The sequence below is a fragment of the Musa acuminata genome, chromosome BXJ1-10 (assembly GCF_036884655.1).
Source record: "Musa acuminata AAA Group cultivar baxijiao chromosome BXJ1-10, Cavendish_Baxijiao_AAA, whole genome shotgun sequence".
Classification (NCBI taxonomy): Eukaryota; Viridiplantae; Streptophyta; class Magnoliopsida; order Zingiberales; family Musaceae; genus Musa; species Musa acuminata.
The window spans coordinates 17,073,483-17,189,317 of record NC_088336.1 but is presented as its reverse complement, the minus strand read 5'-3'; the positions used below and the strand labels follow the sequence as shown (position 1 = coordinate 17,189,317).

At 38.4% G+C, this 115,835-nt stretch overlaps 9 protein-coding genes across 13 annotated transcripts; 5 read left to right on the top strand and 4 right to left on the bottom strand.

Annotated features, from left to right (window-relative positions):
* The first annotated feature begins 21,594 nt into the window (after window positions 1–21,594).
* LOC135595260 (F-box/LRR-repeat protein At1g67190-like) lies at window positions 21,595–23,987 on the top strand. Of its 2 annotated transcripts, none has more exons than XM_065085947.1 (2): window positions 21,595–21,782; window positions 22,388–23,987. In XM_065085947.1, exon 2 carries the CDS (start codon window positions 22,553–22,555, stop codon window positions 23,804–23,806), a length of 1,254 nt encoding a protein of 417 aa, XP_064942019.1. In that variant the 5' UTR covers window positions 21,595–21,782; window positions 22,388–22,552; the 3' UTR covers window positions 23,807–23,987. The 2 variants fall into 2 exon arrangements, with proteins under 2 accessions (XP_064942019.1, XP_064942020.1); XM_065085948.1 differs by having other exon boundaries at window positions 21,596–21,782; window positions 22,434–23,987.
* A 12,627-nt stretch (window positions 23,988–36,614) lies between these two features.
* Window positions 36,615–39,543, bottom strand: LOC135595259 (flagellar radial spoke protein 5-like). The gene is made up of 9 exons (XM_065085946.1): window positions 39,159–39,543; window positions 38,919–39,003; window positions 38,316–38,432; window positions 37,848–37,912; window positions 37,633–37,721; window positions 37,444–37,523; window positions 37,253–37,364; window positions 37,052–37,171; window positions 36,615–36,913 (listed from the first exon to the last, which is right to left on the bottom strand). The coding sequence occupies exons 1-9, from the start codon at window positions 39,466–39,468 to the stop codon at window positions 36,728–36,730; spliced, it is 1,164 nt and encodes a 387-aa protein (XP_064942018.1). The 5' UTR covers window positions 39,469–39,543; the 3' UTR covers window positions 36,615–36,727.
* Window positions 39,544–56,579: 17,036 nt separating this feature from the next.
* Window positions 56,580–61,295, top strand: LOC135595258 (uncharacterized). Its single transcript, XM_065085945.1, has 5 exons — window positions 56,580–57,029; window positions 57,918–58,097; window positions 58,188–58,636; window positions 58,711–58,981; window positions 59,799–61,295. Exons 2-5 carry the CDS (start codon window positions 57,990–57,992, stop codon window positions 61,143–61,145), a joined length of 2,175 nt encoding a protein of 724 aa, XP_064942017.1. The 5' UTR covers window positions 56,580–57,029; window positions 57,918–57,989; the 3' UTR covers window positions 61,146–61,295.
* A 2,048-nt stretch (window positions 61,296–63,343) lies between these two features.
* On the top strand, window positions 63,344–66,707 carry LOC104000003 (histone deacetylase HDT2). Its single transcript, XM_065085944.1, has 10 exons — window positions 63,344–63,443; window positions 64,385–64,455; window positions 64,537–64,753; window positions 64,885–64,899; window positions 64,988–65,038; window positions 65,295–65,491; window positions 65,759–65,845; window positions 65,983–66,088; window positions 66,190–66,328; window positions 66,405–66,707. Exons 1-10 carry the CDS (start codon window positions 63,431–63,433, stop codon window positions 66,466–66,468), a joined length of 960 nt encoding a protein of 319 aa, XP_064942016.1. The 5' UTR covers window positions 63,344–63,430; the 3' UTR covers window positions 66,469–66,707.
* A 631-nt stretch (window positions 66,708–67,338) lies between these two features.
* Window positions 67,339–75,129, bottom strand: LOC104000004 (alpha-soluble NSF attachment protein). The gene is made up of 9 exons (XM_009421929.3): window positions 74,925–75,129; window positions 73,504–73,553; window positions 73,334–73,406; window positions 71,151–71,230; window positions 70,546–70,697; window positions 69,383–69,542; window positions 69,249–69,296; window positions 68,443–68,523; window positions 67,339–67,641 (listed from the first exon to the last, which is right to left on the bottom strand). Exons 1-9 carry the CDS (start codon window positions 75,067–75,069, stop codon window positions 67,561–67,563), a joined length of 870 nt encoding a protein of 289 aa, XP_009420204.1. The 5' UTR covers window positions 75,070–75,129; the 3' UTR covers window positions 67,339–67,560.
* A 16,099-nt stretch (window positions 75,130–91,228) lies between these two features.
* On the bottom strand, window positions 91,229–94,121 carry LOC135595256 (pentatricopeptide repeat-containing protein At1g03540-like). The gene has a single exon (XM_065085938.1). It carries the CDS (start codon window positions 93,974–93,976, stop codon window positions 92,060–92,062), a length of 1,917 nt encoding a protein of 638 aa, XP_064942010.1. The 5' UTR covers window positions 93,977–94,121; the 3' UTR covers window positions 91,229–92,059.
* Window positions 94,122–94,177: 56 nt separating this feature from the next.
* On the top strand, window positions 94,178–98,987 carry LOC104000006 (uncharacterized). Of its 4 annotated transcripts, XM_065085940.1 has the most exons (13): window positions 94,267–94,452; window positions 94,574–94,687; window positions 95,513–95,623; window positions 95,714–95,776; window positions 95,894–96,007; window positions 96,104–96,253; window positions 96,346–96,423; window positions 96,489–96,710; window positions 96,779–96,865; window positions 97,266–97,385; window positions 98,067–98,159; window positions 98,393–98,518; window positions 98,634–98,987. In XM_065085940.1, exons 1-12 carry the CDS (start codon window positions 94,267–94,269, stop codon window positions 98,450–98,452), a joined length of 1,398 nt encoding a protein of 465 aa, XP_064942012.1. In that variant the 3' UTR covers window positions 98,453–98,518; window positions 98,634–98,987. The 4 variants fall into 4 exon arrangements, with proteins under 4 accessions (XP_064942013.1, XP_018675480.2, XP_064942015.1 ...); XM_065085941.1 differs by lacking the exon at window positions 94,574–94,687 and having other exon boundaries at window positions 94,178–94,452; XM_018819935.2 differs by lacking the exons at window positions 98,067–98,159; window positions 98,393–98,518; window positions 98,634–98,987 and adding an exon at window positions 97,607–98,009 and having other exon boundaries at window positions 94,178–94,452.
* Window positions 98,644–101,567, top strand: LOC135595257 (sugar transport protein MST3-like). The gene is made up of 5 exons (XM_065085939.1): window positions 98,644–98,762; window positions 99,163–99,715; window positions 99,802–100,124; window positions 100,208–100,837; window positions 100,913–101,567. The coding sequence occupies exons 2-5, from the start codon at window positions 99,577–99,579 to the stop codon at window positions 101,423–101,425; spliced, it is 1,605 nt and encodes a 534-aa protein (XP_064942011.1). The 5' UTR covers window positions 98,644–98,762; window positions 99,163–99,576; the 3' UTR covers window positions 101,426–101,567.
* Window positions 101,568–107,494: 5,927 nt separating this feature from the next.
* On the bottom strand, window positions 107,495–107,833 carry LOC135595119 (uncharacterized). Its single transcript, XM_065085641.1, has one exon. The coding sequence runs from the start codon at window positions 107,831–107,833 to the stop codon at window positions 107,495–107,497; it is 339 nt and encodes a 112-aa protein (XP_064941713.1).
* Window positions 107,834–115,835: the final 8,002 nt, after the last annotated feature.

Genomic DNA, 115,835 nt, shown 5'->3' with positions numbered 1-115,835 from the left:
TTGAAGCTTGCTTGACAATTCCCTTGCTAATGATAACTCCTTAAAAAGGTAGTAAGATTTTATTTTACTATTTATAATTTTGGTGTTATTGATTTTATTTATTTATTTTTAATTTTTATTTTATCCTAGTTGTCAATATCACTTTCTATGGACGTCATTGTCACTAACGTTGTTGCCCCCTTCGACACGTCTTGATTGGCTATCGTTGTCGTTGACATCCACACAATAACCCCTCAATGCTTGTTGTAAATGTAGTCAGAATAATACCACTCAATGTCCACCAATTAACCCCTCAACGCTTGTTGTAAGTGTACTCAGAATAATACCACTCAATGTCGTCACGTTGAATATTAGATTTTGATGATAAAATCAAATGATAATATTTATGATTTAATCTGTATTTTGAGTGACGTAAGATGCTTCGATCAGGGAGAGACAATTAAAGCAAGAAGAATCAGGTTGGGCCGGAGGAAAACATGTCAGAAGATTGGACGTCGAGCCGGATGATCGGTCGACGTATCGACAAAAGACTTCGGGCCATGGATTCAGGCATCGGGCCAAGAAGAGTGGATATTGCGCCAATGATATCGGAGTTGCGGAGGTCAAGTGGCCGATTGGGCAATAGGTCACAAGAGAGGACGATGCGCCGAAGAATCGGACGAAGCGTCGATGGATCAATGACATGCCGGACAATATGATTCATGCTTAGTAATAATTGTCTAGATTGAAGTGTGTTTTATGTGTGCAGGATTAACTACGATAGCAAAGCATAAAGCAAAATGAAGTTTCGGAGTCAAGAACGTGATTTCGTTGGGAGTTTGAGAGTTTGTCGGAAGTCTGGACGTTCATCGGAAGTTCTGCCGGAACCAACCGAGAAGTCCAGGAGCTTGCCAAAGAAGCTCATCGGAACTCGCAAAGAAGATCGTCATGAAATCCAGGAGCTTGCCGGGAGTCTGCCGGAACATTTCCGAGAGATTGTCGGAAGTTCACCGGAAGATCGCCGAAAGAAACTGGACTTATTTTGCTTAGAATATATCTTAGAAATCGTAGTTAGCACATAATTAGAGTTAGGATTGGGAGGTAATCTCATCAACTCTGTTAGAGGCCAACTGGGCCCGAAGTTGGGCTGGTTTGGGCCAGATTCAAGGCCCAACTAGGATGCTGAAAGCTTAGTCGACGGTGGCACCGCCTGAGGAACAACATCCCAAGAATTCTGGACGGTGGTACCGTCGGTAGTGAATATTGCCAATGGTGGTACCGCCCCTATCAAGCGGTGGTACCGCCTAGTGGTAGATCCTACGACAGTAGCACCACCCAGGAACGACGGAGGTACCGCCAGTACCCAGGAAACCTGGGATGAGACCTTTTTAGGCTCCAAGTTTGAATCAACTTGAAGCCTATAAATACCCCTCTCATCCCTGGTTAATTTAAAGTACGTACAGAGAGTTTAAAAGTGAGAGAACGTTGTAGAAATCACTTAAGAAATCCCCTCCTCTAGCTTAAACTTAGAATTCTATTTAAAGAGGAGTGTGTGCTCGTAAAGGTTGTCTCATGAATCGACGGAGTGGATGTAGGTCACGACGATCGAACCACTATAAAAATCTGGTTTGCCTTTTTTTTGTGCAATTTATCTTACTACAAACCTCATTACTGTGCTTTTACTATGCCTACACTCGCATGTGCTTTCAATCTAAGCATATTTTCGAAATCAGTTTTATCGTACGAAACGAAAGAATTTTCAGAACTGACATGATTTTTACCGCTACACTAATTTACCCCCCCTTAATGCCGACTCGTTCCTAACAGTTAGTATCAAAGCTTCGTAATTTCTCATTTGGTTTAACACTCAAGAGAAATGACTCTTTTTGGCTTTCAAGAGGGTTACTCTCTCATTTATCCTCCCTTGTTCAATGGGACAGACTACATATATTGGAAACCTCGAATAAGAGTTTTCTTGCTTTCGTTGGATTCGAATTTATGTAATATTGTTGAAAGCAGTTTTCGAAGGTTTTCTTTTCCAATGAACCATTGGAATGTTTTGGAGAAGAAGACTTATTCATTAAATGCTTTGTTTTGTGCCTTAGACAAAACTAAGTTTAATCATGTTTCTATGTGTGAAACAACTTTCGACATTTAGCACATTCTTGAAACCGCACACGAAGGCACTAGTAGAGTAAAAGTTTCGAAGATTAATCTTTTAATGCATGATTTCGAATTGTTTCATATGAAACCAAGCGAAACCATTGATGACATGTACACCCGTTTTACGGATGTTGTCAATGGTTTAAAAGCTCTTGGTAAATGCTTTTCTAATTTTGAACTCGTTAACAAGATTTTATGATCGCTTTCTAAAAAATGAGATTCGAAAATAACGGCTATTCAAGAATAAAAAAATTTGAATATTTTTTTGATCGAAAAACTTATCGGGTCTCTAATGACCTATGAAATGACGTGCAATGCACGTAAAGAACTTGAGAACCACATTCCAAAGAATAGGAAGGATTTCGGACTAAAAACAATCGAAGATCACTCGAGCATAAGCTCAAGTGATGGTGAACTTGAACTCCTCATGAAATTTTTAAAACAAGAATCAAAAATTAAAAATGTACTTAAAAAGAAAAAGAAGGTGACTTGGGACAAATCGAGTGCCTCCGAAGATGAGGAGAAAATCAACAAAAGCGAGGTGGCCAACTACGCCTTAACGGCATTCGACAATGAGGTAAACAACTCAAACGAAACTCCTTTAATTTATTTCAAAATTACATAATGCTTTTCGTGAGTTGTTCTTAAATTAGTTTAGAAAAATTATATATATATATATATATATATATATTTGAATTGCATGTTTAATGAAAATATAAAAATAAAATTGGATCATGCTTACCTTTTTAGTAATTTTAAAAAATAATCATGAAAATTATATGTTTTATGATAAACAAACAAAATGATTTTGATTAAAAATACCTTATGAAATCATGTTTGATTTGAAGTAATATCATGCTTAATGAGTTTATCTTTTAAAATATGCATGATGATTCTTGCGATTTATGGATTATCGATTTTTACCATAATGAAAGTGGCTTTTTCGGTTTTAAAAAGGATACATATCTTGATTTGGCATAAATGACAAGGGCATACTTATATGAAATAATGTAAATGTCATGGTTGACGATTTTATATTTAATTAAGTATGATTATTTCAAGAAATAATGTGTATCTTAATGATTTTCGATTTTGATTAAAACTATACTTGATGTCTTAATGAAAATGTTAAGAGCATGCTTAATATGAAATTATGCATGATGATTTTTGTGATTCATGGCCTATTGATCTTTGTCACAATGAAAATTGCTTTTTCGGTTATAAACAAGATGGATAGTTTTTATGACGAAACTTATTTTTTGATCCTAAACATTGATGCATGTTTTTATTTGGCATAAATGAAAAATGCATGCTTCTATGAAATCAATCTTATGAATTGAATTACTAAAAAGAGGAAAGCTTTCTCCTTGAAAAATTTCTCTACCTTATCGACTTTTTCAAAAAGGAGAGACTAATGAACCTTTTTTTTTTTTTTTTGAATCTATTGAAAATGATCTTGATTTGATGATTTAAATTTAAATAAGCTTTATCTTGATTTTTTGAAATTTATAACTTGAGATTTCTTATGCACAAATCAAGATCTCCTATGTTTCTTTTATCCACTTTTATAAAAAGAGATTTATTGAAATAAACCATGTCTTATGACATTCATGAAAAATTGAGACATTATGCATGAATAGAGTTCTCATGAGAATATATTTACGTTGTCTTCATTGAATTTTCTTGAAAAGATAATGACGATTTTGATTATTTGAATTTGAATGAGTTTTTACCTATATCATGATCTTGGTTTCTTGGAATTACTTGAGATTTAAATTTGAATCATAAAATTTCTTTTGCATGAATTGAGAACTTGTTCTTCTACAAGATTAAATGAATTTTATCTATATCATGATCTTCTTATAATTCTTTTCATTAATTATTTAAGAGGAGATTTGTTAAAATGGATCATGGTTTCTCTTAATTTCTCGAATGTTAGACTTGATCCTTCATTTTTTGATGATTGAAATAATGATTGAAACATTGATGATATGAATGCATGAAATGCTCATGATATTATTTTGATGCTCTAAAATGATATAAATTTGCTAGCTTATGAGTATCATATATGATATGATAATTGATTTATTTTTAGTATCATGCATAGAGTAAGGATGATATATAAAGTTTTAAAATTATGCATATTGTAAATTAAAACTATAATGATGCATAAACATATTGAAATAATGATTGAAATATTAATGTAATTATGAATGATGATATGATATTACGCATGGAATACTTCAACTTATGATAATGATGCATGCAATGATGAAAAATTGTTTTGACATTCATAACTTGATTTTTCATATTTGATTATTCATCCTTTGTCATGATTTGAAAATTATTGTAAAAAGAAAAAGAGATACAAAATTATATTCTTCCCTTCTTTTTGACAATAATAAAGGGGGATATAGCTAGCTTGCACAAGTCAATAAGATGCAAAAACTTGCTTGAGTGCTTGCACATCTAAAGAGAAGATGCAAACGTACTTCATGTAGATTGCTTTATGTAAAACATTGTATTTTATTAGCTTGTTATCTTGCATTATTTTTCAAAAACTTGCTAGCCTTCAAGAAGAAATAATGTGTATTTCTGATTTTGATTGAAATCATTCTTGATGTTTTAATGATGCATGCAATGATAAAATAGTTATGATGAAAAATTATTTTGACATTCATAACTTGATTTTTCATCTTTGATTATTCATCCTTTGTCATTCTTGTAAAGGAAAATTATTCTTCCTTTCTTTGAAAATTATTGTAAAGGAAAAAAGAGATACAAAATTGTATTCTTCCTTTCTTTTTGACAATGACAAAGGGGGAGATAGCTAGCTTGCACAAGTCAAGAAGATGCAAAAACTTACTTGCTTGCTTGCACATCTAAAGTGAAGCAAAAATTATAAATGTACAAATCTTAAAAAGAAGCAAAACTTATTAGTTTGCTCATCTCAAAAGCAAGAAATGCTATCTTGCAATCTCAAGCAATAGTGCTATTTCAAGAAGCAAAACTTGCAACTTGCACATTGCAAAAGGAAGCAAGAATCGCTAGCTTACACACTTCAACAAGAAAGCTATCTTGCATTTGCTTTCGAAATTTTTGCTAGCTTGTATGTTGTAAACTTGCTATCTTACTACCTTGCATATCTACAACTTGATAGCTTGCATGTTCTAAATATGATGTAACACTTGCTAAATTTTTTAGCTTACAAATTGTATGATGATAAATACAATGATTTGATCTTGTATATCTTAAACACTTGATAGTTGCACTTCTCCTTTTTGTTGATGACAAAGGGGGAGAAGTATGATGTTATGCATAAGTGTTTAATAACATATTGCTTGGATTTTTGAATCCAAGAGTTCTATCAATATGATATATTGATAAGGGGAGTTTGTTTAAACTCCGGGAGTTAAGGTTAACTCCGTCATCAATTGACTGTCATTATCAAAAAGGGAAAGATTGTTGAATCTTGGATTTTGATGATGAAACCAATTGATAGTATTTATGAGTTGATCTACGTTTTGAGTGACGCAGGATGCTTCGATCAGGGAGAGACAATTAAAGCAGGAAGAATCATGTTGGGCCGGAGGAAAACATGTTAGAAGATTTGACGTTGAGCCGGAGGATCGATCGACATATCGATAGAAGGCTTTGGGCCATTGATTCGAGAATTGAGCCAAGAAGAGCGGATATTGTGCCAATGATATCAGAGTTACTGAGGTTAATTGGCCGATTGGGCAATAGGTCGTAAGAAAGGATGATGTGCCGAAGAATCGGACGAAGCATCGATGGACCAATGACATGCCGGACAACATGATTTATGCTTAGTAATAATTGTCTAGATCGAATATTTTGTGTGTGCAGGATTAATTACGATAGCAAGACAAAAAGCAAAATGAAGTTCCGGAGTCAAGAATGTGATTTCGTTGGGAGTTCGAGAGTTCGTCCGAAGTTCTACCGGAACCAACCGAGAAGTCTAGGAGCTTCCCAAAGAAGCTCATCGGAACTTGCCAAGAAGATCATCATGAAGTCCAAGAGCTTGTTGGGAGTCCGCCGGAACATTGCCGAAAGATCGTTGGAAGTTCACCGGAAGAAACCGAACTTATTTTGCTTAGAATATGTCTTAGGAATTGTAGTTAGCACATAATTAGAGTTGGGATTGTGAGATAATCCCATCAACTCTATTAGAGGCCAATTGGGCCTGAAGATGGGCTGGTTTGGGCCGAATTCAAGGCCCAACCAGGATGCTGAAAGCCTGGCCGATGGTGGCATCACCTAGGGAACAGCACCCCAGGAATTCTAGGCGATGGTACCGCCCAAGCTGGCAATGGAACCGTCGATAGTGAATGCTGCCAGCGATGGTATTGCCCCTATCAAGCGGTGGGACCACCCAATGGCAGATCCTGTGATGGTAATACCTCCCAGGAACGGTAGTGGTACTGCTAATACCCAAGAAACTTGGGATGAGACCTTTTTAGGCTCTAAGTTTGAATCAACTTGAAGCCTATAAATATCCATCTCATCCTTGGTTAACTTAAGCAAGCATAGAGAGTTTAAAAGTGAGAAAATGTTATAGAAATCACTTGAGAAATCCCCTCCTCTAGCTTAAACTTAGAATTATGTTTAGAGAGGAGTGTGTGCTTGTAAAGGTTGTCTCCTAAACCTGTGAAAAGGAGAAGAGGGGTGTAAAAGGGTAGTTGATCTTCGTCCGTTGAAAGAAGATCGATAGTGGATGTCGGTGGCCTCGACGGAAGAGGAATCAGTAGAGTGGATATAGGTCACGACGACCAAACCACTATAAAAATCTGGTTTGCCTTTCTTTTATGTAATTTATCTGACTGCAAACTTTCTTACTGTGCTTTAACTACGCCTACGCTCGTATACGCTTTCAATCTAAGCATATTTTCGAAATTAGTTTTATCATACGAAACGAAAGAATTTTCAGAACCGACGTGCACCAATTCACCTTACCCCTCTTAGCACCGACTCGTTCCTAACACGTCCAATATAGCTTGCTCGATGCCATCTTCCAACAAAAACGAAGAGAAAAAAAGAAAAATATTTATGGATTAATTTAAAATATTATAATATTTTAAAAATGAGATTATAAATAGTAAAAAAAGATTGTAAATAAATAAATATTGGACTTATTCCATCGTTAGCCGTTCATGTGAGGACTCACATAGTCGCCCATTTTATGAAGTATCTGAGAGATCAAAAGACGCACTACTGTCTGTGCCCGAATCACATACCCGCCGACTGATGACGAAATAGAATACCCGGGGCCCTCTGTGGGGCCAATGCTTTTGGACGCCACCGACACAGCTTGCTGTTCGAGATATGTCGATGCCGTGACGGCTGTGAGAATATAAGCTATCAATCTTCAAAGATTTCTTTGTTCGAGACGCGTCGCGTTTACCTGCCGATGAATTCGCTGCTTTCCAATCCGACACCGGCATTGTGAACTCACCTGCACACCAAGCCGTCTCATATAATAAAAAGATGACTTCACGTTCGTCCGCATTCCAAATCGTTCAAGAAAAAAAAGAAAAAGAAGGAAGAAATTGATGCATCATATTTAAATTGTGATAATGGCAGAGTCTTACCGCCGTGTGAAAGGGTGGAGATTTTTGGGTTTAGTGGCGAGGGAATCACGGTGATATCGATGCCGGTGGATGGGCGGTGGTGCTTCTTTTTTCCTTTGCCTTTTCGCTTTCTTCCGAGGTTAAAAGCGGAGACAGAAGCAGAGATGGACAGCTCCATCGGCTTTCATGGCAGTAGCAGGCACGGAGAACATGAGGAGCTCTCAATTCATCCTCGTTCTCCTTATCATATACTTCATCTGTGGAATGAAGTGCAATGATACCAATGACTTGGGTAAACCTTTCGATCTAGTTTCTGGTCACTTGTAAATTCTTGGCGATTACAAAATGACGACCCCCTGAATGTCCAATCATGTTATCTTGGAGGAGCATGTCATCAAGAAAATTAAAGCCAGTGTAACAATGACTACCATGAGAAAAAACTCTTGAAACCTACCTCAATGGTTTCCCGGCATCTGCAGGCGGTGGCGGAGGGGGCAGACTATCTCGCCGCGGCGTAGGCGGAGGAGGGCACGGCCGTGGCATCGACGGCAACGGCGTCAACTCTGGAAGCAGCAATTCTGATTCCGGCTCAGGAGCAGAGGTTCCGGTCCTCGGAGCCGCCGCAGCAGCAGCAGGTCACCACGGCAGCCGTGGCCACAGTGCTGCAAGCAGGCACGGCTACCACCTCCGTGCCATGCTCACAACTACTGCGTTCTCAGCTGCCATTCTTGTGTATCAGCAGTAGCAGCACCAGCAGAAGCTTCTTCTGATATAGGAAAGCTGGTTGGTTTGGTGCAGTGCTTTCTCAGCACTTTGTATAGTAAAGCTGGTTGATACGAAGAAGCTTTGTGATTTTATGCTTAATGAAAGAGACTCCACAATCAGACATGCTTGTAAACCAGCTCTTAACCCCTAATTCTACTGTTGGAAATTGGTGTCAATAAATAATACATCATATACCTCAAGAATTCAAAATTCAAGTGTTTTGTCTTTACTCATATATGATTGAAGATCAACAATATTTAACAAGTCCCAAAAAAACAAATTAATGTGAACAACAACAAAATACAATTTAAGTAGGGCTTCCTGAGCAACACAATTCATGATCAATAAGGAGCCTAAATTAAGGATGTCAACAATTCATGATCAATAAGGAGTCTAAACTGTTCTATCTTCGGAGAAACTACCTTCGGTGAGGAAATAGTATTGGAAAAAGTTCATTGCATCGAGAGAGAGATTTATTATAAAAATATATTATATATTTATGGAAGAAAAAGTCAAATTAGTTATTGATTGGGGTTTCTTGAAAGTGAATTATTCATTTTGAATATAATTACTGTAATATATCTTTAGAGACTATATAAACCTTGTTGGATAATGAAAGATATAGAGTTTATGAAATTATAAAAAAGTTTTAAGAGAAATATAGAAGATTTAACCTTGTCCTACTCTTCCTTTGTTTAATAACTTTATCCTTTCTTTCTATCAAGTTTAACATTTAGTATTAGAGTATAGGTTAAGCTATGGCCTCTTCCAAGTACCATCCAACTCCAAATCTTCAAATTGACAAAAGAAAATTATGACATATGGTACATCCAAATGAAGATTCTTCTAAGCTCCTAAGATGTATGAGAGTTTGTAGAAGATAGATTTGTTAAACTAAGTCTAGTAGAAGAAGGAGCAATGAATACAAAAGCAATAAAACAACTCAAAGATAGAAGGAAGAAGGAGAAAAAGACCCTGTTCACCATCTACCAAGAGCTTGATGATACAATGTTCGAGATCATTACTCTAGCAAATACTTCAAAGGAGGCTTGGAAAATGTTTCAAAAAGCATTCGGTCGTATTGATAAGGTAAAGAAACTTTATCTATAAGTTTTACGAGTCGAGTCTGAAAAATTACAACAAGGTATTTCAGAAACTATTTTTGATTAATTCTAAAAAAATATTTCTATTATTCATCAAATAAGATAAAATGGTGAACAAATAAGTAATTAAAGAGTAATAGAAAAAATACTGAGATCTCTAGATCTAAAATTTGATTTTCTTGTTGTTGTGATTGAATAATCTAAAGATTTGAAAAAAATATCTTTAGAACACTTATGTGTTCCCTTCAAGTTTTTGTACAAAGAATTAAAAAAAGAGGATAAGACAAAACTATGGAGTAAGCACTATAAATCAAGCTTACTCTTAAAAGTAAAGATAAATCAAATTCTCAAAGAGGAAGAGAACATGGACAAAAAGGAAGAGAAGGCAAAAATCAAACCAATAAAAAATCTCTAAACAATAAAAGTAATGGAGAAAATTCTAGCCAGAGAAGTTGAGGCTATGATCGAGGATGTGGTCAAGGCTCTGGACGTGGCAGAACTTATAAAATGTTTGAAATACAATTCTATGTTTGTAAAAGGTATGAACATTACTCTTATGAATGTTATTATAATCCTAATACTTAAGGTGATAAGATAAATTTTATTAAGGAAGAAAAGAACAAAAATCAAGTTTTACTAATAACTTATGATAATTTGAAAGAGGATCAGTCTATGATATGATATCTAGATACAAGAGCCTCAAATCACATGTGTGGTATCAAAGAGCTATTTTTAAAAATAGATATAAGTTATTTCGGGAATATTACATTTAGTGATCTATCTCAAAGACCAGTAAAATGCAAAGGTAATTTTTTTTTTGGACTTAATAATGGCAAAGAATTATACATTTAAGATGTTTATTATGTTTTCGATAAGAAAAATAATATTCTAAGCTTAGGGTAATTACTTAAAAAAAGTTATGATATTCAGATAAAAAATATGACTCTTTCTGTTCATGATGAGAATAAAAAATTAATCATACATATGAAAATGATAAAGAATAGAATGTTTCCTCTGTATTTGTGTATTTTTAATTCGTCAAATTATTTTAAAACTAATATTGAGGACATTTCCATGCCATGACATCTTAGATATGCTCACTTAAATTTTTAGCATTTGAAACTTTTATAGAAGTATAATATGGTGATAGGAATGTCAAGAATTAATCTCCTATCAAAATTATGTAAAATATATGTCATGGATAAGCAAGAAAGAAAGCCTTTCAAAGTCAGAATAACAAAAAGAACATGACATCGACTTGATTTGGTGCACTCATATGTTTGTGACCCTATTAATCCAGTATCACTTGAGGAAGCAAGTATTTTCTCACCTTTACTAATGATTATAATAGCAAAACTTGGGTTTACATATTAAAAAAAGTTTTAAGTAAATTCAAAGAATTTAAGGATTTGGTTGAAAGATAAAGTGGTTGCAAGATTAAATGTTTAAGAATAAATAGAGGTGGTCAATATATATTAAATGAATTTAAAAGTTTTTATAGAAATAATAGAATTCTATATCAATTAACTATGTTATACACACCTCAACAAAATTGTATCTCAAAAAGAAAAAAAAAGACTATACTTAAATGAAAATATGACTATACTTAATATGGTTGGATGCATGTTAAATGAAAGAAAAATTCCTAAAGAATTTTGGGGAGATACCGTTGCTTATGCAGTTTATTTGCTTAACATATTTCCGACAAAGTGAATTGGTAATTTTATACCAGAAGTGTTGAATCTTAGATTTTGATAATGAAATCAATTAATAAATTTATGATCTAATGCGCGTTTGAGTAACACAAGACTAGCTTAAGAAGAGGCAAATTAATTGAAGTAGGAGGAATCAGACGTTGGAATTGAACATGTCAGAATATTGGATGTCGGACCGGAGGATTGGTCGACGTGTCGGTAGAAGGCTTCGTGTCGTGAATTCGAGCATTGGGCCGAAGGAGCGGATATTGCACTAAGGAAATTAGAGTTGTAGAGGTCAACATGCAGATTAGGCAAAATGCTACAAAAGAGGATAATGCGCCGAAGGATTGGACGAAACGCCAATGAACCAATGACATGTCGGACAAAGGATTCATGCTTTGTAATAATTTGTCTAAGATCAAAGTAGTTTATAGGGCTAATTGAGTTAGTTTTTGGTATAATCATGTTAACTTAATTAGGGGCTAATTAGACCTTAATTGGGACTGATTTAGGCTCATTAGGAGGCTCATTCAATGACCCAAAAGTTGGGTTAGGTAGTGGAACCGCCTATGAGTTGGAAAACTCGAAAAACCTAGTCTCCGAGGCTGTCAGGCGGTGGTACCACCCAGTGATAATATGTCAGGGCTACAGGCGATGGTACTGCTCATACCTAGAAGACCTAGAAATTTAATTTTTTGGCTCCATATTTGAAATCATTTGGGGCCTATAAATACCCCACTTGGGCAACAAGAAAGGAGTAAGAATTCTTGAGGAAAAAACTAAGTAAACTCTGCCAAAACTTTGAGTTCCTACTTCCTAGTGCTTAGAATAAGTCTTAAGGGAAGTGTGTGAGGGACTACTTATAAAAGAGTGGCTTGTAAGGGTTGTCTCCTAAACTTATAAAAATGAGAAATGAGTATAAAAGACTAGTTGATTTTTGCCCATTGAAAGAAGATCGGTAATGGAAGTCAGTGGCCTCGAGTGAAGAGGAATCGGGAGTGGATGTAAGTCACGACGATCGAATTACTATAAAAACATGGTTTGCATTTACTTTAAGTTCTTTACTTTAATTGTAAACTGATTTCTTACTTTCACTATGCTTCCGTACGCTTTCAAGTTAAACATATTTCTTATACGGGCTTTATTAAAATGGTTTTCCATCGAGCGAAAGAGTTTCAAAACTGATGTGATTTTTATCGCTGCACTAATTCACCCATCTCTCTTAGTATCATTCTTGATCCTAACAATTAATATTATAGTCACGTTCTTTTCTCATTTGGTTTAACACCTAAAAAAAATAACTCTTTTCGATTTTCAAGAGGGTTAATCTATCATTTGTCCTCCTATGTTTAATGGGATGGACTACACTTATTAGAAAACTCGAATGAGAGTTTTCTTGCTTTCTATGGATTTGAATTTATGGAATATCGTCGAAAGCGATTTTCAAAAGTCTTCTACTCCAATAAACGAATGGAATGATTTGGAGAATAAAACTTTTTCTTTAAATGCTAGAGCTATGAACGCTCTATTTTGCTCCTTGGATAAAAATGAATTCAATTGAATTTCTATTTGTGAAACGACTTATGACATTTGGCAGACACTTGAAATCACATATGAAGGCACGAGTAGAGTTAAACATTCTAAAGTTAATCTTTTGATGTATGATTTTGAGTTGTTTAATATGAAACCAAGCGAAATCGTTGGAGATATGTACACCTGTTTTACGGATGTCATTAGTTTAAAAAGTCTTAGTAAATATTTTTCTAATTTTGAACTTATTAATAAAATACTAAGCTCCCTTCCAAAGTGTTAGGATCTGAAAGTAATTACAATACAAGAGGCAAAGAACTTAAACAATTTTTCATTGGGAAAACTTATTGGTTTATTGATGACATGAAATGACGTGTAAGACAAATGATGAATATGATGAACTTGAGAACAACCTTCCAAAGAATAGGAAGGACTTGGCACTTAGAATAAAAAAAGACCACTCGAGCGAAAGCTTAAGTGATGATGACATAGAACTCCTCATAAATAAATTTATAAAATTTATAAAACATAAAATATGAAACTAAGAATAAAAATAAACTTAAAAAGAAGATGTTGCCAAAGAAGAAGAAGACACTCAAAATGACTTGGGAGAAATCAAGTACCTTCAAAGATGAGGAGCAAACCGATGAAGACGAAATGATGAATTTCGCTTTGATGACTCTCGACAATAAGGTAAATTAACTCAAATGAAACTCCTTTACATTACTATGAAATTACTTGATGCTTTTCATGAGTTATTTTTAAATTAATTAGTAAAATAAAAAATAAAAGAAAATTATCATGCTTCTCTTTCTAGTGTTTAAAAAAATATATTTAAAAATTAAGCATAACAATTGCATGTTAAAATAAACAAAATGTTTTTGATTGAAAATGTTTTATATTTGATGAAATCAATTTTGATGATTTAATGAAGAATAATGATGTAATGAAAATATTAAAGTTTTACTACCATGCTTGATGATTTTATACTATGCATGAGATTTTGAAGTTATACATGATGATTTTTATGATTTATGGTTTATTAATCTTAATGATTGCTATGATAAAATTTGCTCTTTCGGTTTTAAACAATAATGCATGTGTTGATTATGACATATAAAACTAAGGCATGCTTGTGTGAAATAAATCACACAGATTGAAACAACTAAAAAGGAAATGCATTTTGAAAATTTCTCTATCTCTATCTTATCGATTTTTTTAAAAAAATTGATAAATCTCTTGAAAGTGATTTTGATGATTTTGATTATTTGAATTTGAATGAGATTTTACCTATATCGTGATTTTGATTCCTCGGTATTATAGCTTGAAATATTTTAAAAATCAAGATCTTCTATTATGTGTTCTCCTATTATTTAAGAGGATTTATTTTATGAATCTTGATTTTTTATGAATTCTAAGAATTATAACTTGTGATATTTTTTATGAATCATGATCTTGACAACTTGAGATTTTTTATACATAAATAAGATCTTTTATTCTCCTATGTTCCTTTTCGCTAAAGAAGAGATTCATCTAAAGGAATCTTGATTTTTTTACTTGATACTTATGAATTGAAATTTATGTTATATGAATCAAGATTTTTCATTAATTATTCTCTTACAATTCCTTTTGATATTTATTAAGGAAAGATTTCTCCAAATAAACCAATGATATATCTCTAGGCTTTTTAATATTTATGACTCGAATTTTATATGTACAATTCTCATGTATTTATGACTTGTATATCTCATCACCAAGTTAATTTTCTTGATATATTTCATGTGATGATTTGAAAAATAATATAAAGGGAAAAGTTTTGCACTATTGTAAGTATCCATTCTTTTTGACAATGACAAAGGGGGAGCAAAACTTGCTAAACTTGCTCAAACTCAAAAGAGAAGTAAAAATTACAAACTTGCATATTGCAAAGGAATCAAAAATTGCTAGCTTGCACTTCTTAAAAGAGAAGAAAGAACTCACTAGCTTGCATGTTGTAAAATGATATAAAATTTGCTAACTTGCATGATGTAAAACTTATTAAAATTGCTAGCTTAATCATCTCAAAAGAGAAGCAAAGTTTTCTAGCTTACATATTTCAAAAAGATGCAAAAATAGGCTATCTTGCACATCTCAAAAAATAAAAAATTTTGCTACCTTTCATATGTGAGAAACTTGCTAGCTTGCTCATCTCAAGGAAAGGAAAACTTGCTAGCCTTCATACTTCAAAGTGAAGTAAAACTTGACAATTCGCTATCTTATAAAATGATGAAAAATTTGCTAAATTGTATGTTTAAAAAATATACTAGTTGCACTTTTCTCCTTTTTGTTAATGACAAAGGGGAGAAGGTATGATGATAATTTGGATCCTGTATGATACGATGCACTTTGATATTTTAAAATTATGATTATGTATACAATATTCATGATTTTATTATGATGATGGTTACACCAATTAGGTGCCATGAATTCGGGTATTTGAGTGACGATTTGAATCATGAATGATATGATGCACTTTGATATATTAAAATTATGATTATATATGCAATGCTCATGATTTTATTATGATGATGTATATGATGTATTGCTTATGATATGAATCATGATTGCTTTGAATAGAATTCAATTTGATTGAAAGTTTCCATTAATATGGTATATTGATAGGGGGCATTCAGTTTAAACTCTGTCATCAATTGATTATCATCATAAAAAAGAGAGAGATTGTTAAATCTCAAATTTTGATGATGAAATCAATTGATGAGTTTACGATCTAATGTCCGTTTGAGTGATGCAGGACTAGCATCGATCAAAGAGAGACAAATTGATTAAAGTAGGAGGAATTAGACGTTGGAATTGAACATGTCAGAAGATTGGATGTCAGACCGGAGGATCGATTGACATGTTGGCAGAAGGCTTCATGCTGTGAATTCGGGTATCGAGCCGAAGGAGTGGATATTGCGCCAAGGAGCTTCGAGTTGCAGAGGTCAACATGTCAATTGGGCAAAAGGCCGCAAAAGAGGACGATGCGTCGAAGGATTGGACGAAGTGCTGATGAACCAATGACATGCCGGACAAAAGATTCATGCTTTGTAATCATTTGTCTATAATCGATATCGTTTAGAGAGCTAATTGAGTTAGCTTTTGGTGTAATCATGCTAACTCAATTATGGACCAATTGGGCCTTAATTGAGACTGATTTGGGCTTATTGGGAGGCTGTGACCCAAAAGTTGGGTTAGGCGACGGCATTGCCAGAACAGGCGGTGGAACCGCTTGTGAGTTGGAAAACTCAAAAAACCTGATCTCCGAGGCTGTCATGTGGTGGTACCGCACAATGTCATGCTACAAGCAGTGGTACCACACAGTGCAAGCGGTGATACCGCCCATACCCGAAAGACCCAGAAATTTAAATTTTTGGCTCTATTTTTTAAACCATTTGAGGCCTATAAATACCTCACTTGGGTAGTAAGAAAGGAGCGAGAATTCTTGAGGAAAAAATTGAGTAAACTCTACCAAAACTTTGAATTCCCTCATCCTAGTGCTTAGAGTCAGTCCTAAGGGATATGTGTGAGGGACTACTTATAAAAGAGTGGCTTGTAAGAGTTGTCTCCTAAACCCATGAAAAGGAGAAAGGGGTGTAAAAGGGTAGTTGATCTTTACCCATTGGAGGAAGATTTATAGTGGAAGCCGGTGGCCTCGAGTGAAGAGGAATCGAGAGTAGATGTAGGTCATGACGACCAAACCACTATAAAAATTTGGTTTATAGTAATCAAGGTGAAATAAAAGTATTTTATTTATAAGTTCAAGTTTAGAAAAACTTTTACCAAGTACTTTTAAACCATTGACGACATCCATAAAACGGGTGAACATATCTCTAATGGTTTCACTTTGTTCCATTCGAAACAATTCAAAACTATATATCAAAAGATCAACTTTAAAATCTTTAACCCTACTTGTGCCTTCGTGTGCAACTTCAAGAGTGTGCCAAATGTCATATGCAGTTTCATACATCGAAATATGATTAAAGTCGTTTTTATCCAAAGCACAAAATAAAGCATTCATAGCTCTAGCATTTAAAGAAAAAATCTTCTTCTCCAAATCATTCCATTTGTTCATTGATTTGGAAGACTTTTGAAAATTGTTTTTAATAATATTCCATAAATTGAAATCCATAAAAAGTAAAAAAATTCTCATTCGAGTTTTCCAACATATGTAGTTCGTCCCATTGAACATAGGAGGACAAGTGATTCAAAGACCCTCTTGATTACTAGCAAAAGTCATTTATCTTCGGTGTTAAACCAAATGAGAACAACCTTAGCTCTAATACAAACTATTAGGATCAAAATCAGCACTACGAGAGGGGGGGGGGGGGGGGGTGGGGGGTGGAGGGTTGGGAGTGAATTAGTGCTTATGATAAAAACGTCAGTTTTAAAAAATTACATTCAATGAAAAATCATATCGGAAATGTGCTTGACTTGGAGTAAGTGAACTAAATAATTAATTCAGAGAGTAATAGCAATGAAAAACAGAATGTAAATGCAAACCGAGTTTATAGTGGTTCTGTTGTCATGATCTACGTCTACTCTCAATTCCTCTTACATCGAGTCCATCGGCATTTACTAATGGTCTTTCTTCAATGGGCAAAGACCAACTACCCTCTTATAACTCTTTCTCATTTTCATAGGTTTAGGAGATAACCTTTACGATCCTCACACCTCTCTTAGAATGATCATAAATTTTAAGGAGGAGGAGGAGAATACTGAACACTTTTACAAGACTTTTACAACTCAAAATCTCAAGATTTTTGTTCACTTTTCATGCTCTTTCATGCAGGAAAGAGTAGGATATTTATAAGCCCCAATGACTTCAAAAATTGAGTCAAAAAGTGTCTCATCCTCGATTTTCGGGGTACTGACGATACCACCTCTTGCTCTCCTGACAACTAGCAGTATTATCTCTAGTCTGAGTGGTACTATCGCCTGACAAAACCTCAGAGACTGGGCTCTAGCGATACCGCCACTTGTCAGGCGGTACCACTATTTGTCAAGCGGTACCACCGCTTGACAGCATTAACTATTGGCGGTGCCACTGCTTGACATGGCTCTGGGTCACTGAATGGGCTATCCATCTAGCCCAATGCAGCCCTGATTTAGGCTCGATTGGCCCCTAATTGGGTTAGTAGAGTTATACCCAAACCTAACTCAAATTAAGACCTAACTTCATCACTAAAGACTCAAACAATTATAAGATAGCAAATCTAAGTTGTCCGGTTTGTCATTTGTTCATTTGAGCTCCCGACGAACTTTCAGTGCATCATCCGAACTTTTGGCATATCGCCCGATCCATCAACATGTTGACTCACGCAACGTCTGATTCTTCCGGCCCGATGCCCAATCTCCGACTCTTGCCCAACTTCATATTCTTTTGCTTTAATAATTTTATATTTTCATGATCGAAGTTAGTCCTACATCACTTTTCTCAACCAATATATTATATCATAAACTTATCAATTGATTTCATCATCCAAATTCATGATTCAATAATTGGAAGAGTTCTAAGCAAGATACTATTGCTGACTCAACCATGGAGGCAGAGTACATTGTTACGTATAAGTAACAAAGGAGGGATTCTGGATGAAGAAATTTATCATAGATCAAGGAGTCATGTTAGGCAGCGATGAGTCGATTATTCAAGTCCTTTGCTTCTTGAATTGTAGTTACCTTTGGATCCCAACTTTTTGGAAGAGATCTTAAAATTTTATTAACTAATTCAAGATTAGTATAACATTTACCAAGAGCTTTCAAATCATTGACAACATTCATAAAATGAGTGTACATGTCACCAATTATTTCGCTTGGCTTCATTCTAAATAATTCATAACTATGTACCAAAAGATTAATCTTAGATTTTTTTACTTTATTTATGCCTTCATGAAGCATAGAATAAAGCGTTTATAGCTTTAGCATTTAAATAAAATATTTTCTTCTTAAAAACATTTCATTCATTCATTGGTCTAGAGGATTTTTTAAAACCAAACTCAACTCAACAACGTTTCATAGATCAAAATTTATAGAAAGAAAGAAAATTCGCATTCGTATTTTCCAATATGTATAGTCCATCCCATTAAACATAAGAGAATGAGTGATAGAGTGTCTCTCTTGATTATTAAAAAAAAATCATTTAATCTCTTTTGGGTGTTCAACCAATTGAGATAACCATGCTCTGATACCAATTGTTAGGATCATAATGGCACTAAGAGGGGGGGGGAGGGTGAATTAGTACTTTCAAAATAAAGTTCTGATTTAAAAGTTCAATAAAATAATATGTATCAGAAATACGTTTAAACTTAGAATATGAGTAAGGATAGTGAGTAACTAAATCAATTAGTAATAGAAAGGAAAAACATAAAGAGAAATGCAAACCATATTTATAGTGGTTCGGTCATCCCAACCTACGTCGACTCCCGATTCCTCTTCCCTCAAAGCCACCGGATTTCACTACCAATCTTTTTGTTAATTAGCGAAGATCAACTACTCTTATTACAACTCTTTCTCCTTTTCACAGGCTTAAGAGAAAACCTTCACACATCTCTTTTATAAGAAGACCTCACACTTCCCTTACAATGATGACTTCTAAACTCAAAGAGAAAAAGACTCAATACTTTAAGAGAGTTTATATACTTAAAATCATAAGTTTTCATACTTTACTAAGCAAGTATGAGTGGGGTATTTATAGGCCCGAAATGACTTCAAAAATAGAGCCAAAAATTTAAATCCCTAGGTTTTCGGGGTATTAGCGGCACTATTGCCTAACATAGCCTGGGAACCAAGACATTCTATCGGTACCTTCGCTTGATTAGGTGGTACCATCGCTTGACAGCCTAGGAACTCGGGTTTTGGTGGTACCACAGCTCAGCCCAACTCCATGTTACTAAATTGGACTTTCAACATACCCAATTCAGCATTGTTTCAGGCCCAATGAGCTCCTAATCAAGTTGGCATGGCTATGCTCTAAAACCAACTCAATTAGACACTTAAACAACTTCGATCAAGACTTAACAATTACAATCATGAAACGTACATTGTTCGATATGTCATTTGTTCATCTAGCACTTCGTCTGATCCTCCGATGTATCGTCCTTTCTTTCGGTGTATTGCTCGATTTATCGGTATGTTGACATCTCATAACATACGATCTTCTTTGCGCAATGTCCGATCCTTCTAGCTCAATACTCGAACTCTGACATGATGCTCTTCGACCCAATGTTTGATTCTTTTACTTCAATGATTTACCTTTCCATGATCGAAGTTTCTCTTGTATCACTTATCTCAAACACTTATCAGTCCATAAACTCATTAATTGATTTCATCGTCAAAATATGAAATTCAACATTTTTGGCTCCACTATTAAAACAATATGAGGTCTATAAATACCTCACTCATGCTTGCTTGGAAAAAACACGAAAACTTGAGATTTGAAGTATGTAAACTCTCTTAAAAGGTGGGTGTTGAATTTCTTCCTCCTTAAGTTTATAGGTCATTCTAAGGGAAGTGCGAGATTTTCTTATAAAAGAGAGGTATGAAGATTCTCTCATAAGCTTGTGAAAAGGTGAAAGAGTTGTAACAAGGGTAGTTGATCTTCGTCCATTGAAAAGAAAATTAGTAGTGAAAGCCAATGACCTCAAGAGAAGATGAATCGGGAGTAGACGTAGGTTGAGACAACCAAACCACTATAAATTTGGTTTGCATTGCTCTTTATATTTTTCCTTTCTATTACTAACTGATTTAGTTACTTACTACCCTTACTTACATTCTAAGTTTAACGTATTTTCGATATGTATTTAACGATAAAAAAATTTTAAATCTAAATTTTATTTCGAAAGTACTAATTCACCCCCTTACGATTCTAAAAAGAAGAAGGTGAGTCTAGTTAGAACGATATGTGATTTTTGGATTCAAGGATGGTGCTCCTATAGAACAGATAAAAAAAAATTATATAATATCGAAATGTATGATTCGAGAATTTAATTTATTATTATTTGATTTCAATTTTCATATTAAATTTAACCGACCGAAAGCCAACGAACAGAAAGGTTTGGTCGCGTTCATTTGGAGGAACCCAACAAACAAGGCTGTCAAATCCCACACTAAGAATGCCCCAAGGAATTGGAAGCACAAACCTCGATTCGAACAATTCAAACGAAGAAAAGAAAGCGAAAGGAATCGAAAACGGAGAAGAGGAAGGCAAAGGAATAATAGAGGCAATACCTGCAAGCGGTTCGCTGTCCGAAGAGGAGGCGGAGGCCACATTACATCGTCGCCTTCTTCTCAACAAATGCTAGCGGAGCGAAATCCAACGAACAGAAGCAACAAGGTTTGGCCGCGTTTCTCTTGGAGGAACCCAACAACCCTTTTGATACGGGATCCTCTCCAAGTCGCGCGTATCCGATTGTCCATGCAATTTCCCCATCCGTTCGTTGATGTGAGCCTCGTCTGCGATTAGACCCTGCGCCATATGGGTCTCACAATAATCAACGGTTAATACAAAATTTTCATTCTGTTGAAATGGTTTGTGTTGGAGATGATCCTAACTCCTCTGCGACCGAAAAAGTACACGATGGACGGACTCAAAACTGCCCATTACTGAGTGCTTACGTCAGCGGAAAGAAGCCCATTGGGCCTTATTGTAAGGCCGTTCGGCTCAATTCTGTCGCACGTGCCTAGGATTTGGTTGCGACCGCTCGCGCATAAAGGGGCGGCGACGGAGAAGAAACCACCACCCGCAACGTCTTCCTTGTTTGATCGCTCCCTCTACCTCTCTCTTCGCCACCCCACCTCGTTGCTTGCTTCTTACGGTGGATACTGGTCACCCGTCCTTCGATCACAGCGGTCCTCGTCTTCCTCCACTCAAATCGATCCGTTCTTTCTCGCTCTCCGTCGATCGGTTGATGCGAAGCACAAAGGTACGGTTATTGATCCAGATGCCTCACTCTTGTCTGTTTTTTTTTGTCTTCTTGCTCCTGCGTTCTTCTTTGGGCTGTTGATTCGATTTCTCCGAGTTAATTAATGGGAAACTTCGATCTTCCATCGTCCAGTCTTTGGATTTCGATCTGGGAGATCTGTTCACTGGGTCCGCATTAAACCCGCCCGAAACTTTGGAAATTATTTTATGCCAGATGTTTCATATTTCTGATTTTACTGGATTTCTTGTCTTCTCGAAAGCGATTTGGATTTTTAACACGACGATTAATGGATTGATCTGATATATTCAAGTTATTTCATCAAAGATTTGAGGAAAAGATAGATCTTGGTTTAATTGCGTTGTAGGATTTCTATTCAGGTTTCCACGAATAATTCAACCTATGTTGCTATACTTGTTTGAACTTCGGACCTAAGAAGAAAATTTTGTTTTGTTATGTGGTTTTTTATTTTTCCGCTTCTTGGAATATGATAGTTTTATTTTATTTGGATTTGTTCATTAATCATTTGAATGATCTGTTTTAGATGTTGATTTCTTCATTTTTCCAGTTGGTATGCTATTCTTTTTGTCTCTTTATGACTGCTGCAGGGGAGAAAGATGCGGCGTTTGATTCTCGTTATTCTCCTAATAACAGGTTGTCTGAGTTCTGCATTGTTGTTCACAATTCTGGCGGTTGGCTTGGTAATCCACAGAATTGAATGATTACCGAGGGCTAGATCATTTGCTATATTTCTGAGTTACTCTCTTCCTTTTATGGAGCACCTTCCTGTGGAAGTCATCGGGAATATCCTTTCTCATCTTGGAGCTGCTCGGGATGTTGTTGTTGCCTCTGCAACTTGCCGGAAATGGAGAGAAGCCTGCAGGAAGCATCTACATACCCTTTCTTTTAAGTCAGACGACTGGCCCCGTGACATCACCACCAGGCAGTTGGAGATCCTCATAACACAGACAATATTCCAAACAATCGGTTTGCAGTGTCTTTCAATTCACATGGACAGCGCCCATGAATTCTCAGCTGCTCCAGTTATTGCTTGGCTCATGTATACTAGAGAAACACTAAGGAGCTTATCATATAACGTGCGCACAACACCTAATGTGAACATTCTAGAGAAGTGTGGTCGACAGAAGCTAGAGACCTTGGATTTGGATCATAATTTGATTACCGGGGTTGAACCAAGTTACCAGCGATTTACTTGCCTCAAATCTCTTTCTCTAAGACATATTAATATCTCTGCCTTTGATTTGAGCCTCTTGCTGGCTGCCTGTCCGAGAATCGAGTCTTTGACACTTGATGCTCTAGAAATTGTCACATCAGATTCTCAATCTTTAATGGAGCTGAGCAGTCAAACATTGAAGTGCTTATATGCGAAATCAGTAGGTGTCGATAAGATTATTTTGGAAGCAGATAATCTTGAGATCTTGAACTTAAATGCCTTAAATCTTGATTTTTTTGAGCTAATTGGAAAGGGTACTCTTAGGCATTTGAAGATAGATGATGTTAGTGTCACTCATTTGGATATCGGTGAGAGCATGGATCATTTGGAGGTTGTGGATGTGAGTAACTTTCTGATTGTATGGCCAAAATTCTACCATATGATATCTAGAGCATCTAAATTGAGAAGACTCAGGCTCTGGGGAGTAGTGTTTGATGATGAGGATGAGATCATTGATTCAGAATCTATTGCTATTTCTTTCCCACAGCTTAAGCATCTTTCATTGAGTTACGAAATAAGGGATGGGTTGCTCCATTATGGTTTGCGAGGCTCCTCATCATTGGGAAATGTGGCAGTACTGGAACTGGGATGGACTGTGATAAGTGAGCACTTTGGGCACTGGGTTTTTGGAATGATTGAAAGATGCCCGAACCTCAAAAAATTAGTCATTCATGGTGTTCTTAATGAGGCTAAAACTCGTGAAGAACGTCAGATGTTGGCCAATTTTACTTCATTTATAGTTTGTCTAATGAGGAAATATATTCATGTTGATGTGCAATTCGAGTACGAGTAATTTATTGTATGCCACAGAAAGAGTTTGGATTTTTGTTTATCTTGAGCTCGGGTGCATGAAATTGTAGGTATAGTGTCTTCATGTCCACTTGTAATTGCTGAAAATATTTTCTCCTAAACACATTATGTAGAAACGTCACCCTTGGTGAGAGATTGGATATATAAAGTTAAACATTAGCTTAGTCACTAATTTCATTCATTCTTTTGAAAATTTATTTACTTCTTGGACACTTTCCTTATGGAACTGAGCCTTGATGTCTGTTTCAAATGTACATTCTGAGAATATTCTTTTAACATCATGTGGTCATTTTAACAAATGAGGGTGTTATAATCATGTTGTATAAGAAAATCATCTGGCTCCTTTTGGATGATGCATCATGGTAAGCATTACATAACATGGATGTCATGCCAATAATGTATATACAAATCTGTAGAGACTGTTTAATCACTTTTATTTCAATAATGATGACCATTTGATATTTATCCATTTAGTCAAAAGCCACCCATCATTTTGTTTATTTATTTTGAAGTTTTCAATTTCATTGTTTTCTCTTTCGCCTCCTTTGTTTTCACGTGTCCAAATTTACAAAAATGGTTGATTTGTTATAATATGATCTTATGTAGTGATATCAATTAAGCTGGTAGGTGTTTTGAACTGCAGGACTCCAAATGAGCAACAAAGGGAATGTTGTTTGCTGCTACTTGTTTATAGTTTTATCAAAATTACAAAGACCTAGTTCCAACATATTATTGGATACTAAGTTGACTAAAATCTTGTTATTGAAGAGTTTATTGGAAAATGCATGATTCACATTTCTATCATGTTTTCATCATCAAAAAGGGACCTTAACTCTTTCAAGGTATCATGCAGTTTTTTTGTTGCCATGATTTCTTTGTTGTAGGTCTGGATATCAATCAACAAATCTCCAACTATCTATCACCCTGATCACAAGGATGCAAGTGCTGCTCAACGCTGACATTTCACTATTCTCGTGCAGTTTCATGTGGTGTATGATTGCCCGATAGTGAACATCCTACATTTGCTTCTGAAGGGATGGAAAATCAGAAAAAATAGACACATCCACCAGATTGTTTCTGACTTGGGATGATAATGGAATGTTAAGATTTTCTACATGCATCGTCGATTCGATTAGAATTTCATTTTCTTTAGCAAGAATTTAGAAGAATATGCTCCCAGTGTGGCAATGTCACCACACCTATTATTCATGTTATTTTGTTCTCCACGTATTATTCTTGGACCGAGAATTCCTTGCCAAACTTAGTGGTGGTAGCAGTTATCAATTACACAAGGCTTGGGAAAGATCATGAACAAAAATACTAGAATTGCTATAATTGCATCCTTTTCATTCTGCAAAATTACAGGGACAAACCATAATTTGAGAACAAGTCATGTCTTAATCACTAATTCAATTTCTATTTATTGTTTTTAATGAATTTTTTTTAATCTTTATGTACTTCCTCACGTCATTGGTTTTAACTAACTCATCTTATCCTCTGCCTATCCTTCCTTACAAGAGAGACGGTAATTCTTTTTTACGGGGAATTTATTGCAAGTGACTCTTAAACGCGTGAAGAACTACCGAATCATCATGATCGATGAATCCCACGGTTCCCGTCGCTAACAAACTCCTCGATCGGATTCCTCAGGCGTATAATATTCAAAAAGCCCGCCTCTGGCGCGCAGCATATTTCGATCCCCTTGTGGAGAACACTTCGAGATCGGCTTTAGCCAGCTCGATCCCTCCGCTCCATATTACGAAGATCTATTTCGTCGAGGTGGCCGTAGGTAATATCCCAACTCGTCTTCGATTCATTTAGTTGTCTGATGAAAATTTCTATTGCCGTAATCTCTTGGGAGTAATATCGATCGATTTCATTACGGCGTGATGGTCTGGAACGTGACCCTTTTCAGCTATTGATGAATGTGATCTATGATCTACTTGGTTCTTGAGTGATTTTTCCTGCTAAATGGAAATAATCTCTTGGGACTAGTATCGATCGATTTCATTATGGCGTGATGCTCTGGAACGAAACCCTTTTTAGCTATTGATGAATGTAATCTATGATCTACTTGGTTCTTAAATGATTTTTCCAGCTAAATGGAAACGATCGTTTTTCTGCGTCTTAATCCAGTGGTTTTGCTGCTTAATTTAGTCACATCCAACATCGGGAGCCGCCGATCAGACAGAAGAAATAGAGAGAAAGTAGTTGCAGAGTGCGTGGAGGAAAAATCATGGGCAGTGTCTTCTTCACACTTTCCAAAATATTGCATGTATCGAATATAGTTCTTAATAGATGTTGTCGACGTGATTTCTTGGACATGAAATTAATTATATCCGATTTTACATGAGGTGCACACACACTGCTGGTTTTTTAATTTTATGGATCGCTAACTTCGGTGTTCTTTTCCTAATCAGGCGGCAGCCACAACAATTCTGAACATCGTGGAAGACATCTCTCTAATTGCTTCTTTGCATTGTTGACTTCTGATGATAGAAATTGGTGAATGATACATCTCACTGGCCTGCGCTTTGTGAGTCTGTAAGTTTCTTTTGGCTTTGTTAGCAATTGAAAGTTAAGCTTTTTAAATTGTTCAAAATTGACCTTATTGTGATTCATGATATAAGACACTAACGGATAATTATAATCGTGGGCATACAAGGTATATAAGCGGTTCAAAAGAAAGCCACATTGATTTAGTTCTATCGTGCATAGATGTTATTGCAACATGTTCAGAATCTTAAATGTTCTATCATTGACTCTGTTTAATTAGGGTCTCCACATTAATTTTACATTTTTTTTCCAATCATTTGATGAAGCAAAACTGGTAGACACATGCACATGATGTCCTAGTATGCAGCTAATTACTATTATCTATCAAAGACCTGAGGGAAATGGTTGGACTTGACGACAATAATTAAGGTAGGCTACTTGTTCAGATGCACCAAATTAACAAGCTATTCTCCGACTTCAAAGGCCCTCTTTCACTGTAATCTACCACCAGAAAGTGATTCAGCTATGTCCTTTCTGGGTATGCTGTTGGATATAGCTAGTTCATGTATGAACTTTTGATTGATCCATGTATCCTCCTTTTAACTAAATATTAGCGGATGACCACAACTGCATGAAACTGGATGTGAAACCCATGTTAAAACCACTAGAAGACTCCTATTAAAAGGCTTGACTATGATGTAGCAAATTCATATCCAGTGGATCTTGCAATAGGGATTAGACTTAACATTCTGAAACTGAGTTTTTCCAAGTAAATTATATGGGAAGGTTCTGTGAAGAAACACCTGCTGCTATTGTCCTTTGTTGTTTGTTACCAATATCATCGAGATGCACCGACTTAATGACGTTTCATATTTCATCATTTTGCATTAGTAAAGAGTTTAGTAGTAGTGTTATTAGTCTTGTATTAAGTAGTAGCATCGTATATCAAACGAGTAATTTTAATTGCAAATTTTGAATCTTTTGAGTCATATCTTGGTCCTATTGTCCTGTTTCGAAGTGCCTGTTTCTCTTTCATCAGGACAAATTCGTTTTACCGTTCGATATTTGTGATTTTTGTGCTGCAAATTAAGCAGCTTGGCTCAGTTTGAATAACTCATATATCTAGCACAACCAGGCTCAGGTTGTGTAAATCACGTTAGATCTCAAGTTAACAATGGGTTGGATCGAGTCAGATCTTAGTTTGTATTATGACTAGATTGAAAACACAGTTAACAAATTATAAGCACCCAAAATTCAATTTACATAGTTCTAAGTATATGTTGTACTTGAAGTATGAGGCCTGGTTGTGCTCACGTTTGAGTACAGAATTTTACACTAACAGGAACAACTACTCAAAATTTCAAGGTCATTGAGAATTGCAACCCCTGATTAAAATCAAATTCCAAATAGACATGAATCCAGGGTTTGCAAACACAGATTCACTTTTTGCAGCCCTATCTTTAATGAGTATTTGAATTTGTTTGTTGTCAAAGTTCTTCATCCAAGCTTGCTAGCATTAGTTAGAATATCATATGCATAAATCTTTGAGCAAGAAAGACATATGCATAATTCCAAGAGCAGCATAAACATGCATAAATTATAAGTAAAAGATGAGTTCAAAATGAACCTACCAAATTCTGAATTTTGATGTGTTTTCTTCTATATCTAAGGTGCCTGACTCAAAAGATAATTGATCTTCTTTTGTTCATTCCCAAGGCTATAGGGGTAACTTCTCTGCATTTGCTAACAGTTTGTCTATTTCGTCATTTGAATTGAGAGCAAAGATTTATAAAATACTAATGCACAAAACTATGCATGATATATTAAAATTGCCACTGTGCTCGAAGTGGCTTTAGGTTGAAGTATCATCTGAATGAAGAAGTGCCTTGAGTATTGCATCACCCCAATGATCCACGCACATGAAAAAGTGTCCACCTTCTGGACTCTCATGATATTGTATCCAAGCAAGTTTCTGCGCAAGATAGCGTTGTAACTCCACTTGAACCAGTTTATCTTTATAACCCTGCCATATGTGAACCGAGCCCTCATTGTTGGGGAATGGGTTGCTTGTATTCATGGGGTCAAACTCCCAGTTGCTAAATGCAACCATCAAGTCACGGTGGAGTGACTCAAAAACTCCCTACTATCGCACCTTGTTCTGAAACTGGTGGCATACAAGTCCATTCACCAGAGCAACAGTAAGTACAAAAATTATATTCATGAGACAGAGAAGGTGGCAGCAAGTTATTTCTTTTAAAGGCTCTAAATCTTTTCAAAGAATCTTAGACCTTCATAAAAATAATTGTCAGAAAACCATGGTTAGTAAATTGTGACAAAATATTCAGTTTTGTTTTCGTCTTTTCATTTAGTAATAAGAAAAAGTGTAGTCTTTGTAAGCATTTGACTAAATCACAATATGCATGTGCTCGTTAGATAGAGGGGGAAAAGAACTTTCGTCAGTAACTTCTGTACTGATTTGCTTTTTCATATATTTGTTTCAGGCCTTACTATGTGTGGATCATTTTCAATTTATTGTCAAGATTCAAAAGACTTGCTGGATTTTTGAAAGCTTTGTTTTCTGGTATCAGTTTAAAGGAATAAAATGTTTATCTGAAACTCCTAAAAAGTATTTTATAATTATATAATATTCTCGTTTTTTTTTTCCCAATACAAAAATCTTTTTCTTTTCCAGTAGAAGTATCTTTTATGATCGTCACCTCTGTTACCTCAACAATCAATCATCTAAACTCCATAATTCCTTGGATGATAGTTGCCATCTTAATGTAACATCATCTATTTATTTCTTCTTAGTTTTGCAATGTCTAAGCTTATCAATTTGGTTGTTTGTCCACTGTTACAGCATCCACTTTCGTCAGTTAGTCAACATGTTCTCGAAAGAGAATGCTCTGACAAGAATTACTGAGTGAGTATTATGTTCAGAATTTGTGAGTGAATTCATGACTAACAAACTGAAGCGGGTTTGGACTTCGAGTACTGATCAACGATCAAACCTGTCTACTAAAACAACTGATGCAATTAGTTAAAAAGAATGAGGAACATACAACTTAATTAAAATGCTGGAATATGAACAGTTTAACCAGATAAATTACAGTAGATGAGATTGCTGAAGTAGACACAATGTCAGTGGAATTATCACAATGATAGTGATGTAAGGGCATCAATATACTTTGATTGAATATTAGGGAGTAAGCCATAGGTTAAACGACGAGAAATCAAGGTAACAGCCAGTGTTGAACTTCATTAGAGTTCCAGTTCGAGTCCTTTTTCTTAGAATAACATTACATATTCTATATGAGACTCCTTTCTCTCAGTCTCATTTTGGGACTCAACTCCTTTCTTTCATTCTCATTTAATAGTATTAAGTGCCGATCAATAATCTCTTATAAAGTGGTAGACGCTGAATGCGGTTTGTATATTCCAAAAATGATTATATTATATTCGTTATGAAGGCGTTTCGAATGCAAATTGCATAATCAACTAACATTTTTGTAGAGAATATGCTTCATAGTTTTTATAAAAGTTGGTTGACATATCTGAAAATTTTTTATATTTTGAAAATATACATATGACATAAGTTTTGTACATGTCAAAAAGGGCATCTGTTGTAATGTATGTATACATCAACAAAATGTATCACACATTTTATAAAATGTGTAAACAGAGTTTTGAGATATTATAGGTCATTTTTCTAATATGTATCCTACTGTGTATGACTATATGTTGTCGAAAACAAAGCATTTTCATGATTCTCCAAGTTTTTTCCTAATTTCTGGTCAAAATGATATAAATAGTTTGAGATATTATAGAGGATTTCTCAAAGGTATTTCTTACTGTGTATGAATACATATTGTGGAAAACAGAGCATTCTTCAGCATCTAAACAGGGACAACAATTTCAAATGAATATATGTCGCTAGTTTTTTAGTTTTAAATTTTTTTTATATTTTTATGAATTATTTAGCTTTAAACTGTGTCAAAAAAAAATTTTGGCCAACTTTTCTTATTTCCGTATAAATATCATGGATAAATGCAATGTTTTTTTAATATTTGAACTTTTAAATTGGTCTAAAACACTTGATATAAATTTTGGCTAAATAAAATATTTTCTAATATGCGATATATTATTTTTGCTCAAAACCCAAGTGCATTGAATAGAAAAATTGATTCAAATGACCTAAAATATTTAGAAAAGACTTGTATTGCATAGAACCCAGATGGACTTATGTCATTAATTTTTTTATTTTAAAAAATGTGTTTGATATTTTTATGAATTATTTAGCTTACGAAGCATGTGTCATTTTTTATTTTTGGTCAATTTTTTCTCATTTTCACATAAATATCATCGATCCGTATAATGTTTTTTGACATTTGAGCTTATAAATTAGTCCAAAACACCTAATAAAAATTTAAGTTAAAAATTTTTTTAAAATGTGAAGCACTTTTTTTTTCCCAAAATCCAAACAGTGCATCACATAGAACAATTGGCTCAATAGATCTGAAAATTTTAGAAAAGATTTACATTGGACCAAATTGGCATATGTCATTGGTTTCTATTTTATTTTATTTTTATATATTTTTTAGGGTGAACTATATGTCATTTCCTATTTGGCCAATTTTTTTCATTTCTACATAAATATCACGGATCGATATAATGTTTTTTTGGTATTTGAGCTTATAAATTAGTTCAAGAAACCGGTAAAGATTTGGGCTAGAAAAAATATTTTCTAATATATGATATATTATGTTTACCTAAAATCCAAAGATAGTGCATCCCAGAAATATTATTTGAATAGACTTGAATCTTTTAGGAAATATTCAAATTGAACTCAAATAGATATGTCATTGGTTTTCCATTTTAAGAAATTTATTTGATATTTTTATGAATTATTCAGTTTATGAACTGTCTGTCATTTTTTTATTTTTAACCAACTTTTTTCATTTCCACATAAATAAAAATCATGGATTCATGTAATATTTTTTGACATTTGAGTTTTTAAATTGGTCCAAAATATCTGATAAAAATTTGGGCTAAAGAAAATATTTTCTAATATATGATGCACTATTTTTATCTAAAATATAAAAACAATGCATCAGATAGGGCGATTCTAATAAACCTGAAATGTTAGGAAAGATTTGGATAGATGTCATTGGTTTTTAATTTTAGACAATTTTTAGATTTTTTTATGAATTATGTGTCATTTTTCATTCTTGGCCAATTTTTTCTCGTTTTCACATAAATATCATGGATCAATTCAATGTTCTTTAACATTTAAGCTTATAAATTGGTCTAAAATAGCTGATAAAAATTTGGGCCAGACAGACATCTCAACATCAAAAGTCAATCTCAAATTTATTAGATTTGTTTCAACATATAAAATAGAGCATTTATTGTAAAACCGAGAATATACTAAAATTTATAATTGCAATATAACTTGCATCAAATTTTGGACAACCAAACAGTTAGAACAAATTAAAACATATTAAACTACAAATGAATAAATCACTAAAAGTAAGTTTTCATTGCTTCAAAATTACAATTTGATTTTTAAGAATATGTTTTAAAAATAAGTTTCTTTAACCAATATTTGTATTTTATTGTCATTACCCTCAAGATGATGATAGAGGTGGGAATTTATATGATTCACGAATTTGTTGTTGATTCAATTCTTGTTTTCTTTCTTTTATTAACATAGCACCATATTTTTAAGAGGTAATACGCTACAATTATATTCTCATCATATCCTATATTGTTTGCTTCTCATGAAATTTTTTTTATCATTATAGGTTGTATGTATTAGCTCTATAATAATCTTCACAAATTGAGTATGAATTACTATTCTTATATCTAATAGTGTTGAATCTCAAATTTTGATGATGAAACTAATTGATAGAGTTTATGATCACATTTTGAGTGATACAGGACTAGTTTCGACCATGAAGAGACAATTAAAGCAAGAAGAATCAATGTTAGGTCGGAGTGAAAAATGTCAGAAGATTAAATATAGAGCCGGAGGATCGATCGATATGTTGGTAGAAGGCTTCATGCTATGAGTTTGGGCATTGGGCCTAAAAGAGCGGACATTATGCCAAGAAGATCGGAGTTGCGGATGTCAACATACCGATCGAGGAAAATGCCATAAAAGAGGACGATGCGTCGAAGGATTGGATGAAGCGCCGATGAACCAATGACATGTCGGACAACATGTGATTAATGCTTTATAATAATTATCTAGATCGAAGTAGTTTTAAGTTGTAATTGGGTTGTAATTAGGCCAACTCAATTAGGGGCCAATTGATCCTATATTGGGGCTGTTTTAGGCCAAGAGAAAGGTTCATTCAGTGACCCAAAAGTTGAGTCAAGCGGTGGCATCGCTAGAGGCTCAGTCTCTAAGACACAGTCTCCAAGATTGTGTAAGGCAGTAGTACTCCCCAGTGTTAGGCGGTGATATTGCTAGATTGGGCGGTATTACAGGCGATGGTACCACCAATACCCTAGAAATCTGAGATGAGATCTTTTTTTGCTCCATTTTTGAAGTCATTTGGGGTCTATAAATACCCCAACTATTTCTTCATATAGAAGCACGAATTAGAGCAAAAAGAGATTGTTATTCTGAGTTGTAAAATTGGTCAGTGATCTCCTCTTCCCTTTCTAGTTTTGAGATCATTCAAGAGAAGTTTGAGGCTTATAAGGGTTCTCTCCTGAACCCGTGAAAAAGAGAAAGAGTTGTAAGAGGATAGTTGGTTTTCGCCCATTGAAGGAAGCCGATGGCCTCGAGCGAAGAGGAATTAGGAGTGGATGTAGGTCACAACAACCGAACCATTATAAAACTTGATTTGCATTTACTTTAAGCTCTTTACTTTGATTGTAAAATGCTTACTTACTACTTTCACTATGCTACGAACGTGCATTCTAAGTTAAGCTCATTTCCGATATCGACTTTTATCGAATGAGATTTTTGAATCATTGTAAAGTTTTCGAACCGACGTTTTTATGATAGCACCAATTCACTCTCCCCCAATCTTAGTGGCAACTTAATCCTAACAAATAGTAGTCATAGCATAATAAAATAGAATTCTCAAAATGTCAAGACGTCCATATAAACTTATTTTTTCCAAATCTACTATAACTATCTTGGAGGATGTTTTTACTTGTAATTTAGTATGAATGAGGAAAGATATTGTAGCATCGACCATTAGCTATTTCATGATAGATATAGAATCATTTAGCAGCTTTCCTCCTAATCATTTCAATTATAAAGATAATAAGTAAGTCATAAACATCCTTCAATAATGAATTCATACCTTTTTATGCATATATCATGAGTATTGTATAACGATGAACAATGAAATAGATACAAGCTCATTGCTCCAACTTTTTTTAGAGTTTTCTGTATACATTTATTAACCTTATATATAGTGGAGGATCTAGTAACAGTTCAAAATAGCTTTGTATATATTCATTAAGCTTATACATAGTAGAGGATCTAGTAACTGTTCAAAATAGCTTTGTAGTCTCTCTATCTCACATATCGCTCATAAGATTTTTAGATAAATAAATTATGCAATAACCATGATATGATATTGGGAAGATCTCTTTCACAACCAAAAGTATTTTTAGATTTTGATTACTAATAATAGTCAAATTTTTGCATCCCTCAAGAACCACTCTCATGAATCCCCCCTACACTCGATCTCTATCACAGTAAAAGTAGTTGAAAATAATCTATTTTAACCATCAATAATTATAGTCATCATCAAAGTACTATGATATTTGTTTGATAGATGTGCGGTATCGATTCTAAAAACATATTCTAAAATATTTTTTGAAAATAAATTTTTGATGAAACTCCTGTTTGGACATGAGTTTCGTAGTCATGTAGTTTTAACTCTCTTAAAAATAAAATTATATTAATATATGACCGATCAAAGTGACCATAAATCTCATTAAGTACAATCTCTTATACAAATAAGCTTTCAAAATAATAACTCTAATTCTTTTTTGAATATCACAGTATAATCAACATTTATCATAACAGATTTTTTATTTGATCTATAATGAAAGAACTATAATGATCCTTATTCAATCTTGACAATTTACAATGCTCTTAATGAAACTTGGTAGTTCGGAAGCTATCGATTCCACCCTATCATTCATCGGCAATTGAAAACTTTATATTTTGCTTTTATCTTATAACTTGTAGTTGTAATATGTTTAATCTTAAAATTTCTTCCAATAACATAGCCTTTCAAAGCTTTTTAAAATTCAACCGAAACACATGTACAACTATATTATTTGAGCTATAAAATTATATAATTATATATATATATATATATATAATATAATATAATAACTTTAATATCATTCAAGTACCGTATTTAACCAATAAACTGATCATTACATAAATAATTAGCGAAAGAAACTGATATGTTTAACAACACACAATATCTTAGCTACAATCATATTCAGCACACTCTTGTTCAACATTATCATACATAATCTCACTTAAAATAATTCATTGACCAACAACATCTAATACATCATAATATTAGGGTTTATGTCATATTTAACCTCTTCTTGTAATCTTTTTTTCAATTAATTTTTTTTAAAAATATTACTACTATCATCATCTTCTTCATCACAATCAAGTGGATCATTTAAGTCTATGGATAGTGTACTAAAACTTAAGCTATTTGGTAAATGACTTTCACCCACATTTGATACATCATCTAATGTCAACCTATCAATACATATGATCATGAACTAAAAATACTTTCTCAAGAATAGGATTTTTGAGACTCTTAAAATTTAAAATATTATTTTTTTGAAATCAATGAACCAATATAACAATAAAATGGGTTATAACATATTGACTTTAGTTAAAGTACATCATGAAATAATTATTTTTTATAAAGATATCAATATACTTACATGATGTTTTTCAAAGAAAAAGACAACGAACGAGATAGACCAGAAGAAGAAGAACAGCCCATGCATGGAAGAACAGAGAAAGATTAAAAAAAAAGGTGAGAAAAAAAACAACTTGTTATTATTATTATTATATTTCATCGAGATCAATGCCCTGATAGTAACTTACTGTACACTGTACCATCCACTTTATAGGTCTGCTAAACAAAGTTAAAATGTTAAATCAGTAGTGAACCATCTCAGGTCAACAAAGTTTTACTGAACCCATAACCCAAAACCCAAAGTAGTGGCTTAGCTATGCAGGAGTAAATGGATAAAATAGCTCACCAAGGGTGTTAATTTAAATACATAAATATTTTTATTATTTTATGAATTATTTGTAATATTTTTGAAGTGTTTATTAATATCAATTTAAATTCTAATGTTTACATTAATGATCTACTGATGAAAGATTAATTACAATGGCATATCCGTTTTAAACTTTGTAAGAATATATATTAAAAGAACAAAATATATAAATCACTAATTTCAAAGGAATACACACATATGTATACAAATAAACCTGATTACGGTAAGAGGATTTGGAATTTTGTCATACAAATCTTGGAATTTATCATTGGCAACAGTTGACTATGATAATATCTGTTGAGGGAACTGATGCGCCATGGATAATGAGTCAGCATGGCCTGGTCCTCGAGTGTTGGGAGTCTTCGATCGGCTGAGTTGTCTGTCGAGGTCGGTCACGCTCTCAGGACGGGGCATCGACACTGGAATATTGATTGACGTCTCTTCGTCGAGATGTTAGTTGGTGGCTCTTGATCAAGACACTGGTTGGTGGCTCTCTGTTGGGATGCTGGTTGACGCGTTGGGAGGAAAAACGCCTCTCTCGATCGGGATAATCTTACCTCGGCATAACTATTTTCCTGCACAGAAGGCTCCAGTCGGGTGGTTACCGACTGTGGCCCCTCGACAAGTAAGTCAACGTTTGGTCTCTATCTTTTCGCCTCTCTCCTAGCCAAATGCCGACCATAGGTTCTTATACTACTATACGAGGGTCGATTGTATGTGGGTTTCGCGTGGCGACCGATCTTCGGGGGAGGGGAGAGGGGGAGAGAGGAAGTACCTTCGCGCGGCTGCCGCCCCAGAAGTGCGGAACAACGCTGTCCCGAGCTTTCCGGGACAGGACGTACCGAGGAATGCCTCGTGGGAGAGCTTCTCCTGCTGACCTGGCGGTGGCGTGATGGGACATCGATGGTGACATGGCTAGGGCCCAACATATACCGTATCAGTATCTTATGGTCAACTCCCAAAATGTGTGTGTAGTTTTGCTTTAGAATTGCATCGATTCATGATCCAAATAGGGTCGATGTCCACGACATTTCTATAGAAATAGAAGCTTGGCGCTTAACATATCCAATAAATTTGACCGTACACGCGAATATGTAATCAAGTCAAAATATGCTCATATTCGTCTGTACTCATCACCACAGTCACCAATCACTTTAAGCAAATCCCTTCCTTGCTTCGATACTTCAGTGATGCTGTTCATGTCTTCATCATCCAACTCGAGTGAGAATATGGTGTTTGTGTCCTTAATATGCTCCGAGAGGCCAAGTCTAACACCCACCATGGATCCAGCAACTGATGGCTGCTCTCCCAAATCATCAGAACACATCAGAAAACAACACAAATCAATCACCAATCCAACAAAATCTGACATCCGAGTGTTATATATCAATTGATCCATGGTAATAATGTTCATGTAAAAGGTTTAGAAAGTTATTACCTGGTTCAGTACGTATTTCACAGCAACAGTAGGAATTGAGACTCCATGCTTGGAAGCCACTTTCTTCATAGTCTGAAGCAGAACTTGGAAGAGACTCCATCCTCCCCACGCATCAACCATCTATCAGAAATGCAAGTGAAAATGTTTCCAACAGTTTACACATTAAGAGTTGAACAAGAGTAACATATATGCACAGCATACCCTCTTGTACTTCTGCAAGGATGGGGTGTTCAAAGGAGGGCCAGCAAATGGAATCGACACATTGGCGTCCAGAAATTTCTCCGACAAGAGACCACCCATTACAGTCCCATATCTGCACCTTAAAAGTAACAAAAATCTAGCATCCGAATTGTGTGTCTGAGAGAGAGAGAGAGAGAGAAAGAGAGAGAGACGTTATAAGTTTCAAGCCTGTTAGCTGACACAGTTCAGCCATTCTCTGCTGAGGGCGCATGTCCACCACGGAATGTTGTACCTAGAAGAACATAGACAAAAAATAAAGAGAGAGAGAGAATAAAATAGAACAAATGAGTAGTAATTTGCTACTCTTTTTCTTCTTTGTAATCGTGTGAAGAAGTTGTTACCTGGTTGCTAACTACTGGTATTCCATTTTCAAGAATTATATGCAAGCGTTCGGTATCAAAATTCGTCAAAGCCACGGTTTTAATTTTACCTGCAGAATTTTCATTGTCGAAACACATTCAGGTTGAGAGATTTCAGACAGACATACCAAAGTAGATTGACTCGAGAATCTGAAATTCCCAAAAACAGTAATGAAACCATCAAGGATTATTCCAACCTTCTTCTTTCAGGTCAGTTATGTGTTTCAAGGCATCAAGGTAACCAGGATTGGAGTAATCCCACCTGTCTTACAAAAACAACATCAGACAATACCGGCTTGCAGTAAGAAACAACAGAACAACTTTCATTCGATGAACCCTCCGTTGAATAAAACACCAACAGTTTCTAATCAAAAGAGACGATATGTCCGCTAGTCAAATGAAGAAAATAAGGCATCCCAAAAGGGTGACATAAATATTGACCATAAGAGCCACTATTGAATGATAATAACTAGTGCAGAATGCACAATAAGGCTGGACTTCAAGTGCAACAAGTGCGTATCTTGAATATTTTGGACGTGAATCAAATCATTGCTCCCAAAAATCCAAAATCTTCCTAAATAGTAACATAAAAGTTTCCCAACTAGTTTGGATTAATAACATCAGGATACTTCTGAAGTGGTCAAGGTGGAAAAAAGAACAAGTACCAGTGGAACTGAAGCATGTCAAGACACGAGACATCCATCCTCTTCCGTGAGACGTTGATGTTCTCTCGCACGTAGTTGCTGGTCATTTTGACAGGAGGAGGCACCCATTTGGTGAGCCTGTGGCAAATCAATCCTATGTGCATATCATCCAGAAACCATTTTCTCACAGTATCATAATACACATATCTATTGTGGATGCACACATATTGAAGTAACTAGAAAAAGGAGCGCTAAGAGCACATTAATTCATATAGTATACTAATATATGACATTACATTAAACATATATATTGTTCTGCCTCTTGCAAAGCTTCACTACATTATAAGTGGTTGGTGATAAGAAATAGATTCTAAAGTAACAGACAACTTAGCTAAATGAACTTTCTTCTCACCAATATCTTATTTGGCTGCAGAATGGAGTCAATTAACTAGCTGACAATATCATATTACTCTTTAATTGTTTGACCATTACTTGAATTAATGAATGCAACTCGAAATCAATAAGACTGCAGAGAGAAAGCATAACTTGCCCTAATTTTCTTACCAATACATGCAGTCATACATCTAATTCGATAGAAATAGCAATGAGAGAGAGTGTAATTACCCCCTGACCTCCTCGAGCATCTCCGGAGGGCGCTCCCGGCGAACTCTATTGATGAAAATGCCATATAAATCCTCTGCAGGTCCATCTGCCAATCCAAAGCCCTCTCAAGATACAATTTTTACTCAACAACTATCACCCTACCCATCTGTTGCAGCTATTTATTGAGATGGAAGGAACTAATTTAGATCTTTATGGAGCAAATTTCACATCTAGAAAATTGGGGATGAGGGGATGGTTTACAGTGGTCGGCCATGTCGAAGGTGGACAAGCCAGCGTCGGCATAGCGGAGCATGGCCTCGACGGCGTCGTCGCGGTCGATGCGGCCCCACCCGCCGCTAGTCTGCCACATGCCGTTGAGAACGCGGCATATCATCAGCGAGTCGCCGCTGTTCTTCACCGTCGCGACCCTGCCGCTCGTCTTCTGGTCCTCCTCCGGGGCCGCGCTCACGCATCGGATCGCGGAGGCTCTCCGATTTGATGACGCCCCGGGAGCGGAGATGACGCGTGGGAGGAGGAGACGGGAGTGGGCCGCCGTCGCGTGCGCCGCCATCGTCACCGGCGAAATTTAGCGGACTGGAGAAATAGATGAGGGGGATAGGATAAAGATTTCGCGCCCCTCCATTTCTCGTTCGTTCTGGAGAGACAAGAGGGCCAAACTTTTACTACCTCATTCTCCTAAACTCGTAGTCGTACCTGCGGTACCATTGGATGAATCCTGTGGGACAGAAATTTTCCATCACTAATCAAAATAAAGGTACGCGATTAGGTAAGTAAAAACGGGCAGTTTCTTAGAAGGAGACCTCGCCTGTCTCTCACGAGGCAGGTGACAGGGTTTCCGAGCAAAATCACATCTTATGACATCACGCGAATAGCGAGGGCAAACAAATCTCTGACGTCGGAATCCAAGCAGTTGTTTACTTCATAAACAATCCCAACATAACGGTGAAGTTTTACCCCCCTTTTCTTTTGAAGCCGACTAATTATTCATCAAAATTAATTGTAGTACATAATTTTCATTTATATCTATTCTACATTTGATTAAGTTATATTTTATTTTAATTTAACTGGATGAATTTTCAGAAAAGCCTTTCTTTATATTTTCTCGAAGAGATTTTTTTTCATATTTCTCAAAAATCTCTTTATAATTGGAGTAGTCGGTAATTATATTTCTCAAAAAGCCTAATTTCTCAATTACTATTTTTAAATAGGTTTTAGTATTTTTTTAAAAAAAACTATAAGCATATTTAAAAATACTAAAACTAAGATAAAAGTCTATTTATTTATTAATTGTTATTACTAAGCCCACTAAGGATACATATTTGAAACTCTATTGTTATATATGAGATGATTTGAGTTTTAAATCCATTAGCCTTAGTTATAATTTTTTAATATATTTCATAGTGTTTTGATGAATGTGTAAAAAAATATTATAAATTTGTTCCTAGTATAGTGACAATTGATTGATTCACTCCATAAATTGGTCTATAACATATGTACTTCAATTATGTGTTTCAAGGATTATGATAATGTTAGATACCATTTGAAAATATGAATTATGGTTGTGTCCTATTTTCCTCAATTATTATTTTTTTTTAAGGTTTATCGTAAAAAATTAAACGAAGAAGATAAAAGATAGAAATGACAGAAGAAGCTATATTCCTCATTGAGATGTTCTCCCTATTTATAGAGGTCGGGAGGGAGGATTTCTCTCAATAGAGTAGTGAGATTTCCTTATACAGTTAAGGAAATCTTATTTGCTATCATGTCCCTGTAAGATGGTACTCCTATCAAGGATACCAATCTTGGACCGATGTAATGCAAAGAGTTTACGAACGAGAGGCTTTGTGAGTGAGTTTGCTAATTGATCAGACGTATGTACATGAGAAATGCATAGTTGACATCGGATGACTTGATCTCGCACGAAGTGGAAGTCGATAGCAATATGTTTTATGCGAGAGTGGAACACCGGATTGACGCATAGATAGATAGCTTCGACATTATCACAATATATTGTAGAAATAGGAGTGGAATTGATATTGAGTTCCTTGAGTAGATTTATGACCTAATTGAGTTATGTAGTGGCGATGGTACAGTATTCAATTTCAGTTGTAGACCGTGCGACTGTCTTTTGTTTCTTAGAACTCAAACTGATTGGATTAGCTCCAAGGAAGATAATATACCCCGATATGGATGTTCTATCATCAAAGTTACCTGCCCAATCAGAATCGGCAAAGGTATGAAGATGAAGTGGAGAGTATTTATAGAGAAAGAGACTATAATTGAGGGTCCCTTTAAGATATCGTAAGATTCGTTTGACTACATACCAGTGTATAGTAGATGGCCGCTGCATAAATTGTAATAATTTGTTGACGGTAAATGAGATGTCTAGACGGGTGAGAGCTAAGTACTGTAAAGAGCCAACTACTTGTCGGTATTGAGTGGGTTTCGTAGTAGGACTTCCATCAAATAATTTGAGAGATTCACTAGTAGAGAGGGGAGTTGTAACTGCATTTAAATCCTACATGTTAGTCTTTAATAATAAATTTTGAATGTACTTTCTTTGTGAGATGAAGAGACTTGAAGATGTGTATATGTTGCTTCTACGCCCAAAAAGTAGTTTAAGATTCCTAGATCTTTAAGAGAGAATCGATCTGTCAATTACTTGATGAATGCTTGGATCTCTATAGGATTATTGACTGTGACAATAATGTCATCCACATACATTAGAATATATATTGTACCTCCAAGTTGTTGTCGTAGAAATAACGAGGTATTGGAGTTAATAAAGCCAACTAAAGTAAACAATGAGCCAAGTGCAGTGTACCAGGCTCTTGGAGCCTGAGGAAGTCTATAAATAGCTTTTTGAAGTTTGTAAACATATCTTGGATATTGAGGATGAATGAAACCAGGAGGTTGTTATATAAAAACATCTTCAGTTAGAGTCCTATGTAAAAAGATATTATTAATATCCAATTGTCATAATTGTCAGCTTTCAGTGGTAGCCAGACTTAGGATAAGTCAGATTATTGTGGGCTTAACAACGGGACTAAATGTCTTAGTGAAATCAACTCTAGGTCATTGATGAAATATTTTGGTGACGAGACATGCTTTATATCAGGCAACAGATCCATCTAGGTTCCGCTTAGTTCGAAAGACCCACTTACACCCGATGATGTTTTATGTATGATAAAAGAGTACTATATTTCATGTTGAGTTATGGAGGAGGGCATCATATTTCTCACACATGGCATTACGCTAGTGTGGAGATTTTTGTGCTTAGTAAAGGTAGTGAGTTCAATGGTATTATATGAGGATTCTATGATAGCATGTAGGTCAAGGACTTGACGTGGTTTGAAAATATCACTCTTGGGATATTTGGAGGCATTGGGATTGTGAGATTGTGTTGTTGGAATAAGCGGTGGAGAGTCATTGACACAACCTGGGTCAGGTTGAGGTACCTCAGTGTCACCTAGTCTAGAAGAAGGTAAAGACAATGGTTGTGTTTCTAAACATAGTACCTCATCAATTTGAGAAGAAATGAGTGGAGTAGTAATAGAGAGAATAGGCAATTACTAAACTAGAGGAATAGTAGAGTGTGGATCTTGAGGAGAGGAATTGGACGGTGCCATAGGAGGCTCATCCGATTGGATAGGAGGTATACTCTAGTGAGGAATGTTTATTGGAGTAGTCCGCATGGTAGGGGACTTACGGTTTTAGGAAGAAAAGATACTCAACAAAAATAACGTGACGTGATATAAAGATTTTGTGAGTGTGGGGATTATAACATCGGAAAGCATTATGTTTAAGATAATATCCTATAAAGATGCAAAGCTTAGATCTTGATGTTATCTTATGGAGGCATAGGGACGTAACCATGGATAATATAGATAGTCAAATACTTTAGTATATGAATGTTTGGAGGTTTGTAAAACAGTGTTTCAAATGGGAACTAGTATTGTAGGACTGGCGTAAGCATTCGATTAATAAGGTAGACTATAGTTTGAAATGCTGTTGTCCAAAAAGTAGAAAGCATGGAGGCCTGATGTAGAAGTGTGAGGCCAGTTTCAACTATATGCAGAAGTTTACGTTTGGTAGAGCTAACTAGTTGAGGAGTATGCGGGGGTGACTTGAGGTGTTGTATATCACAAGCTGAGAGATAGGATGACAGGGCTTGATATTCACCTCCACCATCAGAGTAAACTATTTTGATGGTAGACTAAAAGTAGTTCTCGACCAACTTTCGAAAGTTGGTAAAGATTGTGGATACTTTATATTTATGGTAAAGAGGATAGAACCATGTATACTTAGTGAAGTAATCTATAAAAATGACATAAAATCTGAATTTGTCAAAAGAAATGATTGGAGCAGGGCCCCAAACATCGGTATAAATAATTTCAAACGGTTTAGAGCATGATATGGAAGATATGCCAAAGGGCTGTCGATGACTTTTATTACTAAGACATACATCACAATACGTTATAGAACTACTTGATTTAAAAATAGGAAGAGAGTAACAAGAAAGTAATTTTTGCTGGATAAGAGATGAGGGATGACCAAGACGATGATACCACACATCAATCGGAGCTGCAATTGAAGAGTGAGCAGTGGGCTGGGTTATTTATGGAGTTGACGGCCATTCGTAAATGTTGCCTCTATTCAGGCCTTGGACCAAAGATGCCCCCATGCTCAAGTCCTTGATAAGAAATGAATCAGGAAAGAATTCAATTGAAGTATTATTGTGTTTGCAAAATTTAGAAACAAAAATAAGGTTTCATTTAATATGAGGGGTACATAGAACAACATCAAGTGTAAAGGTTGTAGTATCAGAATTAAGCGTTGTGAAACCAGTATGAGTTATAGGAAGTCTTTTACCATCACTAATGATGATATTTTCATTCCCACCATAGTTGTTATAGATAAACAAATTCTAAAGATCAGAGGTGATGTGATGAGAGGCGCTAGAGTCCACAATCCAATTGGGTTGGCTAGTAGTTGGTGTAGTCATGAGGTTCACCTAAGGACATTGTGACGAAGCAGGAAGTCGAGGTCGAGATCGATAAACTTTAGCGGAGTGGTCGATTTTATCACACAACTGGCAAACGACTCTTTGTTGGCTTGTGAGGGTAGGATGCCAAGGCTGATGGGTATTGGAGTTGCCACTTTACGAGAAAGTATGTTGATAAGGATAAGGGGGAGTTAGCTTGAGACCCATAGGGGCAAGAGATATCTGTTAGGATCGAGAGCACTAAGAGGGGGGGGGGGGGTGAATTAGTGCAGTGGAAAACTTTCAGCGATTAAAATCGAAAGCTGCGTTCGACCGATAAAAACAACTTTTGTATGAAAGTTGATACTAATCAATGTTAATGTCAAACTAAGCAGGCAGTTTGCAGCTATGATGAAAACCAGAATATCGGCGCAAACTGAAATCCGAAGTTCGTACGAAGAAACTGATTTACGTCTAAATGCTGATTCGTAAATCAATTGATTAGATAAGACGTAGTTTAAGCAGGAGTATAAAGGCAGTGTGCAGTATTGGTAAAGCTTAAAACATAAACGCAATCTGCAATAAGATGATCATACGAAAAAGCATATTTACGTCTAAACGTAGATTTACGTCTGAATGTTGAAACTCGTTCGTAAAATCGCAGAGGGCAGTAAGCTATTGAAAAGTTTGCAGTAAAGGTAAAATGCTCAAAGGAAATGCAAACCGAGATTTAGAGTGGTTCGGTCAATCTTGACCTACTCCACTTTTGGCTTCCTCCACCGACGAGGTCACCGACGTCAACTAGAAGCCTTCCTTCAATAGGCGAAGGCCAACCACCCTCTTACAGATTCACTCCTTTTGATGGGCTTAGGAGACAACCCTTACAGAAGTTTTCTCTCCTCTCTTTACAACTCAAACTTGAAGAATAGAAAGAGGAGAACTAGCAGTTTTGAGCTCTAAGAAACACAAAAAGACAGCAAGATTTCGAGTATGTGTTTTGTGCTTTCAGTGCTGAATGGGTGGGGTATTTATAGGCCCCAACCCAGTTCAAATTTGGAGTTCAATTCTGTCAATTCCCGAAATTCCGGGATCAGGCGGTTGCACCTCCTGACTGGGGCGGTTGCACCGCCTGGCAAAGCTCGAAGACTGAGCCTCGGGGCGGTGCCACCTCTGTCAAGGGCGGTTGCACCTCTCTGCCAAAGCTCGAAGACCGAGCTCAGGCGGTTGCACCGCCTGATTGGAGAGGTTGCATCGCCTGGCAAAGCTCGAAACTTGAGCTCTGGCGGTGCTACCTCTTGACAGAAGAGGTTGCACCGCCCAGTCTCGCTTGGAGACTGAGCCCAGGGCGGTGCCACCTCTTGGCTGGGGCGGTTGCACCGCCCAGTCTCGCTGGGAGACATAGCCTGGGTGGTGCTACCTCCCTGCCTGGGCGGTTGCACCTCCCACAGCAACCTGGGTCCGAATGGGTTGATACATTCGGCCCAATTTGAGTTCTTCAGGGGCCCAATTGCCCCAAGATTAAGCTAATGGGATCACCTCCCATTTCTAACTTAATCAATGTGCTAACTACGATTATTTCCTAAGACAAATTCTGCAGCTTGCTCCGGTGCATCAATCGCTTCTTCCGGCGAGTTTCCAGCGAACTTCCGTCGATCATCCGACGAACCCTCGGTGATGCTCCTGCGGACTTCCGGCAAACTCCTGGACTTGCGACGATCCACTTGGCAAGTTCTGATGAGCTCCTTTGGCAAGCTTCTGGACTTCTCGGATTTGTTCCCGCAGAACCTCCGACGACCGTCCGAACTTCCGTAGAACTCTCGAACTCCCAACGTGATCATTGTCTTGACTCCAACGCAACTCCTGCTGCATGTCTTTCTTCCATCGTAGTTAATCCTGCACACTCAAAACAAAAACTTCGATCGAGACAATTAATCCTAAGCAATTAACCAAGTTGTCCGGCATGTCATTGGTCCCTCGACGCTTCGTCCGATTCTTTGGCGCATCGTCCTTTCCTGCAGCCTATTGCCCAATCGGCCAGTTGACTCCGCAACTCCGATATCCTTGGCACAATACCCGCTCTTCTTGGTCTGATGCCCGAGTCCACGGCCTGAAGCCTTCTGTCGATACGTCGACCGATCCACCGGCCCGACGTCCAATCTTGTGACATGTTCCTCCGGCACAACATGATTTTCCTGCTTTAATTGTCTCATCCTGATCGAAGCATCCTGCGTCACTCAAAACGCAGATTAAATCATAAACATATATCAAGTGATTTCATCATCAAAATACGAGATTCAACAATCTCCCCCTTTTTTATGATGACAACTACTTGATGACGGAGTTAAACTTAACTCCCGGAGTTTAAACAAACTCCCCCTATCAATATGTCATATTGATAGAAACTCTTAGATTCAAAAATCTAAGCAACATGTCATCATAAACGGAGTTAACGTAAACTCCCAGAGTTTAAACAAACTCCCCCTATCAATATGCCATATTGATAGAAACTCTTGGATTCAAAAATCCAAGCAACATGCCATCATAAACGTATGCATAACATGTCATGTCATCAACATACTTCTCCCCCTTTGTCATCAACAAAAAGGAGAAGTACCACAATCAAGTGTTTGTGATATAAGTTTAACTCATTGCATGAAAAACATAATATCTATTGTTATCATCATGCAAGTTTGCTATCATCAAATGGTAAGATATCAACATGTAAAATTATGATTCAAGTTCTTGATATCTTAACATGATATGACATTCATAGCACCTATTCATATGAATGCTGCTTTTGATATCTCATCATAATATGACATTCATGACATCTATTCATATTCTTCAAATATGGCACTCATAGTATCAATTTATATATTTCTCCCCCTTTGTCCTCAACAACAAGGAGAACGATATAAGCAAATTTTAAATATAAGTGCGATGTCATAAGTTGGTTTATGTCATTTTCCAACAGTGAGTGATAGGATACCAATTATGCAAACATCTCGAGGAAAACATGACATGGAGATAGCTTTTATTGCTTCTTCCTTTTTATTTGTTATCTTTTTACATGAAGGAGGAAAGCCATATGTGAAGTTCAAATTGATAAGATATTAAAGCACACTTCATTTTTGCAAGGATTAAGATATGTAAGTGAGTCAAATCCTTGTATGTAAAAATATCTTCCTTTTATAAGAGGGAATCATCAAATATGTTTCTCGAAAAATATTTTTCACATGATAAGTGCATTTGCTAGATGATTCCATATGTCAAAATCAATGATGTGAATTAAACTTGATATGACATATGCTTGTTAAGCTTGGAAGAGGATAATGTATCAAGAAAATCCAATTGTTAGGATCAAGAAAATCCGAAAATGAAATTTGACACTTTTATACATTCGGACAGGGTTTTACTAGAGATATTCAATTACAATCATGAAGGTAAAACATGCTTATTATCATAAAAATTTTGTATTTAAGCACATAATTTCCAACATGTAATCATGGCAAGTAATTGTGTAAAATCATTATGGCAATCAAGTGATTTGATCATTCAATCAAAAAAGTCCGAAAAATAATTTTAACACGTTTAATCATTCGGACATATTTTTGCCATAGTTTTTCAAATATAATCATGAAGATAAGGCATGCTCATCATCATGGTAGTATGATAGCAAGTTTACCATATACAAGCTAGCAAAAAATTTCTACATTTTAAGGCCTGCAAGCTAGCAATTTTGAGATGTTCAAGAAAGCAACTCTTGCTTCTTGAAATATAAGTTTTGCTAGATGTGCAAGTTAACGTTTTGCTTCTTGAGATAGGCAAGATAGCATTCCTTGGTGATGTTCAATATAGCTAAGTTCTACATCATACAAGCTAGTGAATTTTATAACATTTTAGAACATGCATAATCACCGAAGCATCATAAATTTTAATAATGTGCAAAATTATAAATTTTGCATGATTGCATTTGTGTGTCTTGAGATTTGCAAGATAGCACTTCTTGGTGATATTCAAGATAGCAATTTCTTCTCTTTTGAGAAGTGCAATTTTTGCTTTCTTCTTGAATTGTGCAAGCTAGCTATCTCCCCTTTTGTCATTGTCAAAGGGAAAAACCCTTTATATCAATTTTTAAATCATGACAAAGGTTAGTATCAATCTCATTTGTGCATCATTATATTTTCAAATTAAAACATGCACATTTTCAAAACATATAAACTCATTATTATATGCATGATTCCAAATCATCATTCATATTATTTCAATCATTGTTTCACTCATCACTATAGCTTATCATGCATAATATGTAAAACCATCTAACATGATATAAACATTTATTTATTTAATTTTTTTTAAGCATTCATGATACACATCATACATTATCATAATAAAAAGCATATGCATCATTCCAAGTCATAAATATTTCAAATCATCATGGTATTAATTTGTCACATTGCATCCTACCATGTATGATCGAAACTTCTCATTTGCATACATCAAAATAAATTCATGAATATCTCATGCATTCATATCATCACTTGAGGAATATTGAAAAGAAATAATTGGGTGATGAGATAAATATTTCATGAATACAAAGAATTGCATAAAAATCATATCATGAATACAAGGAATACAAGTCACAATCATTCAAGAGAAAAAATCATCATTCATTTTCAATTCCTTCAATTTGATAAATCAAGATCATGATTTTGATAAAACTCATTTCAAATTTAAATCATCAAAATCATTTTTATGGCTCACAAAATTTATAACATAAATAGATTCATGATTTCATTGATAATATATTTTCTCCCTTTTTAAGTGTTTCATTTTAAGTGGTCGATTTCATGTTAGCATGTCTTTTCATTTATGAAAACATGCATCAATTTTTTTAAAGCCACTGTTATTATCATGAAAATCGATAATCCATAAATATCAAGAATCATCATACATAATTTTAAAAATATATACTCATTAATCATAACTTCAAATTAAACATGATTTCATATACTCAAAATCGAGAAATAACAATGGAAATCAACATGATACACATTATTACTTCTCAACCACATATAGCATGATTTCATAAGGTATTTTTAATCAAAATCATTTTGTTTATCATAAACATGCAATTTTCATGATTATTTTCAAAATTACTAGAATGATAAGCATGATTCCTAATTGTTTGTATTTTCATTATAAAATTATTAAACATGTAATTTTCAAGAAAATTAAAAAGAAAAATGCTTTATGAAAAGCATCATGTAATTTCAAAGTAAATTAAAGGCATTTTGATTACCTCAGCGTTGAAAGGCGTAAAGGCGTAGTTTGCCACCTCGCCTTTGTTGATTTTCTCCTCGTCTTCGGAGGAGCTCGATTCATCCCAATTTTTGTTCTTCTTCTTGCGTTTAAAGCAATTAGTTCCGTTCTTTTTACTTTTTAATTTTTGTTTCACTTGTAGTTTAAGTTCACCATCACTTGAGCTTATGCTTGAGTGGTCTTCAAATGTTCTATGTCCCAAATTCTTCCTGTTCTTTGGAAGGTGGTTCTCAAGTTCTTCACGTGCATTGCACGTCATTTCATATGTGATCAATGAACCAATTAATTCTTCAAGTGGAAATTGGTTCAAGTTTTTCGATTCTTGAATAGCAATTACTTTTGAATCCCAAGTTTTAGAAAGTGAGCGCAAAACTTTGTTAACGAGTTCAAAATCCGAAAAGCTTTTACCAAGTGATTTTAAACCATTGACGACATCCGTAAAACGGGTGTACATGTCAACAACGGTTTCGCTTGGTTTCATATGAAAAAGCTCGAAATCATGCAGTAAAATATTAACTTTTGAGTCTTTGACTCTACTAGTTCCCTCGTGCGTGATTTCAAGAGTGCGCCAAATATCGAAAGCCGTTTCGCACAAAGAAACCCGATTGAACTCATTTTTGTCCAAAGCGCAAAATAAGGCATTCATAGCCTTTGCGTTTAAAGAAAAATACTTCTTCTCCAAATCCGATCATTCGTTCATCGGTTTAGAGGGAAGTTGAAAACCGTTTTCAACGATATTCCATAAATCTAAATTCAGAGAAATCAAGAAAACTCTCATTCGAGTTTTCCAATAAGTGTAGTCAAATCTGTTAAAGAACGGTGGACGAAAGACCGAAAAGCCCTCTTGAAAGTTATGAAGAGTCATTTCTCTCGGGTGTAAGTCCGAAATGAGAAATACCGGGCTCTGATACCAATTGTTAGGATCGAGAGCACTAAGAGGGAGGGGGGGGGGGGTGAATTAGTGCAGCGGAAAACTTTCAGCGATTAAAATCGAAAGCTGCGTTCGACCGATAAAAACAACTTCTGTATGAAAGTTGATACTAATCAATGTTAATGTCAAACTAAGCAGGCAGTTTGCAGCTATGATGAAAACCAGAATATCGGCGCAAACTGAAATCCGAAGTTCGTACGAAGAAACTGATTTACGTCTAAATGCTGATTCGTAAATCACTTGATTAGATAAGACGCAGTTTAAGCAGGAGTATAAAGGCAGTGTGCAGTATTGGTAAAGCTTAAAACATAAACGCAATCTGCAATAAGATGATCATACGAAAAAGCAGATTTACGTCTAAACACAGATTTGCCTCTAAACGCATATTTACGTCTAAACGCAGATTTACGTCTGAATGTTGAAACTCGTTCGTAAAATCGCAGAGGGCAGTAAGCTATTGAAAAGTTTACAGTAAAGGTAAAATGCTCAAAGGAAATGCAAACTGAGATTTAGAGTGGTTCGGTCAATCTTGACCTACTCCACTTTTGGCTTCCTCCACCGACGAGGTCACCGACGTCAACTAGAAGCCTTCCTTCAATAGGCGAAGGCCAACCACCCTCTTACATATTCACTCCTTTTGACGGGCTTAGGAGACAACCCTTACAGAAGTTTTCTCTCCTCTCTTTACAACTCAAACTTGAAGAATAGAAAGAGGAGAACTAGCAGTTTTGAGCTCTAAGAAACACAGAAAGACAGCAAGATTTCGAGTGTGTGTTATGTGCTTTCAGTGCTGAATGGGTAGGGTATTTATAGGCCCCAACCTAGTTCAAATTTGGAGCTCAATTCTATCAATTCCCGGAATTCCGGGATCAGGCGGTTGCACCTCCTGACTGGGGCGGTTGCACCGCCTGGCAGAGCTCGAAGACTGAGCCTCTAGGCGGTGCCACCTCTGTCAGGGGCGGTTGCACCTCTCTGCCAGAGCTCGAAGACCGAGCTCAGGCAGTTGCACCGCCTGACTGGAGAGGTTGCACCGCCTGGCAGAGCTCAAAACTTGAGCTCTAGCGGTGCTACCTCTTGACAGAAGAGGTTGCACCGCCCAGTCTCGCTCGGAGACTGAGCCCGGGGCGGTGCCACCTCTTGGTTGGGGCGGTTGCACCGCCCAGTCTCGCTGGGAGACATAGCCTGGGCGGTGCTACCTCCCTGCCTGGGCGGTTGCACCTCCTACAGTAACTGGGTCCGAATGGGTTGATCCATTTGGCCCAATTTGAGTTCTTCAGGGGCCCAATTGCCCCAAGATTAAGCTAATGGGATCACCTCCCATTTCTAACTTAATCAATGTGCTAACTATGATTATTTCCTAAGACAAATTCTGCAGCTTGCTCCGGTGCGTCAATCGCTTCTTCCGGCGAGTTTCCGGCGAACTTCCGTCGATCATCCGACGAACCCTCGGTGATGCTCCTGTGGACTTCCGGCAAACTCCTGGACTTGCGACGATCCACTTGGCAAGTTCCGATGAGCTCCTTTGGCAAGCTTCTGGACTTCTCGGATTTGTTCCCGCAGAACCTCCGACAACAGTCCGAACTTCCGTAGAACTCTCGAACTCCCAACGTGATCATTGTCTTGACTCCGGCGTAACTCCTGCTGCATGTCTTTCTTCCATCGTAGTTAATCCTGCACACTCAAAACAAAAACTTCGATCGAGACAATTAATCCTAAGCAATTAACCAAGTTGTCCGACATGTCATTGGTCCCTCGACGCTTCGTCCGATTCTTCGGCGCATCGTCCTTTCCTGCAGCCTATTGCCCAATCGGCCAGTTGACTCCGCAACTCCGATATCCTTGGCACAATACCCGCTCTTCTTGGCCCGAAGCCTTCTGTCGATACGTCGACCGATCCACCGGCCCGACGTCCAATCTTCTAACATGTTCCTCCGGCACAACATGATTTTCCTGCTTTAATTGTCTCATCCTGATCGAAGCATCCTGCGTCACTCAAAACGCAGATTAAATCATAAACATATATCAAGTGGTTTCATCATCAAAATACGAGATTCAACAATATCTTGGCCATACTTTTGGTGATGGTCGTATTGTACTAGTTGCTCTTTCTCTTGAACTTGTGACTGACTTATGTTGTAATGGTCGATCCGGGTAATTTGTCCTCGCACTTCAAATATGTCTCATAGTTAGTAAACTTATCATAGATTTCTTCAAATGACATTGGTGAGTTGCACGTCCGAATTGCGACTGTCAATTCCTTGTACTCGTCTTCAAGGCCATTAAGGGTATAGATGATGACTTCTTCGTCACATAGAGAGTGACATATCAAAACCAAGTCATCAATAATAACTTTGATATTTTGTAGATAATCAGCGATAGTACTACCTTCTTATTTTGTTTTCATTAGACCGAATAGAAGACTGAGCTTGCGAGTACGCGAACGATTCACCAAGGTTATTTGCAGCTTACATCATGATTCTGCAGTAGTCGCATATGATGATATCAATAGAGCGATGGATCCAGCAACTAAAGCTTGAATAACTTAGAGGATGAGACGATCTTGACGTAGCCATAGTTTGTGAGCTGGATTTGGTATTGGATTGGGTTCTCCGAGGATATTGATCATGACTAGTGGACAACTGAGAGAGCTATCAACATAGCCTAGTAAGCTATATCCAAATAGGAGATTGAAAATCTGGGCTTATCAGGATGCGTATTTGCCACCTTTAAATAACTTGAAAGGGATTAACGTGACAATATTGATAGAGATAAGTGTTGTATGTAGAGAAATATTATAATTTCCTGTAGAAACAATAATTGGAACATCATAAGAAATAATGAAGACATCCGAGGATGTGTACTGATCTAAGATCGAGCAGTGGATGGTGGATGAAGGTGCGGCCTGTGATCGAAGAAGCACACCCACCGGAGGAAGAGATGGGTGTCCTCACTGTGTATAGGAGAATATAGGTGAGCACAGGAGCCCACAACAATTCCGCTGGATGGCAGCAGTGACAAGAGGCTAGCGGCAAGCAGCAGCAAAGCGCAGCAAGATGCAACACAACAAGATGTAGCAGTCGGAAGCCTGGCGAATGAGGTTGCAGCAGTGTTTGCGGGACTCGTGCCAGCGTTGAGCAAGATGCAACGCAGCAAGGTGTTGCTATTGCAGCGTCCATAACTACACTAGCTATTCCAGCCGCTACAAGAGGCGCTTGATCGGAGCAGAAGACGACGCTGCTTTCGTTGTGGCTTAGTCTTGGGGTTTTAGATGCAGTGGCGCGTGGTCATCAGGCTAGAAGAAGTGTCGATGCAGTGGGCGTAGTGACTGAGAGGGGTTGCAAGAAGAGTAGTTCTATTCTGCTGCGAGAAGGCCTCCTTCAGGAATCTTGTATTTGTCGAATCATGGTTTCTCCTTGACAAGTCTTTAATGCTACCACTACCGTTGTTGTTGATGCTGCTGCAAGCAACAACGACTACAGCAATGGCGGCACCACCGTCATCTGAATCTCTACTGGTGCGGCGGGTGCGATCTGATACCAGCAGTCGTAAGTGCTGCGGTAGGCTGTAGCGAATGGCTACGACAGCGGGTGCGATCTGATACCAGCATCCGCAAATGATGCATTAGGCTGCAGCGAATGGCTGCGGCAGCAGGTGCGATCTGATACCAGTAGCCACAAGTGCTGCGTTAGGCTGCAGTGAATGGCTACGGTAGCGAGAGAAGAAGACAATCGTTGTTCACCAATTATTGGTTGAGATGAAGTTGTTGTGGTGCGATTGAGGAGCGGAGACGTCACCGCGAGGAGGGATGGTCGAGCAGTCGCGGCTGCGACCCAAGGGGAGACGATGGATTCCGGCCGGGAAGCGGTCGCTGGGCTGCAGCGGGAGGTCACCGCTAGAGTGAGGATGACCGTGAAGATTTGGTCGTCGTTCTGTCGATCTGCAGGAACCAGCAAAACAGGGGAAGTCCGTCGTGAACAAGGGATACGATAAGGAGATCTACCAGTAGTGATTCGGTAGTCGATGGCAGAGTCTCAGCGGAATCAGATCTGGAGATCGGATCAACAACGATTACAGGGAGGTGGTTTGTTGTTGCTAGCGAGGATGGAGCAGCAACATCGGTGAGGGAAGAAGCATCGGTGTCTGCAGTGCTAGAAGCACCAGCGCAAAGTGGCAGCGTCGGCATCGAGCACATCCGCTGACGAGGTTGGTGAGGAGTCGGACAACGAGAAGAGAGCTTGCTATAGGCAAGCCTTCTGATACCACGTAAGATGTTTTTCCTATTTATACAGAAATTTTTCTCAACATAGCAGCAAGATTTTCTCATTCGGTTGAAAAAATCTTATCCGCTAAACTAATAAGGATACCCAGTTTGTCTATAAGGTGATTTGGGTTTTGAATGTATTAGCCTCAATTATATTATTTTGAATAGGTTTTATAGAATTCTGATGGAGGTGTAAAAAATAATTATAAATCTATTCAAAAACATATAACATATGTTATTTCATTTATAATATAGTGACAACTGATTCACCCTATAAATCAATCTATATAATATAACGTATCTATTTCAATTATCTCGTCAGGAATATTTAGAGGATTATAATTCAATCAACCACTTTTTGAAAATATGAAAAGAGAAAACACAAAACTCAATCCGAGAATTCATCCATTTAATTATATCAAATAAACACAACTACTCAAGATTTTGATAGGCATTAATATCTGAAAAATATTACTCACTCTCATACCCATGGATGATTGTGGGTGTCTATAAATCGAATGGCACTCTCACACAGAGTACGAATCGACAATCTCTGTGCGCATGAGAAATTGCTCATGGCAATTCATAAATTGCGCATTTATAATGTACATCGATACGGAGTACGAAATCTGCATGATTGCAATGCATGTTCTTCGAAGGACATGGTTCTTATCCATCATATTGAAATTAATACATATAATGGAATAGTTCAAGTTATTCCTATTGATTACATACGAGAGGATTCTTCTTTGTGCAGGGAACAAAAAAAAAATAACATAGAGCTATTTAGACATAATAATAATAATAATAATAATAATAATAATAATAATAATAATAATAATAATAATAAAACGATATCTTGAGTGGAAAAAAGGAACTGAATATTTTGCTGCAGATTAAAGTGCCTTATTCGACAATCATAACTTGTAATATATGTTTTCAGTTCTAAGACTATTATGGAAGTGTTTTTTTCTTTAATATTACGAAGGCTTTATAAAATGATAAATTCGTAAAAAAAAAAACTTCTTTTTGGCTTTTCTGGAAAAGTGACTCCATTTTCAAAATTTTGTAACAATAATTTTTTTTTATCTAATATCTAAAATACCCTAACTAACTTACTTTTTTTTTTTCTTGTTTTAGCTTATGGACCGATATATAAGGTGAATCGATATAGTTAGAACTTTTTTACACTATATTATAGTATTTTTAATAATATAAAAATATATTATGTTGTAATATTTTTAAATATTACTAAAATATTATAATACAATATAAAAAATGTATACTATGTTATAATATATATTTTTTTGTTTTTGGAAACACTTTAACATAGTATAAATATATATTGTAATTGAATCGACTCGCCTATGGACTGATCCAATAAAAAAAAAAAGAGAAAAATAATATTTCTATATTAGGTTAAGAAAATACTTCTCCTATTGAAGAATTCTGTAAATAGGATACTTCCAAACAAAATCCTAAAAAATACTTTTTTTTGAGAAAATTTACCCTTTATGAAACCACTTTGTGTGAAGCTTGTGACACCCTTACGCGACAAACACTGCTAATTTTGCTTTTATGTTGATGGGACTTAACATGTTCACTCTCCAAGTGTCAGATCCGAGTGTCATCATATCGTTCGTTGGCAGCGTTTCAATCATATGACGTTATTATCGTAGCTTGCGAGAGCATGTAGCATTGGTCTTCTCAAGGCACAATCAACGGATCTAACGGCGGTTCGGGTCTTACGGTGCAACTCGAGTTGAGTTCGACCGAACCAATTCGAACCAACCCGAATCATATTATATTGGCCGCTTGATCATAAGTCATAGCCATCATCGCAAATGATAGCCGATTCACTCGATGTCATCATGTCTACTCTACCACATACCATCATGCCGACATCTTCGGACCATAGCGTGCATCCCACCCGTCAACGACACTCATCGTGTCGGGTTGCAGTTTAGATTGGAAATAATTGCCAGCACGATATGCGAAAGATGGTCGGTAACATTTGGCCATCATCAGTTTTGAGATTCGTGAAAATTTGATAATCGTGATCAACACCGTTAAGATCTATCCATGGTCTAATGCACAAGGATCGGATTCGGCTCGAATGTGGATTCAATAAGAAATGGTTTGAATCCGACCGGATCCAAATCCATATCCGATAATTTTACCGGATTCGAGTATTGTCTGATGCACACCGCCGATAACCCAAAATTGTAGTCCGATCTCTTGGCTATCGGATCCACTAAGACACCTGAATTGTCCGAAAAAAAATGTTGAACAAAATGAAAACAAAAAACAAAAACAAAAACAAATTAAGAACAGCAACGGTGTCGTCCGTCAACCATGTCTTCCGCTTCTCATCATCTTTAACTACGCTCTTCTGAAGCTGTTGCTGAGAGTTCGCACGACACCAACGATGGCGGCGACCACCGTGTGAGATTTCTCTTGGCCTTGTGCACAAGACACCGCCAAGGGTGGTGGCGACGAAGAACAAGGAGTTCGACGAAGGAGAGGATGAGGACCGCCAATTCCAGTCGGAGCGATCTCTAAACCATCACCAACAGCAGTGGAGGAGACAGAAGCCGGAGCAACGGATCGAAGGTAGTGAAATAGATCTCGAATTTTTCTCTCTTTTGTTTCATTTCTCCAATTTAGATTCTTGTACAGGTTACTTGGCCCGTGGAGTGGTTCGAGGGTTTTCCTTGCTCGTTTGACTAGGGCTTTGGGGTCAAAGGTGGTCCTTTTTTAGTCGCTTGTGAGGGTTCTGCTCCTTCATCTCCGCCAATGTGATATCTGTAGTGTTCTTATGGAGGGATTGAGAGTTTCTAATTGTTCTGCTATGTTTGGGAGTTCACTTAAGCTATTTGGACTTTTTCTCTTTTACTTGCTATCTCTCTTACTTCATATGACCGTGTTTCTTCTGTTCTTCGAGAGTGGTAGATGCAGCACCATGCTCTTGGAACCGGGAAATGTAGGAGTTGGGAGTACATCCTTTGGATATTATCTTCTTTGATGTATATGATTTAGATCTGCCAGGTATGAGTTCCTCAGGGACTCAAAGCACATTGTATGGTGCCATATCATATGATGGCGTGGAGCTTCAAATATGCAACCGGAGTCCTGTAGTATCGTTGGATCTGCATTCCTCTCTACTTAATTTGACCTTGCCTCGTAGCGGATCAACTATTCAACATCTCTGGTCAAGTTAATTGAAATGGCCTGAGAAAAAAGAAAGATGCATTTTGATCTATTTATTTATTTTTTAAGACAAAACGGAAATACTTATCAAACGAAAAGAAAGCACTTCGTTTGCATCACTGCAAATCAAATCAAATAATAAATACTTTGTTTATTGTTCCAATTATTTGTTTGCATACTTTCAGATTAGGAAATCAAATCATGAATTGTTTTTTCCAAGAAAGTATTTAATTTTCATCATTTTTGTTGGCTTACTTGTCATGATCATATCATATTATGTTCATTGTGCAGGAAAAGGATACTTTGAATGGGACTCTAGGCTGTACCTGGTTGTAGGTGGATCTGTTTTCTCCGATACACATCATGGGTGACTCGACAGCAATGACCATCGAGTTCCTTCGTGCTAGATTGCTTTCTGAGAGAACTGTTTCTAAAGCTGCAAAGGAGAGATCTGAGCAGTTGACTACAAGGGTCAGTATATTTTTCTGTTGTTATTTCTTGTGGTTGATTTTTTGCTGTGTTTCTGCAATTAGTTTGCATTTGGTAATGTTTGCTGTTTAGGTCATGGAGTTAGAGGAGCAGCTTAGGATCGTGAGTATCCAAAGGAGAAAAGCAGAACAGGCAGCAACGGAGGCCATCTCTATTCTAGAAATTCATGGGAGCAACAATCTATCCGAGGCAGTTGATTCTAGCTCTGAGAAAGATGGAAGTCCTAGTGATGGGAAAGAATGTGATGAAGCTTTTAAAGAAGATGAAGCCTCGACAGCCTCGAAAGGGGAGAGGCTTGAAGTTGAGGATGCACAATCAATTTCTGAGCATGAAGTTTCTCCCTCCCAAGTTGGGAGCTTATCATGGAAAAGCCGTAGTAGCAGCCCAGATTTCACTCGAAAGCTAAAAGGCAAACAATTTAGGTCAAAGCAGAGACGAATCAGTTTGAGGTCGTCTGTTGAAACTTCCCCAAAGTATAATTTGGGAAAGTCATGCCGCAAGATAAAACGAAAGGAAATGAGGTATTCTTTGATATTCTTCCTGCATCTCCATTGTTTAGATGAATTCATTTTGTTCAACAATTTTGCATCACCAGATCAACCGCTGAGGATAAGGGTGATTATCATCACATTCTTGACGATCACAAACCTGAATTATCTAGGAATGTTTCAGAAAGTCAGTCATCTTTTGTAGATGTTCAAGAGAAAGAAGCTGATGGTAGTCATTATGCAATTGGGAATGGGAGAGATGAAGAGATGGAGAGAGTTTTAAAGGAGCAAGCCCAGCTCATTGGTCAGTATGAAGCAGAAGAAAAAGCTCAAAGAGAATGGGAACAGAAATACAATGAGAATAAAAACTCAAACACGGTATGCATTTCCACATATGATAGATACTCCCTCTTCTTCTTTTTTCCTTTTAACCATTAAGGCTTGATGCTATCAAATACACCTAGAAAAGCAAGGGATATATATGTATGTATGTATATATATATATATGTATATGTATATATGTATATGTATATATATATATGTATATATATATATATATATATATATGTGTATATATATATATATATATATATATGTGTATATATATATATATATGTGTATATATATATATACATATATACATACATACATATACATATATACATACATGCATATACATATATACACATATATATATATATATATATATATATTTATATATATATATATATATATATATATATATTTATTTATTTATTTATATGTGTGTGTGTGTGTGTGCGTGCTATGCTCTTTCTAGGTCCTTTCTAGACCTGCACGCTTGATACTATTTTTTGCACCCTTTTTCACCGCTTAGATGAAATAGCCATCAGCTGACCTTGTCAATCTTGGTTCCATATTAAGCCAAGTTTAAGAATAAAAACTTGATCTCCTCTATCTTTATTGGAATTTCTGCATAAATTTTGGTTATTCATTCTCTTGATATGAAATTAGACTTTTACTAGTGCTTGGTTCATTGATCCCACCTTTTATTGTCTATATTTTATATAATTGCTCTGATCACAAGCTGCAGATTGTAGTCAAATTTTCCAGGTACTCATGTAATCTGTGCTCATACTGAATGTACGTTATTAATTGCATTATACCTTTTGTCTATACTTTGTGTCAATCTTTTTTTTCTCATCTTGATATCTAGGAACACTTTGAACCTGGGAAGCAGTGTCATGCAGCTGAAATTAATATGAAATCCCAGAAAGAGTCATCTGCATTTTTTGACAGAATAGCATATGAATATGAAGAGGCAAAATCAAGTATTTGTGCTTTCTCCAGGACCGACATACCTGGATGTCTATCTGATGATCCTCTGCTTAAATTATCAGATGGCACAGATCAACGAACTGCTGATGGAGACAAAGATGTAAATATCATTGAATTCTCCAATGCCATCGTGCCAACTGATCTACCTGTATGTGGGATTGGAAGTGATTCTCAAGCTTGTGTTGATGGCAATAATGTGGCAGAAAACAACACTGAAGGTCTTGTTGTGGTTGCACTTCCCACAAAAGTAAGCACCATTTCAACTCCACTTGGGAAAGTCAATCAAAACTCTGACAGCGGGTCTAGTAGCAATATCAATTTACATGCACATAGCCATATTAATTCACCATCAATTGGAAGCCCTTCAACTGCTGATCCCGTGAGAGAGAGACCTAAATGGGAATCATCAGCAACTCATGATCTGTCCTACATGAAACAATCTCCATCAGCTGCCACCAGCTTGGGGGGTGTTCTCGAAGCTCTCCAGCATGCCAAGAACTCCTTGAGACAAGAGCTCCATAAGTTGCCTTTGCCATATCCAGCCATCAAGGCTTTACCAGCACAGAGCAACTACCATGTTAGGGCTGTTGTATCTGATGAATCTTCCAAAGTTCCCGTTTGTTCTGTTGGCCTGTTCAGAATACCAACCGACCATTCTCATCAGTCACAAAATTCAGAGCATGAATACCATGGTTCAGGATTAAGTTTGGCAGCTGGCCATCCTCATCTTGGATACGCCATCACTACAAGTGATCGTCGTGGGTCAATTATTCCATATGTGTCCAAGGAATCCATGGGGACATTGAAATTCAGTAATTACCTTCCAGGTATGGACCTTCCTAGTCCACTTCTGTGTTCCCAACCTTGCTCGGGATCGACGGCTGACAAGATTCACTTCCCAAATGAAATTGGTGTTTCCCTAGGAAAGCAGCATTTCAACACTTACTCCCCGGGAATAGGAATTCCTGCTTTCGACAGGTGTTCCCTGCCTTCAGATTTAAGAACATCCTTTCCAAGCAGATCTGGAAGCTCCACACATAAGCAGTATTTCGATTCCCGTTTAGGTACCCAAGAGCCTCCTTTGAGTACATATTCCTTTGCATACTCAGGCTTGACAACAGATCAAATGCTCGTTCATGATGGACTTCCAAAACCTTATACTTACATGAGAAATCGGACGCCTTCATATGGCGGTGATGGTTATGGTAAATGGGACTCGATCTGATATGCAGATTTTGTAGCACTTGGTGTAGCACGTAAGTACTGTGAACTTACTCTTCCTGCATGTATTCCATTGCTTTGCATGACATTTGAAGTTACTAGTTTCAGATTGTAGATGGTTCTACCTTTTTATATCTAGGAGATGTTCTCTTTAGCTGTGTCTGATGAAGTGGAAATATGTCCAAGTCCTTGACATGTTTTACTACTCTCAGGATTAATCTGTATGCAGATCAGAGAACATGAGTGACACTTATGCTCAAGAATTTTGGTATCAGTTGAACTCTCTCATCATGTTTGGTTGAATCCATCGATTCTATAGCATTAGGCATGGATTAAGTAAGACCCCCCTCCTCACTCATCACAATAATCCTATTACGTGTGTTCATTTGGATTTATCTCTTTGGAGTGAATCGTTGAACTTTCATTGGAACAGTCACTCGATTAAACGCATGTATTTATGTGGAGGTAATAAATAGATTGATATGATGAATATTTCGAAATAATCATAACTCGATGTGCAGAGCCCACTCCATTGTATCCATAATGTCAAGCTAAGATCTAATTATCAAAGACATTATGACTTTGAATAAACATGGCATCTCTCTTGCAAATGATAAATATAGATTTCAAGAACATTAAAATACAAAAAATATTATATTTGATTATTTCCACCATCATTGGGAATTATAATATATATTTGTTAATGTGTCTCCTCTCACAGTCAAATACAATGAACTAAGAAGATTAATAAATGAAGTGTATAAATAAAATTTAATTTATATACATTATGTTAAAATCAAACAATAAGTACAAAAGACTTTGGCCCAAATATCGTGAAACAGAGAGATAGACAACCCCAATTGTTTGATTTCGATTATATCTCAGAAACTGATGCTTCTTCTATGATGCAGGATGATAAGGCTGGCAGGGGGATAGATATATCATTAAGATTTAAGGACAATTCGACCGTTTGGTTGGTGTTAACAATTTGTTGCTATCAGAATACTCCCTATCAGAATTTATGAGGCAGATTCAATGGTAATACCTAAATGTCTGTCCCTCCAAATGAGTGTTTGAATGGCGATAGATCTCCGAATCATCAAAATTTCGATCAGAAGTGATGCAAATTTCGTATGTCAATATGTTAGTTAACGGAAATATTGCAGTTTGATGGTCGATATATATATATATATATATATATATATATATATATATATATATATATATATATATATATATATATATATATATAAAGAAACTCTAGTAATGAGTGTTTATCATATGACGTCTAATATTTGACTCTTATGAATGGGCATCTCCTTTTTCAAAAATCTCAATAATATCCTTAAATCAAGTTCTAAGCTTGCAAGATTCGTAAGTCAATTCAATTTGAGTCAAGCTTATACATATCAGATTCATTTAAATAAATTCGAGTTGGTTAAGACCCTTACATTCAACTTATACTCAAGTTATAATCGAATTACACTCATTCATATATTTATTAAATATATATATATATATATATATATATTTATTTATTCTAAATTCGTAATAAAATAAAAAGATAGTATAATTTTTTGTTTAAATCATAGTTTAGTAGAATTCTTAAAGTTTTGATAATTAATTAATCTAAAAATACCTAAAAAATAATTTTAAAATAAGTTAGATAATCGAATTTAACTTATTTCATTTTCTAAGTGTAACTAAGTGAATATTGAAAATAGAAAATATAGGATTTTGTTATTAGTTTTATGATTAATTTATGACAATTTTAATATATTTGACGAATGAGTGTAACTTGAATATATTTCTAATGTAATTTTTTTAGATAATTTAGGATAAAATCATATAAATAATAATATATTTTTAAGATACCTTGATTTTTTTTTATGAATTTATGATAAATTTATATAATTATATATATGTATATATATATATACACATATATATACATAAATGTATATGTATACATATGTATACATATATATATACATATATATGTATATATATACATATATATATACATATATACATATATATATATATATGTATATATATATATATATGTATATATATATATAGCCGTTGTTATTTGAGTGAAATTTTGTATACGCCCCTCAGCGATGGAGCAAGCAACGGTGGAGATCGGCGATCCGAAGTCTCCAAGGGATCCCTGGTGGCTTTAAATTGCCTCTCGGAGCCCAAAACCCTAATCCCCCACTAAACTCGCCATTTTCTCCTCGCGCTCCTTTCCGACCCCTTCCCTCCCGGCATTCCATTCCCACCGCCATGGAGTTCTGGGGTAATGTTCTTCTCTCCCTTTGCTTGTTTACCATCCCTCTCCTCTTCTTTCTATTTGACTCTGGGTAGGAGGTTGGACATCTGCCCTCCGATCATTCTGTCCTTTTGCCTCTTGATGACCCTACAGTTAATTATAATGTCTGTGAGTGTCTTGGTTTTTCGCCAATAGGTTGAATGCAACACCGTAAATGTTGCAGCTGCTATTATGGAGATTGTGATTTAGCGTTCTTTTTCTTCTTAGTTTAGCTCATATTGTTGTGTCTCAAATCATGCGCTTGTGTATCACTGGTGGTTTCATAAGCTGTTCTGGAACGTACTATATCACTGTTCCACTTTATCACACCCATTATGCGGCAGTACGGCGTCAAAAATCTTTCTTTTACATTCTTACAGTTTCTTTTCTGTTTTCTTCTTCAAGTGTACTTGAAACAGAGGATTCTTGTGTGCTTTATGCATGTAAATTTTGGCGGTAGACTTTGATGAGTTATAAAATAATTTAAAATGGAACATGGTGTTTTGGGCAAACGGAACGTGTCTGAGAAAAATTATATTTAGAATAAATATGCTATGAGTCTGGTGTTACAATAATGATAACCTATAGTGAACTCATATTTCCTGAATTTACTAGATATCAAAATAACTATTCTGAGTGATATATCGCACATAAATTGAGGTAATTGCTACTTGCGGTATCAGTAAAATCCTAAAAAGAAGAAGGTTAATGAAAAGTGCTTGTTGACATTTTTAAGGTTTTATGTTCTTTGAGTTATTTTTAGTTTTTCTGAGTATTTGTGCAAGTCATAGCTTGCTTTTTATCCAGCCAAGATTCTACCTTGGCTAAGTTACATTAAGTTCCTCTTCCCTCAAAATTCCTTACCTTATTTGTTTTGTTTGTCACCCATAGTAGTGTTTTCATCAATCAATTTTGCTACAAATTTTCAGGTCTGGAAATTAAGCCTGAAGAGACTGTCAAGGTTGATCCTGGAGAGGACAAATATTTGCATCTTTCTCAGGTTTTACTTCGCCGCGTACTGCTCAAAGTGTTTCTTCATATTGAAAAATGATTATATTAATGTCTATCTATTACCATGCAGGCTTCTTTAGGGGAGACTAAGAAGGGAAATGAGAATATACTGGTCTATGTGAAATTTAACAACCAAAAGCTTGTACTTGGAACACTCTCTGCAGAGAAATGTGCTCAAATTCAATATGATTTAGTATTTGAGAAAGAATTTGAGCTATCTCACAGCTCAAACAATGCAAGTGTCTACTTATGTGGCTATAAAACTGCTGCACTTGAGGCAGACGAATATCCTTTTGATCTTCCCGTAGGAAGCTAATTTACGTACTAATTTGGTTTAATATTCATGTCTTGCACTACATAACAGATATTTGCTACTTTTGATTTCCTTGACTAAGTTTTTCTTTTTGGGGGTCTACATTTCCTGATTTTGATGGTACATCTTGTTGTTGTCTCTTATTAAATATTTTGTTCTCATTCTGTTTCTCTCCTAACAAAAATGTTTGCTACCGTTTGAATTCCAGAGAGTGACTCGGATGCTGATGAAGATATTCAACTTGACCAGAAGACTAATGGTGTGATTCTGAGTACACTTGTTGGTTTCTCGATACCAAGTCAATTTATGTTCCTTGTGTTCTTGATGGTTTACCCTGTCAATTGTCTGGGTTATTATTGCAATTAACAAATGATGTGTGTTACTTCAATTTATAACTAAATTTTGTATTTGTTCATAAAGTTAAATCAGTTTAACTTGTAATTTTGGAGAATTTACTATGTTATAGTGGACTTTAGGTGGTTTTCTTATGTGATACTGTTTTCCATATCTTTCAGGCAAGTCTATTGTGAAGGTTGAACAGACCAAATCTACAGAGGGAAAGCCAAAAGTTCCTCAAGCAAATGCCCCTGCTTCCAAGGCAAAACCTAAAATAGAGGAACTGAAGAAGGCAGATAAGCAAAAGCCGAATAAGGATGATGATGAAGATGTTGATGGTGAAGAGTCTGACGAAGATGAATCTGATGATGATGAGGTCTGTGCAATGTCTGTCAAATATGTTATTTTCTTGTTTGATAAGTTGTTTACATCCTCAGTATTTCAGTGCCCCTTTTGTTGTCTGTTCTGTTTGTTTGGTCTCATACTAATTTATGTGCTTAGCATCTTTCTAGCAATTGTCAAGCGATGAAAGGTTTTCATCAAGTTTTATGTTAGGTCACTTAATGAGCATGTTTTGACAATGTGGTAGCTGCTATTGATACATCTGTTTTATTTTGTTTTCTTTGCTAAATACTTCTTTCAGGATATGGTTGAAGCGGAAGATGATAGCGAAGATGAGGACGAGGATGAAGTTGAAAGCTCTGATGAAGATGAAGCTCCTGTAAAAATGGTAAACAGATTGTTTACATATTTATTCAGACACCAGTTGTTTGGGTGGAACTATTCTGTTTTGTAATATTCAGTCATCAGTTGTTTTGATAAACTCATATTATAAGATAATTGCCATTGCCATTGCCATCTCTGCAGGCTGAACCTCCTAATAAAAGGCCAGCTGGTTCTGCTTTAAAAACTCCTGTTTCGGAGAAGAAAGCAAAGTTAATATCCCCAGGGAAAGGAGAGAGTCAGAAAAAGGGTAATGATTTGCATGTAAACTTGATTCATTATTAAATAAATATACATTGTTTTATGTTGGTTTAAACTATGATGCATATGAGACCAACAATAAACTCACAGGTGGTGCTGCTAAGAAAGATGGCCATTCTGCTACCCCTATTCCGGCAAAACAGAGTGGAAAAACTCCTGCTAAGAATGACAAGTCTAAACAGCAAACCCCAAAATCGGCAGGCTCTGTCAATTGCAAGTCATGTGGCAAGTATGTATTCAATTCCCCCACCATTTCCATACTCATATATGAATCAGTTCATGAACCAAACAAACAATTTTTGTAGGAACTTCAACTCTGACAATGCTCTTCAATCTCATACAAAAGCAAAGCACAGTGCTGGCAAATGAGACACCAAGATCATATTTATGAAAGTGGTGGGGCTTCTCGGATGGACCATTGGAAGTGATGAACCCACTCGGGGTGTTACGAGTTTTGTAAAAGTGGTGGGGCTTCTCGGATGTCACTATGAATGTTGGGTTAATAGCTTACAGTTTCCAAGTTTGCAGTTACGTTATTTTGTGTGTGTGGTGTAATCAGTTACCATTTTTTTAAAGTGCTTATTGGAGGATTCAGCAGTTTTTTCTGAGGATAGGACACCACTGAATCGACGAAAAATTATCGAGTCTCTCCTCAATTTCACGATTTGCGTTGAGATGGATGATTTTTGGATGATGTCCCTCATTTTTTGTTTTCTATAAATATCCTAAATGTTTTTCATTGTTTTTTATTATCATCTATTATTTTGACTTAATCATCTGTGTATCATTAATTTTTTTAGTACCTTAGATGTATCTCATTATCATGTCATTTTTGTTATCGTCTATCGTTTTGACTCCATCATCATTTATGACCTTATGTCATCGTTTATCGTTCCAACTATGTTGATGACAACCACAAAGAACATTTAGGATGGGGACACCAAATGAATCCCCTCCCTCTGACGTCTATTGCTTCGACCCCATAATCATTAACAACTTCATCTCCTTTATCACCTGTTAATGCCTGCATAACAAATGCACCTTTATCACCTGAAAACCTCAACCCAATGAGGCATGTAGGATAGGTTGTACCTCCGAGAGTTCGGTGGGATTTATGCTGCTGTCCTGGAGTTTCTCATGTTAACCTCAACACGCCCAGATCATCTTCTACCTGTGACAACGAGGCACCTTTGCCAGAAGGAAATCATAATTTCCGCAACTGGAATGAGAATAACACAGTTCAAACTGAAATCAGATGCTCGCTCTTAGTGAACTGTTGTGATGTGTAGCCACCTCCCGTGGATACGATGGAGAAAACCATAGTATTTCCAAGTACAACATAGCGAACCCAAAAGCATCACAAGTCCTCAGATCCTTGCATCCAATCTTCACACACAAACCATGGCCACCAAGAAATCACCAAATACAGACGAAAACATGAACAGTGATTACAAGTGGGCCTTAGGTGAGATCATCGTCTTCCTCCTCCTTTGCTTTAATTGCATTCTTCACTCTCAGCAGAAGTGTGGTTTTCCATGGATCCTATAGCCAATGGAGATGGAATCAACACAAAATATTAGACCAAATACAAGACTATTTTGTGCGTTATGCTGCCTTCATACTGAGTCAGGTAAATGAAGTCATGGTGAAATTATGCGCCACTTATTTTAGCCTCGTATAAGAAGGCAAAACTTATCATAGCCTTATAAAATGATTCTATAATTGGTAGAGGAACCTGCATTCCAGTGACCGATTAAAATCCAGTTTTGACATACATGGGCTAATCCGTGCCTCAACTTGCATAACAAAAAATGTTTGAGATCTTGACATACAAAGTAGTCTACAAAGAGGAAGAAATTAATTTTGATATCAGCACTAGTTTTTGATTTTTTTTTAAACAGCCTAAACTGCAGGATATGTGGTGAGAAAAGTGTTTTCTTTTTTCTTTGGTTCAAATTAAGAGTTCTGATAAGATGGAGAATCAAATGACAATTATGTTCAAATGTCAGGACTGTTCGGTGATTCAATTATGAGCAATTCATTATGGTTGAATATAGACCAACTGGCGAGAGTTATAAGAACTGATTCCATTCTAAAAATAGGAAACCAATGCAAGACAAATCTAAACAGTGTCATAATTACTAACTTGACATGCATGTTGTTTGGGCATGTAATTGGGAAGATTTTATATTATAATCCGATCACATTGTATCTCATCAATTTTGGTCTGAATTAAATTTTATTAAAAGAAAAAACTTAGATTGATCAGATATTTGTGAATAAACTTTCATGCATGCATGCATAAGTGCACCACAAACGATTAATATTAGATAATAGACTTACCAGCCGAGTCATGCTATCATATTCTTGGAGGGCATTAGTAAATTTCACAACATCTCCCTCATCCATTGAATCAGCTAAATCCTGCCATCAGAGTACTAATCTTATGAGACATGTTCTTAATGAAACATGTTAGATGATCCAGTTCACAGTTCATACATTTCAAGAAGAAGAAAGTAAAGTAACCTTTCTGCATTCAAAAATACACGAAAGCATGCATATATATAGTCAAATCATGAAAGACATGTTGCACAAAGAAAGAGAAAGAGGAAGAAATTAAATAGTTAATAAGAATTTAGCTGAGATATCAAAACTACATTATAGAAAATGATGAACTTAATTCTTGATTTCAACTTCAAGGACCTATTACATATGCATGCAATTCGAATGCATATCTACTACCAATCAATTTGTCAAGTTCAAAAATTATTGGTCCATAGACACTTAAGTTGTTAAAGAATAGATTGAAAAGTTTAATCAAGAAAACAAAAGCTAATAGTATACTATATTATTTCTTTAAATCTTCATTAGTCTTCTATAGTATCTTTATGCCTAGAAACGCAAAAACCATATGCTTCAACATCCTTGACTACTTAAACTTCCTATATTTCACTTTTCATTTTGAAGTCCAAATTTGTTGAATTTGAAACTTGAGCTTTCAGAAAGTCACAACAAATTCCAAGTTGAATCAGAGCAAGTCATCTTGCAAACAAGATTCAGAGAAAGCTGATCGATGCAGCATAGTGAGGTAATCAGTAAATGAGAATTCAACCCAAATACCACCAGAATGACAAGATAAAGTGTCTTACAGCTAAAAGCTTGTATTCACGTGTGCCTGAAAAAGTAGGATCGAGTTCCTGGACAAGCAAGTAAAATCCAGTTAATTTTGTTATATAAGTTTCAGGAAAAAAAAATTCAACCACCAACCAAGAGACGGACAAACCTGATATCGCTCTAATGCATTTGTCACCGCAACAACGTCATTTTTGCATAACTGACATATGCCAGCATTAAGGAGTAACCCCTTAACACCATACTTAAGAAGAGTGTTATTTATTGAATGGCGTGCTATTGCTTCATATATTTCAATGGCTTTTGGGTATCTGCAAAAAAGTTACTGTATCAAAATTTCAATGCACACAACTGTAATATAGTTAAAAGATCTTGAAAACTGGATGTATAAATCCTTAAATCTAATTGGACATTGGGATGCTTAAATCAGAAGTATATAATTTCTTGAAGCTAGTTGTTGGATATGTTGATAGTTTGCAATAATATAGATTATATGAACCACAAATGTCCTCTTAAAGGAAAATAAATCTTAAAGATCAGCATCTTTAAGAAATCAAATTTCCTAAATAAAAGTTAATTTCATATGATGAGAGTATCAAAATCACAACAAGGTGTAATTTTTCACTGAATCCAAATTCCTTGTTACTGGCACAAAAGGGTCCTCAAAACTGATATATAGTGCAAAGTGCCATATATCAAGGTGTCGTAGCACTAGGAAGAAGTAGCAAATAAAGGCATATAATTACCCTGGACATATAGAATAAACTAGTTCAGATGAGTCTAACTAAACAGTGTAGGTAACTAAAATTTGAATTGGTCAAGATTCCAAGACCATCAGTAACATTTTGAATGCTGCAGAATTGTCTACACAGCAAACTCAAATTCATTGACAAATGAACATGACAAATAATAAGAAAAAAGATATAATGAGACAACCCATGTCACATGTATGACAAATTGATGGGATAGGGGCATTGGTTATATCAATAGAACAATTACATCAAATCAAGAAGTATAACTAAGCCTTGTTAATTTAGAAGCAAGATGAATATGAACATATACTTTGACATTGCAGCCATGCTCCTACCATGTACTGAATGCAAAAAAAGCTTGAAAGCAAATCTCTTTTATGTCTAGGTGGTCGAGTCAAAACTAGAATCTTCTACTTAAATGCTGATAAGATACATTAGCAAACGTCATAGTTCACAAAAGAAAGTCAAAAAAATGATATTTATGGATAGTCATTTGACTTGCTCTTTATGTTAATCAGAAAGAGTAAAGAAAATTTTAAATACAGACAACTTGCTATCTTACTGTTCCAACTGAGCCGCAAATTGTGCAACTTTTTGCTTGCATTGGTTTGCAGAAGTAGTCACTTCCTCACTTTGAAAAAGGTCAGCAGCCTGCTCAAAGTAGTCCATGGCCTTCTCTAAATTCTGTTCTTGCTCATTTAATTCACCAAGTTCCTGAAAGACATGGATTCCCCAGCAAGCAAAATCAAATATATAAAACATATCTTTTTATATGTGCATGTTATCAACAATAACAACAAGAAGCTGTAATGTCTCAATTATTTGAGGTCAGCAAGGTGAATCTTTTTATATATGCATGTTATCATTGACTTAAATCATGAACGTACAGTCACCATCATGGACCTCAAGTGCTAAACCCTTCTTTATGGTGCTACTCCCTTCCAAGCACACATTAGAAATGGGTTTCATGCTGTACAGAGGGTAAGCTGTTGGCTTGGCATAGAGCCTATGCTAGCCAGGATGTATCATGCCAGCATGTTAGCAGCAAAACCCAAATCACAAAATTTAAACCCTTGGTTAGCATATCTACTGATATACACATGTTTCATCAAATTGAATAATTATAATTTACTACCATAAAGTTTTTAAAAAAAGGCAGTTCATCACCTTGCAGTATCTTGCAGCCATATTTAATCTACCAATCTCCAAGAAAAGTTTCACAGCCTGACTTAATGACTGTGAAGCATCTGCAAAAAAGAAATGGAACATGTACCCAAGGTCAGAAAAGGGCAAAGGAATGGTGCAAAAATGATTACCTAATATATGCTATTTCAATATAGATTGGTAAAACTAGTGGAATGAGAAGTCCCATGATGTTCCCAGAAAAAGGTCATTCATGTATGGTTCCTGAATTCTTGGATCTAAATCTTACATACGTAAAACATCAAATAGCATCAACCATTACCAATATTATAATCATTGCATTACAAATATAAAGCACTAGTTAGGTCTAGACAAGGATAAAGGCGTCAATAGAAACTAAGAGCCTTAGAGATGAAAAACAGTTAAGGTGTTAACCTGACATGGTTGACTGTGTTTAGGTTGATCCTAACCAAAAGTTATTCTCATACTAGTCCTGAACCAGATGGGACCAGGGAAGAGAGAGCAGGAGGACAATTTATAAGAAAATAGAGGCAGATAAAAGGTAGAGTCACTTTATAATGCAGCCCTATCACCCAACTAGTTATCCTCACTCCTCTTTTCACCAGGTCTTGAACACAGCATTGAGAGAGCACCAGATCTCTGTTTAAAAGGTTGGAAATGAATACACCAAATAAAGGGTATTCTAACCCTAAAACCACCCTTTATTCTTAAATCAGTCATTCATCAAATAAAGATGAGAGATTTTATCCATTTTTTTAATCAATAGGAAATTTTGGTTGCCATCACCCAGCTCTCCTATTATACCGTAGAAGGACAATGCTAAAAGCTAGCTGTCTGTTCATAAGCCAACAAATGCAACTTGACCACTAGCTAACCACCTACCGCAGCTAAGCTTTAGAACTAAGATTGATCAACAACTTCCAAGTGATATGCTAGGCCATACTAGGGTAGTCATTAACTAGCTAAAAGAGGAACATCAGTAGAATTTGACCATGGGTGGAATTAGTGGTGGAGCATGTGACTTGGATGGCCACAGAGAGGTTTAAACAGGATCAAACTCATTAACACCAAATCATACCTGAATAATGTTGTGTTAAGCCCATATGAAAGTTGACAAGATCCAATCTAACTTCATGATGACTATTTCGAATGTCATCTAGGCCAAATCCAATTAAATAGGGTCAAAACATATTAGTTACTAGGCAATTGGATTTGAATAGACACACCAAGTTAAAATTGAGTAGATTCGATTTAAACATGGACCTCAGTATAAACAGTGTCACCTGTGCTCTCATCTCATATCCAGGTCTAAGTTCCCATATCACTGCATATACCCACATCAATGAGTATCAGACCTGCTGTACCAAGCATCCTACTTATAGATGGATTTGGTGGGTGATTCCAAGGAATACAAGGACTTAGATTTAAGCTCATGAAATTAGTCCATGCCTTCCATAAGCAATCAAGTTGACAGTTGACACCTATTCATCGCGAAACAAAAAATAAATAACGAAGATGATACGTGTAATTTATTCAGGCAACATGGCAAGATGATGATTGTCATATTGACAGTACCCAGTGTTATAATAGATGCATAGTCATCAAAACGAACTCATGCATCCATGTGTGGGCTAAACACTTAAGCACATGATCTGAATTCCTACTTTCTAAGACTTTCTTGGTTGAAGATTTTGAAGGCTGTCATAAGCTTTCATTATTAGTGTCACTGTATTTACTTCTTATCTCCTTGTAGAAAAAACACACGTACACATTAGAATCCATTTCACATGTCAATCATGCAAGATTGCTGACTAAATTAAAATTGGCCTAGGGTCAACAATCATAGTATTGAATCAGATTGACATAAATCATACTATTGTGATTGTCTAAAAGAAACATAAATAAAAGAAGGCTTTATACAGGAATCAAGGAAAAGGTCCTTCAAATTTTCCTCTCTCCCACAACCTCATCTCTCCTATCACTAGCTGCACCCTGTCCTGTAAGACACAGGGAGAAAGAAAGAGAGAGACAGAGAAAGAGGGAGAGAAGAATGATGAGAACCATTTTCCCTTTCCTCCCTAAAAAAAAAAATCATCCATAGAAAGCGAGTGTCAAAAAACCCATTACAGCAGTCAGGGAATTACAGAAGAAGATTTTTTATAAGCTTTCCTCTCATGAGAAAATACCTTGAACGGAGATTTTCTTATAGCAATTTGCTGCATCTACATAAGCTGAGGCAGCTTCATGCTTGCTATCTAACTGCATTATGAAATCAGAATGAACAACATAATAAACATGTAAAGTGATGATATGTCAAAGTCAAACTACTCAAAACCAAAACCAACAAGATAGATACCTTTAAATGACAGTTAGCAAGTTTGATGTACACTGAACCAGCTCTATCCCCTGCAATACCAGTGTAAGACATGTCAATTAAGAAGCGTGACGTTCCCAGAATTTCTGACATGATAGCTCATAAACTCACATAACAGCTATGCTAAATAATTAAACTTAAGTTGAAACGACAAAAAAAGTGATTAAAGGTTTAGCAAGACAAAGACCAGCAATGGTATCTGGGAGTGAGCTCAGACAAATCTGATCGATCAGACGGAATAAAGGGATAAGACTTTTTAAAAAATGGGAAAATTAAGAATAACAAAGAAAAATCAACGGAAGAAGGATCCAGATTGATCTACTATAGTCATGATCTAAATAAATCTATAGTCATGATCCAAATTGTTCCACAACAGAAAAATCAACTAAATATAATCAAATTTAATTGATTCAGGCTTACTCTAACTAATTTTGACCAGTACTTGAACAGTCCAATGAAGAGGATAATCCCTAACCAAGATGATGTGATCCAAGAGGTCCGGCTCATCTAACCTGATGTAAGTTTGACAAATTTAGATTTTATTTTTGACTTCATAAAGTTGTATTACTTAATTAATACAGATAGTCTTGGTTCGATTTAATTGAATTAATCTTTATATGTGAAAAGTTATGCTCTGAAGTGAGACTGTAGCTTGTAAAAGTTTAGTTGTTTGCTTAATTAGGTCAGTGTTTGATCAGTACTTTTATTTTTTGTATTTTATTGAATTCAAACCAAAAAAAAAAACCTAGCTTGGTATACCGTAATAACTATTTTGCAAATGCGAATTTTAGACTAGTAATTGTTTAATGGAAAAAACTGTTGAATTGTTCTTTGGCCAGACAGCTCTCTCCTCCCCCTTCATCTCTCTAATTCCCACTCTCTCGGTCCTTTTCTCCTTTCTTCTTTGCATTTCCTTCTTGTTCCTCTACATCTTCCTTTTATCTCTTTCTAATCTGCTCGACAATCCTGCAGTCGACCAATCACACAGAGTCGAAATATTTCTATTCCCGGACTTTTAAGTCCATTATACGACAATTTTGGACTTCCCCATACTGAAAACAGATCGGATCTGATTAATTGCACAACTACAGCAACTTTCAGCCAATCTTCCTCGTATCTACAGCTAGAAGGATCAACAATACAGCAACTACATCATCGAACAATTACTTTGCAGCAGCCGTGTCCTCACCTACGAGCCCCAATCTACTCGGATCTTCCGATGCTAAGATATCAGGATCAAACAGGACGATGAAATGGCATCCAATGACTAACTCATGAAAGTGGTGATACCGATCGGGAGATTCAGCAACAGATCCTCAAAGACCATCATGGAAACACCGATCGGGAGCCTAAATGAACCGCGATCAGTACCGGCAAAAGAGAAGAAGGAAGAGGGAGCATACAGTTCTTAGCAAGCTTGAAGCAATTGGCGGCCTTGTCGAACAACTCAGCCGCATCATCGTACTTGGATCCGAAGATCCCCCAGCCAGCAAGCTTCTTTTCCGCCTTCTTCTCGAACTCCTCGCCCTTCGCCGTCTGATCCGCCATCCCCCTTTTCCGGCTGTGACCGCACTACGAAACCCTTTTCCTCCTTTTTTGGTTTTTTGGTTTTTTCTCGCCCGGGGACGGTATTTATGGGGAGGTGAAATGATACAGAAACCCACGGACAACTCTTACGCGTACGGCTTACGCGCACGTCTATAACCACTCGAATGATGTCCAATTCGCGATTTGGACCGTTCTCAAACTCGGAGTAACGGACCCCACCTAAGTATTCATATCTATTCTATTCTGTGATTAAAATAAAGACGATTTCCCTCAAATAATCTCTTTTTTTTTTTCCTCAAAAGACGTTCTATCTTAGTTTTTTTTCAAATAATACCCTTAATTCGAATAATATCATATTTTCTTTCGTATTTTTTGGCTAGTTTTTTTATCAATTATTTTACCCGTTTTGAATCATTATAGTGTTTTCATTTAACTCATTTATAATATTTATATAAATTTTTATTAAGGTATTAAAAAATATAAAACTACTAAAAAATATAAATAATTTTTTTATTATAATATTATATTTTTAGTCTTGTAATTGGTTTGATTGAGGTTAAAAATTTATTTAGGTTATTTATAGTATTTTTAAATAGGTTTAAGTGTTTTTATTGTGGTAATTATAATAAGCTAACTTTTTTATTTTTATTTGGGTAATATTTCTCATAAACTATTATAAATATTTATTTAATCCTGATATGATATATTAAATTATTTTCTAGTGTGTTTTGATTGTATTTGGCTCACTTATAGTGTTCCAATAAAATAATAATACTTTTGTTGAGGTATAAAAATATTAAAAAAATTATAACTAATATCATGTTATATTTTTATTTTATTATTTATAAATCATTATAATATTAAAATTTTATGTTTGAATTGATTTGATTGAGATTATGAATCATGTATCATGTATCATTTATAACATTTTCAAGTAGAGTTTATAGTGTCTTTGTTGTGATAACTAAAATACTATAACAAATCAAAACATTAACGGGTGAAAAAAGTATCATTAAGATCTTAATTGGTGATGGATATTTAGGATATTATTCAAAATTGGAACACCATTTGAGAGAAAAACAAATAAAAGAGCATCTTAGTGAATTTTTTTTTAGGGAAATCGTCTTCAAAATAAAAAAAAAACACATTAAAAACCATATTGGAAATTACTTATTCACGTTTGACTAAATGATGAAGCGAATTTTAAATTTGTGATAACAGTCAAATGGTTGACATGTGAGGATTGAGTTCGGCTTCTGATGTTTCAAATGAGTATAATTCTATGAAAGCTCACATCGAGTTTGTCTCATCTTATCGATGCCTAAGTCTAAATCCACCCAAATACAAGCAACCTCAAGGCCACAAGTGATAATAAAAATAATTTTTTAATTAAATATTTATTTATTAACTTTATATTTTTTAAAAAATAAAATAAAATATTATTATATCAAATGACATACATGCTCACATGTGGAGAAATATCACTTGTATAATAATATCAACTAATTTAGATATGAGACTTGATTTTATGTAAAAATAATGAGACACGGATCTATTTGATGGCCAAAGACACTTTAGAAAGCTCTCTGGAATGAATGAACATGAAGATATGTTCATAAATGAACCTTGTTCATATGATGCTACTAATACTTTTGTTTTTGTTATGACAACATTTGAGCGGCTATTAATAGGAATTCTCATTCTTCGTCCTTTTTTTTGCTTTAATATTTCACCAATTATTTAATCACCCCTATATGTATATGCATGTAATTCACCCATTTAGTTATTCTCTCTTCAAATTAATCTTCTCCTTCCCGTTGACCTTCATCTTTTAGGTATTATGAATGAGGTTTTCTAAATTAAATATAAAATATTAGTAGTATAAGCAAGATGTAAAGCATATGGTGCATGAATTATATAGTCAATCATGATGAATAAGTTTTTACTGAATTTTATGTTTTTCGAGCCCAAATTGATTCCAATCTAGCTTGATTTTTCTTTGAACATTAACGGTATCGAGAACTCTTTGGATTGACTATCTATAATATGTAAAATTATATCAGAGGCATTCCTGATAAAGCTCTAGTCTGGTCGAATAAGTCAGATTTGTTAGGATCAAAATTGACACTAAAAGGGGGTGAATTAGTACTTTTATAAAATTACGTCAATTCAAAAATCTCGTTCGATAAAGCCTGTATCAGAAAGATGAATTTAACTTGAAACGTTCGTAAAAGTAGTGAGCATGTAAATCAGTTTACAATATGATTGCAAAGTAAAAAGTAAGTGCAAACTGAGTTTATAATGGTTCGGTTGTCGCTACTTGCATCCGCTCCCGATTCCTCTTCTGTCGAGGTCACCGATGTTCACTACCTGTATCAACTACCTTCTTACAACTCTTTCTCCTTTTAATAGGCTTAGGAGAGAACTTTTACAACTCTTTTTTATACTAGACCTCACTCCCCCCTTTAGAAGACTTTTTAAACCTAGGAGGAAGAAACTTTATACTTTAAGAGAATTTACATCTTTTTTCTCAAGTATATATATATATATATATATATATATATATATATATATATATATATATATATATATATATATATATATATAATTTCTTATTACCTCAAGTAGGAAAGAGTGAGGTATTTATAGACCTAAAATGGTTTAAAAAATAGAGTAAAAAAGTATCATATCCCCGATTTCAAGGCATTGATGTTGCCACCTGAATCTTTCTCCTCCTTTGTTATTATTAAAAAGAAGGAAAGAAAGAAAACAATGGTACAAATTTTTTCTTTTACATCAATGCTCTAAGCATCATATAAGGTATACAACCATAAATGTAAAGGAATTGTACATAATAAAAATCATATAATGAAATATATAATATGAAAGATCATGTGAGTACCAAAAGACATGATTCATTTTGACAAATCTCGTCTTAAAAAAAAAAACTTAGAAGATCAAATAGTAAAAGATCTTCAAAAGAATTTTAACTCATGAATTCCGAAAGGTCAAAAGAAAAATCATAATTTATTTAGATAAATATTCTTTTTAATAAAAATGAAAGAATCATAATAAAGAGTGAGTAAACTTAATTCATATAAAGAAAATCTCAAATCATAATTCCAAGGAATTCAATATCATGATTTAGATAAAACTTCTCTTTAGTAAATAGCAAAATAAAACATACGAGATCAAATGGTAAAATATCTTGATTCATGCATAAGAAATCTTCAATCATCAAGATTATGATAAGGATAAAACTCATTCAAATTTAAATAATAAAATCATCAAAATTATTTTCTCAGTTCAAGAGATTCATAAAAAAATGATACAAATGGATTCATCAATCTCTTTTCAAAAACTCGATAAGATAGAATTTGAGAAATTTTTAAGAAAAATATATTTCCTCTTTTGGTTTTAATTTATATAATTGATTTCATACAATTATACTCAAGTTTTTTTATGTCAAAACCATGCATCATTTAAAAATAAGTTTCATCACAAAAATCATCAAGTTTAATAAACCATAAATCATAAAAATCATTATTACTACAAATCGTCATGCATAATTTTATCATTATTGCTCGACGTAATTTTTTCGTAAGCACTAATTCACTCTCTCTCTTAGTGTTGACTCGATCTTAACAATTGATATCAGAGCCATGTTTTTTTCTTATTTAGTTTAACACCTAAGAGAAATTACTCTTTTCGGCTTTCAAGAGGGTCACTCTATTATTCATCCTCCCATGTTTAATGGGACAAACTATACTTATTGGAAAACTTGGATAAGAGTTTTCTTGCTTTCATTGAATCTCGATTTATGGAATATCATTGAAAATGGTTTTCAAAAGTCTTCTAATCCAATGAACAAATTGAATGATTTGAATAAGAAAATTTTTTCTTTAAATACAAAAGCTATGAATGCTTTATTTTGCGCCTTAGATAAAAAAAAATTTAATCGGGTTTCTATTTACGAAACTACGCATGATATTTGACGTACTTTTGAAATCACACACGAAGGCACTAGTAGAGTTAAAGATTCTAAGATAAATCTTTTAATGCATGATTTTGAGTTGTTTCATATGAAACCAAACGAAACCATTAGAAATATGTACACCCGTTTTACGGATATCGTCAATGGTTTAAATGCATTTAGTAAAAGTTTTTTGAATCTTGAACTTATTAATAAAGTTTTACGATCTCTTTCTAAAAATTAGGATTCGAAAGTAACTGCAATACAAAAGGCAAAAAACTTAAACAATTTTCTACTTGATGAACTTATCGGGTCTTTAATGACTTATCAAGTGACTTGTATTGAACATGATGTACTTAAGAACAACATTCCAAAGAACATGAAGGATTTGACACTTCGAACAATAGAAGATCACTTGAGTGATAACTAAAGTGATGATGATGATGATGACATAGAAATCCTCACTATAAAAATTAAAAAGTTAATGAAACAAGAATTAAAGAATAAAAATAAATTAAAAAAAAACACAACTACTTGCTATGAACATAATAAGCTAGGGCACTCCAAAGATGAGTATATAAAACTGAAGAAGTTGCCAAAGAAGAAAGAAGCACTCGCATCCAGAGCAAACCAACAAAGACAAAGTGGTTAACTATGCCTTGGTAGCTCTCGACGATGAGGTAAATGACTCACCCAAAACTTCTTTACTTTACTATAAAATTACTTGATGCTTTCCATGAGTTGTTTTTAAATTAGTTAGTAAAAAATAAAAAAAATACAAAAAATATCATGCCTTTCTTTCTAATGATTTTGAAAAAAATATTAAAAATTTGAGCATGGCAATTGCATGTTAACCGGTAGTGATGTAATTTTGATTGAAAATGCTTTATAAATCATGTTTGATGATTTAATGATACATAGTGATGTAATGATGTAATGAAAATGTTAAAAGTTTTGATACTTGATGATTTTATACTATGCATGAGAATTTGAAATAATGATGATTTAAAATCTTATGTTTTGGAATTATGTGTTATATTTTTTATCTTGATTTTTTTGTAATAAATCTTATCTTTTGATTTTAAATATTTTGATTTGACATAAAAGACAAAGGCATGTTTGTATGAAATAAATCACATAAATTGAAATAATTAAAAAAAGAATACATTTTGAAAATTTCTCTATCTCTATCTTATCAAATTTTTAATAAAAAATTGATAAATCTATTTATGTCATTTTGAATCTCTTCAAAGTGATTTTGATGATTTTGATTATTTGAATTTGAATGAGTTGTTTCCTATATCATGATTTTGATTCCTCAGAATTATAATTTGAAATATTTTATGAATCAAGATCTTCTATTATGTGTTCTCGTATTATTTAAGAGGATTTTTTTTTTATGAATCATGATTTTTCTTATGAATTCTAAGAATTATAACTTGTGATATATTTTTTTTATGAATCATGATCTTGACAACTTAAGATTTTTTTATACATAAATAAGATCTTTTATTCTCCTATGTTCCTTTTCGCTAAAGAAGAGATTCATCCAAACGAATCTTGATTCATTCACTTGATATTTATAAATTGAGATTTATTATAAATCAAAATTTTTTATATTTTATTCTCCTACAATTCTTTTTGCTATTCACTGAAGAGGAGACTTATCCTAATAAACCATGATATGCCACTTGAACATCTTGATAATTTATGACTTGAGTTTTGTTATGTATAATTTTTTTAATTTATAATTGTATACCTTATGTGATGCTTAGAGCATCAATGTTAGAAGGAAATGAATTACACCATTGTATTATTCTCCTCTTCTTCTTTTTTACAATGACCAAGGGGAGTAAGAAAATTACTAGCTTGAATGTTAAATTTAGGCAAACAAAAGTACTAGCTTGAATGTAAATCTTCCAAATGCATAAACTCTTCTTATACATTTTTCGGATCATGATCTTGATTTCTTGAATTTTATGACTTGAGTTTTCTTTTTAAATCATGATCGTTTCCTATCATTCCTTCTATTTACAAAAGAATAAATTTATCAAAAATTATACATGATCTTTCATTTTTTATGATTGAAATATTGATGTAAATTTATCCTTGTTATTTATCTTTGTCATGATATAAAAATTAATATAAAGGGGAAAGAATTATAAAATATATTCTTTCCTTTTTTTTTAACAATGACAAAGGGGGAGAAAAATTTGCTAACTTGCACAATTCAAGAAGAAACTAAAACTTTCATACTTGCATATCTCAAAAAAGAAGTTTACAAATTTGCACAACTTAAAATTGTTGCTAGCTTATTTGTTGTAAAACTTGCATATCTCAAAAACTTGCTAGATGCACTTCTCCTTTTTGTTGATGATTTGAATCATATGTGGTATAATGTATTTTTATATTTTAAAATATTATATGACTTTCTGAATTTAAAAAGGTTCTATCAATATAACATATTGATGGGGGAGTTAAGGTTAACTCTGTCATTAATCGGTTATCATCGTTAAAAAGGGAGAGATTGTTAAATCACGGATTTTGTTAATGAAACCAATTGATAATGTTATAATATAATCTGCGTTTTGAGTGACGTAGGACTAGCTTCGATCATGGAGAGGCAAATTGATTGAAGTAGGAGGAATCATATGTTGGGTCAGAGTTGAACATGTTAGGAGATTGGACGTTGTGTCACAAACAAAATTCTAAACAGGATGTTTTATGTAATGCTTATATATGTTCATGTCTTTTGGTATGTTCATGCTTTACACAACATATAGAGGGACGGTCGAAGGCTAAATAACCCCATTTTAGTTGGGTTTGGTGGTCGTTTTAGGCTTTTAAGTAAATGTTATGTCATGTGGATACTTGTGAGAGATACTCAGTATGTAGTGGACCATTTTGACCCTTTGTTGTACAACCATTCAGAGCTTGTAAAGTCTGTTTATAATTTACATTGGCTATGAAGTGTTTTCTGAAATGTTTGCTTGTGGATCCCGAGTGAGGCGCTTTCTCTAACTCGTTTTTTCTTTTGTAGGTCCTAAGGAACCATGAGAGGTTTCAGGGAGGCTGACATTTGCGAACAGACACGTAAGGGTGTCACACGACTTAGGCAAAACCAGCTAAGTTCGTGATAGATGGTATCAGAGTGGGACAAGCACTTATAGAAATACTTGTCATACAAATGTGGGGGACCTAACGAGGCTGCGTTGAGGGCAGCCAGCACGTATGATCGTTTGGGAGAAAATGAGTATTGAGATATAGGGAAAAGGAGTCACTTGGAGGAGCGAACATCTAAGATTGGTATTCAGATGAATGGCCAACCCTTCACACAAGAGGTACCACGAGAGCAAGCTTGGAAGAATGCGTAGCGCACAAAGGTTGGGATGGCTGAGTTTGAGCTACGACTCGACATTGACAACCATACTTGATGATGCTTAAGGCAAGCGAGGCACTTGGTAAAGGATGAGACCATGTAAGGTGAAATGGGTTGCTTAACGACCGAAAGAGTTATGCAAAGCTCATAGAGGTGAGGGAAATTACTAACTCAAAGAATTCGGTAATCATATAAGGGCTTGTATACGGACGATGAAATGTTTGTGGCCATCCCAAGGCGACCGAAACTCGGTGCCATAGAGCATTGAAACATTCTCTTCGGCGTGAGAAGGATACATCTATAGGAGGCTGAAGTATGCAGCGAGTTCAGCATATTGCTAGGCCTTGAGTGGTGCAGCGGGGGCTGTATTGACGTAGAGTCGCAATCTAGCATGTGCGTTTGTAGGAGGCAGAACAATGCACAGTTTGTTCAACAAGTCAGAGTAGTCCAAGGGGATGCTGGTCTCTAAAACTTTTAGAGGAAAGGAAACGAAAAGAGATGTTGCTCTAACGGGATAGATATCCAGGAGGGATAAGCCTCGACTCTCTAGAGGGAGAATCATGTGCAATGGACCGCACATGTTGAGGAGGAGTACCTAAAAAATAATAACTCCATGAAGCTCAATGAACCGAGCAAGCAGCGAGGAGTCATCATATGATTTCTCTTGAGAGAATGCATTGGTGGATGCATTGCGAGATCAAGTGGGGGAGCGACCCAAAGCAACACAAATGAAGGCACATTTAGAGTCAATATGGAGATCAGACTCAATTGAGGGCTGACCCATGGAATGGTGGGAGTGAGGGCCACCATCAACTTAATGCAAAATGAGGAACGGAGCAACTTGGGTGTAACTTGGGGAAGTACCCAAGCTGCAAGAAGGTTGCCAGCATATAAGATGTAACATAGAGCAGAGGCTCAGAGCTTTCCTTGGACATAGGTCAAGGACATGAATTCTTGTAAAGGCAAGAGCTAGATCATGTCGTTCCATGGGTCCTTCATTCTGATGGAGCAGACTCATTTTGTATGGTGCCAAAGACAAAGGGAGCTTCTGAGCATATGCACATAATCTCGGAGAAGCATTTGATAGAGGAACTAAGGAGACTCAACTTGCGGAGGTAAAGTTAAGTTCAAAAGGCCTTGACACAAGGTAAGAGGATACGGAGGCAGGTACTCTTGAAGAATATGCCATAGTGTTATCATTCAAGTTGCAATGAAGGAAGCGATGCGCAGCAGAGATTGTGCTGGTAGGGGCATAGGCCCAGGATCCAGACAATGATACACCAATTTCAACGAAGTTGATGTAATTCAGGAACTACTAGGCGACGGACTATTCTAGAGCCGTGTTTCATTTGAGTATAACCCGAGAGTAGGTGGATGAAGGTTGATTGCCAAAAGAGCGAATAAAATCAAAGGGGAAAGAGGCCTTGCGATGTGTTGGCAGAGGTCACACATAGAGGGATCACAATCAAAGTTCATCCTTCAAGGATCAGAATGCAATGAAGATGTCACTAGGAGGCATCATAGTGCAGCGAATCATGGTGGAATAGTTCGTGGCAATGCGATACACATGAATATAGTCTCGTGAGGGACTATATCATATAGAGGTATGGTCGGGAGCTACTAGGAGCTCTACTTCGGTGATCAATACGATGATAAGAAGGGCTATAAATTCAAGAAGTGAAAGTCATGGTACCGTAGAGGCGGGTCTTCCGTGCGTGTATCGAATTTTGCATCGGATGAAAGCCTTGGTCAGCAGCATATGGGGGATGTGTACCACCGAGGGAAAAGTTCAAATACAAGTAGCAATGAGTCCCATGGGAGGGACTTGATCATACAGAAGTATGATCGAAGCAACTGGAGAGTTGGACTGCTCCAAAACCCATATTTGCTTAAGGGAGCCTAGTAAGTCAAAGGACAAGGCCGAATAAGCGAACATTGCTACCAAGGAAGCTAAGGAGAACAGAGTTGGTGTAAACCCTATAACATGATGGTTGAGGCCATGCATGAGAGTTACAGTCTGTCTTTCCATCGACCAAGGGGAACTGCTTAGAGAACACAAAGGTATTAAAGCAAGGGGTCAAAAGGGACGAGGAAGCGACGACGAGTCCAGAGGGACTTAGCTACCTAAAACCAAGCATTAGTTAGAATAGAGGTGAACTAAAAGGAGTGCCACAGAGGCAGATCTACCGATCGTGAAGAAAAGGGATGCATATGTGAGGTGATGGATAGTAGGGCCATGGGCATAGCAGCGGTATGGTACCGTAGAGGTGGGACTTCTATGAAGTCATCGATTCCTTGCTCTCATGGAGGGTGAGCGCTTAGTCATGAAAGGGGCTGAGGAGGTGGAGCATGTAGAGGCAAACTCCAAGTATCGAGATAAGGTTGAAAGGCAAAGACCAAGGAGCTTCGTAAGACCGGTGTCAATGAGCTTCTCATCAAGATAACTGAAAGTGAAGGACTTCGGGTCGTGCAAAAGTACACGACTAAGGAACGAAACAGGCAGTATGCAGTGTTGTACCTTTGCTACTCAGTGGAGTAGGCACTAGGGTTGATGGAGAAGACGGTATCATCATAGAGGCAACCAAAACTATAAGAGACTTGCTCTAAGTTGGGGTGAAAACTTCCTGTATTCTAGAAGTTCGATGACATTGAAAAGGTGAATCATAGTAACTAACTCAATGTAAGGACTACAAACACTTTAAGTATTTCAGAAGTGTGAGCAAAGAGTAGGTGAAGGTCAGTAACCGGTTCGATGCATGAAGTACAACCTTTGAGGAGGCAGGTAAATGTTAGAAATGAGTCGGCACTAAGAGAGGGGGTGAATTAGTGCAGCGGTAAAAATCACAGTTCTGAAAATTTCTTTCGTTTTGTATGATAAAATCGATTTTGAAAACTTGCTCAACTTGAAAGCATATTCGTAAACATGTTGAAAGCAGTAAGCAAGTAAGGAGTTTTGCAGTAAGATAAATTGCACAGAAGAAAATGGTAAATAGGATTTTTATAGTGGTTCGGTCGTCGTGACCTACATCCACTCTATCAATTCCTCTTCCGTCGAGGCCACTGGCATTCACTATTGATCTTTCTTTAATAGGCGAAGATCAACCTCCTTCTTATACCCATCTTCTCCTTTTCACAGGTTTAGGAGACAACTTTTACAAGCACACACTCCTCTCTAAACAAAATTTTAAGTTTAAGCTAGAGGAGGGGATTTCTCAAGAGATTTTTATAGCATTTTCTCACTTTTAAACTCTTTGGGCTTGTGTTAGTTAACCAGGGACGAAAGAGATATTTATAGGCTTCAAGTTGATTCAAACTCGGAGCCTAAAAATGTCTCATCCTAGGTTTCCTGGGTACTGACAATACCACCGTCATTCCTGGGTGGTACTACCGTCGTAGGATCTGCTACTGGGCAGCACCACCACCGAACAGGGGCGGTACCACCGCTGGCAGCATTGCTGCTGGCGGTACCACCGCCCAGAATACCTGGGGTGCTGTTCCCCAGGCGGTGCCACCGCCGGCCAGGGTTTCAGCACCCTAGTTGGGCATTGAATCCGGCCCAAACCAGCGTAACTTCGGGCCCAGTTAGCCCCTAACAGAGTTGATGGGATTACCATCCAATCTTAACTCCAATTATGTACTAACTATGATTCCTAAGACATTATCTAAGCAAGATGAGTCTGGTTTCTTCCGGTAATCTTTCGGCGAACTTCCGACGATCTCTCGGCAATGTTCCGGCAGACTCCCGGCAAGCTCCTGGACTTCACGATGATTTTCTTGGTGAGTTCCGATGAGCTTCTTTGGTAAGCTCCAGGACTTCTCAGTTGGTTCTAGTAGAACTTCCGACGAATGTTTAGACTTCCGACGAACTCTCAAACTCCCAATGAAATCACGTTCTTGACTCTAAAACTTCATTTTGCTTTATGCCTTGCTATCGTAGTTAATCCCGCACATACAAAAAACACACTTCAATCTAGACAATTATTACAAAGCATGAATCATGTTGTCTAGCATGTCATTGGTCCATCGATGCTTTGTCCGATTCTTCGGCGCATCGTCCGATCTTGCGGCCTATTGCCCAATCAGCCAGTTGATCTCCGCAACTCCGAATATCCTTGGCGCAATATCCGCTCTTATTGGCCCGATGCCCGAATCCATGGCCCGAAGCCTACTATTGATACGTCGACTGATCCTTCGACCCGACGTTCAATCTTCTGACATGTTTTCCTCCGACCCAACATGATTCTTCCTGCTTTAATTGTCTCTCCCTGATCGAAGCATCCTGCTTCGCTCAAAATGTAGATCAAATCATAAATACTATCAATTGGTTTCATCATCAAAATCCGAGATTCAATAGTAAAGTCAAGTAACCTTTGCCTTCTCAACCCTTAAGAGAATGGGTGAAACCGAGTACCTCAATTCTCTTATCTATCCAGTAGAGGGGCTCTGCAAATGTTCAAAGACCCTTTGAAGAAACCAAATGGAAGACAATAGTTATCAAATCATCACCAATGGTGATCAATGCTACTGAGAGTAGATTACCCGCTTCATTCCCCAAGAGAATACCAATTGAAAACGAAAGTGATGCAAACCTACTTGAAGTGACAACTAAGTGAAAGAAGAATTGATGAGCAAATTTTATGGAGGAAGGACCCAAAAACTTCAAAAAGTTTACGAGGCAATGCTTGTTAAAGCTTTAACAAGCATCCACTCAATTCAAGCAGCATGATGCATTTGAGAGACTAATGCATAGAGTTAGAGTCATTGACTAGTTGAAGCAGCAAGATAGATCAAAAGTTCAACTACTCAACAATAACAGCAGAGAGCATATGGGAGCCAAGAGGCGCATTGCAGCTGTAGTAGAAGATTGAAGACTCAGCAAAGGCGAGGAGTTATAGTGTTGGCAAAGCCTTCGATGAGGACGTCGAAAGAATAAGTGGGGGAGAATGTCACAGACAAAATTCTAAACAGGATGTTTGATTTAATGCTTATGTATGTCCGTGTCTTTTGGTATATTCATGCTTTGCACAGCATTGAGAGGGACGATCGAAGGTTGAACAACCCCATTTTAGTTGGGTTTGGTGGCTATTTTAGGCTTGTAAATAAATGTTGTGTCATGTGAACACTTGTGAGAGATTCTCAGTCTGTAGGGACCATTTTGACCATTTATTACAAACTGCTTTACTTCATTATTACTTTAGTTGCATACTCTTACGAACATTTTGAAAGTTAAACATTTCCGATACGAGCTTTTATCATACGAAGATTTTTGACTCGATGTAATTTTTTCGTAAGCATTGATTCACACCCCCCCCCGTCTTAGTGCCAACTTGATCATAATAGATCAGTCTCCTAAGGTTTGTCCAAATATTGAATAAAATTTCATTGATTGATGAAAAGAAATAGATATATCCTTATTTATGGACTTGGAGTTCTACCCAAAGTCCACCAAGACTTGGACTATTAATAACAAATAAATATTAAATAAATCCCTATCCAACTCTTATTAAACTAAATAAACTCAATAAAATATTATTCAAAAGCTTAGAAAATAAAAGGATCCTAACAATATCTTTCAATTATCAATCTATCTTATTAAGGTAGTCTCGAACTCTAGTCGGGGGAGGTTGACTAACTGAGCGATCGACTCGTTCAGGAATTTGGTTCTAGTAAAGGGATTAGGTTTTGGGGTAATGACAGGGGATATGCTTAAGGCAATACTTGGGCTTGAGCCAGGAAAGACTCGACTATCAAGCTGGGAATGTGAATTGGATGAGCAAGTTGAGGAAGATAGGGAGTAATGGTTTGGACTATTTCAATCAACTTGCATTTACTGGATTAGGATATGAAAAATTTCTACCAGATTCATTATGGTTATAGGAGCCATGGGAGGTGGTTAGGCAAAGGTTGAGTCTTGAAAAAGTCATGAAAAAGATGGGAATCTAGCATGTGAAGAGGATTTAGATCGACCAATAGCCCCAATAGTCCCTACTTCGGGATCATCAAAATTAGGGGATTCGTTTAAAGGGGCATTTGGGGTTATCGGAGTCAATCCGTTGACATTTGAGGGATTCAGATCTTCGAGATTTATTCAAGATGGACCTATGAGGTTTTCTTAAGATATATTGGTCGACCCTATTTCTAATGCTAAACTATTATAGTAATTTTTTATGTTGTTTGAGTTGAAAGATGATTTGGATCTAGTCTAGTCCTTCTTCGAGTCTTATCTCATGATAGAACTCATGATAGATTTATTCGTTATCTATAAATTATAAAATTGTATCGACGGCATTTCCGAAAAAATCTTTATGATGTTTAAGCCAATAATTTAGTTAGATTCAAATTACTTAGTGTGTGTTGGGTATACCTATGCAACTACTTTTATATATAGTAAATGACATGAGAAAGAGGAGGGTGCATTACATAGTCTATTTGGTAGTGGAAACATAAGAACTAGTGAAAACCATTTTTGCTAATGCTAAGCTATTACATTTGTTTGTTACATGATTTAAAATTATCATCAATCGATATCGAGCCATTATGCACATTTATTATATTATTTAAGCGATATTAGCTCAATCACATATCAACTAGATAGCTTTTACCATAAAAGACTCGTGAACATATAAAACAGTAAACGTAAAGTACTAACAGGTTGGTCATCATGTGTCAACAAGATAGCTTCATCATCAAAAGAGATGACTGAACACACAAAACAGTTAAAGAGTACTAATAGGTTAGTCGTACATAAAGTGCTTAGCCACAAAGAATGCTAACGGGTCAGTAACGTTATTTTTATCATAACAATATTATTTGATTCTAACATCGGTAGATGAAATGATATTAGCTGACATAGAAAATGACATAACCCAACGTTATTCCATTGACGTGTGAAATTATACTTCATCCACATATCTCGTAAAAAAGGAGGATATCTTCTGGAAGACAGTTTATTATATATACTAAACGACCAATTGTGTGACAGAACAATGTGTGCCATGCAGCACAATCCTAGATGAAATCTTTGTGTTGACTAGGGAGTCTGATCGGAACAAAAGAATTCGGGAGTGGCAGCGTCTGCTTAGATAGGCCCCTACTTAGATTCTACCACCAAGATCAAGACTTGTGGATGTGACTAGATTTTGGTCAATCCTGGGTCAAGCTAAAATAGGAGAGCTCCAATGTCCCCTCACCCCTCTAGATCTCGCTGGGAACCTCGGTGCCGACCAATAAGACTTCCAGGTCAACAATCCTCATGCCCTCCTCCGCATTTCTTGGGGCTTACGCCGCGAGAAGGACGAAGATGGCGGCCTCCTAGTTTGAATAGAATAAAGAAACATAGACACAGGTATTCTACATGAGAAGCGAGGATTACTTTCATGCAAACAGTCATCTTTGCTTTTATCGATCCTTTAACGTGTTTCTTGGGAAAACAGGCTGCTTCACATCGACGCTACCCTCCTCGTTCCGAGGTCTTCAAATAGCACGCTGCGGCAGAACATCTTCCATCGTCAGTAAGAAATGGAGAGGAAGGATGCAACCGAGAGTGGTGGCATCGGCCAAATGCTTCGGAACATGGTCGTCGATAAATCTTCATTGTCTGTGTTTAGGCATGTTAGGCAGCAAGAAGAGAGTAGGCGTCTGAGAGAAGCCTCCGAGGCCCATGTTCCGGTTACCATCTACAAAGATGGCAAGCTTGGCGTCGCTTCTCCGATGGAGATACCGGTGTCCGACATCAACGATGAAGCGGGTCGATTCATAAATATCATCTGGACTCGACGCACCTCTTGGAATTCTCCTGAGGGCGATGGCTCCATGCTGCGTTCTCCGTCGGGAAGTAAGTCATTGCAGTTTTGTGGCGCTTCTTAAATTTTTGTTTTATTATTTTGGTTTTTTCAATTAATAATATGATTTTTTTTTTTTGCTTGATGAACAATATAAAGTATTTACATGGATTTGAATTATCGACTGACTAATTCTACATTATGTTCACAATATTTGTTTCATTGCTAAAATATTTTGATATTTGTTAGAGATGCTAATGACAAAGTTGTTAATGTTTTCTTTCACTTCTAATGAATCATTGGAACAGAGTCTAATGAATCGTCAAACATGATAGCCAGATAAATATTTTATTTGTTGTTTGATGAAGAATCTAACCATCCAAAGTGACTTCTCTCCATCAATCATTGGAAGATCAATGAATATTCTCTATCCGAGCCATTTGATATATGCATCATGATTTATATTATTTCATAATTATTTATTTATTAAAAATTATTTATGAAAGTTTATTACAGGCACTAAATTTTATTTATATATTTTTTTTGTCAGGGCAACTCGTTGTCGAAGGAAACACAAAGAATAACGACGAAGGGCAACAAAAGAATAACACCATGAAGAATAATAACGACGAAAGAAAACAAGAATAATAACGACAGAAAACAAAAGAATATCGCTGGAAAAGCCAATCTATATGACTAAGCACAGTTCATCTTTCTAGTATGTCTTACTTGAATGTCATTAGTATTTAAAATAATCGAGATGTAATGAAATGACTCATGGATCTCATTATATATCCTTTATAAATAAGCTAAATTAGTAGTAGTTACACAATATGATTATCTCCTATTAATCATGAACAAATATGTACATATGGATGGCTCCACAGTCCATTAGCCTGATGCTATGATTGCTGTTGGTGTAGTTTAGAATTAAGGCAATGCTCTGTTTCTAGTGTCTGAAGCTGCTGAAAGGAAAGGTAGAGATGGTTGCAGTATCATAGTTTGAATAGAGAAAAGATAATCAGATGAGGAATAATAACTTGTGAAGCACGTGTATCTAATCACCATATGTATGTTTAACTACACAAAGATACCCTTGTCACTGAGGGGACAAGCATAAATTTTATGCCATATCTTTCATGCAAAAAGTTCTTTGCTTGTAGCTCTGTGTTGTCTGGTATGAATCTAGCATTCATATATAAACACAAACTAGATTCTGGAGAATCCTAGTGTCTGCAACACAAAGGAACGGATCCTTCCTCTTTTATGTGTTGCTTGCAACAGTAGTCTGCTTTATTTCCACGCTACCTTGTCTCTTCGCGGACTTCAAATAGAACGCTTGCATTGGTGGGCAGTAAGTTTTTCATCACTTCCTCCTCCTCTGTTTCCTGTGCAAGATATGGACAAGAGGAATGATGCAGCTGAGCCTCTTGGCATTTGCCAAAGACTCTTGAGCTTCCTCGTTCCCTTGTCCAAGTTCAAACAGGTCAGTGAGGGTCAGAGAAACATAAATAGCATCCAACAAGAAGAAACCATATCCCAAGTGCCAGTCACCATCCTCAAAGATGGCAAGCTTGGTGTTGCTTCTCCAACGGAGGTGCCGGTGGAATACCAGAAAACGGAGGATAAAGCTGCTGCCTCTCGTCCTCCGAGAACGGTTTCGAAGATAAAATCCAACATCGACGATAAAGCGGCTCGGTACATAGAAAGAGTCAACAAATCCCGTCCTCAAGACCACAAGAAGAAATCCCCTTCCAAATAACTCATATGAATGTTGTGTGTTTCATCGATGTCTCTATTTGCTTGGATTGCTCTGCTCTCCTTCTTCCTCTTATGAATTATTGTGTGACTTCAAATTTATAATGATTGCTGCAAGACTGGGATCAAATTGTGCTCCATTTCTTCAGAATTAGCAGGCTCTAATGAATTCACAATACCTGGAAACTGATCTTCAGAATCTTCAAAGCTAGGCTTATCCACACCATCTTTATTAAGCAGAACACAAGTCCTACGATTCACTTCAATCCAGCTTTTTCCAGGGGCTTTCCTCACACCCCTTTCTCTCATCAACTTCCTTACCTGCACAGCATCGTTCCATCGCCCTACTGTCTTGTAGACATTCGCGAGAAGAACATAGCTCAAGTGGTACTGTGGCTCCAACTCCATCATCTTCTTCGCCACGCGTTCCGCCACTCCTGGGCTAGAGTAGGTGGCACACGCACCTAGAAGAGCCGCCCACAGCGAAGAATCATCTCTGTACTTTGCATTGTTTATCAAATCTTCAGCTTCTTTGAGTAGACCAACCCTGCTCAAGAGATCAACCATGCAGTTATAGTGCTCGATCCCCGCTGCGATCCCGTAATCTTCAGTCATTGATCTGAAGTATCTCTTGCCTTCATCGACCAAACCTGTGTGGCTACAAGCAAACAGAACCCCGATAAAACTGATACAGTCAGGCTTAGTCCCTCCCTTGACCATCTCATCAAACACCTCGATGGCTTGCCCACCTCTACCATTTTGCGCAAGGCCACAGATCATTGCGTTCCATGTTATCAAGTTTCTGATGAAGATCTTAGTAAAGAGATGATAGGCATAGTCTATGAGGCCACATTTTGCATAGAGATCAATCAGAGCAGATTCCACAACTACGTCTCTCCAGCCCCCCATTCTTAGATACTTGCAATGTAGCTCCTTCCCCTCTCTTATGGCTGCAAGACCTGCACAAGCCCGAAGAACCGTGCCAAAGCTGTAGTGATCATCTCCTTTATCCATCACACGGAACAGATTGAGGACAGCTCTGTAGTTCTTGCCTTGACAGTACCCTCCGAGCAAGGCACACCAGGACACCGCATTCTTAGATGCCATTCGATCGAATACCTTCCGTGAATCTTCCATGTACCCACATTTCGCATACATGTCAAGGGTGCTGCTTTCGACCACCACATTGCCACAGAGACCACTCGTGATGACTTTGGCGTGTGCTTCCTTGCCCTGTCTCGCCCTACCCAAATTACCCAATGCAGTCATGATTGTCCCAAACGTGAATCCATCCGGAACAATCCCAAGTTCCTTCCTCCTAATCATCGAATAGAAACAGCTCAGTGCTTTGGCGAATTCGTCGTTCCATGTCAACACGGAGATAATCGAAGTCCAACAGATAGCGTCGGGCTCGGGCAATTCGTCAAACATCCGCCTTGCGTCTTCCAATGCAGAGTTCCTGCCATACATATAGACGAGCGCGCTCGCAATCACATGATTGGTTTCGAAACCACGCGTCATAACCATCCCATGGAAGCACCTACCGAGCCTGACGTCTCCAAGATCGGAACTTGCCTTCACCGCAGAGGACAGGGTGAATGCATTCGGCTCGACGCCGCCGATAGTAGACATCTTGACGAACATAAGAAGGGACTCCAGGGGCCGGCCGGCGCGAACGTAGCCGGAGACCATGGAGGTCCAGGAGATGACATCCCTTACGGGCAAACTCTCAAACACGTGGCGGGTGACGGAGAAGTCGGGGCACAGCATGAAGTAGAGGGATAGGAGGCTGTTGCCGACGAAGCGATCGGAGTCGAGTCCCGACTTAATGATGTGGGCATGGAGCCGGAGGCCGCAGGAGAAGGAGCCGGAATTGGTGGCGGCCTGGAGACGGGCGGCGTAGAGGAGGGGCTTCGAAATGTGGCGACGGCCATTCTCGCCGGAATCGCGGAGGAAGATTTGAGATTGAGAAGGAGGAGGAGCAGACGAGCAGAAACCCTTGCAGAGTCGCTTCATCTACATGCTGAAAGCAAGCAGAGCAGTCACGCGATGTAGAGTCTCCCTAAAGAATATTGTTTGGGTTATGACAACACTAATTAGGGTTCTTGGGCTCTATTGAACACATATGACGAGGATTAGTCTCATGCTTTAGGAGGGGAGTTAATGAGTTACTCTTTGAAATATATAATAAGGATTAGTCTCATGCTTTAAATAAAATGAAGAGTTAAGTGCGTCTTCCACTAAAGTCTCCGAGCGCAGACCGAAGCCGTCTCGCTCGACCAATTCCCGACTCTGGGAGCCAAACCATGGCCTTATCCTTGTTCTCCTCCTCCTCGTCCGCCGCTTTCACTGTCGTGGCCTGCCCTGCGCGGTCGCCGCTGCCTCGAAGATTGCCGCCTGCCGTGTGCTTCGCCCGCGCGGTTGATACCGCGCCACGCGCCCCCTTGCCCTGCGCTACTTCTGCTTACCCTCCGCAACCCTTCGTCCCTGAGGTGAGTCCTTCCTTTCTCCTCCTCGGTTCAGTGTGATGAATGCTGCATTTGCCTTCTTTGTAATCTTGAAACACCAACCTCAACTGGAACCCTAAATCGGGTTCCTTTTTTGGGCGTTTAGGTGGCTGAAGCAGTGGAATCCTTGTATTCCGAGTTCAGAGAGGTCGACAATTTGGTGGCGCACAACTCTATGCGGGTTCTGAAAGCTTTTCAGAACGCTGGAGTTGGATCTCATGTAAAGCCATCTCTTTCCGAAGCTCGTTGTGTTCTGATAAATATTTGTCACTTATTTGCTGCTTAATGTGTATCTGTAAGTCATCGAAAGTAGGAAATTGATGTCTGGTTCTGCAAATGCTTATTCAGGGGCTCCTTAATTGCTATGTTCATATATATACGTATCAAGAGCATTCAATTCTCTCATGAAAATTTGGAAGTCTCGTATATGTTATGCACTTTAATTGTATTCTTCCTATTCTTGTTTACTGTTTTCACTACTGCATTTGTATTACGCTTTGTTAGATAAATACTGAGAGCATATTATAACACTTTTCTCTGGCATGGCATTATTCAAATGGACTAATTTTTTTTTCAAATCTGTTGGCTTTCTTTTGGTCCTTTGCCTAAAAGTGTTGCCTTTTCCTAGGCGACAAATATGTGCGAGAGAGAACGCGACAGTCATCATATCATCTTGATCAAGAATTGACAAAATTTTAAAATTTTCCACGTGAAAAATAATATAACAATTTGCAATTTTTATGTGAGTTTTAAGAATATGGCTTGAGTTCAAGTTTGGAGTGATATAGGGAATTATTTTTACCAGATGTCCTTGGTGACTCTATCATATTAAAATGAGTTTGAAGTTATAAACCGAGAATTAAGCAGCAAACTGTGACTTATTCAGATTGAAGCCTTTGTATCCATTGTTTACAGTCCATCATACAAATTTGGTTTTTTGAATTATTTGTATGGTTACGAGACTCCTATATTCACTTCACTATTGCAAAAGTTTCTGACACTAGTGAAAATTTTGCTTCACAACATACTAACTGTTCTGTACCAGCATTTCAATGGATGCACTGGCTATGGTCATGATGATGGTGGGGGCCGTGAAGCACTTGACTCTGTTTTTGCTGAAATTGTTGGGGCAGAATCAGCAATAGTTCGTTCTCAGGTTTATAATGACTTGTTCAGTTCATTCTTTTGATTTAGTTACGTACTTGAAAGTTGAAACTCTTTTTTTTTTTTCCCTCCCTCTGTGCAGTTTTTCTCTGGCACACATGCTATTGCTTGTGCTTTGTTTGCTTTTCTGAGGCCTGGGAATGAGGTGAACTTTTTGTTGCTTGTTATGGCTTTTAACTCTGGATTCGAGTTGAATCTACTTATTATCTTTGGTTCGGTTTGTTCTAAGATATAAAGGCTGATGACACCTTGTTATTACCAGCTTTTAGCAGTTGCTGGAACTCCTTATGACACCTTAGAGGAAGTAATTGGGATTAGAGAATCATCTATCACTGGATCTCTGAAAGATTTTGGAGTGACATACCATGAAGTTCCAGTAGAATTTCTTTCTCTAAGGCATTTCGTTAAACATGATGAGAAATATTAAATTCCTTTCTTTGTGTATTTTCTTCTCCTAACAAACATGTTTTAGCTTGCAGAAGATGGGGGCCTCGACTGGGATGCTCTTTCTTTTGCTGTGAGACCCCACACTAAATGTGCCTTAATACAGAGGTCATGCGGCTATTCTTGGCGCCGAAGCTTGAGCATAGCAGATATTGAAAGAGCTATTAGAGTGATAAAGGCATACTCTTGGATGTGTTTAATCAGACATCCCTGCTATATGTGCATTTGGTGTTAGTTACTGGTAAACTGTTGTTTTGTGAAATTCTGCAGATGCAGAAACCAGATTGCATGGTCATGGTGGATAACTGCTATGGTGAATTTGTGGAAACATATGAGCCTCCTATGGTGGTACGTGAAAGCTATCTTTTATGACAGAAGACTCTGCATCACTTTATTGACATGATGTTTGGTAGGGAGCTGATTTAATTGCTGGGAGCTTGATAAAGAATCCTGGTGGAACAATTGCACCTTGTGGTGGGTATGTTGCGGGGAAAAGAACATGGGTCGAGGCTGCAGCAGCCCGTCTCTCTGCACCTGGTCTTGGGGTAGATTGTGGATCCATGACTGGTGATGTTAGGCGAGCACTTTTCCAGGGCTTGTTTCTTTCACCCCAAATGGTTGGAGAAGCAATAAAGGTGTGTGAAAATATGTGGCTCGGTCTTTTTTGTCTTCTAACTAACTCCTTTCAAATTTTTGTTATTAGGGGGGTTTACTCATTGCAGAGGTTATGTCAGTGAAAGGCTATAAGGTCCAACCACTTCCGCGAGCACCTCGCCATGATACTGTGCAGGTTTAAATTAATGTACATGCATTTGATTTCTTTTGTAATTTTTTCTCATTCAAGTGCATGTTGGACTTATCAGAGACATAGAGATGGGTTAGTTAAACACAGCATAATAAGTAGTACATATTATGACACATTAATTCACTTATGCAATTGTCAATCTGACCCACTATATGCCATTTTCTTTTTTATTATGTGCATTTGGATATGTTGTGGTTCCAAACTTAGTAGCAGGATTCTGTTGACTCTTGCAAATATGTTAATTGTCACATATATATTGCAAGTTATTTAATTGTCCAAAGTACCAAAACAGTAAAAACAATGTGGTATTTAATTGTCATGATCTTGTGGGGTTCACAATGGACAAAAATGAGTCATCTTCTCTTTTTTTGTTCTTTTTCAACAGGCGGTACAGCTTGGAGGGCGAGAGCGTCTGATATCTTTCTGTGAAGCTGTGCAAAGAAGTTGTCCTATAGGATCTTATATAAAGCCAATTGCTGGTGTTACTCCTGGATATGCATCAGAGGTCTAAATCTTATTAGCTCTTTTACACGTCTAACTTTGATTAGTTAAGTGGTCCTTCAGGTGATAAGGTTGCTTTCTGTGACATCTGCATGTTGACCTAATATTGATGGGTAGATTTATAAAAAAGCTATGATATAGTTCTAAGTTTATAGAAATGTTTTTGATGTCATTGGATGCCCCTGAAGTTGCACTTTTATGTGTTCTGAAGTTTACCTTTCTCAGATTTTCCTGCTTTATACTGGTTCAAGGAGCTGCTCATGTATAACTAACTGTAAAGTAGCTTTCTTTGATTGTGTCCAATAATGCTTGATATATTTTGTTGATTGATCGGTACAAAGATAACTTGTCCCTTAGCAAACTACCTTCATTTGGTTGGTTTATGCAATGAGCAAAGATCTAAAAAATTTTATATTCATTAATTTCAGGCATATCAAGTCACCTTCACGATTGTATAATTATAATATGATGACATTTTCATCATTGTCACTTTCTGTTAGATACATGGATTAACTGCAAGTCTTTAGGCAACTGCTTCTCCTTAGTGCCAGATTGTTTAGCTTAGCCATTTCCTGTATGGCATGTCTTCAGTTGCTTAAGAACTGCATGTGGCATCAGCATATTTAGATATTTAATTTGCAAAATAAGAACAAGTTCAACAAGTTTCTAGTACATTGTAAAACAGGTAATTTTTGCTGATGGAACATTTATAGATGGAAGTACAAGTGAGCTGTCATGTGATGGACCACTTAGGGAGCCATTTGCAGTTTTCTGTCAGGTAGGCTCTGATGTCAGCATGCTTTCATCTGTTGTTTTTCTTCTGTGGAAGTGGTTTTGTAATAAAGTAGTATGTTTCTGTTTAAGTATATATGAAATAATCAGATAGTGTTGGAAATACCAAAGTCAAAATGTACTTTGATGCCATTTTGGGAGGCAATATTGACGATTGTATACTAATTCCATCTAAATCTAGATTCTGTAACTTCATTCTTCTTGGATCATCATGCACAGGGAGGGACTCACTGGACTCACTGGGCACTTGCTCTGGGAGAAGTTCTAAGGGTAATATAATGGTGGCATTGGAACAAGTTGATCTTTCAAGTCGGTGACGGGGCATTCCACAAGCGCTTCGTGAAGGTATTATGTTCACGAAACTAGTCTTATGTGCAAAATATGCTGCATTTCTCGTTGTGCAAAAAGAGAAGTAAAGTAATTAATCTTTGATAACCAGTATTTCTGTCTTTCATTCCAGGAAGCTCGTTAACTCTAGTTGACTGACTAATAAAGCAATTATTGTCCAAGCATTTTTTACTCGGGGGAAAAGGGGTTGTTTTACTTGGAAGAACTGAAAGATTTTGCTGCCATCAGACATGTCTTAGATGTTAGTTAATATGACCCTGATCGAGGAATGGTATTTTCGTATTCATATCTTTCGGTTGAGAAGGCTTAAGTCTAATGAATTGGGTTTTGTTCCCAAATATTGTTCATCACCCTATGATATGTTTTTTTATTTTTATTTTTTCCGTAAAGGACAAGCTTAGGTTCTTGGGATCAATTTTTTTTTATAAAAAAATTATTTGATAAAGACTTAGACGGTTTATCAATATTACTTATCTAAAAGTTTTAAGCAAATTTTTTATTTAAAAATTTCTCTTAATTGTTATATTCTCCTTCTTAAATTTTCATCATCAATACACTTTCAGTTGTGTAGATCACTGAAATCTAATGGGGATTCTGAATGTATCAACTTTCTTGTTGGCACCTGACTTTCTTGAATGCAGATATGTTGCTGGATGGTGCATTAGTACGGTCGTCAAACGCTACTCCTAATCGAAGGAAACCAAGGAGAAGATTACGACAATAAGCTAACATTAGGAGATGGATTAGCGTACCTGATGGGATTAAGATGAGTACCTACGGTGGACACTTTTTATCTCCTCAGGCAACAGAGGCGCCGAAGCGAGTAAGATAAGATTTGCACACCGAGCAAACCGATAACTGATACCTAATCCACCGATCGGAGTCTAAAGTTAGATATCCAGCTCCCGGGCCTCCGAACAATTGCGTTCCGTTGCCTCTGTGAAGGGGATTCATGGCGATCACCATCTCCATTAATCCTCTCTTTATACCCCTCAAGATCTCGTCTCCTTTGCCATTCTCCTTCCTGTGGATTCTTCGGCTTGATCTCGTCCAAAATGGCAGGAGGCGCCATGGTTAGAACAGACGGCGGCAGAGGAAAGGGGTACCCTGCGCGGATGACCCTCTACGTCTTCCTCACCTGCGTCGTGGCCTCCTCGGGAGGCCTCATTTTCGGCTACGACGTCGGGGTCTCCGGTAATCTTTCATGGTCATACGATAGTAAATCCCTGATTTCCCAACGATCGCCGTCTCATTGTTTTTCTTGGCTTTCGGATCGGCAGGAGGGGTGACATCGATGGATTCGTTCTTGTTGACGTTCTTCCCGTCGGTGTATAAGAAGGAGAAGCAGGATCGGAGCACCGGCATCTACTGCAAGTTCGATAGCCAGCTCCTGACCGCCTTCACTTCTTCGCTGTATGTGGCGGCGCTCCTCACCTCCTTCGTTGCGTCCTTGGTGACGGATTTCTTTGGGCGGAAGTGGTCCATGTTCCGGGGAGGGATGGCCTTCATTCTCGGTGCAGGAATCAACGCCACGGCCGACAACCTGTTCATGCTCATCCTCGGCCGCTTCCTCCTCGGCGTGGGTGTGGGATATGCGATCCAGGTGAAATGAGATCATGTAATCCGAATCTGCGCGGCAAATCACGTGATGAGAGATTTACCCTTTTTCTTGGTTTCCATTTGCAGTCGGTGCCGATCTATCTCTCCGAGATCGCACCTCCACGGCTCCGCGGAATGCTGAACATCATGTTCCAGCTCATGGTCACCATCGGCATCCTCATCGCCAACATCATCAACTACTTCACCAACAAGATAGAGGGGGCGTGGGGGTGGCGAGTCAGCCTGGCGTTCGCCTGCGTCCCGGCCGCCATCATCGCCGTCGGCTCGCTGGTCCTCCCCGAGACGCCCAACTCCCTCATCGAGCGCGGCCACACCGAGGAAGCCGAGGCCACGCTGCGCCTGATCCGCGGCGTCGACGACATCAGCCTGGAGTTTAGCGACCTCGTGGCGGCCAACAAGAGGTGCAAGGAAATCAGGGACCCCTGGTCCGTCATAATGGAGCGGAAGTACCGCCCCCAGCTCGCCATGGCCATCCTCATCCCTTTCTTCCAGCAATTGACGGGCATTAACATCATCATGTTCTACGCCCCCCTGATCTATAAGGCCGTGGGTTTCAGCGGTCAGACCTCCCTCGTGTCAACAGTCATCATCGGCACCGTCAACGTCGTTGCCACCTTGATCTCCATCATCACCGTCGACAAGGTCGGTCGCAGGGGGCTCCTCTTGCACGGCGGAGTTCAGATGCTGATATCTCAGGTATTCAACCGACCACCACAATCCCATGATCAAACGCTTCGGATCTCATTGCTGCTATCTTCGCTTGCGCTGTAGCTGATCGTGGGGACTCTGATCACGCTCAAGTTCGGATCAACGGGGGAAGCGACAGATATCTCCAGGGCGTACGCCAGCTGCGTCTTGTTCTTCATCTGCGTCTACATAGCGGCCTTTGCATGGTCATGGGGGCCGCTGGGGTGGCTGATCCCCAGTGAGATCTTATCCCTGGAGATCCGGTCGGTGGGGCAGTGCATCGCCGTGTCCGTCAACATGTTCTTCACGTTCTTGATCGCACAGATCTTCCTCACCGCACTCTGCCACATGAAGTATGGGCTCTTCTTCTTCTTCGCGGGGTGGGTGGTGGTCATGACCGTCTTCGTAGCGCTGTTCCTGCCGGAGACCAAGAACATTCCCATCGAAGAGATGAGCCTGCTGTGGAAGGAGCACTGGTTCTGGAGCAGGTTCATCAAGGATGAGGAGAACACGGAGACGGGGAACTTGGGGAGGCCACGGGGGTGTTACAGTAGAGTACAAGTAGCAGCAAAGGTGTTTAGTCGGAATAGAGTATGAGAGAGAGGGTAGTGAAGTCGGTAAATTATGGGAAATTGTACATGTTCCAATTTTTTATATACGTTTGATTACTCGTTGAGGTACAGCAAAAATTATGTGTTTGGCCCTCTCCCATTTCTCCATGATTTCCATTCCATTGTTTGTGGGAGACTGAGAAACACAGTAAAATATAAATTTTCAAAAATGAATACTAAGAAAAACTCAAATCATTCATTATATGAGAATTTAATATAAACTACAGCTCAAAATCCCTTTCATATATATATATATATATATATATATATATATATATATATATATATATATATATATATATATATATATATATATATATATATTCTTTCACATAAATTTAAAAAAAAATTAAGTTTTTTTATTTATTATGTAAAATTTAAGGGTACTTAATTTTTTTTTTGATAAAGGATAAATGAGGAAGAGAAACTTTGATCTCTCCCACATGTCTTCATCATTGTTACCCTTTCTTGCCACCACTATCACGTATACATCTCTCTAAAATTTCTCAATTGCATAAAGGTTGATTTAAGTATTTTGTTACGTTAAATTGTTCTTTAGTTCATCTCTGTCTCCATCTCATCTCGTACGTGAATTCTCTTGGAGCTAATAATAGACCTCCTTGGATAAATCAATAAATAATTTATTTCAAGTGGTATAAGATCACAGCTCTCCGGTGGACGTATTGGAGCTTGCTGCTTTAGAATCCTGCCAATACACTGTGTTGGTGAACAAATGCATCACCGTGGCTGGTGAGTCAGGTCCTTGGGTCGATGTAGGGAGTCTATGATCGGTCGAACGAGAATCTGAGACTGATCACACCCACGGGTCGGGATGCCACGTCCGTCTAAGGGGGGCGCCTCTCGGTCTAGATGCCGATATCGTCTTCGGGAGGGCGTCTCTCTCCTCGGGGGTCGCACTTCCAGGGATGACCGTACTCCTGCACAGAAGGCCATTGTTGGGTGGTCCCCGACTTTGGCCTCTCGACGATTAAGTTAGTGCTTCATCCTCTCTCTTTTTTCTCCTTCTCTTGGCCATATCCGCTCAGGTGTTTTTATACTATTGTACGAGGGTCGACCGTACGCAAGTTTGGCGCAGCAGTCGATCACCGAGGGGCGAGGTGATACCTTCGTACGACCGCCATACCGGAATGCACGGAATGATGCCATACGACGCCATCCCGAGCTTTCTGGGATGGGATGTGCTGAGGAGTGCCTTGGTACGGATCCTGTTTGGCATGTGGAAGTATTCCTTGTGCTGACTTGGCGAGGGCGTGGTGCATGTCGGTTGCGACGTGGCTGAGACCCAAATATTCCTCATCACTTCTCCTACCCACCGAAGCATGCCACGGGGTCCTGCAAGAGGGCGAGGGGTGCGCTTGGCTTGTAGGAGTGATGCGTGTGGACTGATTGCTGGTGAGGGGTAGTTGGGCTGGTTTGTCGCGAGGCTGCTTGGCAAGCCATGTTTCATGCTTCGGGGAGGATTGAACCTGTTGGCTGAGCGGCTCAGTTCAGGAAGGGTCAGACTGACAAGTCGCTGGTCGGGAGACCAAGCTGTGCGACTCGGGCAAAGACTGAACCTGCTGGCCGAGGAACAGAACTCGAGCTCGGGTTTGGAGTAACAAGTCGCTGGTCGGGGGACCGAGTTGTGCGATTCGGGTAGAGACTGAACCTTCTGGCCGAGTCACTGAACTCAAGGTCAAGTTTGGACTGACGGGTCGCTGGTCGGGGGACCGAGTTGTGCGACTCGGGCAAAGACTGAACCTGCTAGCCGAGGAACTAAACTCGGGCTCAGGTTTGGACTGACGAGTCACTGGTCGGCGGACCAAGCTATGCGACTCGGGCATAGACTGAACCTGTTGGCCGAGGAACTGATTCGGGCTAAGGTTTGGACTGACGAGTCGCTGGTTGAGAGATCAAGCTGTACGACTCGGGCAAAGATTGAACCTGCTGGCCGAGGAACTAAACTTGGGCTCAGGTTTGGACTGACGAGTCGTTAGTCGGGGGATCGAGCTACTCGACTCGGGCAGAGACTAAACCTGCTGGCCGAGGAACTGAACTCGGGCTCAGGTTTGGATTGACGAGTCTCTAGTCAAGGGACCAAGTTGTGCGACTCGGGCAGAGACTGAACCTGCTGGTTGAGGAATTGAACTCGGGCTCAGGTTTAGACTAACGAGTCGTTGGTCGAGGGACCGAGTTGTGCAACTCGAGCATAGACTGAACCTACTAGCCGAGGAACTAAACTTGGGCTCAGGTTTGGACTGACGAGTCATTGGTCGGGGGACTGAGCTACGTGACTCAGGCAAAGACTAAATCTACTGGCCAAGGAACTAAACTCGAGCTTAGGTTTGGACTAACGAGTCGCTGGTCGGGGGATCAAGCTGCGCAACTCGGGCAAAGACTGAACCTACTGGCCGAGGAACTGAACTCGGGCTCAGGTTTGGACTGACAAGTCATTGGTAGGGGGACTGAGCTGTGCGACTCGGGCAGAGACTGAACCTACTGGCCGAGGAACTGAACTCGGGCTCAGGTTTGGACTGACGAGTTACTGGTCGGGGGACCGAGCTATGCGACTCGGGTAGAGACTGAACCTGCTGGCTGAGGAATTGAACTCGGGCTCAAGTTTAGACTAATGAGCCGTTGGTCAGGGGATCGAGCTGTGCGACTTGAGCAGAGACTGAACCTGCTGGCCGAGGAATTGAATTTGGGCTTAGGTTTGGACTGACGAGTCGCTGGTCGGGGGACTAAGCTGTGCGACTCGGGCAGAGACTAAACCTACTGGCCAAGGAACTGAACTCACGCTCAGGTTTTGACTGACGAATCACTGGTCGGGGGACCGAGCTGTGCGACTCGGGCAGAGACTAAACCTACTGGCTAAGGAACTGAACTCACGCTCAGGTTTTGACTGACGAGTCACTGGTCGGGGGATCGAGCTGTGCGACTCGGGCAGAGGCTGAACCTGTTAGCCGAGGACCTGAACTCGGGCTCAGGTTTGGACTGACGAGTTGTTGGTTGGGGGACCGAGCTGCATAACTCGGGCAGAGATTGAACCTGTTGGCCGAGGAACTGAACTCGAGCTCAGGTTTGGACTGACGAGTCATTGGTCGGGGGACCGAGCTATGCGACTCGGGCAGAGACTGAACCTACTGGCCGAGGAACTGAATTTGGGCTCAGGTTTGGACTGGCGAGTCGTTGGTCGGGAGACTGAGCTATGCGACTCGGGCAAAGACTGAACCTGCTGGCCGAAGAACTGAACTCGGGCTCAGGTTTTGGACTGACGAGTTACTTGTCGGCATGGCCGCTAGGCGACGTGCCAAAACGCATGTACGGTGGTGTGCATGCGTACCCGAGTGCTCATGTTCGAGCGGGGTGACACAAGTTTTGGTGAGAACGTTCTCATCACGAGCGGCTTCTGGCGAGAGATTTCCCGTCATGAGCGGCTTTTGGCGGGAGCTTCGAGACTGGGGAATCTGGGGGGATTTAGGGAGTTATGATAGGTTTTAAATGCTGCGATCCTCTCTTCCCTCGGGAAGCCCAAACGTCGCTTCATGGTGGACTCGCTCCCCCCTTTATAAGTTCCTCCCGGAGTAGTTGTCACAGTGTTGCCCAGCCTCTTGTTCCACGCCTCGGCTCCTTCCTCTTAATCTCGAGGTTGGGATGTCTCTGTCTTCCTCTTCGTCCTCTTCTTCAAGTCGGTCGATTGCCGGGGCACATGAGTCGTCCTCTAGGAGCCCGGGGGTAGAGGTTATTAGTTCATCTTCGGGTGGCATACCCTTGGAGGTCACGAAGGTCTCTGCCGCCCTTGAAACAATTAAGTCGTGGCATGATGTAGACTCAGTGGTGACCGAGGAACTCTTGGGTCTGATTCAGGATCGCTACTGTATCCCGAAGAGTTATGGGCTTTATGCCTCACGACCTGGTCAGCGACCATATGATCCGTTTCCCCACAGATTTAGGCTGACCGTGGATGCCCTCGAGGTGGGACTATGCTGTATCCCGAAGAGTTATGGGCTTTATGCCTCACGACCTGGTCAGCGACCATATGATCCGTTTCCCCACAGATTTAGGCTGACCGTGGATGCCCTCGAGGCGGGACTATATTTTTCGTTGAATCCCGTCATCGAGGAGTGCCTTTGTAAGTGGGGGATATCGCTGTCTCAGATGGTGTTGAACTCTTGGCGCTATATGATAGCTTTTCTCGGGGAATGTTGGGGAGCGGGAATCGAGCCAACCCAGACACTCTTCTTGGCCTGCTTCCGTCTGTGTAAGGGGCGAGGAGGGTATCACCTGACCGCCAATGGCGGGTTCAAAATCAGTGATGCTCCTTCCAATAACAAGGGTTGGAAGAGTCACTATTTTTTTATTAGTTGCAGTCGGGGGTGGGGTTTCAACATTGGATGGACTTCCCGAACCATCAACAATGTCCCATCGTTTCTTTCTGATGGAGATACTGCAAACGTGAATCGTCTAAGGGAAATTTTGTCCTCTCAGGCAATTAGGGGGATGACCGAGGAGTGGCTGGTCGAGGTGGGACTAAGCCCAGCCATTAGGGATACAACCGTTCTTATGTTATGGATCATTCACCTTGCCTCGAGCGCAGCTGACCGATCGGCCTTTTGTTCGTAGAGATGGTAAACCTCTAATCATTGAAAGGGATGTCTCATTCCAAGCTTGTCACGCCACCATCTCGAGTTGGCGAGGGTTCTGGCGTTGGAGGTGCCTCAAAGAAGTCGGGATCTCTGGAGGCAGGTCGCCCGAAGAAGAGGGCGAAAATGGGGATTCGGAAGGTGTACAAGAACTCGGGGACTTATGAAAGGGCTGCCCCAGGGTCGTCCGAAGTGGGAGTTACCCCCAAGGTGAGGGCTCAACAAGCGCAAAGAAAAAAGGGGCAATCAGTTCATCTAGCGGTAGCTCCTCAAGGAAACCACCGACCCGCCCGAAGTCGATGCAGGACTTGTGCCGCATCTGACCTCGCATCGAAGGTGAGTCATTCTAGGTCCTGAGCATGGCTGACCTCGTGGTGGGCGACCCTCAAGGCCGATAGTCGGATCTAGGCCGACAGGTCAACCGCTCAAGAGTTCAGTCAAGGGGTGCTCCATCCGATGTTGGCGACGGAGCTCTACTGTTCCTCCTCCATGGTGCTGATGGACCAGGCAGCTATATCCCTTGTTTGGGTAAGCAGAGGCGTTCCTCTCCCATTTGGCTTTTCCTTCTACTCATGGATCCTAACGTTATCTTCATGTAGGGCCAACACTACACTATGGCGCTAATCGACCATGTGTACGATGCCGATAGGGTGATTGAGCGTCTGTCGGACGCCAATTCCGATCTCCACAAAGAGGTCGAAGAACTGAAGAGCGGACCCGACCCAGAAGCTATTACCGCGGCCGAGTGACGTGCCTCAGACTTGGAGGAAGAGGTGAACCATTTGAAGGCCGAGCTGAAGGAAAGCCGAACCCATGTTCGGATGCATGATGATGAGCTCCTGACCCTCTCCCGGGACGTCGAGTCTGCCCGATCTGCCTCTTGAGCCACAGAGGAGGCTTTGAAGGAGGAACACCTTGGGCTACCCTGAAGGATCAAAGGAGTGATCGCTGAGTATAAGAAGTCTCCTGGGTTCGAGCGCGATCTACAGAGATCAGGGCGGGTGACGTATGAGTTCTTATATCGGCCTTCGCTCGCTTCCATGCGAGGTATTCGGACCTGGAGCTGGAGTCGGACCCATTGAACTAGGGGTGTAACTTTTTCTTTTGTCTTGGTCAGGTCAAATTTTGGGGTTGTACTGTCCCGACCGCAATGTGTACACTCTTTTGATTAATGAAAGTCAACTTTTCGAAATCTTGACTCTTTACTTTCATGGATAAAATCTTTTCAAGTTTGTTGCGTTCCAAGTCCTTGGCAGGGGACTCCCCCCTATGGTCTCGAGTTGGTAAGTTCCTTCTCAGACCACATCATAGACCCAGTAGGGGCCTTCCCAGTTCGATGTGAGCTTCCCCCTTGCTCGAGTTGGGTCGCTCACTTCAGTCTTTTGAAGGATGAGGTCTCTGACCTTGATCGGTCATAGGCAAACCTTGCGATTGTAAATTCGGGTCATGGCCTTTTTGTATGCCAGGGTGCGTAGATGCGCTTCAGCTCTTCTCTCTTCAAGGAGGTCCAGGTTAGCCTTAAGGCCTTCCTCGGAGTTGTCTTGCTCATAGGTGACGGTGCACAAGGTCGGGAACACCATCTCAGGCGGAAGGACTGATTTGGTTCCGAACGTCAGGCTGAACAGGGATTCCTCCAAGGCAGTCTTGAGGGTCATTCGTAGCACCCACAAGACGCTAGGGAGTTCATCCACCCAGGCCCCAAGTGCACCCGAAACCCTCTTCTTGAGGCCTTCTAGGATTGCTCGATTCATCACTTCGGCCTGGTCGTTGGTTTGAGGGTGTGCGACCGAGCTAAACTTTAATTGTATCTCATATGACCGGCAGTAGGCCTTGAACTTGGTATTGTTGAACTGAGTCCCATTGTCGGTGATGATAGCCCTTAGGATCCCAAACCGAGAAATGATGTTCCTCTATGTGAAGCCCTGAACTTGTTTCTCCGTAATGGATGCTAGGGGTTCGGCTTCGACTCACTTGGTGAAATAGTCGACCCCAACTATGATGAAGCGTCACTATCCCGAAGTTGGAGGAAAGGGGTCGAGGATGTCAAGACCCCACTGGGCGAAGGGCTAGGGTGCATCCTTCGGGGTGAGAGGGACTGCTGGCTGGTGGTGCAACTTGGCATGCTTTTGGCACTGTTGGCACCTTTGCACGTATGATTGGGCATCTCGGCGCATGGTCGGCCAATAGTATCCTTATCTAAGGATCTTGAAGGCTAATGTTTGGCCACTGATGTGCTCTCTGTAGATTCCCTCGTGGAGCTCGGTGAGAACCGTCTCATCCTTAGGCGACACGAGGCAATGCAGGAGGGGTTGAGAGAAAGCTCTTTGGTACAACTTTCCACCAATCTCACAATACCAAGCCTGGGTTCACCTCAATCGTCGTGCGACCATCGGATCGTCGGGCTATGTCCCATCCTTCTTGAAGCGGAGGATTTCCTCCATCCGGCTTGGCGAGACCTCGGTCCCGGCGACGTCGTGGGTCGGCACTATTGGGGCCATGAGGAATTCGGTGCCGGGTCTCCTCCCAGGTCGCGAGCAGAGGCCAATTTGGCCAAGGCATCGGCTCGCACATTCTGCACCCAACATATCCTTGTAACCGAGAGGCGGTCGAAGCAGTGAGCGAGCCATCTCACTTCCGCCAGGTTGTCACGGACTTAGCTGGTTTTCCCTAAGTCGTGTGGCACCCTTGCTTGTCCGTCCGCAAAGGTCAACCTCCCCGAAGCCTCCCATGTCCCTTAGGACCCACAAAAGAGAGAACAGGATAGAGAAAATACCTCATTCAGGATCCACAAGCAAACATTTCCGAAAACACTTCATAGACAAAGCAAATTACAAACAAACTTTACAAGCTCTGAACAATTACACAACAAAGGGTAAAATGGTCCATTACAGACCGAATAAAATAGGACTATTAAGCCTTCGGCTGTCCCTCTACATGCTAGTCAAAGTATGAACATACCAATAGACACGGACATACATAAGCATTACATCAAACATCCTGTTTAGAAGTTTGTCCGTGACATTCTCCCCCACTTATTCCTTCGACGTCCTCGTCGAAGCCTTTGTCGACACTACAACTCCTTGCCTTTGCTGAGTCTTCAATCTTCTGCTCCAGCTGCAATGCGTCTCTTAGCTCCCAGCTACTCTCCGCTGTTGTTTTTTGAGTAGTCGAACCTTTAATCCGCCATGCTGCTTCAACTCGCCAATGACTCTAACTCTAGTATGGGGTTGGCTGAGTTGTGTTGATCCCTGTTGGTTCCTGCAGATCCTCCAGATGAAGGAAAAGACCATCCTTACTGCGCCAGTCTCTCAAATGCCTCATGCTGCTTGAATTGGGTGGATGCTTGTTGGAGCTTTAACGAGCATCGTCTCGTAAACTTCTGAAGTTTTGGGTCCTTCCTCCACAAAATTTACTTCTGAAGTTTTGGGTCCTTCCTCCACACTTCCGCTTTCGATTGGCATTTCGTTGGGAAATGAAGCGGACAATCTACTCTTAGTAACACTGATCACCGTTGGTAAGGATTTAACAACTATTGTCTTCCATTATCTTCGAAGAGTCTTTGAACTTGTGCAGAGCTCCTCTGCTGGATAGATAAGAGAATTGGGGTACTCAGTTTCGTCCATTTTCTTAAGGATTGAGAAGGCAAAGGTTACTTGACTTCGCCTGCCTCCTCGAGGTTGTACTCCATGCATCGAGCTGGTTACTGGCCTTCGCCTGCTCTTTGCTCACACTTCTGAAGCACTTGAAGTGTTTGCACTCCTTGCATTGAGTTAGCTACTGTGATTCACCTTCTCAATGCCATCGAACTTCTGGAATGCAAAAAGTTTTCACCCCAACTTGGAGTAATTCTCTAATAGATTTGGTCATCTCCGGGATTGTACCGTCTTCTCCATCAACCCTGCCGCCTACTCCCCTGAGTAGCAAAGGTACAACACCGCGTACTGCCTGCTTCGTTCCTTGGTCGTGCACTCTTGCATGACCCAAAGTCCTTCACTTTCGGCTATCTTGATGAGAAGCTCATTGACACCGATCTTACGAAGTTTCTTGGCCTCTGCCCTTCAGCCTTGTCTCGGTACTTAGAGATTTGCCTCTGCATGCTCCGCCTCCTCGGCCCCTTTTACGACCAAGCGCTCTCCCTCCATGAGAGCAAGGGATCAATGACTTTCACGGAAGTCCCGCCTCTATAGTACCATGGCGCTGCCATGCCCATGGCACTACTATCCGTTGCCTCGCATCTACATCACTTTTCTTCACAATCAGTAGATATGCCTCTGTGGTACTCCTCTGAGTCCACCTCCATTCTAACTGATGCTTGATTTTGGATAGCTAAGTCCCTCTGGACTCGTCGTCGCTTCCTCGCCCCTTTCGACCCCTGGCTTCAACACCTCTGTATTCTCTAAGCAGCTCCCTTTGGTCGATGGAAAGACAGACTGTAACTCCCATGCATGGCCTCTGCCATCACGTTATAGGGTTTGCACCGATTCTGTTCTCCTTAGCTTCCTTGGTAGCAACGTTCGCTTACTCGACCTAGTCCTCTGACTTGTCGGGCTCCCTTAAGCGAATATGAGCTCTGGAGTAGTCCAACTCTCCAACTGCTTCGATCATACCTCTGTATGATCAAGTCCCTCCCATGGGACTCACTGGTATTTGCATTTAAACTTTTCCCTTGGTGGAACACAGCCCCCATATGCTGATGACCAAGGCTTTCATCCGATGCAAAATTCAATGTATGCACGGAAGACCCGCCTCTGTGGTACCATGCCCTTCACTCCTTGAATCCATAGCCCTTCTTATCGTCGGGTTGTTCACCGAAGTGGAGCTTCCAGTAGCTCCCGATCATACCTCCATATGATCTAGTCCCTCACAGGACTATCTCATGTGTATCGCATTGCCATGAATTGTTCCACCATGATCCGCTGCACCATGTTGCCTCTTGGTGACATCTCCATTGCATTTTGATCCTTGTGGAATAAACTCGAATTGTGGTCCCTCTATGTGTGGCCTCTGCCAATACATCGCAGGGTCACTTTCACCTTTGATTTTGTTCGCTCCTTTAGCAATCGACCTTTATCCACCCACTCTTGGGTCACACCTAGATGAAGCACCGCTCTAGGATAGTCCGTCGCCTAGTAGCTCCCGAAGTCCCCCGACTTCGCTGCAATTAGTGCACCATTATCTAGATCCTGGGCCTCTGCCCCTACCAGCACAATCTCCGCTGCGCACCGCTTCCTGCCCAGCAACTTGATTTGCAACACTGTGGCATATTCTTCAAGAGTACCCGCCTCTGCGTCCTCTTACCCCGTGCTAAGGCCTTCTGAACCCAACCTCACCTTCGCAAATTGAGTCGCCTTAGTTCCTCCATCAAATGCTTTTCCGAGATAAGGTGCATGTGCTCAGAAGCTCCCTTCGTCTTTGGCACCATGCAAGATGAGTCCACTCCGTTAGAATGAAGGACCCATGGAATAACATGATCCTACTCTTGCCTCTGCAAGAGTTCATGTCCTTGACCTCTGTCTAAGGAAAGCACTGTGCCTCTGCTCCATGTTCCAACTTCTATGTTGGCTTGGGTACTTCGCCAAGTTACACCCAAGTTGCTCCGTTCCTCGTTTTTGCATTGAGTCGATGGTGGCCCTCGCGCCCACCATTCCACGGGCCAGCCCTCCCTTGAGTATGATCTCCATATTGACTCCAAGTGTGCCTTTATTTAAGTTGCTTTGGGTCACTCTCCCACTTGATCTCGCAATGCATCCACCAATGCATTCTCTCAAGCGAGATCATGCGATGACTCATCGCTGCTTGCTCAGTCCATTGAGCTTCATGGAGTTATTATTGTTGAGGTACTCCTCCTCAACATGTGAGGTCCGTCCCACATGATTCTCCCTCTTGGAGAGCTGGGACTTATTCCTCTTGAATAACTGTCCCATTGGAGCAACATCTCTCTTCGTTTCAGAGACCACCATCCCCTTGGACTACTCCGATCTGCTGAACAAACTATGCATTGTTCTGCCTCCTGCAAATGCACTTGCTAGATTGCGACTCCACGTCAATACAGCCCCCGTTGCACCACTCAAGACCTAGCAACATGCTGAACTCGTTGCAGACTTCAGCCTCCTACGGACGTATCCTTCACATGCCGAAGAGAAAGTTTCAATGCTCCATGACGCCGAGTTTCGATTGCCTTGGGATGGCCACGAACATTCTATCGTCCGCATACAAGCCCATGCATGAGTACTAAATTCTTTGAGTTAGCAATTCCCCTCACCTCTGTGAGCTTTGCATAACTCTTTCGATCGTTGAGCAATGATATACTGGTTGGCGCGCTGGAGCATCTCAGGGATGGTTACGGGCAGCTTCTTAATCAATGACCAAAAGAACCTCGAGGGTCTCAGGCCCATTAGAAATGCCTGCATGATCAAAGAGGGATGAGCATCTGGGAACCCCCAAACTTCAGCGGCGAAGTGCGCCATGAATTGAGAAAGTGATTCATCTTTGCATTGGGATAATGCAAGTAGTGTGACCATGGAAGGTCGAGGTCGCACGCTAGCCAGGAAGTTTTGCTAGAACTCCCTTGCAAGTTGATCAAAGAAAGAGATCGAGGACGGCCGCAGTCGGCTGAACCACGCCCGTGCCAGTCCTCTGAAGGTGGTCGGGAAGGCTCGACACATCAGGGCATCGGAGGTGCTGTAAAGGGCCATTTGAGACCAAAACACGACAACATGCTCCTAGGGGTCGGAGCCGCCATCATATATTTCCAACACCGGGAGTCTGAAGTTGAGTGGCACAAGCTTATCTTGGAATTTCTGGATGAACGGGGATCCGACCGAGCTACTTTCGCCCATTTCGCCGCACGATTTGTGGAACTCACGCTGGAACGTGTCTAGGCGGCAGTTAACCACGGATAGTCGGACCCTTAATGAGTCATCCGTCGAGTTCGATGACAAGGTGTCGGGCTCGGGGACAGGTGTGGCAGCTCGGTGAGGTGCGGGCGGGCTTTGCTCGAGAAGGCTCCTTAGGGTTGCTGCATGGTCTCGGGCTTCTCTTGTCTTGACTCGTTCCCCGCTTAGCCTTTGCTATGTCGGGTCAGTTGGGGGAGCTGCTAGCTGCATGATCTGCGGAATGAGCAGGACGATCGTCTGCATCATTCCCACCAAAGTTCTTGGCTAGGCCAAGGAACGCCTCGGGCGAAACGACCGAGGGTCTTGTGGTATACCCAGGGGGAGGAAGCCCTAAATCATTGAACAGGCGCTAGTAGCGATCCAACGTCGGGGCTGAGATCCCCCCGTCCCTAAGGACAGGGAGGGGCTGATCTCCAAGTTTGAAAGGGGGGTGACCAACCGGTGGTTCTCTCTCGGGGTGAACTCCTGTGGGGTGCTCCTACGACATCGACCCTACTTAATAAGTAGATAAGATTTTCTCAAGGCAATTGAGGAAATCTCTGAGCAGTTGAGAAAAATCCTCCATGTTGAATGTGTATAACCTCCCTGCTGAGTGTGTATAAATAGCTATTAAGAGCTCACCATCAAAATGAACTAGACAATTACATCTTATATATTTCATAGTTTCTTCTGCAATTTCTATCTTTCTATATTCTTCGTTTAATTTTTATCATGGTATCAGAGCCTTCTTCCTTGCGGATGCAGGCAGCTCTGTCGAAGCCTTCTACTGCTCCTCTTTTCTATTCAGTTAGAAAGGGTAGTGCTGTTGCTTACCTCTCCTCCGGTGTCGCTACTTCCTGTTCCGGAGTCAGAGACTGCTCGGCCACCTCCTACCCTCACAAGAACCTCACCTATACTACCATGGTGGCCGCCGTCCTTGCAACTGCTCCTCGGCCACCAACGAGTCGTTTGCCAATTATGTGATAAAGTTGGACACTCCACGAAAGTCTGTCGGTCTCGCCCCAGAATCCCTGCTCCATCACAGTGGCCTCAAGTGAATTTTATGGCTACTCCAAGTCCTACCCAACTTAATTGGATTATGGACTCGGGCGCCTCTCATCACATCATCTCTGATCTTCAAAACCTGTCCATCTACAACAACTATGATGAAAATGAAGATATCATCATCAGTGACGGTAAAAGAATTCCTATTACTCATTCTGGTTCCTCAATGCGTAGTTCACTTACCACAACTTTTACACTCGATGATGTTCTGTGTGATCCTAACATTAAAAGAAACCTCATTTCCATTTCTCAATTCTGTAAGCAAAATAACACCTCAATTGAATTCTTTCCTAACTTTTTTCTTGTCAAGGATTTGAGCACGGGGGCATCCTTAGTCTAGGGCCAGAACAAAGACAACATTTATGAGTGGCCATCCGCTTTGCAAATTACCCTTCCTACTGCTCACTCTTCAATCGCAGCTCCGGTTGATGTATGGCATCGTCGTCTTGGTCATCCCTCTCCTTTTATCCAGCAAAAATTACTTTCTCGTTATTCTCTTCCTACCTTGAAAATCAATAGCACTGTCAATCATTGCGATGTTTATCTTTGCAATAAAAGTTATAAACTGCTTTTTGGGACAACCTCCATTTCTTGCTCTAAATCATTTGAAATCATTTATACCAACGTGTGGGGCCCTACCTCAATTCCTTCTTTTGACAAGTTTCGCTTTTATGTCATTTTTGTAGACTATTTTACTAAGTACACATGGTTATATCCTCTCCACCATAAGTTTGATGTTTCTACAGTATTTACCAACTTCCAAAAGTTGATCGAGAATTTTTTTCAATCTTCCATTAAAAATGTTTACTCTAATGGCGGAGGCGAATATCAAGCCCTCACATCCTATCTCTCTGCTTGTGGTATACAACACCTCGAGTCACCCCCACATACTCCCCAATTGGTTGGCTCTGCTGAACGTAAACATCGGCATATCGTTGAAATTAGTCTCTCCCTTCTACATCAAGCATCCATGCCACCACCTTTTTGGTCAGTAGCTTTTCAAACTACAGTTTATCTCATTAATCGTATGCTCACTCCAGTCTTACAATACCAATCACCATTTGAAAAATTATTCCACAAGCTTCTAAACCTTCATAAACTTAAAGTTTTTGGATGTTTATGTTATCCATAGCTCCGTCCCTATGTGTCACATAAGCTAACACCACGGTCTAAGCCTTGCACTTTTATAGGCTACTCTCTTGAACATAATACTTTTCGATGCTATGAACCCCAAACTAAAAAAGTCTTTATATCACGTCATGTTATTTTTGAGGAGTCTGTCTTTCCTTTTCAAAATAATCCTACCATGCAAGCTACTCCAATAAACATGCATCACTGGAATATCCCTCCGATCTCATCACACGAATCTCCAATGACACCATCCAGTCCTTACCCTCAAGATCCGCATACTACTATTACTCAAGTTCAACAGCTTCTCACTCCATCTATTTCTCCACTCCCTTCCTCACAAGTTTCCCCTATTAATGAAGTAATACCCTCAGCAACATTGCCACTGGCTTTACCTTCTCCTAGACCTAGTGACATTATCGTGCCGACGGTTGGCCCGGTCCATGACAGTGACTCGCCCTCGGCTATACCACCAACATAATCTACCACTTCTATCCCCCCTAGACATTCAATGACAACACGCTCCAAAAGTGGCATTGTCAAACCACGTCAAGTCCTTGACTTACATGCTATAACAAGTTCCTCCACTGAGGCCAGTGAACCCACTACAATCACTCAAGCTCAAAAATCTTCTTACTAGTGTAAAGCTATGTGTGACGAATATGATGCTCAAAAATCTTCTTAC

Excerpts from the sequence above, each read along its gene's own strand:
- LOC135595260 (XM_065085947.1), top strand. The coding sequence starts at position 22,553 with ATGGAGCACCTTCCTGTGGAAGTCATCGGGAATATCCTTTCTCATCTT.
- LOC135595259 (XM_065085946.1), bottom strand. The coding sequence starts at position 39,468 with ATGGCGGCGCACGCGACGGCGGCCCACTCCCGTCTCCTCCTCCCACGC. Across the intron at positions 39,004-39,158 it reads CTTCGACATGGCCGACCACT|ATGGACCTGCAGAGGATTTA; the intron begins GTAAACCATCCC and ends TTGGATTGGCAG. Across the intron at positions 38,433-38,918 it reads ATGCTCGAGGAGGTCAGGGG|GCTCACCAAATGGGTGCCTC; the intron begins GTAATTACACTC and ends GATTTGCCACAG.
- LOC135595258 (XM_065085945.1), top strand. The coding sequence starts at position 57,990 with ATGGGTGACTCGACAGCAATGACCATCGAGTTCCTTCGTGCTAGATTG. Across the intron at positions 58,637-58,710 it reads ATAAAACGAAAGGAAATGAG|ATCAACCGCTGAGGATAAGG; the intron begins GTATTCTTTGAT and ends TTGCATCACCAG. Across the intron at positions 58,982-59,798 it reads AGAATAAAAACTCAAACACG|GAACACTTTGAACCTGGGAA; the intron begins GTATGCATTTCC and ends CTTGATATCTAG.
- LOC104000003 (XM_065085944.1), top strand. Across the intron at positions 65,492-65,758 it reads ATGAATCTGATGATGATGAG|GATATGGTTGAAGCGGAAGA; the intron begins GTCTGTGCAATG and ends TACTTCTTTCAG. Across the intron at positions 65,846-65,982 it reads ATGAAGCTCCTGTAAAAATG|GCTGAACCTCCTAATAAAAG; the intron begins GTAAACAGATTG and ends CCATCTCTGCAG.
- LOC104000004 (XM_009421929.3), bottom strand. The coding sequence starts at position 75,069 with ATGGCGGATCAGACGGCGAAGGGCGAGGAGTTCGAGAAGAAGGCGGAA. Across the intron at positions 71,231-73,333 it reads TAAGAAAATCTCCGTTCAAG|ATGCTTCACAGTCATTAAGT; the intron begins GTATTTTCTCAT and ends TCTTTTTTGCAG. Across the intron at positions 70,698-71,150 it reads TGGCTGCAAGATACTGCAAG|GAACTTGGTGAATTAAATGA; the intron begins GTGATGAACTGC and ends CATGTCTTTCAG.
- LOC135595256 (XM_065085938.1), bottom strand. The coding sequence starts at position 93,976 with ATGAAGCGACTCTGCAAGGGTTTCTGCTCGTCTGCTCCTCCTCCTTCT.
- LOC104000006 (XM_065085940.1), top strand. The coding sequence starts at position 94,267 with ATGGCCTTATCCTTGTTCTCCTCCTCCTCGTCCGCCGCTTTCACTGTC. Across the intron at positions 94,688-95,512 it reads ACGCTGGAGTTGGATCTCAT|CATTTCAATGGATGCACTGG; the intron begins GTAAAGCCATCT and ends GTTCTGTACCAG. Across the intron at positions 96,866-97,265 it reads CTCGCCATGATACTGTGCAG|GCGGTACAGCTTGGAGGGCG; the intron begins GTTTAAATTAAT and ends CTTTTTCAACAG.
- LOC135595257 (XM_065085939.1), top strand. The coding sequence starts at position 99,577 with ATGGCAGGAGGCGCCATGGTTAGAACAGACGGCGGCAGAGGAAAGGGG. Across the intron at positions 99,716-99,801 it reads CTACGACGTCGGGGTCTCCG|GAGGGGTGACATCGATGGAT; the intron begins GTAATCTTTCAT and ends TCGGATCGGCAG. Across the intron at positions 100,125-100,207 it reads GTGTGGGATATGCGATCCAG|TCGGTGCCGATCTATCTCTC; the intron begins GTGAAATGAGAT and ends TTCCATTTGCAG.
- LOC135595119 (XM_065085641.1), bottom strand. The coding sequence starts at position 107,833 with ATGAATCGAGCAATCCTAGAAGGCCTCAAGAAGAGGGTTTCGGGTGCA.